At 31.5% G+C, this 104,094-nt stretch overlaps 10 protein-coding genes, 1 non-coding gene and 4 pseudogenes across 16 annotated transcripts in view; 5 read left to right on the top strand and 10 right to left on the bottom strand.

Annotated features, from left to right (window-relative positions):
- Positions 1-9,109: 9,109 nt before the first annotated feature.
- On the bottom strand, positions 9,110-10,486 carry LOC114405757. Its single transcript, XM_028368242.1, has 3 exons — positions 10,357-10,486; positions 10,166-10,227; positions 9,110-9,465 (listed from the first exon to the last, which is right to left on the bottom strand). Exons 1-3 carry the CDS (start codon positions 10,412-10,414, stop codon positions 9,340-9,342), a joined length of 246 nt encoding a protein of 81 aa, XP_028224043.1. The 5' UTR covers positions 10,415-10,486; the 3' UTR covers positions 9,110-9,339.
- A 6,934-nt stretch (positions 10,487-17,420) lies between these two features.
- Positions 17,421-24,652, top strand: LOC114405756 (serine/threonine-protein kinase BSK3-like). Of its 3 annotated transcripts, none has more exons than XM_028368241.1 (11): positions 17,421-17,539; positions 18,570-18,841; positions 18,930-19,150; positions 19,627-19,762; positions 20,711-20,844; positions 20,921-21,026; positions 21,189-21,274; positions 21,851-22,039; positions 23,008-23,160; positions 23,357-23,470; positions 23,909-24,652. In XM_028368241.1, the coding sequence occupies exons 2-11, from the start codon at positions 18,760-18,762 to the stop codon at positions 24,161-24,163; spliced, it is 1,476 nt and encodes a 491-aa protein (XP_028224042.1). In that variant the 5' UTR covers positions 17,421-17,539; positions 18,570-18,759; the 3' UTR covers positions 24,164-24,652. The 3 variants fall into 3 exon arrangements, with proteins under 3 accessions (XP_028224042.1, XP_028224041.1, XP_028224040.1); XM_028368240.1 differs by having other exon boundaries at positions 17,434-17,825; XM_028368239.1 differs by having other exon boundaries at positions 17,434-17,878.
- A 1,836-nt stretch (positions 24,653-26,488) lies between these two features.
- LOC114405755 lies at positions 26,489-29,875 on the bottom strand. Its single transcript, XM_028368238.1, has 2 exons — positions 29,602-29,875; positions 26,489-26,932 (listed from the first exon to the last, which is right to left on the bottom strand). The coding sequence occupies exons 1-2, from the start codon at positions 29,722-29,724 to the stop codon at positions 26,816-26,818; spliced, it is 240 nt and encodes a 79-aa protein (XP_028224039.1). The 5' UTR covers positions 29,725-29,875; the 3' UTR covers positions 26,489-26,815.
- Positions 29,876-31,498: 1,623 nt separating this feature from the next.
- On the top strand, positions 31,499-34,827 carry LOC114405754 (UPF0187 protein At3g61320, chloroplastic-like). Of its 2 annotated transcripts, XM_028368237.1 has the most exons (5): positions 31,499-32,302; positions 33,296-33,463; positions 33,695-33,901; positions 34,244-34,428; positions 34,562-34,827. In XM_028368237.1, the coding sequence occupies exons 1-4, from the start codon at positions 31,517-31,519 to the stop codon at positions 34,418-34,420; spliced, it is 1,338 nt and encodes a 445-aa protein (XP_028224038.1). In that variant the 5' UTR covers positions 31,499-31,516; the 3' UTR covers positions 34,421-34,428; positions 34,562-34,827. The 2 variants fall into 2 exon arrangements, with proteins under 2 accessions (XP_028224038.1, XP_028224036.1); XM_028368235.1 differs by having other exon boundaries at positions 34,244-34,827.
- Positions 34,828-37,682: 2,855 nt separating this feature from the next.
- On the bottom strand, positions 37,683-40,220 carry LOC114405753 (riboflavin biosynthesis protein PYRD, chloroplastic-like). Its single transcript, XM_028368234.1, has 3 exons — positions 39,625-40,220; positions 38,635-38,933; positions 37,683-38,471 (listed from the first exon to the last, which is right to left on the bottom strand). Exons 1-3 carry the CDS (start codon positions 39,982-39,984, stop codon positions 37,856-37,858), a joined length of 1,275 nt encoding a protein of 424 aa, XP_028224035.1. The 5' UTR covers positions 39,985-40,220; the 3' UTR covers positions 37,683-37,855.
- A 2,051-nt stretch (positions 40,221-42,271) lies between these two features.
- TRNAV-CAC lies at positions 42,272-42,345 on the bottom strand. Its single transcript has one exon. It is a non-coding gene; the product is annotated as a tRNA-Val (tRNA).
- A 2,032-nt stretch (positions 42,346-44,377) lies between these two features.
- On the bottom strand, positions 44,378-45,806 carry LOC114405612 (annotated as a pseudogene).
- Positions 45,807-46,659: 853 nt separating this feature from the next.
- On the bottom strand, positions 46,660-48,425 carry LOC114405611 (annotated as a pseudogene).
- Positions 48,426-53,596: 5,171 nt separating this feature from the next.
- Positions 53,597-54,358, bottom strand: LOC114405749 (putative ripening-related protein 1). The gene has a single exon (XM_028368231.1). The coding sequence runs from the start codon at positions 54,319-54,321 to the stop codon at positions 53,755-53,757; it is 567 nt and encodes a 188-aa protein (XP_028224032.1). The 5' UTR covers positions 54,322-54,358; the 3' UTR covers positions 53,597-53,754.
- A 12,648-nt stretch (positions 54,359-67,006) lies between these two features.
- LOC114405752 (putative ripening-related protein 1) lies at positions 67,007-74,126 on the top strand. Its single transcript, XM_028368233.1, has 2 exons — positions 67,007-67,594; positions 73,442-74,126. The coding sequence occupies exons 1-2, from the start codon at positions 67,038-67,040 to the stop codon at positions 73,926-73,928; spliced, it is 1,044 nt and encodes a 347-aa protein (XP_028224034.1). The 5' UTR covers positions 67,007-67,037; the 3' UTR covers positions 73,929-74,126.
- An 866-nt stretch (positions 74,127-74,992) lies between these two features.
- Positions 74,993-76,887, bottom strand: LOC114405610 (annotated as a pseudogene). The gene is made up of 3 exons (XR_003665279.1): positions 76,700-76,887; positions 76,134-76,203; positions 74,993-76,054 (listed from the first exon to the last, which is right to left on the bottom strand). The product of XR_003665279.1 is annotated as an FT-interacting protein 7-like (transcript).
- A 630-nt stretch (positions 76,888-77,517) lies between these two features.
- On the bottom strand, positions 77,518-78,275 carry LOC114405750 (putative ripening-related protein 1). The gene has a single exon (XM_028368232.1). It carries the CDS (start codon positions 78,242-78,244, stop codon positions 77,678-77,680), a length of 567 nt encoding a protein of 188 aa, XP_028224033.1. The 5' UTR covers positions 78,245-78,275; the 3' UTR covers positions 77,518-77,677.
- Positions 78,276-82,283: 4,008 nt separating this feature from the next.
- LOC114405609 lies at positions 82,284-85,016 on the top strand (annotated as a pseudogene).
- Positions 85,017-85,560: 544 nt separating this feature from the next.
- LOC114405748 (acyl-CoA thioesterase 2-like) lies at positions 85,561-94,648 on the bottom strand. 2 transcript variants are annotated; one of them, XM_028368230.1, is made up of 17 exons: positions 94,509-94,644; positions 94,258-94,350; positions 93,490-93,557; positions 93,024-93,105; positions 92,853-92,899; positions 92,603-92,728; positions 92,081-92,158; positions 91,896-91,983; positions 90,468-90,580; positions 89,997-90,059; positions 89,858-89,913; positions 88,724-88,828; positions 88,475-88,531; positions 86,642-86,743; positions 86,449-86,497; positions 85,890-85,958; positions 85,561-85,803 (listed from the first exon to the last, which is right to left on the bottom strand). In XM_028368230.1, exons 1-17 carry the CDS (start codon positions 94,522-94,524, stop codon positions 85,726-85,728), a joined length of 1,290 nt encoding a protein of 429 aa, XP_028224031.1. In that variant the 5' UTR covers positions 94,525-94,644; the 3' UTR covers positions 85,561-85,725. The 2 variants fall into 2 exon arrangements, 1 of the variants encoding a protein (XP_028224031.1); XR_003665294.1 differs by lacking the exons at positions 85,561-85,803; positions 85,890-85,958; positions 86,449-86,497 and adding an exon at positions 86,840-87,373 and having other exon boundaries at positions 94,509-94,648.
- An 8,408-nt stretch (positions 94,649-103,056) lies between these two features.
- The window catches only part of LOC114405747, a 4,762-nt gene continuing 3,724 nt past the window's right edge, over positions 103,057-104,094 (top strand). Inside the window, exon 1 of the mRNA XM_028368229.1 lies at positions 103,057-104,094. This exon is cut by the window's right edge and continues 407 nt beyond it. Coding sequence (XP_028224030.1) covers positions 103,800-104,094 — 295 coding nt within the window. The 5' untranslated portion in view covers positions 103,057-103,799.

The following is a 104,094-nucleotide window of genomic DNA, read 5'->3' as shown; positions in this document are numbered from 1 at the left end:
GATATGAAGAATTCATCCTCATGATTTTATCCTTGATAAAATAAACAATACATTTGATAAAATGATCCTCATGATCCTCATGATGTCCAAAGATTTTAAAAGCTTTTTATTAATGACAAAGTTGTAATGATTTATCAAATATCTAAATGAATAGTATCTGGGATACCAAGACACTTTCTATTGATGATGAGGATTTGTAATCAGAACACTTCTTATTTTATATATTTACTTATTTTAGAAAAATGCAAATTAAATCTAAAAATTATTGTGTGAAATAGTGCGAGAGCATGCACACATGACACATATATAGAAGCGCGTGTGAAAGAGAAGAGAAGAAGGTGGTGACAAACAAGTTGTGACAGAGCTGACTCAAAACTGGTTTGGTACTCTCTCTCACTGACTGAGTCTCAGAAAGATGGCTGACTTTGTTTGCATGTGACTTCTCTCTCTCTCTCTCCCTCTCTCTCTCTCTCTCTCTCTCTCTCTCTCTCCCTCTCTCTCTCTGTGCATAGCATTCACTACCCACTGCCATTGCCAATGGCCCATCTAACTCCACTCAACAAAAATATCTATCCAAAGTTACATAATGCATTTCTTCCACCATTTCACCTCTTCACACAATCCTTTCAACTAACAATCTCTTCTTAGTTCATTTATGGTAGTATAGAACGTTTCACTGTTTCAGACAAAATTATTTCAATTTAGTCAATTATTTTTTAATTCAAGTCTTAAATTATGTTTATATACATATACATATGGAAAAAAATAAGTTTTATCCTCAATAAGATTGTCTTTTGTAAAAAAAGTAATTGTATTTTTTTAATAAATCACATATTTTTTTAACTGCAAGTATTATGTTGGAATCAAATAGAATAATTATATACAATAGAGTTATCTTTCTCAATATTTAATCCAATTGCATATCTAAAATTTAAAATTAAGATCTTTAATAAGTTAAAATAGTTTTATATCAGTTGATTTATGTGCTTAATGGAAGATGTAGTCTAAATAAATATTTAAACTTTATATCATCATATAAATACAAGTTTAATTATTGAAATATCATTAACATTTATTTATTTTGTGTGCATATATCATCTAAAAAAATACAGGTATAAATCAGATGAAATATTACTCTATTGGGCCTTTCAAAAAAAAGAAATATTATTCTATGGTCTCGCTTGGCTATTATTCACGAAAATCTTACTTTGTGTTATGTCATCACATCATCGTCTAATTGTCTTGCAATCATTATACATGAGAATGTATGCAATTTACTTTAAAGAAAATTTAGGTTAAGATTAAGAAAGTACACGCACGAGGAAGGTGCAATCACTAGATAGAATGTTTGTTAGGCAAATGCTTATGTCATTACGATAGTTAACAAAGGAATTTTTTTTTTTTTTTTTGCTGAATGTATAAAGGAAATAGAATATGATAACGTGTCTGATGATCTGATGTGAATAAAAATTATTATATGAAGGAGAAATTTCTTAAAATCGATATTCTGGACTTCTTGTGTTATACAATTAAAAAAAAAGTTTAAAACGAAAAAAATGACATTACTCAAAACAAAAACAATCATAGTGAGAGAGGGAGAGGGGGAGATTTATTAACTGTGCTCTTCTTCCGTGTAGTTTTCAGATAACATTTTTAAAAAATAAAAAGAAAAAGAAATTAACATATTTTTTTTTATTTTTGACCCCACTAAAGTACTAAACGTGCTATCAAAATGACATTTTTTTTATTTAAATTGTTGACTTGCTACCTTTGTTCAGAGGTCAACAATTGCGACGGTGCTTGAGTCATGGGTCATTGGCAATATTTATATACTTTATATAAAACATGAGACTGAGATGGAAATGTATTTTTGACAACCAGAATAATAATCTCGACTTAAATCATATACAATAATAAATTAGAGTTAATATGTATTTATTTAACTGATTTTAAGAATATTACTTATTATAAATAAGTAATAATTAACTCTTGTAATAAAAGTCTAAAATAACAAATAATCATTTTTTCAACTGTAAACATTGTCAAATTAAACGGGTGTTTATTATCAGCATGTCTACTAGTGCATGTTTTTCTTTCCCCAAACCCATTAAAATAAATAATGGTATGTTCTAAAGTGTCTAAGATGAAGATATAATTAAAAAAAATTCCTTGATTTGGCCCACATGGGATCATGAATTAGATTCCTCTATTCCAGATATGGAAGTACTTGATCTCTCAGTTTATAGTATAGTATCCTAACCTTGGTAAACAACTTTAACGTTTTTTATATTGCGTTTGACGACCTGATCTGTCCACATGCTAATCCAATGTTGTCCTTTGTATACCAAGGATTTTTTACAAATTAATTTATAATACCAAATATATAGTTATTGTCCATATTTATGGTTGTTCCTCAAAACTCTCATATAATAATATTGGTCTTTGGGGGAATGGTTCTTATTTTCTTTTTGACAAGGACAAGGCTTTTGGGGGCAGGGTTTCCTTTCTTTCATTATATATGATACAAATCCACATCTCTTGGATGTATTCCTTTCTTTATTTCTTTTTCAATCTCTCTGTTGTTTATTTGACATTATTTAATGCTGCAAGAATACAAATGTTATGTTCATTATTTGTGATTGGTAATCAATGCAGCATTAATCTTAAGTTGTTCTTCCTCTCTTTTTCTTATGATTTGGGTGGATTAATTTTTTTGTCAAATCCATCTTTTATTTTCCATCCTCCAACTTTATTTACTACACCAAAGGAGGGAAACAATTTTGAAAATCATGGTTTTTTTCTCTCTCATGGTTCCTTCCTATGCAAATCCACAACAAAACATAAGTGGAGATATGATTAAAGAAATTAAAAAGGATGGAAGATATTTTTTGAAAGAAAAAAAAAAAAGAATGGAAAGTACTAACTTTCTTTGTTTGTTTATCATTGAAAATAGAAAGGGAAGTAAATAACTTTTCTGGGTCCCGCATGAAAATTGCTTCCATTGCTCTTAGGCATGAAGTCATTTTTTTATTTTTTAAAATCAAATATTTTAATAACATAGTTTTATATTAAGAAAAATAACAAAAAAAAGTAATTCATATAACAATTTTTTTTAAAAAAATCTACTTCTTTCTACTCTCTTTTCCTCTCATGTAAACAATTGAAAAAAAAAACTCATTTTCTTTTCATTTCTACCTATCCAAACAATATATTTTTTCGTATTATTTATCCTTTATTCTTAGTTTTTTTACTTCTTTATTTCTTATTTATTTTCTCTCTATTTTTTAGCATAATATTTTTGGTTGATTTTCATTTTCTAAGGAAAATAAGAAGTCAAAATGGTGTTCTACTAAATATCTTTCTTTCACCTACTGTAAATTATATCTACAGAGATAAGGATACATATAAAAAACTCTAATACTTAAGTTAATAGATACAATTTGCTAAGAGGACATAGAGAGATACTAACTTGGATTAAGTTTAAGACTCTAATCTTTGAAAAAAAACAATATTTATGAATCCCCTTCTAATAATTGTATCAATGAGGAATAATGTTATATTATCTTCTTCCATGAATTGTTGGAATGTTGGCACATATATCCATTATATTATGTTAATATGGTTCTAGGATTAACGTAGTAATTTACAACAAAGATATTTGTCAACTAACATTCGGAGATTAATTTTGTTGAGACATAAATACTATCAAAGTGAATATTACATGTTTATGAAATTCAATTATTTATCAATTGGGTTAAATTTTGTTGGATAGTCATACTTTATTTTTAAATAAAACTTATTTTGGAGAGTAGTGAGATTTTATTTAATAGATATTAAAATTATATGTAGGAACAATCACAGTTTTACTCGATTTTATCTAGGTTGAGTAGACTATTTTTAGAAGATCACATAAGTGGCATTTTTGTTTTAATTTATTTTTACAAAGAGTTTTGTAGGAAATATTGCTACAGTTTAGCAAATTCTGAAAAAAAAATGATGAATACCTGATTTAATAATACCAACAATAAAATCTTAGCCCCATGATATTTTTTCCCAACATTTTCCCTTTTTCGTCCATCTTGAATATATAGTGGTAAAGAATATATAGAGAAAGAAAAAGGTAGGAAATGGAAGAGCAAAGATTATGTTGGCTGATGAGACAGCCCTCAACCTCTATCTGTTGAGGGGAATAAGTGGTGTCTTTTGGTATGGAAAAAGTTTTCTCAAGAAATATGAGTATTTCTTTGACTATGAAATCCTACTTGTTATTTATTAGGAACTCCATCCACATCTTTTTTTATGTTCTTCTAAGAACAAAAAACTAGTTAACTTTAAAAGGACAAGCTACCACTCCATTTATGACAATACAACTATAATCCTAGCTAGCTTTATATAAGCCATCATTACATTAATAATTAGAACAGAGTTATGGAGCAACTAAATGAAGAAACCTAATGATTTCTGTTTTATTTTATTTTTTGGGATAATTGTTTTTATTAAATTCACTATATATATATATATATATATATATATATATATATATATATATATATATATATATATAGGGAGAGAGAGACGATCAGACGATATAATTACAATTGCACTTTACATAATTAAAACAGCAAAAGGGAAAAGATAAATAGACAGAAAACGTCTCCTAACAATTCACTTAGGTTTGGAGGAAGAAAAAAAACAGGAAGAGACAGTTTCCTAACTTTTTCCGTTTGTTCTACAAAAGAAACCTCTTTCATGGACCTTGTGTATGGGAAGTACTTAATAAACTACTATTTCAACTATTCCAATATTGAAACATTATAAAGTAACATTATTAAACCACAAAACATGTCATCTCTAAACTCTTATAATTACCACCATGACTTATTTCACTAGACACATCTTTCATGTAAGATAATTGTTATTTTATGGAATACTAACCAGAGTCTTCCTAAATGACGACCCTCATCTCTGGTGACATTGGCAAAGTAGTAATACTAGTTCATCCCATCCTTGAAGTATTCTGGATCGATTAGAGCAAAACAATTTCAAATCATAATCAATAAAATCTCATTTTATATCACACGATTGAATCTGTCTCTCGGATGCTCAACTTATGTTTGTAGAAGAAACTCTTATAAGTATTGGATTGAACATACATTTAAGAAGAAAAAAAAGTCTCCAAACATAAACATACTGATTTGTTTGATTTGTTAAAAAATATATATGATATTAAACATGATTTGTTTCATGTTTTGATTTTAAAAAAATCATGGACAATCACAAATAAGGAGATGATGGACAAGATAAAAATTTAAATCTTTATTATTCAATAAATCACGGGACAATTTTTTGTCTTAAGTAAAAAATACTTAATAAAAATACTCATTTTATTTCTTGTTGAATAATTATATTTTATTTCTTGTCTTTTCCATCATCATTATCATTGTTGCTATTATTATTCACTATTATTGTTCTTGTCACAATTATCATTATTGTCGATAACATCACCACCACTATTACAATCATCACTATTGTCATCATTGTTACTTCTACCACTCTTAATTTCGTCACTACTACCTACTATCATTGTCGTTATTCTCATTGTCATCATTTTATATTGTCATTATCACCATCACTAATACCCCCACATCTTTATTATGGTTGTTACTACAACCATCACACTATTGTAAATACCATTAGAATTGACGTCATTATCACTATAATCATTATTATCATCACAATTGTTATCATCACTATCATAATTCATATCATCCCAATTATCATGATAAACATCATCTCACTACTATCGTGCCGTTAAGATAATTAACATTAAAAATATTATAATAAATTTCACATTATTTTATTTATATTATACATTTTCCATCATAAAATATAAGTATGATATAAAAACTTATATCTTGGATATTTCTCCGTGTAGTTCTCCTTGTAACTTAATTAATGGATATCAAATCCACTCAATCTTTGCACAAACACACCCCATCTTTGCATAAAGTATGATTAGAAATAAACAAGAGGAGTTTACATAAAATCTACAAGTGGCCCCATATATACAGGCATTAGGGAGTCATAATAGTGTGTACTTTATTTTCATAATCATAATGTGAGGCAGCGCGTGTGATGAATGCTGAATACAATGAAGGGGGAATAATTCGTCAACAATGGGTCATGTCCATGTTGTTTTGACATATGAGGTTGTCTGGTACGTGTGGTCAGCATCTCTTTAATGCAAGTTGTTCCTCTTTCGGCATTTGAATTTCGAATCACATTCAATACAAACACTGGAATACAATGCAAATCTGTAACACAAAACAACGCGTGTTTCGTTTGACCCTTTAGAAATTAATTTTGAATTTAAAATAATATATTTATAAATATTTAATGTTAGGAGAAAAATTTAGAATTGATTATGAGTAACTTTTAGATTTGGAAATTTTATATCGAATTTTATTTCTAACTTAATTTTATAATAAAATAATCAAATATAAATTAAATCACTTCAAAATTCATTTTAATTAAAACTAATTTCATTTAAAAAATAATTTTATCAACACACAAAGTTATATGTAAAGACGGCCAAATTTCACTAAGAAAAACGTTTATGGTGCTACCACGTAATTAACGGTTCATGTTTTATATATTTACTGCTATTTTAAATAATTTTACTCAATTCAGTCCAGTTTAAAATTTTATTAGTCTAATACGAGTTAGTTCGATATAAGCTGGGCTAATAATCTCCAGGCTCATAAATTGAACATTAAAAAAATCTTCTTGTTCCATTAGTTTAGTCTATTATTATTTAATATATAGTTTAAGATATAATATTATTATTCCTATTTTTAGAGAGAGAAAGAAGAAGTTCATACTTTTTTTTTAAAAGGATAAAGAAGTTCATACTTACCACAAAGGTTAATAATCTTTTTCTCATTACTCTAGCAGCGGGTTGGCCACTTCATTTTAGAATGTAAAATTAGATTTCAGAATGCATTCCCTTTTTAGCTTCAAGAATAACTATTTTGGAAAGTTAAAAGACATTCTGAAAAAGTACAGAAAGCAATATGGGAGTACAGGAAGCAATTCTGTTATGTTCTGTTGCATTCTCATAAATTTGACTTTCTTTTTAGTGAAACCAAAACGTATCTTCTTAATCATATGGTCTATTTTTAATGCACCACATACGTATGTGTTCTGTTCTGTTCTAACGCATATAGCAAATTCTATCATTAACAATGTTTAGATTGATGGAAAAAAAATGAAAGGGGATAGAATGTGATTATATTTCATTATTTGGATTGTAAAAACGAAAGAGGATTGAAATGAAACCAATAAAACTTGTTCCATCCAATCTCAATAGTCAATACACATCTGTCTTTGTTCCTCTCTAATTTGAGAAAAATGAGACGGAACAAATAATTTATTTATTTGTTTATATTAGGGCCTAATACATTTTTTTACCTCAAAGTGTTTTTCATTTTAATTCCGATAATAATTTGCGAGTGTTTTTAAGTTCTTATATTTTTCTCCATTAAGAATTGTCTTAAACTCTAGATCTAAAAAAATTGAGCACCTTTCGTCTCTATAAAATAGTTATTTTTCGTTTTAGACCATGAAAATATAAGGAACAACAAAATTTCCAGGAACTAAAATGAAAAAAAAAAACGATTTTATAGGAACAAAAAATGTCAACAAAATTTTTCACATCAAGTTAATGACAGGGCTATATTGCTAATGGGGGAAAATATTTTAGACGGACCAGAAAATAATAAACCTTTTATATATAAATGTACCTTTTTATTCGTAAGTTATTTTCTTCTTTCCCAGCTTTCATTTTCTTGTCACTCCCTCTTCTTTTTTTTCTAATAAAGGAACACTAAGAAATCAATCCTTCATTGTTGTATTGTATTCTGATCAATCGTATTAGATATTGTTTTTAGAGCCCAAATTATCAAATTAAAAATTATTGGACTTAATATTATGATACCAAGTAAATGCTCACACTCTACTTGTTAGAGGAGCATTTGAATTCGTTTACTTTCCAAACAATGAAACAGGATTTTTTATTCAATTCCATTATTCCATTCTGTTATGTTCCACTCCATTATGCTTTTTTCCATTTCATCTCCTTCTATTAATCCAAAAATAACCTGCGTTTATGGGAAGAAAGAGACTAGACACGAGATTTGAACAAGATCTAGTTATGTTAAAAAATTTAACATGAGAGAATTCATTGCCTTTTTTACTGGTATCTGCTTCCACAAAAAATGTACTAAGCTATAGGAACATTCATACAGGTTGTTCTGTCTTATCATTCTAACAAACTTATTACCCAACAACACAAGTTGACTTGCGTGAAAAGAAGAGTTCAAAGCCCCTTAAGTTCAGATTTGTAGAATAAGAATATCATTTTACCTACAAAAATCATAATAGAAGTGCTGACCTAACTGTGGTCATTAAAGCTTTCTGATGATATCTACATCCATAACACACCTATTCTATCAAACATCAATGTCTAAACCCTATTAGCTTGGCAAACATAGAATACATTGACAAATCAGACATTCCTAGGAAGTATTGGTTTCATTGTCCTCAAAATTTGTTTCTTTGAAGAGGATAGATAACCCTATCTTCCACTTCAAGTAATACAGATTTTTCTTGGAAACAATTTTTAACCCTTGAGAATTTGTAACTTAAACTGCAAGCATTGTTGGGCTCACAATGCTCAGATTCATCCGTGCATAACAATTACCTAAAAAAAGGGCCCCAACTATCCCTTACTAGCTAAGAACTCAAGCAGTTTTATGCTGACCATATACTCACAAGAACAATCACATCATCATTGTTAAGGATTCGAAACCATCACAAACAAATGTTCCTGCTCTCTATGCTCAGATTCAGACTTACTGTAACCTTAAAAACAGACATCAATTACACCTTACTAGTTCTTCTAACAATGGACCGCATCCAGTGCCCACAGAAAGCATATACCTCATCATGAAAACAAAATGCTAAACTCTCTTCATCTCTGAAAATAACTTGCAAGACAGACATGCAGTATGTATAGGCAGCGAGCACAGCATAAAGAAGACACAACACAGGTACAAAATTTTATCAAATATATTAGAAGATGTAAAATTGAAAGTAGGCAGTTGATTAGACAAAAAATTGTAAAAGAGAGACAACTCTAATAAAAATAGTCACCTAATATACAACTTACAACCTCATAGTCATATAGCAGAACAGAACAGAACATGGATATTGAGCCTCAAAACAACACTGTCATCTACCAATTTTCAATACATTGTCTAAAATTACATAAGTGGAACCTCATTTGTCAAGCTCCATTGCCTGGGCAGCCTTAGCTTTAGCAAGGGCAGTCAACTTGGTCTTCACTTTTCTCTTCCCCACCTGAAATCCACTCCCACCTTTCTTTTTCTTGCAACTACCATCAACCTAAATACCAAACAAAAAACAAAACCATACAAAAGACAATTAATCCTTAAAAACACAAACACACACATAAAGAAAAGCACAATTTAATCTTTTGTACTTTTGGTTTTCCTTCCATTCCAAAGTTTGAATCTAATATTCAGATCATATAGCATAGGCTCTTGTTTATCCTACATCAGCTTTCAACTTTTTTTTTTCTTTCTCTGCAGGTATTAACCTTTGGAGGTAATCATGCTCAAGTCATTGTAGAACACTAAAATGTACAATCCTCTACTAACAAAAATTTGAAACTCAGTTCTTCACATTCTTGGGGACTAGCCCCTTCCACTAGACCCAACTGCATTGGTTACTTCAGTGGAGATATAAAGTTGATAGGGTGGTTAAGAAAGAAGGAAATGAATGAAAGGTCGCGGGTTTGATCCCCTAACGAAACTAACAATTAACATTTGCAATAAAAAAATAAAAAAAAAACATTGGTTACTTCAGCTTTCAACTAATCAAGAATAACAAAGAGTTTAAATTTGACCACTATCTCAGAATTCAGTGACTAAAATACTCACATAAAAAAGTTAACACCTTTTTACATAACAAAATTAATTAAATCCGAAACAAACATAAGAAACCCTTAAAAAAAATTACATATTCCCATAGTTCTCAACCACAAATAAAAGAAAATTGGGGAAATTAAGAAGCAAACACTGACTTTCATCTTGTTTTTCTTCGCATGGAGCTTCTGCTCTTTCTTTATCTTCTCTTGTTTCTCTCCTGAAAGAAAAATCACCACAAACAAACACGAAATAATAACATGAATATTGAAAACGTGTGTTTGAATTGGGTAGAAATCAAAGGGGTGTGTGTGTGTGTGAGAGAGAGAGAGAGAGAGAGAGAGAGTACTTTGGAGATCGAATTCGTACTGCTTCTTTCTCTTGGCGAGGTTGTTCTTCTTCGACATTGTTCCTTTGTTTGCTCAATCTACTATCAGACACAGACCTAGGGAATAAACTTAGGGATAAATGATAATTTAAGCCCTAACCCTAGAAATTGTTCAGTTATTTAAATATGCATGGTGTTTTTTTTTTTTTTTTTTTGCAAATATGCTTTTAAAATAATAATAAAAATATTATTTAAGAATATTATTTTACCAAAAAATAATGGATTTTAAAATTTTTTTTAGAATATTATTTTTTCAGTTTATAAAAAATATTTTTTAATTTCCATTTCCTAATATTCATATTGTTATTATACTATTATTTTATTAAAAAAATGCCTTACAAAATAATTTTGAAAAGCAAAAAGTAAAAGCATGACCAGATATACTACCTTCCTTTTGTTTACTAGTTTTATATTTGTATTGATTTTAGGGAAAATTTAAAGTAAAATTTAAAAATTATAATAAAGTATAGAATTTTTTAATAAATGTTTATCTTGAATTATTTTCTAAATTGATAAATGAATAAAGCATTAAGTGCAAACAAATTTTAGACAGCCAAAAAAAAAAAAAGAAGCACGCATGAAATTATGGACCTGTTAAAAGAACTTTACTAGCTCAACAAAATGTATGACAAGAACTTTAGAATTTGTCTATCACTTATTTATTTATTTAATCATTCATCTCAAAGGAAACTATTTTATAATGATTTAAACGTCCAAGTGTCTTGCCTTTGCTAAAACAAATTATAAAGGGAAATAAGTTAATTAATAAAAATCAATGAAATGAATATAAATATTCTTCAAAAACAATTTGACTTAAGAAAAACATACATCATATTAACTATCATAACTCTTATTCCGAGTAAAACTTTTAGGTAGAGTCGGAAAAATGGATTTATCCACGGATTACCCTTTAAACTCACAACTCAAACAATATGAGTCTTATTTCTTAAGACCTTTTGAATTTTGGCATTTTTTTAGCCTAATCCATTTAACACGAGGATTAAACAAGCTAGTCCATAAGCTTTGTTAGCTCTTTATAATCTACTTAAAAAAATTGTGTGCATTTAAAATTTACACTTTACTTGTTTGGATTTATACACACTTAACACTTAAGTAATTTCTATATGATTTAATGATTAGTAAATGATGATTCCATATTTTGATTTAATATAGAATTATAAATAAAATAAACATAATGTAGGAAAATATTTTTTTAGGTGACATAAAATGTAAATTATATTATCATTTTGGACAAATAATTTTTTGTATTAGATAATTCGCAATTAGTTTTTTAAATGATTTGAAATGGATCAAATTTCACATTTTTTAAATTTAATTTTCTATTTTTTGTAATTTTTCTTTATTAAACTTGGATTGACCCATAAACCCACATACTATGTGGGGTGAGACGAGCTCACTAAAAAAAATTTGTTTGAAATGCAAGCTTTGTGAGATAAACTTAATAGGTTATTGATTTTTGTAGATGGCAGGCTTCGCATGCATCCTTAAAATATGCTTAAAAAAATTTTGAGGTGTTCTTTTTTCCAATCTATGCTACCTCTCTCCTAATAATTCCTAATTTACACTATTTCTCAATTTAATTTTCGAACTACACTATCCTTTGAAAAGTCTTGTTTTTCATGACCTGACTTTCCACCTTAGTTTCTTTATTTTTAGTTAAGAAATTGAGTTGGCCCAACCCGACTTTCCACTTGAGTTTTTTTTGGTAAATGCTATTTTATTAAATTTAATTTTTTTAAATATTTTTTTTATATTATTTAATTTCACTAAAACAAACTCAATCAGATTTGAAATTCTGGATGCAACACTAAAACACTCAAAGATGTCATCAAGCAATTTGCACCTCTAGGAGTTTCCTCTTATGGAATTCACAAATCACAAGTGATCACACAATTATTCTTTTGACAATCAGGCCATACAAAAATATTCAGAAAAATTAATTGAATATGAAATAACAGAGTTCGAAAATAATGAAGATGTGTTAAAGGTATTAGGAAAATCCAACTATAAATTTTAGTTATTTTTAACAAACCAGTAACCCAACCAACCTTAGTAATTGATCAACATGTTGCAATAACTGATACAAATGTTGCACGTGATGAACAACTCGTTAGAATGATTAAAATGGAAAAAGACATATTTGTTGTACATTTTTCAAACTATGATTAGTTTCGTCATTTTTGTGTTTCAATTGTTATTGTAAGTGTATTTCATTTTTTTTGTTTTATTATGTTCTGTTTATTATATTTGTCTCTCTAATTATTAGTATTTTTGGTTACTTGAGTGTTTTAATTTCTTTATATAATATAACTGAAATTTGATAATGATATATTTAATGTCTTTTTAATCACTTTACTTTTTCTAAGACTATTAATTAATTATTTTAAGACTATTAACAAATTATTAAACCAAAAATATTATCAATTTTAAAAAATTAAATAATATAAATAAAAAATATTTTATAAAATTAAATTTAATAAAATGACATTTACAAAAAGAAATATCCAGAAAAGTCGGATTGGCCCAACCCGATTTCCTAACTAAAAAGAACACAAGTGAAAAGTGGGATTCTAAAAATAAGACTTCTAAAAAAAATAGCATATTTCAGAAATTAAATTAAAAAATAATATAGATTATAAATTATTAGGAGAGAGGTGACGTAGACTTAAAAAAAAACATAAAATTTTGAGTTGTTACACCAACATTCCGTACATAAAATACCAGAGTGATAATAACATATTTAATAAACACCAATATATCATGGTTTATTTTTTTATTTCATAAATACCATAATGGAATTTTTCTTCTACTTCTTCACACCTACCTACACATGATCTTCCTTTACCTCACTCTTTGTTTCCTCCTCTTTTTTTCCTTACCTCACTTACATCTCCTTAATTTCACATCATCGTACCTTGATCATAGGGGAATAAGCCACCTTAATTAAACTTTGTGTAAATAGGTATCTTCTATTTTATAAAATGGTGTAAATTAGTTTTTTAATTTATTATTTAGATCTAATTTATTCTTTTAATTTTTTTTAGATTCAATTTGATCATTTAATTTTTAAAATCGATTTAATTTAGTCCTCTAATTTTATAATCGATTCATTTTAAAAAAATATATGTATTTCGTGATGATTTAAAATTATTTAATGATGATTTTAAACCGTCATAAAGTATAATTTTTTATAATTTAATCTAAAGAATTAAATTGAATTAATTTAAAAAATTAAAGGACTAAATTAAACCTAAAAAAAATTTAAAGAACAAATTAAATCTAAAAAAATATGAGACTAAAAAACTTATTTAATCTTAAAAAATTAAGATCTAAATCTACCCTATTATTTACTGAAAGCTTTTTTAAGCTTTGTTTTGACTTTTTTAGAAGATTAATCTGACTTACTAACCTATTTAAATGTTTATTTTATATTAAGACATGTAAGTAGGCCAATAGGCCAACAAGTTCAAAAGATCAACGAACCTAATTTTAAATATGTGAAACAGAAGTGATAGAGTATTAATTAAAGAACATGGTATACAAATTTAAATTTCATATACTTTCCAAAGTACAACTCAGTAAATAAAAAAACATATTAATTTTTCAACAATTGACTCTATTAAGTATTAACGTCTCCACAAAACAAAGAAAACTAGAAAATGACTGTCATTAGAATACTTACTTATAATCAACACAATTACGTCTTTCAATTCGATATAATAATCTATGCATAAATGCTATATTCTTTGTCAGTCGTTTGATTCTTTGTCAATCGTTTGATTCTTTGTCTATTAATTAACTTCATTTCAAGATTAAAAAAAATAATACATTTATTCCAAAAACTTAACTTGCAGTTGTAAAAATTTAACATGGAAATTCCCTGCATATTTAATTGGTTTTTATTTAATTTTCCTAGGAGGCATTATCACGCTCACGTTTCAGACTTGAGTCACGAACTTAAAAAGTTATGACTTACAATGTTAAAAATTATTTTAATAGTAATTTACTTTTTTTTTTTATATCAAATTTAGTTCATTTATTATGTGAGATTATTAACTTATTAAATATTGAATATATAAGTGTAATAAACAATATGTATATTTATTTTAATTATATTTAAATAAATAAACAAATCGACCTATAGTACATATATATTGAAAATTAAAAATTTAATTATAACTTAATTTAGAATTAAAATAATTTAAGTTATGATAAATATAAAAGTTAAAACTCTATATAAAAGTAATTTATTAATATATTTTTTCTTCAAATTATTAGATAGCTTGTATTAGATAATTTAGTGTTCCTATGAATGTAACTTTAATGAAAATGAGTTTTTCAAATTTAACAACTAATTTTACATCACAAGATGCATGCAAGAAAATAATTTTGTAATTGTATTTTTAAAAGGGTATATATTTATATGTATATATTTATATTATTAAAAGACTCTAATGTACTGATAAAGGTTGGATCTATTAAAAGGAATTAATCTCTTATAAAGTAATTAACTATAGTTTGAATTTCTAGTATTAAATGTTTTACATTTAGTTTTTGATGGTATATCAAATAGTTTATATTTTTCAACAGAAGAAATTGTAAAAAAATAAAAACTAAAGGAAACTTTAATATTATAATTTTTACCATAAGGGTTAAGTGTGTGTTTTGATGGATATTGATAAAATTGATTTTGAAATGATGATATTTATGTTTAGATATTTTATTAAAAAATCAAGTTAAAAGTAAAATTCAGTATAAAATTTTAGATCCAATGCAAAATTTATTCAAAGTTATTTCAACCAAAAATCAATTTTAAATTATTGTCCAACATGAAACTAAACATATAAAAATATATTCAAAATTAATTATAAACTTTAAATTAATTATTTAATATCAAATCAAACACACACTAAAATATTCTCTTATTCCTTCGTCTCTTTGGATTAACTTCAATAGTGCACCTAATGTTTCTTGGTTCTAGTTTTTGTTGGTAGCTTTAGAGCTAGTATTATTTTGCTTATATATATATATATATATATATATATATATATATATATATATATATATTAAGCCATTAATTTGTTTCTGCTTTCCACTTTGTGTGTGTCGATGATACCATACTTTCTCAACTATAAAGATAAGGTGTGACAAGGTTCATAAATTTAATCAACGTACATTACTCTTTAAAATATCACGTGTTCTATACAGTCTTATACCATGAAAAATGGAAGAGAAAAGACATGACAAGCGTAATAGCATAGTTGGAATTGTTAAGAGTTGAATAAGCATAGCTCACAATTAGAATCAATTAAGCTTGAGAAATCCTGTTGGAATTGTTAAACACAATCATTTTGTGTTTTCCCTAAAGCAAGACAGATACAAGCAAATTTTCTACACTGAATTAAAACATCATTGTGTGCAATAGAATATATACCTTTAACTGCATATCTCAATGCATGTATGTGACAAAATTTTCAATCAGTTTCGGTTGCTATTTCTCAGTCAACATGGAAAGAAGACAAGATGACATGATAAAAGAGCATTAATTTTTTATTATAAAATTTACAATATTCACAAACAACCAATAATTATTTTTGACTTATTTGGAGAATTTTTTCTTTTAAGTTTATAAGTAAGATATAAGAATTTTTAGAAACTCACAATAACTAATGGTTTATATATTTTTAAATTACAATGAGTCAAAGATAACCATAGTGAGTTACAATAAGGCCATTCACCATGTTTACTGTACAACAGTAGTATTTTTAATTTTTTTTTTTTGGATTTGCTACAAATAAAATTGTCCCCATTAAACTCGATTTACTTCAACAATTTGGTACATTATTGACTGCTTCTAGCGTTTTCCTTGCCCTTTTCCTACGCATATAAATGCTCTTTAATTTTTGTAAAATGCACCTGTAAGATGCACACATCGATTGGTTGCCATGCCAGCAAGAAGTATTTGACTTGATAAGCCTTAGCCATGTACCAGATAATCCTCCAAAACAATTGGCGGTGGAAATATATATATATATATATATATAAAAGGTGTTAATAAACCGATTTAATCGAATGTGAATCGAAAAATTGATTAAAAAGTGAAAATGGAATGGATAAAAAGTTGAAAAACTGGAACTTTTTATTGGATCTGATAAGATTTTGGATTTGATTTCAGAAATCGATTTAAACTGAAGTTATTCATATGTACATATTTTTATTTATAAATTTATAATATAATTTGTTTCTATTTTTTTAATTTCTTTTATATTTATAAAATTATCATATAAATTATATCTGTTTATGAAAAATATATTTAATTAAAGATATTTTATTAATTATTTGAGTTAACAAATATTTTATTATTAGTTATATAACTATATATAAATAAAATATATGATATTTTGGAATTATTTGTTATTATGTTTATTATATATTTTATCTTTTATTTAGTATTTTCTAAAAAAATAATAAAAAATAGAATTAAAACTGGAAACTAATTCAATCCGCTTTAAATTGTTTAAGATTTGAATTTTCTAGAGAAACTAACTAGTTCTAATTCAATGGCTCCTTGCAACTCAATTTGATACATTTAATTTGTATTTACTTTTGTCAGTTCTTAGATTATACTATACTATGGCTATATCTCCATAATAAAATCTCATTAAAGTATTATAATTCCGGTTATTAATCAATATTGCACGTAAAATTTATTTAGAATCACTGTTAGGTTTGACTGCAACTAACCATCATCATAAAAAGAAATTCTAACAAATAAAAAATAAAACTGAAACATTGAACTGAATATGATAAAATAAAATAAAACCCACAAGCAAATGTGTTGTGCCAACAAATTCTTGTATTAAAAAACTTGTTTAAACAACATGCAGATTCCTGATCTTTGAATATATACTCATGACATACACTCATGACATGTCGGTAATAATTGATTTTTTTTATGTTTTATTTATTTATTTAATTCTATTAAAACCGAAAAAGACTAAAAAAGAAATGTCAGAAAACCAAAGCCTTTTAGCTTCTATCATTCATCATCAGCATCTTCTTATTATTCTTCTGCTTCTCACACAGATCTTCACTTCACCTTTGAGTTTATCACCCAACACCTGTATTTTTCTCTTCCTCCATTGATTTTGTTCATAAAAATCTGATTTTTTTTTATCTGGGGTTTGAATATTTTTTACTTGATCTGTTGGAACATAGAGGGGGTGATTTTGTAAAATCCGGATTCTCTGAGGAGAAAATATTAGTGGGTTTTGGTTGGATCGAGGGAAAGACTCGAACTTTGCAGATTGCAAAACGAGGGTCTTTGGGGGGGAGAAAATGTGGATCTTGTAAAAGGTGTTGTTGATTTGATCGAGAAAGAAAAAGAGAAACATTTTTTTCAGCTTCAGGTGATTCAACTTTTTCCTCTGGCATTGGAGAAGGTTTAGAAGAAGCTTAAAAGGTGAAGTAGTAGTAGCCTTTTGAGTAGGTTGGAAAAAAAGTTGGTGCTTTTTTACTCAGCATTTTGGTTTTGAAGACTTGAGTGCAACTAAGTTGACTCTGTAACAAAAACAAAAAAAAAAAAAATGAAAGAAAAGATAGATGTTAAGATATTAGTTGGTAGACTATCATATGAAGTTGAATCTTCAGCATATGAGTGTTTGTGTTTTACTTTTATTACTTACACATTTGGAGGAATCCAGTGAATCTTCATGTCTGATGTTCTTTAGCTTTTAATGCTAAGATGGTAGTTGTTAGACTGTCATATATAAAGAGCATCTTTATTGGGGCTGTTGCTGTCATTAGTTGTGGTTGTGAGAACATGAACTTGGCAACAAAAAAAGTACTTATATTCCACCTTGTGCTTAAATGAGGAAGTACTTTTTAGGTTTGTTTTGTTTTTATTGATTGTTAGTTTTTCTCAGCTACTTATTCCTTCCAAAGGGTTCCTGATGCTGGTAAAATCTGAAAATCAAGTACAGAATCTACACATTTATTCTGTTTCGATTGGTTGTTTGTTTGTAAATATTGAAGACCATGTTGACACATAAATTGTGCCAAGATCAAAATGATTTTTTGTTGCTTTACTCTTTTACCTTTGCTTAAACAAAGCTTTTGAAGTGATTCATAGACAATTCTGGCTCCAATTACAGATACATAATACGCATTGGTAACCAGTCATCAAAGCGGAATATGAAGGTTTCTTGTGACGGTGCATAGGTTGATAAAGTTCTGGTGGATCTGAGTGGATTGGTTGTCATTTTCAAATATTTTCAGTAAAGGAACATCGTTGAAAGTGGAAGGGGTTTTTCATTACTTGAAGTTTGATTTCAGCCTACCAAAATGGGTATTCAGTGCTCCAGACTCATCCCATGCTGTGTGGATTCACAAGTTAAGGCATCTGTTATTGAAACTCCAGATGCTGGTGGGTAAAGTCATACTCTTTTGTCTTGTATAGTTCCAGTTAATTATAAGGAAATGTGGATATATGTTTATTTTAACATTTGTTCCAGAAATTGAGGATAGTAGTGAGGCCAGTAACTGGCCTACATTCCGTGAATTTACACTTGAGCAACTCAAGAATGCAACATCTGGTTTTGCTGTTGAGAACATTGTATCTGAACATGGAGAGAAGGCTCCAAATGTTGTTTATAAAGGAAAGCTGGAGAATCAAATGAGGATTGCTGTTAAGCGGTTTAATAGGAATGCTTGGCCTGATGCTCGGCAGTTTTTGGTAAATTCACCCGCCCCAATTGGTTTCTTCTTCAACCTTGCTCTTAACTATCAATTCTCCTGTAGACCTGTTCATGACCTTGCATTGCACAGATGCATTATTTATGTACTTTGCATTACTCAAACACTTGGTATAGGTGTAGACTAGTGCCAGTGAACCATCTGTTGTAAATAAATCATAGTAAGTTTTCTCTGAGTCATTTTCTGCTGTAACCAATTTTTCAAATGGTAATAGGCTATCCTATATATCTTCCTCTGTTGTCTGGTCAATTGGCTGTGTTGGTAACATGCAAGTTTGCCTAATGCTTAAAATAGTATCTGTATATACTTTCTTTCAATGGGCTGATAATAATCTAAGATGTTTAGGTTCATTGTTTCTGTGAAGCTAATGGTGTGCATTAGATTGTGCTGTGCTACACCTTTCATCTTTTCTTTTCACTTTCAATTATTCAAAAGAATTTTCTTTCATAACTGCAGGAGGAATCAAGATCAGTTGGTCAGCTTCGTAACCAAAGGTTGGCAAATTTGCTTGGTTGTTGCTGTGAAGGGGAGGAGAGGTTGCTTGTGGCAGAATATATGCCCAATGAAACACTTGCAAAGCACCTTTTTCATTGTAAGAGCTCCTTTTATGCATTTTTTAATCCTTTAAGTGTTGAACATCTGATTGGTATGTCTTAAATTTAATAATATGTAGTTTACGGTTTTGTTGCCTTTTGCTTTGCTGTGGGGTCAATATTGTGCTTTGTTGGTTCAACATACTTGATTAGTACATAAGCTGCCAAATTTCTAATGTTTTCCTTCTGGAATTTTCATGATGTTGTCCATTTTTATTTTATATATGTTGATTATTATCTGGGCTTGGACAATCTTAAGACATTAGAGAGGATGCTAGTACAGTATATTATGATTATTATCACATGACTAGCTTTTATTTAATAATTTAAATTTTTCAATTTTTCTTTAGAAATTGCTTTTGTAGATTAATATGTTTTTAATTAGATTGCAAGTATTATTTTCTCTCTAAGAGAAGTAATAAAGTGTAAACAGATTTCAGTCTTAGGTTGTTTGGATTTTGATTTAGATTCTAGAGGACAATTGCTTCTATAAGATTTTGTTGACTATAACTTGTTGGAATATTGTTACATAAAACTTTTTTTTGAGGGTAAAACTACCAAGAAGTGCACCTGTATAATGATCATCAATCTCTATAAGGACTTCTATGTAAATATGCTGTATTGGGAAGTGTCCACTGTCCAAATTGATTTTGGATGTTGGAAGTAATGGGTTTTTTAATAGTGCTAATTTTGAAACCTAGAATTAGTCTTTGCATTGTTACCCAAACATATATTCTGGTCCTTCAAATTCTGAACAAAGCATTATGAGATAGATCTTTTACTGAGTTTATGTGCATATCTAGATTCCACGATGTTTGCTCCTTGTCTCTTCTGATCTCCTGCTTTCTTTGCTATATTGTTATGATTGTGCTGTTGGAGTGATACTTTATATGCCAGACCCTTGAGTTATTATGGTGTGAAATAATTTAGTCATGTGTCTAAATCAGGGGAAACACAACCTATGAAATGGGCAATGCGACTAAGAGTTGTTCTACATCTTGCACAAGCTCTAGAGTACTGCACAAGCAAAGGGCGTGCTCTCTATCATGACCTTAATGCATATAGAGTTCTTTTTGATGAGGTAAGTTTTTGTGTATCCCCTTTTTATACATGTCCCTATAATTAGATTAATAAAAAAATGTGTTAGAATTTTGCAGGATGGTAATCCTAGGCTTTCGAGTTTTGGTCTTATGAAAAATAGCAGGGATGGGAAAAGTTATAGCACAAATTTGGCATTTACCCCTCCAGAGTATCTCAGAACTGGTATGCCTTATAACAGTTTTTGTTAGTTTTTTCCTTCTGGCTTATGTTCAACACTATAATATTCAATTGAAAATCTGTATCGCATTTAAAAATTTACAATCATTTATGTTTTAGTAGAGTGGAGTGATACATGATTTCTTATATCTCTTCTTTGTTTTGTAGGGAGAGTAACACCAGAAAGTGTAATATATAGTTTTGGCACTCTTCTGCTTGACCTTCTCAGTGGGAAGCATATCCCCCCAAGTCATGTAAGTCATTCTTATCATCCGGTAAAGAATATGGGTGCAGGTTAACTTGGTCAACCTGACAGGTTGATTTGGATGGTTTATGAGTTCAGTTTGGGTCCTAAAAGTTCCAAGCGAATCTAATTGGTTTGATTGGTAAACTCAATTTTTGAATCTGTTCATAAATCGACCTTTTCTTTTTTCCTAACAAAACAAATGGCTCCATGCCTAATTCCAAAAGTTTAAGTTGTTTGGTTGAGGGAAGGAAGGAAAGAAACCAAAAGCAAATGAAAGGGAAATAAACAGTATGGTAGTTTCTTTTTCTGTTTTGATGCTAAAATCTTTGAAATTTGTACAAATTGGGAAACTTCAAAATGTTTATAAAAATAAATTAAGGATGATTCTGGTGTGGTGGTTACAAGATCATCCCCGATTTTCTCTCTCATTTGAAATTTCCATAATAAGAAAGAAGTCTACTCAAAACCTTACCCTTCCCTCATTTCTTCTCCCATGTCCGCCATCTACAACAAATCTTTAATAGCTAGTTATATATTACCATATGTAAACTTGCATGTGTAATTATTAGAAAATTTGGTGCAGGCCCTCGATGTGATTCGTGGAAGAAATCTTCAGATGCTAACAGATTCTTGCTTGGAAGGACAATTTTCCGATGATGATGGAACTGAGTTGGTACGCTTGGCATCTCGGTGTTTACAGTATGAACCTAGAGAACGGCCTAATCCAAAATCATTGGTAGCTGCTCTGGCTCCTCTTCAGAAGGAAACAGAGGTAGGTTTAGAATTATTATGTGATAGTAAGGCATCACATACTATTAGTTACCATTGAGTATCTCGTTTGAAATCTCTGCTTAGTGCAAGTCTGTTTGTATGGATGTTCATTAATTGGTCAAATTCAATGCAAACTGCCAAAATTTAACTGAACAAACTGAAAATCAAATAAACCATAAACAGAAAAAAAAAATTAAAAATTTAATTGGACTGGACTGAATTTTAGATCTAGTTTTGAAAACCGATCCAATCCAAATCAAACTTATACGCTTATATAATTTTATTTATAAAATAACCATGCAACTCATACATGTATAAGTAGAAATATATTAATTTCATTATCTCTGTTGCTTCTTATAAAGATGCATATTAATTTTAGTTGTTTTTTTTTTAAATTAAGACTATTTTGAGTAATATTTATGATTTAGATTTAGATGTGATAGTTGATATTTTAAATTAATATTTAATATGCTTTTTTTATTTAATATTAGCTGCGTGTTTAGACACAAAGATATAATTCACTCCAATACCAATTTTTAAGTGGTATGGATTTGATATCATATTCAAACCAATCTAAATCGAAACACAATTTATTTTTATGATCAGATTAGATGATTTTTTGCTTAAAAACGGATCAAGACTGAAGTGTACACTTCCCAATTTGTTTATTCATTTCAAGTGACCTCAACAGTTGTGTGGGCAAAAACTAAATTTTATTCTCGCATTTGTTCTCGTAATGTGTGCACAACATATCAAAAGATTAAACAAACATTTTTTTAGGCTCTACTTTAGGATTAAGGCATGTCTTCTATTAGGCATATTAATGTATTATCTATATTCAGACTATCATATCTTCACACGCCAATGCATGTTGTACTTGATGACAACAATGTCGTTAAGCAATTTTGGAAGTTCAAGTTGTGATTGTTTTTTCTTACCAAAATTTGTTGATTCTCATTTTTTTTTTAGGTTCTTTCACATATCTTGATGGGCATCCAGCATAGTACTACTTTTGCTTCATTATCTCCACTTGGTGAAGCATGCTCAAGAAAGGACTTGACTGCCATACATGAAGTTCTGGAAAGTCTTGGCTATAAAGATGATGAAGGAGTGGCGAATGAGGTTCTCTATCTAAATTATATTTTACTGAAATGCCTCATACCTTTTCATTTTTCCTGTAAAACCTTGATTATTTATTAATTTATTTATTTCTTCTCGGGGTTATCTTTTTCCAGCGATGAAACAATAACAAATATAATATATTTATTCTTTAAAGGAGGCTAACTTGTGTATTCTCTCTACTATTCTGGTATTGCAGTTATCATTTCAGATGTGGACTGATCAAATGCAGGACACATTAAATTGCAAGAAAAAGGGAGATGTTGCATTTCGGCAGAAAGATTTTAGACTGGCAATTGAGTGCTACTCGCAGGTAGATTAGTAATGTTGAAAAGTTGGACTAGTCTAAATTTGGCTTTCCCTTTTTATTTTATTTTATTGAAAACCTGCTGAATGCTGATTAAAACTTATGTGCTGTTTGCCCCTTGCATATTTGCATATTTGAACCTGTGACCAACCGGTCATAAAGGGTAACTTTACCATATTGAAAACCTGCTGATTAGTTAAATGAATTTGCATGTCACAAAATAGATTTCTAGTTAATATTTAAAATAAAACTGAATCTTATAGGTACTAGATGTGAGACTTTCATAATAATGAATAATGCTTTAGTTTTCTTACTAGAGATGCACATCAATACACTATGATTTGAATCTTATTCAAGTCTGGATGAATCTCTTTTACCATATTGATGTTTTACTTGGCTTCTAATGCTAGTTTAGTCATTAAGAGTTCATTGGTTTATATGCAGTTCATAGATACTGGAACAATGGTTTCTCCAACAGTCTATGCACGGCGCAGTTTGTGTTATCTAATAAGTGACATGCCTCAGGAAGCGCTGAACGATGCAATGCAGGCAGAAGTCATTTCCCCGGTATGGCACATAGCATCTTATCTTCAATCTGTTGCCCTCACAGGACTTGGGATGGAGAATGAAGCTCAAGCAGCACTTAAAGAGGGCACAACACTGGAATCCAAGCGGAATGCAACACCCAAGCTAAAATGAAAACTTTGTACAGAGACAAATTCTTTCTGATTCTGTTCTGCCTGATGACTACCCCCAAAACATTGATTATAAAAATTCATCTTTTGGATACCAATAGATCCACCCTCTCAAAAAGTTGCATGTGTTTGAAGATTTCTTCAAGAAACAAGATTGGATGAGTGTTGTAACACCCCTTCCCCCTTTTTGTTGGGTCGGCTAGGATGTTCATTTAGTCCTCTATGATTTGATTGATTGAGCATGAATCCAAACTTAAGCATTTTTTTTTGTCTTAATTTATAAAAGGTTTAAATTGTGAAGAGTTAAAAGCTGTTGTTCACGGCTGTGTACTTAGTTTTGGAGTGCCAGGCAAGATTTCCTTTTTCGTCGGGTGCAAATCATTGGGTTTAGGACACCAAAATAGTGTTCATTTCCTACTGTCTATGCTCATGACCCTAAAATGCTGTGGAGTATGATAATAGTATCAATATGAAGTTTTTCATGGCTCAATTTTACTATGCACTTTATACCCTTCTCTGTTTCTCTCTTTGTTTATCGCTTTGCTTTCCCTTTCTTCCTTAGCTATCTCTTATTAAGGTATATACTTGCCAAAATGTGGGGAGAGAAAAATCATTTTTTGCAATTATAAGAATTCATACCTCTGCTTCAATTAAAAAGCAGAGTTATGTGGTAGAACTTGTTCAATTTAGTCCCCCATAGTTTAACTAATACAAGTAATGATACCTTTTCACAATTGTCACCTTAAAAATGGATGAAATTATTGATGTTTTAATGTCTATTTGTGGATCAGAATCCTCTAGAGTTCAAAAACGTCTGTTTGTACTATATAGAGAGGCTAATAGATTAGAACTATGGTAAATTTAGATAGCTTATGATTCTAGAAAATCGAAATCTGTCTACATAGAGCTCTCATTTTGCTTTTCAATTTTATCCCTAGGAATTAGGATACTTTTTAAACAATTCATAATTATTTTTGGCAGAGCTTGCCTCGGTTTTTGCTGTTGATAAGTAATAAGATCTTGCTGAGATTTGTAGTGTGTAATGAATTTGGAATGGGAGGACGACTTTTTTTAATTAGCAGAAGCACTTGCGTTGTATTTTTATGCTACAGTTGCATAGCCTATGTTAGCTTCAGTTATTTCCATGCTCAAAGCTTTAAGGGTGTTGATAGCATGAGTCAATCCGATCCAATTCTATTGGGTTGAGTTTTTTAGTGTTTGGATTCAATCCTATTCAACCCAATTGGGACCCATCATATACAAATTAAATAGTGGATTATATTTTTAATCCGATTCAACTTATATCATATAATTGAATTTAGATTTAGATACATTTTTCCTTATAATTTAATGTTTTTGTCATTTTTGCACTTACAATTTTTTTTCATCTCAGTTCTTGTAAAATGAGATTTTTTTTTCTTAAAGTGTTTTAGATAATATTTTTTTCACTGTTTAAAATATTTTTTTATTGTTCCAAGTGTTATTTAAAACACTTAAAGATAAAAAATAAAACACACATTTTTGCAAGGACTAAAAAGAAAAAAAATTATTGGAACGAAAATGAAAAAAATATTATATTATAAGGATAAAAAATATATTTAAGTGTAAAATTTATTATTATATATAAATTAATTATTAAATACAAAACATTAATTTTTAGGTCACTTGATTTATTAAATTAAATCATCCATAATTTTTTTCTTTTTTAAGTTGTTATTTTTATCTTTATCCTGATTTTGTTTGTATTTTTTCATGCTAATACAATACTATTAACATTAAGATCATTAATTCTATTAGTCAAATATTATTACAATTTCATCTCTTTTAAGTGCATTAATCATTGTATACTTTCAAAATTTTAGACAAAAATAAATTATTATTCTAAAAAACTTCAATTTTTATATAAAAATAATTTTTAAATAGAGACCGATTAATCAAATTCTACCAAATCTATTTATGATTAGATTAGATTGAATCATATATGTAAAAAAAATTGCACAACCCTAATTTGATCGTGAAATATCGTTTACTTGTTGAACTATGTGAATTGCGTGAAAATAGGATATTCCAAATTTGAGAGTCCCAAGAGTTTTATAAAACTCTCTTGATGAAAAAAATATGAATGAAAAATCCTGCAATTCAACCCAAAAAGATTGATTAGATTGGATGATAGGTTTAGCCTAACAAACCTGCAACACCCCTCCTATACAAAATTTGCATACCCGGTAGTTGTACACTCAATCAATGAATCACTCATAAAAGAAAAAAATCGATGAATCATCATTAGACAAAAGTCAATAAATATTAACACATCTTTTAGAATCTCGGATTTGACTAAAGCAACTTCTTAATTGATGTGCAAAACACCCTTCTCAATCACATTTGTATCTCAAATCCATATAACAGAAAAACAAAGGAAAGATAAACAATACAGATGCAAATATATAACAAGATAATGAGTTGTGGGGGAAGAGATCAGCAGCCGAAACATGATTATGATGTAATGGTCTTATTAATGGCAATGATAATGCTGACAAGTGAATCTACTGTTTATTCGTTCTCAGCCTCTATTCATTGAACCATTCCATTACACTACAGTTCAAGCTGCTAAAAGAAAACCTTGACTCAGATGTTCCTATACAAGACTATCATAAATTTATGGATTATCTTTATTGCTGTCCAATCTCCCCACATGGCTTTCTTGAGATTCTTTCTTTGATCCCACAATATACTCTTTAACAGTGCTCTGTGCAGAAAGTATTTGCTTCTTAATCTGCAATTGAGAAAATATACCATCAGAAGCAAGAAAAAAAAAAAAACTTCCCATAGAATTCAATTACAACATCTTCCATTTAAAAAACTTAAAATTGAAGTTAAATTATCTGAACCATAAGGAAAACAAGAAACTAATGTCAACTATAAATGAAATTTTAAATGGTTAAGTAATAGTAAGAAAACAGCAAAAGGCAACTCATTTGCAATACTAACGATTTAAGTAAAGATTTTGCTTTCTTCTTATCTGGTTTAGAAGTCAGAACCCATCACCAAATTTTATGAAATAACAATTTCAAAAATGGCAACCAAAACAGAAAATGTTTGACAGAAAGAACCAAAAGAGTTGTGACAACTTTCAAGTGGCCAATATAAATTTGCATTATCTGTTTACAATGAGAATAGAACACCCATCAGAGGGTCCATAGAAATTAAATTCGAGTAGAAGCCCCACAAAAGGACAAAATAACTAATTGTGGCATTCAAGGGAAGCTTTAGATAGCAGTGGTGCCTAAAACAAAGCTAAACTGGTCTTCGGTTGGATCTACCAGGCCAATCATTCAGACAGTCCTGCAAGTGAAGCATGAGCTGCAAAGTTTGCAACCTCTAAGTTGTCCATCAAGGTATAGTTTATAAAATGTTACTTTAGAAGGTATTAACATCCTGACCACTAATGGCAAAGAGAATGAAGAACCTTTCTAATTGTGAAGGGCACCTATTCATCTGCAATTGTAAGACTACAGGTTCTAATCCACCAAGGAATCTCCTACTTGGGGCATATCTCATGGCTCACAATTCTGCCATACAGGAATGCAAGTCCACAAAACCTGCTTTGTGCCATTTCTCTAGATTTAATTTTCAAATTTACAAGAGACGAACTAATGTAAATGCAGTCATATTGTAAATGAGAAAAATCTTATAAATCTTTTGTTTTATCAACATTTTACATGAAAAACAGTAGAGTTGATGCTAAGCCAAGAAAGTGAATAAACCCTCACGAACAGAACACTATAAAGGGAAATAAACATAAATTAGGATATTGTTCTCTGACCATTGCCATATATCTACCTATCAACTTGATCTGAGACAGACGAAATGAATATTCCAATTAATACCTCTAGCTGCAATCATCTAACTAAACACAATTTGCATACTTCTAATAGCATCCTATCAGCACTTGAAGTCATTGTGTTTTCTAAAATATTTTTAAGGGTTGTTTGGTCTGAGAAAATGTTTTTTCTTTTCATTCACTGTTTTTACTTTTAATTATAAAAACGTCTTTCCACTGTATTTCCTATTTTCAATGGGTAATGGTAAAAACTTTTTTCTCAAAAAAAACAAAAATATTTAAAAATAGAAAACAAAATGAAAACAATGTGGTATTTTTATAATTAAAAGTCAAAATTAGAAAACATTTTCTCAAACCAAATGGCAATTTAGCTTTTCCAAAGCTTTCAACTTTGTATCTATGGTGCTATTACAGTAAAGTTAATGCAATTCCAGATGAAGTCCTATGCCATATTCTTATTTCTTAATGCAATTTCTAGAGGACAGCATAATGCCTGGCATCAGGTTTGAGTTTTCCTTTTACTTTTCTCGTCAAATTAGGTAGCATGAAATTGAACAGAATAGAATAATGATGTTCTCTACTCCTTGGTTCCACCCTTTTTAGTGAAACCAAAATGTACCTACTTTTAACTCCTCGAGCAGTTCTATTCCATTTTTGAAATGCATGATTGAAGCAGACTCATACGCTATGTTCTATCTTGTTTTAACACGTCTACCAAATGCTACCTATGGCTCCAAAATTGCCTAAGCCAAGAGCTATACTAAAGTGGCTACCAAGTCTCTCAGAGGGCTGTTTGTTCCCACCTCCCAATGTCAATCTAACCGAAGCTGCTATGCCTGCAATTTAGACCTTCATATCAACAACAAAATTCTTATCCCACCGAGTGAGGTTGACTACATGAATCACCTGATGTCATTTGGCTTTGTAAGACCAAATCTTTAGAGATGCATTATTTACCATGAAATCCCTTTTCTCTTTCTATTGATTCCATTCTTTTTCCATTCGAACCATTTAATTAAAGCATGGTCCCTACAGACACGTATGTAGTTGCAGAGACGGAACTATTGATGGTGTGAATAGTTTTGAAGGTAGGAACCACCCTCAATAACCAAGTTACACAGTGACTGTTTGACATACTCACAAACCCTTTCATAAATGTTACCTACACCACTCACCATTAGAATACGAGTTTAGTTCCATTTAACAATCATCAAAGGGGCTCCAACACCACAGAATTCCCCTTAATCAAACTTTGCAAATATAATAGGAGATATAAGATGAGTTGTATGGTTAAGGGGGAAAGGTCGTGGGTTGGATCTCCTCTACTAACAAAATTAACATTCTAAGTTAGTTGCCGATAAAAATTAAAAAAAAAAACTTTGCAAATAGAATGAAATCCAATAGGCAAAGACTACTTCAAACCAATGAAAGACGATAATTCAAAATTGCAACAAATAATAATAACAAACAAAATCAACTTAAAAAATGGTGTAGGTAACGAGAAACAGAAAACCCACTTGGGAATTTAAAAAACTAATAGTGAAGCTGTGTTGGGTAGCGATGAAATCATATAAAAAATGTTGCTTTGAGAGGGGACTTACAGGATCGAGAGCATTGGGTTTGGGGCCGTAATCAGCGGTTAAGAGAAAATAGGAAGCAGCAACAGTGGTGACAAAGGTTAGCCTTCTCACCAGCTTCTCTGTTCTCGGACTCATTAAACTCATGATTATTTGATGATCTGCTTCACTTCAACCACTGCTCTCAATTTTGATACACTTGGATTATTAGGTTATGCAGTTTTTCTCAGAACGGAAGGGAATCTTTTTACGGGTTGATACACTCTATTCTCAATAGACTCGTGTGACTTTTTTTCTTTCTAAAATCAAATTCGTCCTTGAAAATGTTGAGACATAAATAAATTATTGGTTTTTAAGAGATAAAAAATTTAAATTTAATTTTTAAATACTTAAAATATGCGATAAATTTGTCTTGTACATAGATTATTTTTACACTTTATAATTTAATATCAAATTGATTCTTAAAATATAATTATTATCAAATTGATCATTCAAGATTAAAATTTAATAATAAAGTGATCTCACAAATCTAATGACCAGACTAATTTATGTAAGAAAAAAAAATAAGATTTTTAATTATTTTGATTAGATGCAAATGATAAAACTTATGTCTTATTAGATCATGATCTTTATTTTTGCGTTTGTATTTTCAACGATGTATTTATAAGATAATCTAGCATAACATCTATATAATGCAATTAAGATCTTTATTTAATATTACGCCCCTGCCTTGGTAGAACCAGAAGAAGAACATGAAGAAGACGACGAAGAACAAGAAGAAGAGGAAGAGGAAGTGTCTCCAAAGTTTGTCTGTAGATTTATCTCAACATAGAAAGGGGAAGTAAATTGGGAAAAGAAAGAAAAAAAGAAAAAAAGATTTTTTTTGACATGCAAAACGTCGTTGTTTTATACTTAATTTTTTTTTCCACATGTAATCTCAGTCAAAGAAAAATCAGACGTGGCACCACATGTGACATGCCTGTGTGACCGATTAACGATCACGTAAGCAGTTAATAATTACGGACAGACTAACGACATGGACTTAAGGCAACGTTTTGAAAATATTAGGGACTCAATATATTTTTTATTTTCTTTTATTGAAATGGCTCATTGATACTTGTTACTATAACAATATTAGTTTGCTTAATCATCCTTATATTGTGTTTAGATTAATTTTATGGTAAAACATACGCCACGAATAATGTATAAAATGACATCATTCTATATTTTCAAACTTAAGAGATATATGTGATTTCACAAAACCCCAAGGATAATTAGTATAATTTTTTTTTTTTTATTAAAACAACTTAAAACCTAAAATTTACAAAGAGCCTAGATACATAAGCACTTGTTGTGGTAGACAATGAAGACCTCCTTCATAAGATGGAGTCATCAATAAGATATATCACACTAGTTAGAATTTTAACCCTGTGTCCGAAATTTACTAATAAAGATATAGTTTTCACGGGGCGTAGATATCCCAATTTTTTTTCCCTATTTATTGTTAATATTGATTTTTAGTTGGCGAGTTAGGACTTAGGAGTGTCTAAAAAGGGTAAAAACGTGAATTTACTATCATCCTTGTCCTATTCAACAACAAAAAATAACCTACCATGGCATTAAAGAGTAGATTGAAACTTTAAAAGCCACCCATCCCACCAACCAACCAATCAACCAGCCCATTTTCTTTTAATAGTAATTTTTTCAAAATAACTTGTTAGTTTAAGGTTTAAATATATATATATATATATATATAGTTTACTTTAGATTTTTTAAATTTCGTCAAAAATTAAAAATACCAGATAATAAAATAAATAAGAAATATTTATAGATAAAAAAACAAAAAAATATATTTAACTCTATATTTAAATAATAATTGTGTATTTTAGAAATTGTGAGCAGGCATAAAACGTGTAAAAACAGGCTTCACTACTGGAGCATGGCATTAACAGTAAGAAAGAGTGGTTTGGTTCGAAAAACAGAGCCACCCATTTACATTGTGTATGCTTTGTTGTTGTTGTTGTTGTTCTGCTCCAATTCAATGTACAACCAACCAAGAACTCAACTCAAACCCACAACTCTCTCTTCCCACTTCACCCCAAAATGCCCTCTCCATCAGAATATCCTTCTCCTTCCATCCTGGAAGCCCGCCAAGCCCACCATCTCGGCCTCCCTCCCTCCGGGGCCCACCTCCGGCCCGGCCCAAACCCTAATCTCGCTCCTCCGTTCCATCCCGGACTGGGCCGACGCCGTGCAGGAGCGCGGCATGCAGAAGAAGCGCGCCCTCTACACCCACCAGAACTGGCGCGACCACCGCAGCTCCCTCCGCCACCTCCGCCACGTCTTCTCCAGCCTCTCCTCCCGCGTCATCCTCTCCCTCGTCCCTCCCGTACTCTTCTTCACCGCTTTCTCCGCCGCCATCGCCGCCTACAACGAGGCCCTCCTCCTCCACCTCCTCCCGGAGTTCTTACCGCTCCTCCGCACCTCCTCCCTCCCTTACCAGCTCACCGCCCCCGCCCTCGCCCTCCTCCTCGTCTTCCGCACCGAGGCCTCCTACTCCCGCTTCGTCGAGGGGAAGAAGGCCTGGACCAACGTCATCGCCGGAACCCACGATTTCGCGAGACAAGTCGCCGCCATCGTTGACGACGGTGGCGGCGGCGGCAACAACTTCGCCATCAAGCACGCGCTCTTGCACTACATCATTGCCTTCCCCATTGCGCTTAAGGTCTCTAGTCAAAGTTTTTATTTTTATTTTTTATTTCTTTTATTTTTTTATGGGCAAATGCTGATGGTTAGTTTTTGTCTGGGGGATTTGAATCCACGACCTCTCCCCCTTTCCTTCTTCCTTCACCACTAGACCAACCTTATATATCTCCCTCTAACCAAAGTTTTAAATTGCAGTAGTTAGGGTTTAGGAGCTGATTAGATAAACTTATAAACTAATCCATAAGCATTTGTAGAGGAAAATAAGAAGGAAACAATGAAATAAGTTTCTTCGTGAGTTAAAATTAGCTTATGCATAAGTTTGTATCAGCTCTCTCATAATAGCTTTTGCAACAAAAAAAAAAAAACCAATTTTTAGATTATGGAGAAATTTATTTTGTTTTCTATTTGGATAAACTTGTCCATAAGCACTTTTAAGAGAAGAAAATAATGAAATAAGCTTTTCCATTAACTAATTTAGCCTATGCATTTGCTCCCATATTAGCTTCTTCAAAATCTGAATTTTATGCACTTATGAATAAACTAATTTTAGTTTACGGAGATGTTTGTGAGATTTCTTCTTCTTCTCTAAGTGTTTATGGAGAAGTTTATCCGAATAGACCCTTAGTAAAGGACAAAACTTGCAAACAGTTCCATAAGTATTTTTGGTGTTTTTTAATCAGAGTTGGGGTTTCATTTTGGTAACCCGCATAACAAATGTTTGCATGAAGATTATTCAGATGCAACTCTATTTCTGATTGGAAAACAATACCAAAAATGCCTATGAATATGCATCTAAGATTTTTCCTTTAGTAAATTGTAGAAAAATGCAGCCAGCTAATTTGGTTGATTGCAGTCACAATGACTGTTTTCTAAAACCTAGATCTAACTTGGTGGGTTTCTATCAATTTGGGCCTTTTTTTTTGTAATGTGAATGGTGTTTGTGATTGGATTTTTAGGTTGGTAGTTAGTTGCAGACTTGCAGTTGATAGTGAAACTTGCTTTTTGATTGCAGTGCCACGTGTTGTATGGTTCAGATGTTAGGAGAGATCTTCAGCATTTGCTGGAAGTGGATGATCTGGTGGTGGTCATGAATTCAGAGCACCGGCCTCGCTGCATTATTGAGTTTATATCGCAGAGCATCCGGTTGCTGAAATTGGAGGAGTCTAGAAGAAATGTCCTGGTATGTGCTAATTGGAATTGTTTGCAAGGTTTGTGTTGAAATCTTTGATTGTTAGCATTTTAGTACATGCTAAATTAGGCAACATTGTTGCATGTGAAGTTGTCAAGAATGTAAATTTGTGACTCCTCAGTAATTTGGTGATGTTGTATTGTAGATATGGATTTGTTAACATATCAGCTCACTCTGGTAATTCCTTGTTTGTATAATAACACTTCCCTCATTGTTGTACAGGAATCAAAGATCACTTGTTTCCATGAAGGTATTGGCATATGTGACCAACTTATGGGTATTCCCATTCCACTGGCATATACTCGCTTGACCTCAAGGTTTCTCGTCTTGTGGCATTTGACACTCCCTATCATACTTTGGGATGATTGCCATTGGATTGTAGTTCCTGCTACCTTTATTAGTGCTGCCTCTTTGTTTTGCATTGAAGAAGTATGATCCTCTCCTTTACCTTGACTCCTGGACTATTTAATGTATCAAAATAAGTTGTTCTGTAATTTATTGATGGATGGATTCTTGGAAGGAAAAATATAAACATTCACCCCATTTTGGGGTGGAAGGAAGAGAAAAAGAAAAGGTAGAGAGAGAAATTGATAGATGTGATAAATGATGTGACAAGAAAAGAAGAGTGAGATAATAGGAAGGGAAAAAAAGTGGAAATGAGATGGAAGAGAAAGTAGATGTATGTTTATAAGTACTCTTCTTTGAAATGTAACTCCAGAGATTTCTGGTTAGAAGAAAGCTAATCCAAAAATGTGAAAATGATTGTTGTAGGTTGGAGTTCTCATAGAGGAGCCGTTTGCAACACTTGCACTTGATGATCTCTGCCAAAAGGCACAGACAGACATCCAAGAAGCAATTGCGTCTGGAAATTTAATTCACGCACGCCTTGTTGCAAAGCAAAAGAGCCACGCCGAAGAGCATTCACCGAATGGCTGGCCTAACTCATAGATGAAAGGGTACTTTACTATGAATGTCTTCAATTTTTGCTTTTGAGGTGGCTCTGTACTTGGTACTTGTTCAGCCAAGTTAATTGTAGTTAGGAATTATATCATGTAGTCACTAATGATAATTGTGCTACACTTGCACCAGCTTGACAAAGTCTATACCTCAAAATGGCCAGAATGGTGAATGTATGTTAGTCACGAACTGGGTCTGTATATATCAGAAATCCATAATTCATGTACATATAAGGTCATCAATTCAGGCCTTTAATTTTATAGACTATCTTTTTACTTTCAGAACGAACCAGAGGTTCTAATAGACATTTGCTTTCTCTACAGCATGTACATAAGAAATTGTATAATGAATCACGAGAGGATCTTTTCTCCTAAAGTCGGGTTCTATTTTGATTTGTAGACTTTGAAGTTCTGTGTTATTTTGTTACACGTTTTCTTCCTATTGTTTGGTAAGCAATGACATTATTTTGAGATGCCAAAGCTACATTTCTCAAACCATAGATTCATAATTTATAGTTACGCAACTGTAGCATAAAATAGAACACAAGTGTTTCTGGTAACTAAAATTTCAAGACATCTTCCCATTCCAAATTCATGTCATACTACAAATCTCAGCAAGATTTTATTACTGATCAACAGCAAAAAACGAGGCAAGCTCTACCGAAAATAATTATAAATTGTTTAAAAAGTATCCTAAGGATAGAATTGAAAAGCAAAATTAGAGCTCAATATTGACAGTTCTCGATCTTCTAGAGTCATGAACTTACTAAATCTCCCAAAGTTCTAATCTATTAGCCTCTCTACAAAGAACAAACAGACGTTCAATTTCTATTGTTACAAGCCTGTGGATCATAATGCCATGCACATAACAATTTTTTGAACTCTTGAGGATTCTAATCCACAAATAATATCATTAATTTCATCCATTTCAAAGGTGCCAACTTTGAAAAGGTATCCGTTGTATTAGTTAAACTACGAGGACTTAATTGGACAAGTTCTACCACATAATTCTGCTTTTCAATTGAAACAAAGGTATCTATTCTTGTAATTGCAAAAAAGTTTTTTTTTTTTTTCTCATTTTAGGATGTATATACCTTAATAAGAAAGAGAAAGCAGTAAACAAAGAGAGAATCAGAGAAGGGTATAAAGTGGATAGAAAAATTGAGACATGAAAGACTCATTCCCTCTCTCATATTTATCTTATATTTTGGACTTAAATTTAAACAAATTTAACTAACTTTATTCCTATTTAACGATACCATTCCTAAAAATCCTTTATTTAATTGTAACTCTATTTTCAATGACTATTTTTTGTTCATGATAACAAATTCTAATGAAAGATATTTTAGAAATAATTTTATTTTTTATTTGAGATTAGTAAAATTAAATGATGTCAATTAGTTTTCTTAATTAATGTAAAATTAATTATTATTGTTTATATATGAGTTGAGAGGAAGTATTATCATAGTCCACAACATTTTAGGGTGATGACTCATGAGCATGGGAAGTAGGAAATGAACACTATTTTGGGGTCCTAAACCCAATGATTTGCACCCGACACAAAGGAAATATTGTTTGGCACTAGTCAACACTAAGTACACAGCCGTGAACATTAGCTTTTAACTCTTCACAATTTTAACCTTCAATAAATTAAAACAAAAAAAAATGCTTAAGTTTGGATTCATGCTCAACCAATCAAATCATAGAACTATATGAACATCCTAGCCGACCCAACAAAAAAGGGGGAAGGGGTGTTATAAACACTCATCCAATCTTGTTTCTTGAAGAAATCTTCGAACACATGCAACTTTTTGGGAGGCTGGATCTATTGGTATCCAAGATGATTTTTTTTAAAATCAATGTCTTGGGGGTAGTCATCAGGCAGAACAGAATCAGCAAGAATTTGTCTCTGTACAATGTTTTCATTTTTGCTTGGGAGTTGCATTCCGTTTGGATCCAGTGTTGTGCCCTCTTTAAGTGCTGCTTGGGCTTCATTCTCTATCCCAAGTCCTGTGAGGGTAACAGACTGAAAATAAGATGCTGTGTGCCATACCGGGGAAATGACTTGTGCCTGCATTGCATCGTTCAGTGCTTCCTGAGGCATGCCACTAATGAGATAACACAAACTGCGCCGTGCGTAGACGGTTGGAGAAACCATTGTTCCAGCATCTATGAACTGCATATAAAACAATGAACTCTTAATAACTAAACTAGCATTAGAAGCCAAATAAAACATCAAACAGAACAGCTTAATATGTGAGATCCAGAGGTGTTGCTACAAAAGTGATTCATCCATAGACTTGAATAAGATTTAAATCATAGTGTAAAATACCTTATTCTTGACCAATACCAGATTGGTATTAATAATCTAAAGAATCAGTCATAATTACGAAAATCTCACGTGAACTAGATCTGAAGGATCTAATCACCTACCAGATTCAGATTTATTTTAAATATCAACTGGAGATCTATTTTGTGACATGAAATTTCATTTAACTAAACAGCAGGTTTTGAATAAAAAATGGCAAGACAAATTTAGATTAGTCAAACTTATCAACATAAGTAATCTACCTTGCATCTCTAGTACATAAATAATACATTTGAGCAATGCAAGGTCATGAACAGGAGAATTGAGAGTAAAGAACAAGGTTAATGAAGTAACCAATTGGGGCAGGTGAAATTTACCAAAGACTGATGAGCATAAGGCCAAGCATGCCTATTAAACCACAATCATCATTTGATTCTCCAGCTTTCTTTATAAACAACATTTGGAGCCTTCTCTCCATGTTCAGATACACTGTTCTCAACAGCAAAACCAATAAAATGGAACAATAAATTTATAAAGGAAGAATAAGCAATCCTTATCTTTGCACTAAGATCCTCAAATAAAAGGGAAAAAATCCTTGCAGAATTTATCATTTTTTAGTGCTGTAACATACAAATATTTGAATTTCATATTGTACTCTATATCCTCATTATAATAATTCATCAAAGTTTATTTGAATTACATAATGTGCTGCTTTACTCTCAAAGAGAGAAACAGTGCACAAGGAAGCTCAAATCAAGTATTCTACTTTTTTTTGTTAAACTACCACATGAACTATCCACATCAAATCAAACTGCTAACATACACAGTTTACATTCCACATTAAACATGCAGCCCAACTTCAAGGTGACATCTGACTGGCAAATCTCTTCTAAATTTGAAGACAAAGTATTTGCATATAAGCAAAACATTAAAGCTAAGAAAAATGTTAGCCTATAAATAATGAAAATAAAGATTGTTATTGAAAATATCCTCAAGTTTCCACCAGCAAAATACAAGAATTGCTTTGTAAATTTAGCCTACAGCAAATAATCACTGGCAAAATCCATGACACTGAAACAATGGTAAAAGGGAGTTTGTGGGCAATCATGACCCCATTTACTAAAGTTTAAAATATCCCTCAATCACAACACTCTGATCTGAGGCCATGGACTTCAAATTGACCACTTTTAGTCCTTGCTCTGAGCTCTTCAATGTCTGCAGAGGATCTGGCTCAGCCAATCCGTCCCAAACTGGCAAAATTTCTGTGACAAATTTATTAATATAGTTCTTCTTGATACCTTCCTTAACAAGCTCTTCAAACTCACCAAAACTCCCTCTAATATCTAACAGAACACTGCACAATCCTTGACAATTACAATAATCCAAGATCACATCCAGATTTATTTGATCCAGAACTACAATTTCAATTCCTTGTTGAGCCACTTCAGGAGCTGTTACTGTTTTATTGTCTGTAAAGATTATTACTTTGCCAGTAACACCATTGATGCCTAGTTGAATTTGTTTTGAAGAACCAGGATCTTTATGCATTATAATCCGAATTGGTTGGTTGGCTCCAGGTTCTTGAGATGCAGGAACTGACAAATTTTCACTGAATAAGGAAGAAGAGATTACCACTGCATCATATTCTTGTAATAACCTTGAGTGGTATCCACCACAGTCTGTAACTCCATTCCCAAGTAAGTCCAAAAAGTTTCCATTGACAGAAAGAGAATATCTGCAATACAGGAACACTCTAAGCTGTGAAATGCATGTTTATCTAAGAATTAAAACGTATGCTAATCAACCAAACTCCAAAATACACCCAAAGAACAGCCATACATGAATTGTTAATGAAAAGCAAGTGGGAGTGTCAAAGTACAAAGGGAAATTTTAATTACCTCAAAGTAAGGAAAGGCTTTCCAGTCAACATGCGATGAATATAGGGCTCATTGAGGCTCTTGCATAGCTCTTCCTCTACACCCACAATAACTTCAATTCCCGCATCTCTCAATCTTTCCACCCCTTTGAAGGCAACTATGGGATTTGGATCCACCATCCCAACAACAACCTTTTTCACTTTAGCTTTAATTAGAGCTTCAGTGCAAGGTGGAGTCCTGCCAAAATGATTACAAGGTTCCAAGCTCACATAAGCCGTTGCACTTTGTGCCAAATCACCAGCATCTCTCAGAGCAAACACCTGACAATCTCATATCCTGACTCAACATTTCAGCCACAAACACAGATTCTTTATCTAAATTCTAAGACATAGTAACATCTCACAATCAAAACATGTTACTCGGCAAGGTTTTAAATTGCAGTTGCGGTCACATTTTTATCACATTCCTTGATATTGCAGGAAATTGTGACCAATGCGGCTACAATTGCAGTCACAAACACACCAAAAACCTTGACATTGCAGCCTAAATCGCAATTGCATACAGTCTTTTAAAACCTCGCCCAAAACATCTCATAATTTCTTTTCTTAGAACAATCACCATTGAAATTCAAATTAGGCTTATCACCAATTTCAAATGCTAATTCAATGAAACCAACAAGAAAGAATACCACAAAAGAATACAGTATAATTAATGAGCATATAATGAACACACAAACAAGTAACAACTACAACAAAGCCTTATCCCACTAGGTGAGGTCTGCTACATGGATCAACATACAAATAATAATTTTATCTTTTGGAGATATTAAAGTGGGTTGGATGGTTAAGAGAGAAGGAAAGGAGGGTAAGATCACGAGTTCGATCCCCTTGGCTAACAAAACTAATATTCTAACAATTAACAATTAACATTTGCTGATAAAAAAATATTTTTATTACCTTTTATTTTACATAACAATAGAATAATTTAGAGAGAGAGACAGAAGGTAGGTACCTCAGCATGAGGTTGGCCTGCTTTAGGGTGGAAGCCTTCACCAACAACTTTGCCATCCTTTACAATAACACACCCCACCAATGGATTGGGGCTGGTGAACCCAACAGCCTTCCTTGCAAGCTCAACACACCTGATGTAAAACCCATCATCATCATCATTTTCTCCATTGGAGGCTGCACACTGTACCCTTAAACCATCACACCTACTCCTCCAAACTGGTTTGTGAATCCCACAACTCAATTTGATTCCAGCCTTGGAGGGGCTCAGAAAAGATGCAAAATTTGGAGGAGTGGCACTGATTGAGAATCTGGGCACTCGAAGAGTGCTGCAATCTGGGAATGAAGGACACAGTGCTTGCATAGTGTTGTGAATGTAACGAGGTTGTTCTTGTTGGATTTAGTCTCTCACAACGTTTCTATTTTTCTTGTCCCCCGAACCACAAATTGACACCTCAATTAAAAACTTCACGAAGTTGTTGGTTTTCCATACAGAGAGATTCGACGATTCCTAAATATCCCAGGTAAGGTTCGGTCACGGCACAGTTCACGCACCGTGTCTGCGTTTTGTTGCACGTGAAATCGCCTTCGTCCGTGAACCATTTTTTAAGTGAATGTAACCGTGGACGTTTCGTTTTCCCAAGCAACATTTTTTAATGAATAAATTACACTCCCATTTTTTTTATATATATTTTTTAAATTACACTTCATACTTTTTTTTTCTTTTTTTAAAAAAACTAGTTGTTGTTTAATTTATATTACACTTAAATTTTCACCTTTTCAAATACTGCTTAATAATTTAATAGAGATATTGATTATATAATTTTTAATGAAAATTTATGTTTAAAATACTTCAATTTTTTTTTTCTTAACTTCATAAAAGATATGATACTATTTTTAACATGAAAATATTTTAAAATTCTTCTTTTTCTTTTTTTTTAATTAGACTTTTTGAACCTAATTTTTTTGTTGGACATGAATCTATCTTCTTGTTGATACATACGTTTTAATATCCTTCTTTCTTCTTTTTCTTCTTTCTAGTTCAATTTTTTTGGTGCATATTGGGTCATTTGATTGCTGCATTTTTGTTGGATGTGTTTTCAGTAATGTTTATTGATTGAATATGATCCTTTGCTCAAATTTTAGTGTTTTGCTCTTGCATATGTGTTTTTAATTCCTTTCTTTAAGATATTTATTTTTGATAGCTTAGTGTTTGATATAATATCATGATCAAGAGTTACATCTTCTTCAATTGTTAACAACATGAAATAGGAGTTAAATAGTAAAAGAAAAACTGTTATTGTCTTAAGAAAGGTCCATTTATAGGATCAATTATTAATTTGTGATTTATTAGGATAATTTCTTTTGCTCACATATTTCAATTGAAGTTAGTTAACGACGTTAATAAGAGGTGGTAAAAGTAACGTAAAAAAGGAAGAAATATCGGATACAATTTTAAAAAAAATAAAGGAAATACGAGTGTAATTTACTCTTTTTTAAAACATTTACTTCTAATTTTTATTCTGTAAAGAAAAAACTTTTAGTTTTTATTATTTTATTTTTTTCACTTATTCCTTCTACATATTTTTTTTATACATTATTTATTTTAATCATTGTAATACTTATAATATTTAATTTAGTATTTTAAGATTATACTTCATGAAATTGATGAGGTTAATTTTTTTTGAATAATTTTATATTTCACAATTTATTTTAACTATTACTTTAATTAAGATAATAAACATATAATATCTATTTGAGTTTATTTTATTATTTTCTTATACTTTATTTAAAATTTGATTAAAAATATATTAAAATATAATATAAGATTAACACTAGAATATTATATAAAAAAATTATTAACAGTAGAATACATAATATGAAAAAGAATAAAAGTGAATCTAAAAATATAGTGGAAATAATTTATCTATAAGTAAATAATTACAAGATTTTTAAATTAATTAAGAAAACTAAAATTATAATTTATAATACTAATGGGAGGTTCAAATTTTCATTCAATTAGAGACTCTATTTGAAAAGTAAGGGAGTATGTCAAGAAAATCACTAATGAATGAGATGTCCAACCTTTTTCCATTCATGATTTCCCTTGGCACTCCTTGTGCAGTACTAGTCACCCATCTACTTTTGTTTCAATGCCACTATTTTATTTTCAGCTTGTTTCCATCTATATAGGTCCACTTCTCATGTAAATTGAACAGCGCTTAAAGAATTCAGAATAGGTTTGAGTTTGTGAGAATTTCATCCACATTTTATTAGAAAACACTAACCAAAAATTTTATTAGAAGATGCACTAGAATCAGAAGATAATTTTGGACAATGGCTAGCTTCATTAATTATCGTACATGGGAAGGGATACTAATTAGATATATAGTCCATGAAATGAAAGTCCCTTGGTGATTTATTCCATATGAGAATAACCATCACTGACTTCAACCCAATTCAATTAGTATAGACAAGATTAGCTGAATTCCATAGTAAAACAACGAATTCAACTCAGTTCTGTGAAGCTGCTGATATAATCCACTCATTTTGCTGATGACAGATATATACACGATTTTTCATAAAAATAAACCTAATAATAGCAAATGCCTGTCAACATAAACAAAAAATAGAAAACATTACATACAACATGTCTGAGCCCGGGTTCGAACCGGGGACCTCTAGTGTGTGAGACTAGCGTGATAACCAACTACACCACCCAGACTATATTATACAAATCTAATTTTAAATAAATTTATTTTTATGAAAAATGAATAAGTTATTCCTACAATATGACCAACTAATTACAGTTAATAACTCACCTACCATAAAAGTAAGTTTTTCTTCCCCTTTTTGAATTAAAAAAATAAATAACAATAGTAAATTATACCAACATTTCTTCAATTTTTTTTAGATTGCACCTATTTTTTTTTTTTTAAATTTTATATCAACATTTCTTATAGGAGTATATAATGTAATGTTTTCAAATAATTAAAGGAGTTAATAGAATGTATAAAAGATGTCGTGTAAACCAAATGATTGGACACACCTTGTTAACATGCAGAAATTAATATTAATGTACGTGTACTATTTTTTTCAATTGGAGGATTAAGAAAAAAAATATTATTATAATATTTTTTTAAAACAATTCATCTTTATTTATACTAGTTGAAAAGTGGCACTTAATATGTGTTGATAGTAGTTCTCGTGGTTTATGTGTTCTATATGAATCAAAGATAGAATTAGTACTCCTCAATCAATTGGGCTATATATCTCCTTGGTAGATTGATGTTTATCTGAAACAAATAAATTATATCTCTTAATTCAAAATAAAATTTGAAATGACATGAAATAAGGAATCGTAATTATATCTTTTAGGGTATATATCATTCGTTGGCTAAAAAGTGAAATTGATTTAAAGTATACTGCTAACAAATTTTGATGAGTGTTCAGCCAATCTAGAGGGATACATACAAGATTCAAATTGAAACTTGTCATTCTTCATCCAGGTTTGAGCAATTGACTGCACAAAAACCCTACACTTGATCATGGGAGCGACAATGACAATTGAGAGAAAAACAAAAGAGGATAGAATTATCGAATTATCGAATGATATTCTGTGTCACATCCTTTGGTTCCTTACGATCAAGGAAGCCATAGTTACATCTTTGTTGTCTAAAAGGTGGAGATTTCTATGGAACATTTCAACTCCAGCTTATCTCCTCCAATATTGTTAGGAAGCTTATCTCTGCATCTCCAACTCTTGAACTGTTTCAACTCGAGTGTTATCAGGGTTGTGTGGAGGAGAATTTTACGTGCAATACTGTTCTTAAGCATAACTCTCAAGGTATCATGATATTCCGCGTCTACTAAATGTATGGCCTTGTTGTACAACATGATAGTGATATTATCTTAAACTCTTTCAATACTGGGTGGAACAACAAGATTTATATCACAGTGTATGACTGGCATAATAATAAGAATTTTCATATGATTGTGAACACAGTTGTTTCCAGGATTCTCCAAGAACTACGACATGACGTTGAATTTCTGTCACTGAGTGATTTTAGGGAAGATTTATACCATGAATGATTGGAATGGTATTAATCAGAGATGTCTATATCATATTAGTGGCGGAGTAAGGAAGCATGACCTATCGATTGTTCCTTTTACACCTAGAACCAACCTATAGTAGGAAAATGCCTTAATATTCAGTTGGGATGTTGCTGAATAAATTGGTCAAGAGATCAAGTCTTCGAGAGATATTATCAAGTTATTCTATGTTATGTTTTTCTGTTTAAGAGCAGTAATTCTAGCAGGATCGTTTTATTTTTAGTTATGTTTCAGCAATTGGTGATCTATTTTTTTAAAACATATGTTTCATTAATGTTTCTTTGCCTTCCAACATATATATATATATATATATATATATATTTTTTTTTTTTTTCATATAGTTTTCTTTTTTGTCTTATTCCTTCTGTATAACAGCATCCATATATTCTCACTGACTTGTGTGTTCTTACTGCTTTTGTTTCCACTTAGTTTTCTGATTTTCCTAGTTCTATTGTTAGGCTCAAATGTACGTAGTGGCTTTGAACTTTTACTCCATAAATTCTATTTGATATTTATTTTTTATTTGGATTGGATTTTACATGTAATTAGAATGTATCTAATGGAAGCATAATATTAACTCTTTAATCAGAAGCAAGAGGTTTTAAATATTGAAATTCAGAAATTATTTAATAATACACAACGCTTCAGATTGACAAGCATTTACAACTAATTACATTGAAATAAGATAATAATCCAGGTATAGAAGAACCCATCATCACCTGACCTTCATTCCCCAAATCACCATGCATCGAAAACTTGGTCTAGTAAGCCATGGTGAAAGCTTTCCAACTTGGTCTTTATGCCACATCATTAAACTAGTTCCCAAACTCTTATCCAAGACATAAAGGGTACCATCGACAACAACTGCAGGACCTGTCCATCCTGAAACCATGTCAGCATCTGCATACTGCCACGTGCCACTTGATGGTTCATGTACAACAACAAAAACACGACGAGTTACATCCGGATGTCTGGCACATCGGACATATATCTTCCCATCAAGAACCACTGAATCTTTAATATCAGAACCAATATTAGGATCTATATGGAATGTCCAGCAATTTGTCAAAGGGTCAAAAGTATTCCAAGAATGATTACTTGAATTTGAAACTAATCCCCCAATAGCATATAGTTTTTCATCCAAAACTTCACAAGTCAAGTAGCACCTGAAAGTTTTGTAGAAGTAGAAGAGAACAGTGCTCTCTACATTACCCTAGGGGATACAATTAAGACAGATAAAGAAAACATGCAATCTCATTTTTTAATAGTGAAATATAGACAGCTAAAATTCACAAACAAAATAGTACATCATTCTTTGACCATATTACAAGATCGAGCATGATGCCATTGTCAAACAAGTCAGGCATAAATCCCTAAGACTCAATTTGGATGACAGACTGGGAATTACAGTTCAGAATTTTAATTTAAACTCCAATTCTTTGGGTAGTACAAAGAATTAGGACATATAATAAAGAAGTCTAAATTCATTTCCAGCTCTAATTAAAATTCTAAAGTGATTTTCAATTTCTTATAATATTGTCAAGCTTAATAAACAGGTCTTATGAGAAGGAAGAGAGGGAGGCCAAGAAGGAAATGTGAGGAAATTATCAAGAGAGATCTCATGGTAAATAACATTGCTGAAACTTTGACCTTTAACTGAGTTGAATGGTGTTATGTGATCCATGATTCTGACCTCAATTAGTGGGATAAGACTTTGTTGTTGTAAGATACATAGAAGTCACTAATCACGGCAAGAAATTATTTGGATGTCATATTCATATAAAACTTTCTTCCCAAATATAGTAATAAGTTTGTGGCTTTGTTTCTAGTTTTCTGCTATCCACAATCCTCAATAAATTCACGTAAAAGCAAGATTGCAAGAACTCTACCTAAAATCTATGATGAAAATCCTAGCAGATTGACATTACCAATTCTATTTCACTAATATAATCTCCTCCTACACTTACTGACTTGGCTTTCCAAAAGAATAATAGACAAGGATATATACCTAGCATTTGACAAGGAAGCAGCTACAGCCCAACAGTTTGAGGAAGCATCATGAATAAGCCCCATCAGTAAAACCTAGAAACCCACTACAACCACCCAATAAGAATAGCTTATTTCCCAAAGCTTCAAAACCCATGCCTTTTCTATCTGAGATTTGAGATGGAAGACCATAAAGGTGCTTCCAATATCTTCTTGAAGCGGTTGGATCCAAAACACAACAGAAATTCTCATAATAAAAGTCATGAATAGTGCAATTTTGTGTATCTCAATAAAAATCAAACCAGAAAATCGATTACAGAATCACTTTGGAGAAAATTGGTCAAAGAACGGAAAAACTAATAAAACTAGTTGAAAAAAGAAATTTACAGCATGTCAATAAAAAATTGCTTAATAAAACATCATTTTAATTCTTTTCTTAAAAAAATGAAAATAAAGTACCTATCATTTACTTTTTTTTTCTAAAAATAAACTTGTTATTGTTATTTAGAATTTCATAAAGATTCCTTCAAGAGCAGGACAAGAAGATAGTGCATTAAACTATTGTTAACACAAATTATGAGAAAATGTTATTAAGATTCATATTTAGGACAATGGAAAGTCATTGACACAAGTGATATGATACCTATGTTTCTTAATCAAGAATTGAGGTTCAATTCTCAACTTAAGAATGAAATCATGAGAGGAGATATTACTTTACTCCCAAAGTGGGCCAACCTGACAAGAGAGAGTAATTGAATATCAATTAGAAATCTTAAATATCTCTTGGTTATAATAAAAAAAATATATTGGATAACTATATAACAAGAAATACAAAGGAGGCAAACAGAGCAACCCACACAAATAATCAAATTATGCAACATAACACTAGGATTGGCAATGCAAACTGTGTCGGATTTGAGTAATTTACATATAAGCCACAAGTTCAAACTTCAGTACTATCATTGTATCCAACAAAAGAAAAAAGGTATCATGCAACATTGATACATTGTATCTTAACATAATACAACACACACAAACTAGTTAATGCTTCAGATTGACAAGCATTTAACACCTATTACATTTACATCAAATAATAATCCGGGTATAGCAGAACCCACAATCATTTGATCCTCATTCCCCAAATCACCAACATCAACAACCTCATTTGATCCAAGACATAAAGGGTACCATCAACAGCAACTGCAGGACCAGTCCATCCTGAAACAATGTCTTCATCTGCATACTCCCATGTGCCACTTGATGGTTCATATACAACAGCAAATACATGAGGAGTTACAGGATATCTGCTACATCGGACGTATATCTTCCCGTCAAGAATGACTGAATCTTTAATTTCATTAACAATTTAAGGATCTGTCTGAGATGTCCAACAATTTGTCAAAGGGTCAAAAGTCTCCCAAGAATGATAGCTTGAATTTGAACCTCCTCCCCCTATAGCATATAGTTTTTCATCCAAAACTTCACAAGCAAAATTGTACCTGAATTTTTTTGTAGAAGAAAATAGTGATCTCTACATTGCCGTAGTGGCTAAAATTAAGACTGATGAGAACAACATGCAATTTCATTTTTTAATCGCAAAACATAGGCAACTAAAATTGACAAACCAAATATATAGTAGAGTAGATTCTTTCTTTGACCATATTATGAAAGCATGATTCCAAATTAGTTCTTGATACAGCCATCAGTTTCCTTCCTCCTTATTCCCACTTCCCATTTTTATTCATTAAAAAGAAGAGTGAAATATGTTTTTAGTCCTTGTACTTTTGGTAAAATTGGTATTAGTCCTTGTACTTTAACTTTGTTGAATTTGGCCCCTGAACTTTAGAAAAACAGTGATTTTTGTCCCTTTTCACAGACATTTTTCACCATAAAGATCGAAAAAAACTATTACATTTGTAAAGTTTAGGGAATTAATTGATGAAAGTGAAGTTCGGGGGCTAAAATCATGTTTCATATTATATACAGAAACTGAAAACATATTTTATCCTAAAAAAAAACACACACACTACATATAGAAGTGAATAGACACGCCAAGGAATTATATGGATATCGTATACATATAAAACATTTTCTTTCCAAGTATAGTTATGTTTGTGGCTTTATTTGCCAATTCTCAAAAGTTCAAGTAACTGCAACAACTCTACCTTGCTAAAATCAATGATGAAACCAATTCTATTTCTCTAATATACTCCCACACTTACTGAATTAGCTTCCAAAAAGAACAGAAATAAAGATACTAACCTAGCAGTTGACAAGGAAGTAGCTTGAGCGCAACAGTTTGAGGAAGCATCATATGAATAAACCTCATCAGTAGAATCTAGAAACTCACTACAACCACCCAATAAGAATAGCTTATTTCCCAAAGCTTCAAAACCCATGCCTTCTCTTTTCAAGATGTGAGGTGGAAGATCATCAACAAGCTTCCAATATCTCATTGAGGAGGTTGGATCCAAAACATAATAGAAAATCTCATTTGATTTGTTCCTGCACAAACCACTCTTCACAGAAAATGAAGTTCCTCCATCTCTTAGAGACACGCTTCAGGACAGAATGATATTTTCTAGGAATTCTTGCCAGGCACATAAGAAAAATATCATCTGGAAGGCCACAAATAATTGGAGAATTTGTGGCTTCTACTTCATTTTCACTATTTGATGATTCTTTTCCTTTATCTATATGCTCCATTGTATATATAGTACAGAGAGGATCTGAAAAAGAAAAGGAAAATGTTAGTAAAACTCTTATCAGATCAAAATTTTACTTCTATTTCAACTCATTTGCGTATACATTGTACAACATATTAACATCTAGCTATTATGATCCCAAGCTGAAAGTAATGTCATGGTAGTCCCAAATCTCAAAGCATTTAGTTAACATGTTGAAGAATGAAATATCAGACTCCAAAAATGTTTAAAAGTTTCTAGCTATTGAAAAACAATTTCCTTCTCCTTCAACCTACATATGTCCTTAATTTTCACTATACCCCGCTACAGAACATGATTAAGTGCGACTTGAGCATGATGTGAAATGTGGTCACTTTCTTTACAAAACACAATTTACAAAAATATGTCCATTTTATTTTATAGGCATTAATTTTCAAAACACACAATACAACCAGACAGTGCAAACATGCACAAATATATGATATGTATCCGATACGACAATACAATTATTCTAAAAATATATAGGATTCAATATGTAACAAAAAGAATTAAGAACTTTCTTGGACATCACTATAAATAAAATAAAAATATGAATCATTATCACCATAAGTTACTTTCTATTATTTACAAATACAAATAAAAATAATATTATCAATCTTATTCCTTTCTTGAAATCATCCATATATAGGGTTATTTTTTTTATCAATGGACAATGTTCCATGTTTCTATATTATACATGTTTATATGTCTCATATAGTTCTATTGGATTTTCATAAATTTTATTATAGGTTTGGATATTTTTGATAAATTATCCAAGAGTATCTATCGGATACAGATCCATGAAACAAATTGAAGTATCGATGCTGCATGAGGAGAAACAAACTTCTTTAATCAAGGTACATAAAACACAATACTCTTTTAACTTCAAACATAATTATCTTCATCCTATTAAAGGGGTGAGGAGATCAAAGCACAAGTTGCACTTGTATCAAATCACATAAGTATAACATAAGCAAGGTTCTTAACTTCTTTACACACCTCCCACAATTTCACATAAATAGAAAACACACTGTAACCGAAAGCAATCACCGCAATTCCAGATTTAAAAGCAAAGGAGAACACAATTTTCTCATCGATTGCAAAAGTTTTGATCTTGCAAGTGAATGCTGAATAATCTAGGAGACCTAAATAGAAGATCCAATGAATGAAATGGAAAATTCAATTTATGTATCTTTGTGTTAGGGGTAATGGAAAAGAGAAAGATACCTTGTAAGGAAACTAGGGATTCATCTGAGAAGTGCACAAAACAAGAAAAACAACTCCAACTCAGTTCCAGAGAAAGTTTTAGTATCTTTCCCAATTTCCTAATGTTTTTTCTTCCTTTTAATAATAAAAATTTAGGAGGAGAGGATAGTGTCACAGTTAAAGGAAAAAAAATAATAGGACTCTAACAACATTTATATAAATATTTATAAAACAAGTTGAACCTTTGACACGAAACATATTAAACCATAGGACTTTAAGAATATTTATAAATATATTTACAAAACAAGTTGAACCCTTGACATGTAACATACAAAACCGACAAAGACTATAAAGAACATTTATAAAGATATTTTTAAAATAAGTTGAACCTTTGACATGTAACATATGAACTTGTCTAATAATAGCGTGTTTGGTTCGGTGAGAAATCCTCTCACCGGCCACACGTCTTATAGTGCGTTTGTTTCAGTGGAGAATGCTCTTGGTGAGTGTCTCAAAGCATGTTTGGCTTAGTGGAGAATTCTCTCACTACTTGTCTCATGGCAAGTTTCATTTGGTGGAGAACCTTCTCTTTGCATGTCTTATAACTTGTTTTGTTCGATAGTAAAGCCTCTCATTACATGTTTTGCAGTGTTTGTTTCAGTGAGAAACCCTTTCACTGGGCTTATTTTATGTGAAAATGCTAAAACAACCCAAGTTGCAAAAGAAAAACAAAAAACAAATTTAAAGAATCAATTATCTATAAGAAAATAAGGTCATCCTAGACATCTATCAACACCTAGTTAATTTTGTCTTTTGCTCAATTCAGGTTCTATTTGTCAATTTATTCACAGTTAATGTGAGTATGATTAAATATAAATAGTTAAAATTAAATGATTCCTGACTATTTTTTCAAAAAATGTGAGTGTTTTTTTTTAAATTTACTTAATTTATGCATTTTAATTTTAACGGTTCATAATAAGATCTAAAGGAAGGTTAGCAACATTCTCTTTCCTATTGACTAAGTTTATTCAAAATCACAAATTTTTGTAAGTCTCACTAATAATTAAAAGTGATAGTCATTAAATGAAAGTAAAACTTACCAACATTTGTTATCTTTAGTAATCAATAATTAAGTGATTGTTAGAGAGAGAAAGTTGTTATCTTCCTCTAAGATCCAATTATCAATTTTATTCTTGTCACTCATGTAAAAATTTCTCTCACTGCATACATATGTAACACTACCCCATGTATTTTTGTTATAACTTCTTTTTTCTGAATTTCTTATTAAATAATTTTTGGAAAATATACAAATATGATAGAAGTGATGATTATAGATATATTACCAGTTTTTTTTTCTAGAAGAACCTGAGTACTTTATTTTATTGGTTCAATCAAGCTAACCATAAATTATTCATCATTTCAAGTAATCATTTGGATACCCTTCTAATAAAAAAAATAGAATTATACTTTATTACATTTCATGCTCCAAATATTTTATGATTCAATTCTTCTTCTTTTGGGGTGAAAGAGAAGATATCTCGATTGGAGAGAAAATAAATAAATCTCATATAACTTATTATATTTAGTCAATTGAGTTAGACAAGAATTAAACTTAAGTTCTTATGAGATATGAGTTTTCCTTGACAAATATTAATTTAAAATATTAAAAATAAATAATATTTTTCAAAAGTGTTAAAGAAAATTATTTGAGTAATAATTATAATTTTAAAAAATTTATATAATTTATTCATAACTTTAAGAAAAGTAACTGCATAAATAAAACATAATTTTGTAAAATTTAATTAATATTATAATTTTTATAATTAAAAAAGTTAATTAAAAGTATTTTATTTATTTTTTTATGTAATTTTGATGAAACAATCTATATTATATCCTATTGTTACGTAGTTTGTTATCCTCTCCACATCAAATATTAAATAAGATTAAACTTATTTGTTCTTATCATACTCTAATATCGTATCCCTTCCTTTCCTCTCCTCATGGCTCCATCTATTGGCACTGAGTGCTCCAAACCAATCATGAATTTTCACAAGAAAGTCAAAACATTCTTGGGTTTACTTAGAACAGAAAAAAAGATCACAAGGTTTCGTCTCAAATGTAATAATAATAGCCATGATTATTGCTCACGTTACACGGAAGAATGGGTATCTGCAGTTGTAGCCAGAAAAGTTGAACGTGTGAATATCTCCTTGTGCATGAACATGTGCCATACAAGTGTGCTCTCCTTCTCCACCTTGTTCACTTGCACCACAATTGTCACCTTGAACCTCAAGGGTCCCTTTGATTTCTCTATTCCGTGTTCATCAGTTCATCAGTTATATTTATTTCCCTGACAATATATTTTTCATATAGTTTTTTTTTTTGTCTTATTCCTTCCCTATAACAACGATATTCATATATTCTCTGGACTTGAGTTCTTACTGCTTTTGTTTCCACTCAGTTTTCCTCTGATTTTCCTAGTTCTATTGTTAGGCTCAAGTGTAGGCAGGGGCTTTGAGCTTTTACTCCATAAATTCTAGTTAGTTATTTGTTTTTTATTTGGATTGGATTTTACATGTACTTAGAAAGTATCTAATATACAAATAAAATCTGCTCATGGAAGCATAATAACTCTTTAATCAGAAGGTATTCAAATACACAGGTCCATGTAGCACCAGTCAGTACCTGAAGTTATCCTAATATCAATTTTTTTTTTATCCAGTTCTAACACTGCAGAAAATTGATGGGATTCTTATGAAGACTTTTCAATTAAAAAGATTATTTTCTTACTTTGGGAGAATGGCTTAGATTAAGGATTTCATTCATATGGAAGTTAAAATTAACATTGTTTCTAGAATTAAGACTATGTTCTGGTTGCTTTAAGCTTCTTTTTTTTTTCTTTTTTCTTTTTTTGTCTCTAGAGCACTTCAGAGTTTACCCAAAAAATATCTGGTTTGTATGTATCTGGTATCTACTAATCTACATACATCTATGTGACTGCACTGGCCATGTTGCTTAATTGCAATTTAATCTAGTATTCTGCTGAAAAAAAGAGAGAGAAGAAAACATTGATAGTAACTCCATGTTCTAGGGTGTAAATATGTTGAAATTAAGGAGAGAGACCAGTCCCTTATAAAATTAATCAAGGGAGCATGGTTGTGAAGATCATTGAATCCTGAAGAAATGAATTGGATAGCTTGCATAGAGTCAGATTCACAAATCAAATAACGAATACCATGACTCCAAGCCAATTCTAAATCATATTTAATGGAAAAGATCTAGAGCTCGGCGGCGTTAAAACTAGTGGTTATTATTAGCGCAAGAACTATAGAGATCTGTTGGAGGTATCGAAACACAGTTCTATGTGTAGTCACCTTTGATTTGGATCAGAAATATCCTCAGGAGTGATGTTCAGCAAAGCTTCTACCTTACTCTTGAGAAGCCATATAGGCCAAACTTCATCATTGAATATTTCAGCATTTCTGGAGTTCCATATATATGAACCAGCAAATGGTTGCAAATCTTAGAGAATGCACATCAGTAAGATTACAAATAAGCCACTGTATTAAATCTTGACAGAGAAAAATCCTGACGAGTATCTTCAAGCAACAGAAAACCTTCTAGCTTTGATGCAGTCCCTGATAGCATGAAGATGAGTTTCTTCAGCATATCCACATCTATGACAAGAAAAATCCAGAGAAAAATGACCGTATTAAATTTAACTTTCTTTGAAGTAATTGATATATCATTTTGTAATTAAGGAAATAAATTGATCCCAACTTTTTTAGAATACTAAAAAATTGGTTCACTCATATTTAAGGACTAAAATGTTTGTTTAATTTTTTCTCCCCTAATCCACTTAAATAATTATCCTACTAGTTCCTAATTTTTTTTATTAATTGGCAGCCCAACACTTCCAAATTTGATATCTAATATAGTTCAAAAATGTAGAACAATACCATGTAAAGAAATATATTAGCTAGTATATTACATTATACCATAACAATTTTTACATGACACACTAGACAAATTAATTAACCAACATAACACATAGAGAATAGCTAGATAGAAGGCAGGCATGTACTAGTATAGTAGCATTAATTAGATTAAGCATCAGACCATGTAATTTCTAATCCACCCCACTGATTGTGAGGCACACCTAAGGCTTTCCAGACAGCCTTGGAGGCATCAACAATGTTGTTGGAACAAGGTGGTTGATAATCATGGTCTTCATCACATCCCATGGTTGAGTCACACTCGTCGACCACCATAGCCACCACGCTTTTGCCATTTCCACTGATGGTGATGTTGTGGAGGCACCTACTCCTGTCGTTGAACCATCCGGTGGAGAGTGCGACTACCGGTGTGTCATCGGAATGGTACTGGTTGTCACATTCTGAAGGGCCACCTCCATCTCCACCCTTTTCAAAACTATTCAGAGTGAGTTCGGCCTTTGTGTGCCTTGAAACTGCTGGCGAACATTTGTATGTTGTGTACGCCTTGCCTTGCACACAACAATCTGAATCATTCTCTTTGTTGCATTCTCCAGGAGGAGGCTTCTTTCCCATGATTCTCCCACTTGGACGACACTGTTGTGCTTCAGAACACAAACAATTTGTTGAAATGAGAATGAGCAGCAGAACAAAGGATGCTATTGAGTTAGACATCTTCATTTTGTATGTGTTCTCTTTTTTTCTATGATGTGTTGCTCGGTGCTTGGTGAAAAGGGTGACATTTAGATGGTAATTTATAGTTGTAAATGTGTAATATTTTTTTTTCTCTCAATCTTTGTCTTTTGTTTATTTTAGAACTAGGAGTTCCGTTACCGATGGATTCTGCTAGAAAATGATCACTATAGTACTAGCATCCAATTCAACCTTCATGCCTCAAAACTATATTGAATTGTTGTAACGAAAATTACATATTAAATGTATATTATTTTGCATTGGCGATGTGTCCTAACGTTTTTTTATTGATAAATGTTAATTATTAATGTGCTAATAGGAGAGATTGAACCTGTAACTTTTTTTTTAATATTTTTTTTAATCACCTAATGAATCTTATATCTTTCTCGCTTGATCCATGTTTAACATGAAAGCTCACTTATGTATCGAGTTCAAGACTTATAGTTATGACAAGTAATATCCCTTGTCCTTAATATTTAAAAGGATTGGTTAGCAACTTGTAACACTTGAAGGCCTCTATTTTGTCACTTGTCTTTCCATAGTCGTCGAAACATATGGTATGGCATCTATTCAAAACTACTGGCGTGACATCAGAACATTTGTCGCTTAACATTTCATCCTCCACGTGTTCTTAATTTATTTAAGATTTAAGGTGGATCATTTACCAGTCAATCTGAAGTTGGAGTTTGGGGGTTGTGGGTTTCATTTAGAATTTAATTAAGGTGAAACATTAGTACCAAAACTGCCAATTTTAACATTGTACACATTAGGTCATTTATTTATTTTTGTCAATAAATGACTAGTATAATTTTATTTTACAATAACAATTTTAAGGTATCCTGATAAGCAATAAAAATAACATTGTTCTTTTTAGGTAGTTATTATAAAAATCAACAAATTTATCGTATATAATAATTTGTGATTAGATTAAAGTGTAAATCTATTTTATATTGTAAATGCATGCATAGGTTATTTTCTAGTTTCTATTATCATTTTACCTTTACTGAATATTTTTTAGACTCTATATTACACAAAATAAATATTTATTTTATATGACTAAATTTATAAAAAATAAATACTTTAAATATATAAATTATATTATAATTCAAATTTTTAATAAATAAATATTTTAAACCTATAACTTATGTTTTAGTTTCATGGTAAATAATTTATATTTGATGTAATATTATTTTTAATTATTGATAATTTATTTTAAAATAGTGAAATTCAAGTTAGAACTAAACATAGTGAAAATGATAGATTGGAAAAGACAAAAGGTTAAGAAAAATCCCTAACAAAGTAACAATGCCCATGCTGAAGATTGAGAGCTGAAAACACTCTAGTTCAAAATAATTTATTGTGACACATTACTAATGATCAGAATCATGAATGATGTGATGGTTTGTAGTACCTAATAATTTATCGTTGTACAGAACAAATATCAACATAAATAGAGGTGTAACCCATGAAATCATAGTTGATTCAGAAACTAAGCTTCAAATCAATGAAGCTTGTTTTGGATCTCTTCTCTCCCATTCATTGACATCTTATTCCTCTTGATGCCAACAAGTTTCCTTTCTTTTCCTTCTTCTCACCCTCTCCATATATAGACTATGTTCAACAAAATATTTGAGTTAACTTTTAACTTTTTTTCCTAGCTGAAAAAACTCATTTATATGTTCGATAAATAAGTTTTTTTTAGTAATTGTTTAAGTAGTTTGTAGTATTTTTTTAAACACTACTTGAAGTAGCCCGCAGTTCTTAAAATGCTAGCTTCTAGTTGTTTATATTTTCTTTCACTTTTATCCTCGATATATCTATTCATTTTCCTTATTACATTTTTTAAATAAATCATGATTTTATAATTTTTCTATCATTTTATACTTTTCAATTACTTTATTAGTTAGCTTTAGTGAACACTTCTAATCCAATAAGTTAGTTTTGTAGCTTTCAACTACCGTCTAGCTTTTCAGCTTTCAGCTTCTAATTATTTTTTCGGCTAGTTTTACCGAACATAATCATAATATATAATATTTAGTAAATATACTTGTGTGAATTAATTTAAATTTTACTTGTGCAAATTAAAAAGAACATAGAAAACTCTTGATTAGTTGTGTTCACTATAAGATTTACTTTTAATGACAATTAGTATATTTTAAAATATACATGTAATTGGATATTTTTCATATTTTTTAATTTGATCAACAAAAAATAAACCATATTAATTTATACGGATTCTTATATCTACTATATAAAATTCAAAAAATAGAATAAATCAGAATATTCCAATTTATATTTTATGCGGTTCTTATTAATTGATTTAATATTCTATAATTGATTTAAGATTTTATTAGATATAGAATAGAATAAAATAAATATACAATTTGCACAAATTGAATCATTTGGAGGAAATAAATGAAGTGACATTATCTCATAGAATAAATTATATATATATATATATATATATATATATATATATTAAATAGTAGATAGATTGATATATAATATAATTAATTCATTTGATTGATTTATCTAACAGAAACTTTTATCTCAAAATCAAATTTGATGAACTTACATAAAATACGAAGGAATCATAATTTTAAATTGAACTCATCACTTTTGCTGATTTTTCTTGGACAATGATTTTTCATCATCGACAAGGAGGGATTGCAGAAAAACGAGGCTATAGATGATAATGGGAAGGAGAGAAAAGCAGCAGGAGAGGATAGAATTACATCCTTTGGTTCCTTACGATCAAGAAAGCCGTTACTACATCCTTGTTGTCTAGCAGGTGGAGATTTCTGAGTCTCGACATGGAGTGCTCCAAACCAATCATGGAATACCACGGGAGCATGGATGAATTCTTGGGTCGACAAAGAACACGAAAGATCATGAGGTTGCGTCTCAAATGTGATAGCGATGATTGTTGCTCATTCGACGTGGAGGAATGGGTCGATGAAGTGGTAACCAGAAAAGTTAAGCATGTGAATATCTCCTTGTACATGTGCCATTCAAGTGTTTTCAACTTGGCTGCCTTGTTCGTCTGCACCACACTTGTCACCTTTGATTTCTCTATTCCTTGTAATGTTCATCTCCCTAATCTCAAGAGTTTTCACCTTCATGTGTACACAATCTTGCAGTTCCCCAGTATTAGCAAGCTTATCTCTGGATCTCCAGCTCTTGAACTGTTTCACCTCAAGCAGAAACAGTATAAGCATTATTTCGACGAGTTGAAGATTGAAGTTTTCCACCACAACTGGTCGATCTCATTGTTGGTTAAATAAATTAAATCAAGCTGGAAATTATCACCGCCTAACTCGAAGAGTTTTGAAGCTTTGAATTCAAAGATTGCAGCTGAAAAAAAAAAATCACTGCACCACCTGTTGTAATTTGCATGGAGACATAATAATCATTTGCTGAGACTTTAAGTAGTGCAGTTAGTGCCATCGTCATTAGCTAGTCTTAGGCACTAAGTTTATACTATTTTATTGTTATGATATGCCTATAAAAGGCACCTCCCTGTTGGACATTTTAGTGTAATTGATCTCTTTATTATGTTAAAATAAGAGTGCACGCTTGTTTTAATGTAATAACGAGATGTTCGGTTTAGGCAAAGGTTGGAAGTTACATGGAAGTTACTAAAACTTCCATCAACGGTTGAAAGTTACTAAAACTTCCATCAACGGAAATTTTTAAAAATAAATAACTTCCATCAACCGCCAAAAACCACCTGTTCTTTGATTATAAATAATCATCCTGGTTCAGAAAGCACAACATGTGAAAAACTCACAAGACCAAAACAAAACTCTTGAATTATAATCTTCTGATTTTATCCGATTGAACAATTTTGGTTGAACCCCGAAATTTGATTCAATCTGAAAGTGTTTATACACGACTTCAGATTTATCCAGGATTATCTCGATTTTCAAAATTAACCAACAAAAGATTGAATCAAATCTTTCGAGATGACGAACGATAGTTCGAAGATGACAAGCAAGTTTGCGAAGTTGGACAAGTTTGAAGGGCAGGATTTCAGAAGATGGCAGAAGAAGATGCACTTTCTCTTGACAACATTGAATGTGGTGTATGTGCTGAGTACACCGATGCCGGTGTATATGGAAGGCGAAACTCTGGATCAAACAAGGAAGCGTTCGAAATGGGAGAACGACGATTACATTTGTCGTGGACACATTCTGAACGGTATGTCTGACTCTCTCTTTGATATTTATCAAAATGTTGAGTCTGCTAAGGAATTATGGGACTCTCTTGAATCCAAGTATATGGCAGAAGATGCCTCAAGTAACAAATTCTTAGTTAGTAATTTCTTTAATTACAAAATGATTGATTCGAGGCCTGTTATGGAGCAATATAATGAACTGCTGCGGATTTTGGGTCAGTTTACTCAACATGATTTGAAAATGGATGAATCCATTGCAGTTTCATCTATAATTGATAAACTGCCTTCTTCTTGGAAAGACTTCAAGCATACCTTGAAACATATGAAGGAAGAGTTGACTCTGGTTCAACTCGGCAGTCATTTCATGATTGAGGAGTCGCTGAGGGCTCAGGAAATTGACAAAGTCAATAATAAAACCGTAGCAGGTTCCTCTTCCGTTAATATGGTAGAGGAAAGTGGAACAGTTAAGCAAAATTACAATGCTAAAGGTAACAAACGAAAATTTCAAGGAAATAAGAACAAAGGTCCAAACAAACAGACAAAATTGTCATGTTGGAAGTGTGGGAAACCTGGTCATTTAAAGAGGGATTGCCGGGTGTTCAAAGGAAAGAACAAGGCTGGTCCAAGTGGGTCTAATGATCCTGAAAAGCAACAAGGTCAGATTGTAGTGAATAATTTTAATTCGAATACGAATTCAAATTATGTATCACTAATATCTGATGCATTCTATGTGCAGGATGATGACGTTGCTTGGTGGTTTGATTCGGGAGCAACAAGCCATGTGTGCAAAGATCGTCGTTGGTTCAAGGAATTTAGACCAATCGATGATGGCTCTATTGTGAAGATGGGCAATGTTGCAACTGAACCAATCATAGGATTAGGTTGTGTGAATTTAGTTTTTACTTCCGGAAAAAGTTTGTATTTGGATAATGTCTTATTTGTACCTGGTATTCGTAAGAACTTATTGTCTGGTATGGTTTTAAATAATTGTGGTTTCAAGCAAGTACTTGAAAGTGACAAGTACATCTTGTCAAGACATGGTTCGTTTGTTGAATTTGGTTATCGTTGTAATGGAATGTTTAAATTAAACATTGATGTTCCTTTTGTTCATGAATCTGTTTGTATGGCCTCGTGTAGTTCTATAACTAATATGACAAAATCAGAAATTTGGCATGCTAGATTAGGACATGTTCATTACAAAAGATTAAAAGATATGTCAAAAACAAGTATGATTCCTCCTTTTGATATGAACATTGAAAAATGCAAAACTTGCATGTTGACCAAGATCACTAGGAAACCTTTTAAGGATGTTAAAAGTGAGACTAAAGTCTTAGACCTTATTCATAGTAATTTGTGTGATTTGCATGCTACTCCATCATTAGGTCATAAAAAATATCTTGTTACTTTTATTGATGATGCATCAAGGTATTATTATGTATATTTATTAAATACAAAAGATGAAGCTCTTGATAAATTTAAAATTTATAAGAAAGAGGTAGAACTTCATCAAAATGGGCTAATCAAAACTCTTCGTACGGATAGGGGAGGTGAGTATTATGATCCGGTTTATTTTCAATCTACTGGAATAATACATCAAACTACAGCTCCCTATACACCACAACAGAATGGTGTAGCCGAAAGGAAGAATAGAACCTTGAAAGAAATGGTGAATTCCATGTTATCCTATTCGGGTTTAAGTGAAGGATTTTGGGGTGAGGCTATGTTGACAGCCTGTTACTTGTTGAACCGAATTCCTAACAAAAGGAATAAGGTTACCCCATATGAACTTTGGCACAAAAAGACACCAAATTTGAGTTATCTCAAAATTTGGGGATGTAGGGCTGTAGTCAGGCTTACAGAACCTAAAAGGAAAATCATAGGTGAAAGAGGTATAGATTGCATATTTATTGGATATGCTGAACATTCTAAAGTATATAGATTCTATGTGCTAGAATCTAATGATTCTGTTGCTGTGAACTCGGTTATAGAGTCACGGGATGCTATCTTTGATGAACAAAGGTTTACATCTATACCTAGGCCAAAGGACATGAATTCCATGTCGAAAGTCTCAGTTAATATTGAGGATATACCTTTAACTAGTACTGAAATTAGAAAGAGTACGAGAGTAAGAAAAGCTAAGTCATTTGGTGATGACTTTCAACTCTATTTGGTTGAAGGGTCAAGGAATGATATTGAATTTCAATATCAATATTGCCTTAATGTTGAGGAAGACCCAAAGACTTTTAGTGAAGCAATGGCTTCAAGGGATGCTGTATTCTGGAAAGAAGCAATCCAAAGTGAGATGGATTCCATCATGCAAAATAATACATGGAAATTGGTTGACTTACCTCCTGGATGTAAGCCATTAGGATGTAAGATGATCTTTAGGAGAAAGATGAAAGTGGATGGTACTGTTGACAAGTACAAAGCCAGATTGGTTATCCAAGGCTTTAGGCAAAAGGAGGGTATTGATTTTTTCGATACATATGCTCCTGTTGCTAGGATATCCACTATTAGACTGTTGTTAGCACTTGCTGCTATCCACAATCTGATGATTCACCAAATGGATGTGAAAACTGCATTCTTAAATGGTGAATTGGATGAAGAGATATACATGAAACAACCTGAAGGGTTTGTTATGCCAGGAAATGAAAATAAGGTGTGTAAACTGATGAAATCTCTTTATGGCTTGAAACAAGCGCCTAAGCAATGGCATCAAAAATTTGATGAGGTTGTGTTGTCTAGTGGTTTTGTTATAAACCAAGCAGATAAATGTCTATACAGCAAGTTTGATACTCATGGCAAAGGAGTTATCATTTGTCTGTATGTAGGCGACATGTTGATCTTTGGTACCGACCAAGATCAAGTTGATGAAACTAAGGCATTTTTGTCTTCTAAGTTTGATATGAAAGATATGGGGGAGGCGGATGTGATCTGAGGAATAAAGATCAAACGTGGAAACAATGGTATTTTCATCTCTCAATCACATTATATTGAGAAGATATTGGAGAAATTTAATTTTAAAGATTGTTCTCCGGTAAGTACTCCCATTGATCCTAACCTGAAGCTATTACCTAATAAAGGTGTAGCAGTGTCTCAACTTGAATACTCAAGGGCGATAGGATCACTCATGTATGCAATGATTAGTACTAGGCCTGATATAGCTTATGCTGTTGCTAAACTCAGTAGGTTTACAAGTAATCCTAGTTCTCATCATTGGCAAGCTATGAATAGAGTATTCAAGTACTTAAAGGGAACCATTGACTATGGTTTGACATATACTGGATTTCCTTCGGTTATTGAAGGTTACTCTGATGCAAGTTGGATAACCAATATGGAGGATTATTCATCCACAAGTGGTTGGGTATTCCTCCTTGGAGGAGGTGCTATCTCTTGGGCATCCAAGAAACAGACCTGCATTACAAATTCAATAATGGAATCTGAATTTGTAGCTTTAGCAGCAGCTGGTAAAGAAGCTGAGTGGCTAAGAAATCTAATCTATGAGATTCCATTGTGGCCCAAACCTATACCTCCCATGTCTATCAGGTGTGATAGTCAGGCAACTTTGGCTAAGGCATATAGTCAAGTGTATAATGGGAAGTCTAGACACTTGGGTGTTAGACACAACATGGTTCGGGAGTTAATCATGCATGGTGTGATATCAGTGGAGTTTGTGAGAACTCAGCATAATTTGGCCGATCATTTAACCAAAGGGTTAAGTAGAGATCTCGTAAAAAGGTCGGCTGTGGGATTAGGATTAAAGTCCATCTGAAATCTCTTATGTTAAGATACCCAATTCCCATCTAATATGACATTAGGTGCTGAATTCAATGTGGAAAGCTTAACATGTAGAGATTGGAACACATCATCGAAAGTATCCCAAAAGGAATGTGTTCGGTTCTGTAAGTTAAGGAGGTTGAAGTATAACTTCTCAATGGTTCTTTTGAAAAATTGCATTTACAGGTGCAAGAAAGAAAAGGACTACCTATATAAGCATGAAGTTTAGCCGCTTCAAGAAGCTGGGACTTGGCTTTGATATGCTTATGAAGGATAGGGACACAGGCTAGTAAAACTAGTGTCGAGCAAGAGTAATGTTATAAACTATTGTGCAGATTATCTTCATGTATTCATTATGAATAGAAAGGGTTCAATCCTTAGTGACACCCTGATATTCGAATATTTGAAACGTGTAATTTGCTAAGATGAAATTCAATCGTCACGATATTTCATCTATGCAGTAGTTTGTTGTATGTTATGACTTTGGTGATTTGATCGGTAATTACACTAAAATGGGGGAGGTTTGTTGGACATTTTAGTGTAATTGATCTCTTTATTATGTTAAAATAAGAGTGCACGCTTGTTTTAATGTAATAACGAGATGTTCGGTTTAGGCAAAGGTTGGAAGTTACATGGAAGTTACTAAAACTTCCATCAACGGTTGGAAGTTACTAAAACTTCCATCAACGGAAATTTTTAAAAATAAATAACTTCCATCAACCGCCAAAAACCACCTGTTCTTTGATTATAAATAATCATCCTGGTTCAGAAAGCACAACATGTGAAAAACTCACAAGACCAAAACAAAACTCTTGAATTATAATCTTCTGATTTTATCCGATTGAACAATTTTGGTTGAACCCCGAAATTTGATTCAATCTGAAAGTGTTTATACACGACTTCAGATTTATCCAGGATTATCTCGATTTTCAAAATTAACCAACACTCCCTGTATCACGATATGAATGTGAGATTAGAGTGAATGAATATGTGTGAATGATCTTGTGAGAAACTCTTCTCCAGTGTACGTGAGTGCGAGTGTGTGATTTATTTCTCTCTCTCTCTATTTTTCTTCCGCTGCGAGTGTGTTTTTATCTCAGTGTTAACATTCATGATCTAGTTATAAAAGGTGATCATGATTATGATTTTATCTCAGACCATATGGAGAATCGTTGTTGGCCTAACATTGTTAAAGCCAAAGTTTATATAACAGTGTATCATCGCACCAAGAAGAATCGTTGTTGGCCAAACATTGTTTGTACCATATTCTCCAGAGGGACTGCATAACGTTGAATTTCTGTCATTGGGTGATTTTTGGGAAGAAGAGATGTACCCTTCTATTAATATTGATCTTCCAAATTTTGAGAATTTAGTTGAGCTATGACTTTTTCCTAAAAATTCAGACTCCTTATTTAAGGAACTTCCTGCAAAGTGTCCTAAGCTTCAAGTTCTTCAAGTTAACATCATGAATGACCACCGGAACTGCATTAATCAGAGATGTCGATATCATATTGCTGGAGGAGTAAGGAAGCACAACCTATCAGTTGTTCCTTTTTTACCTAAAACAATCATTCTTGGAAAATGCCTTAGTAAGAAGACCAATTCTTTAAGAGATATTATTAAGTTGTTCTTTGTTATGTTTTCTGTTTAAGAGCAACAATTTTAGGAAGTTTTTGTTTTATTTTCAGTTATGTTTTAGCTCTAACCAACTTGTAATTGGTGATCTAGTTTTTAAAACATATGTTTCCCTTACGTATAACAACACTGATATATTCTCAGAACGAGTTCTTATTACTTTTGTTTCCACTCTGCTTCTGATTTTCCTAGTTCTAGTGTTTGAGCTTTAACTCCATTAGTTCTATTGTGTCATTTTTTTTTATTTGGATTGAATTTTACATGTAATTAGACTTTATCTAAAATATATACAAAATCTGCTAAAAAAGGAATGTGGTACCTATATAATCCACAGTTGCTTTTGTAACTGTGATCATGTTCGTAGCAGAGTTATAACTCTTAAATAAGAAGGTATTCAAATACACAGGTCCATGCGGCATGAGTGAGTACCAAGAGAGATGTATCTTAGTGTTAATATCTCTTTATGTATCCCCTTCTTTTTTTTATTTGTAAGAATTGAACATGGTACCAAAGAGTTTACAACACTCACACATCTTATTCAACCAACTAAGCTAGACCCCTTAGTTTATGTATCCCCTTCTCATACTCTAAAACATAGATGAGAGAGCCTTACTGGGAGTTGCCAATTAATCGTATTTTGGAAAGTCACTGTAGGGTATCACATATATCTTAAATTTGTTAATTGCTGAAAATGTTAAAGAAAGCACTCATAATTTCACTAGGAGAAAGGGGAGAATTTGCTGTGTCACGCATGGAGAAATTATATATCATGGACAACTAGGTGAGTACTTGCTAACAGCTTACCACTTCCCAGGATAATGGGTTAACGGCGTTGACGGAACCATCTGAATTTTAAAATCAAGCTTCATCAGTTCAGTTTAACTGCATATTTCGTGATTGTATTATTTCAAATTATATTGACTGCAACACAAAGCAAAATCTGCAACACTGGAAACAACGATCGAGAGCCACCGCTTCATTTCCATTCAAAATTTGATATATTTAAGGCTTTTTTTGTACCAAAAGTGTGGTTTTTGAATTTGATAGTCATATTCTTGTGTTTGGAATGAAAGTAATCGGCTAATTGGTTACTGTATGTGTTTTTGTGCTGTGGTTATGCAGAACCATCTTGTAAATTGGCATATAGGTGATAAGTCGATGTATCTTAGCAGCAACCATTTAGTTTGTCGTTCTAGATGAATTTATCAGCATCACAACACTACAATTTATACAAAGGGAAGAAACAGGAAGTGTAATAGCTGATATTCACACGAGCTTGGCGATGAAAGGAATAGTCCAGATTGATGCTTGGCTGTCCATACATTTGATGATGAAGCAGTTACTTTGGAAGTTTTAAATTTGACATCAATCCGTAAAACTATTTGCAGATTTGGTGTTTGTATATCTAATATCAATTCCGTTTAAAACGTTCCGTTACGCTGCTTTTAACCTAGATGTCCATCATGTGTCGTGCTTAAATTGGCCAGGACCATGATATAATTTCTCCAAGTATAGGTAGTGGCTTTGAAATTTTACTCCATAAATTCCATAGTGTTATTTATATTTGATTTGGATCAGATTTTACCTGTGATTATAATTTATCTAAAAAATATATAAAATCTGCAAGAGAAGAATGTGGTTTATTCTATGTAATCAACTTCTTGGTGTTGCTTGTGTAACTGCAATTCGTGTTCATGGTTGCATAATATAATAACTCTTTAATCAGAAGATGTTCAAATACTAGTTCCATGCAGCACACGTGAAGACCTGAAGTGATTTATCTTGTTAAGATTCTGTTCTCACACTGCAGAACATTGATGGAAGTCTTATGAGGATTTGTCAATTAATTGGAGTTTGGAAAGTCACTTTGGATTTCTACACTACAAAGATTCATTTGTTAATTTGGGATAGCTTAAGAATTATATTCATAGGGAAGTTAAAATTAATGTTGTTTCTGGAAATTAAGATTCTGTTCTGGTTGCTATAAGCTTTTTTTTTTTTTTTTTTGTCTCCAGAGTTAATGGGAGCATGTACATAGCTCTTTAAGCTTATCCATAAATGCAACTTATGACTGTGCTATCCATGTTACTTAAATACAATTTAATCTAGTATTCTGCTAAAAAGAAAACAAGAAAAAACCACACAGAAACTAACTGCAGTACTTGGCTATTCTAGTTTCAGATTTTCAGTTAGAAGTATCTACATCTATTATTGCCTGCCTTCCTTGTTCGTATTTCCTAGGAACCTTCAAAATTTTTCTTTTTTTGAATTAACTGATATCGAATTTTGTAATTAAGGAACAAAATTGATGCTAGTTTTCATACAGAACTAAAAATTTGATTTCACCTGTATTTTGGGACTAAAGTGTTTGTTTAATTTTTTTTTTCTCCGATTTCATATCTGATTAATTGGCAACCCAATATAATTCCAATTTTCATATCTAATAATATAGTTAAAAAATGTAAAACAATACCGGGTAAAGGTATATATATTGATTTTTAAATCAACCTTGGCTTCCACAATATTTGGCCAACTATAAAAAATTATTAGATAATCAAATAGATGCCATATTCCACAATATTTGGCCAACTATAAAAAATTATTAAATAATCAAATAGATGCCATATCAGATGGTTCAACGACTGTGGAAAGCCAAGTGACAAAATAGAGGCCTTTAGCTTCAATTTTCAAATATCACCACTTGCTAGCTAATCCTTTAAATATTAAGAACCAGAGAAATATTTCCTGTCATAGCTAGAAGCCAAGAACTCGATAAGTGAAACTTTCATGTCAAACCTGGATCAAATAAACTGACGCAAGAAAGCAAGGAAACTTACTTTAAAGGACGTACAGGGAACGCCAATATTGCAAATAAATATATATAGTTATATAGTATTAAGGCATGGAAGCATGCATTGGATGCTAGTACAATATACAGTGGTCCTTTTCTAGCACAATCCAGCAGTAACGAAACTCATCTTTCCAAAATAAATTTAAAACAATTAAAAAAGAAGATTATGAAAGAGTACTACACCTATAAATTACCATCTAAATGTCACCCTTTTCAGCAAGCACACAGCAAAAAACAACATAGAAAAGAGAGAACATATACAAAATGAAGATGTCTAACTCAATAGCATCCTTTGTTCTGCTGCTCATTCTCATTTCAACAAATTGTTTGTGTTCAGCACAACAGTGTCGTCCAAGTGGGAGAATCATGGGAAAGAAGCCTCCTCCTGGAGAATGCAACAAAGAGAATGATTCAGATTGTTGTGTGCAAGGCAAGGCGTACACAACATACAAGTGTTCGCCAGCAGTTTCAAGGCACACAAAGGCTGAACTCACTCTGAATAGTTTTGAAAAGGGTGGAGATGGAGGTGGCCCTTCAGAATGTGACAACCAGTACCATTCCGATGACACACCGGTAGTCGCACTCTCCACCGGATGGTTCAACGACAGGAGTAGGTGCCTCCACAACATCACCATCAGTGGAAATGGCAAAAGCGTGGTGGCTATGGTGGTCGACGAGTGTGACTCAACCATGGGATGTGATGAAGACCATGATTATCAACCACCTTGTTCCAACAACATTGTTGATGCCTCCAAGGCTGTCTGGAAAGCCTTAGGTGTGCCTCACAATCAGTGGGGTGGATTAGAAATTACATGGTCTGATGCTTAATCTAATTAATGCTACTATACTAGTACATGCCTGCCTTCTATCTAGCTATTCTCCATGTGTTGTGTTGGTTAATTAATTTGTCTAGTGTGTCATGTAAAAATTGTTGTATGTATATATATACCTTTATATGGTATTGTTATACATTTTCAACTATATTATCTTTAGATATCAAATTTGGAAGTGTTTGGTTGCCTATTAATCAAAAAGGAAATAATAGGATAATTATTCAAGTGAACTTAGGGGACAAAAAAAATTAAACAAACATTATAGTCCCAAAATATAGGTTAAACTAAATTTTTAGTATTGTACGAAAATCGGCATCAATTTAGTTGGATAAAAACAAAATGTGATATCAATTCAGAGAAAATAAAAGATAATTTTGAATGTTCCAATATCAACTAGGAACAAGAAAGGCAGGCAAATAATAGATATTTGTTAGTAAAAATCTGAAACAGGAATAGCTAAGAATTGCAGTTAGTATTAGTGTGCTTTTTTCCAACGGAATACTAGATTAAATTGCATTTAAGCAACATCGCCAACCAGTCACAAATGTGTATAGGTACACTTTCTTTTCTTTGAAGCTTTTTTCCATCATTCTCTAAGAGTTCCCAAAATTGGTCATTTCCGACATATTTTAGTTAATTACAGAGAAAGTGTTAGTAAAATAGTTTCGTTAGCATTTCCCTTAATATTTTCTCTGTCAAACTTAAGGTTTCCATAGTCTGCGCCTCTGACATTTTAAAGAGCTACTTACATGCTATGTTCTGGTGACAAAAAGCAAGCTTAAACCAACCAAAACAGAGTCTTAATTTTGAGAAACATTGTTCACTTCAACTTCCGTGTGAATATTATTATAATTCTAAAGCTAAGCCTTTCGTCCAAAAAAACTAAGGAATCTTTTTGCTGAATCAATCATAGTAATCCAATTAATTGACAACTCCTCATAAGACTTAAGCTTCGATCAATGTTCTGTAGTGTGAGAAGATGATTAATTTGTGAAACAACAGATATTAACACTAAGATGATTCGTGCTGCATGGACCTGTGTATTTGAAAACCTTCCAATTATGCTGCCATGAACATGGTACTGCAGTTTCTCAAAAGCAACAGCAACCAGTTTATTACATACTTACATAGAATGGACCACATGCTTTTTTTTAACAGATTTTATATATTTTATAGATAAATTCTTATTACATGTAAAATCCAATCCAATTCAAACATAAATAACACAATGGAATTTATGGAGTGAAAGCTCAAAGCCGCTACCTACACTTGAGTCTAACAATATTAGAACGAGGGAAATAAGAAGAAAGCTTATACTTATGGTCTGGGTAAACTTCTTCAGAAACATTTTTAAGAGAAAAAAAAAATAATGAGATGAACTTCTCTATAAGATAAAATGAGTTTTCCATTAATTAATTTGTAAAGCTCTTTTATATAATTTTTCTAAAAAATAAGAAGACATCTACAAATTAACTAATAATTAACTAATGGAGAACTTATTTTAATTTATGAAGAAACTCAATTCATTTTTTTCTTCTTACTAGGCATTTTCCAAAGAGGAAGAATTGATAGGTTATGCATGATATTAACTTGAAGAACCTCAAACTTGGGACACTTTGAAGGAAGTTCAAAAAGTAAGGAATCATCCCTTTTAAGAAAAATCCTTAGCTGAACTAAATTCTTAAACAGTGGAAGATCAGGAGTGGAAGCAGCGTCCATCTCATCCCTAATATAATTCAAAGACAGAAATTCGACGTTACGTAGCCCTTGAAGAATGGCGGAAAGAATCTGTTTCACTTCAAAATACAGTGTCATATAAGCCTTGACTCTCACAATGTTTGGCCAACGATGAGTTTCCAAGTAATCCGAGATAAAATCATATCCACGATGATCATCACTTTGTATAGTGAGCCAGTTGCAGTGGAAGACTTTGATGTCTCGAGAGTTAATGCTACGCACAACTCGTTGAAATGATACATGTACCGTTCCTGCACAAGCTTGCTGATATTGGTGGTGGAGAGGCATGTGATTACGCATAGGCGCAAAGTCGTGGCGTAAAAGTACTAGTTTGTGATTAACTATCAATTAAAAACTTCAAATCAATAATCTCATAATTGTATAAGTACTAGTTTGTGTTCAAAATCAAACATAGACTTGCCATTTTGGAATTGTAATCTGTTACCATTTAAGGACATTGACCTATTGATCGTTTCTATCGTTTCAATAGTACGTACCCTGTACAAAATGAATGATAATTAAGAAAAATATTTATATATAAACTAAGAGAGAGAGAGAGAGAACTAATATTCATATGTAGTTATCAATTTCTAGATGCTGTATTTGTCATTTTGGCTTTACATGCACGGTCGTGTGTTAAACTTTTTCTTTGACCAACTAATTGTCCTATAGTATTGTGGTGGATATGTTTGTTATCTCATAGCCATTGATTTACTTGATGCGGAAATTTCTATATATACCCTTTAAGGACAAACAAATTAAGCACTCACAAGTACAAGAACAACAAGAGGCACAAACAAATTAAGGAGCATAAACAGAATGAAGAGCACTAGTCTTTCCCCAAAAGCATGTTCTTGTGTACTAGTTTTTCTCCTACTATCAAATTGCATGTATTCCAAAGCACAACAATGCCATCCAAGTGGAAGAATCAAAGGGAAAGAGGCCCCTCCAGGACAATGCAACAAAGAAATTAAATGATTCTGATTGCTGTGAACAAGGCAGGATGTACAAAACAGAGACTAGTCACACAAAGGCTTACCTAACCCTAAACAGCTTCGAGAAGAATGGAGATGGAGGTGGCCCTTCAGACTGCGACAACCAGTACCATTCCGACAACATGCCGGTAGTTGCACTCTCCACTGGATGGTTCAACCACTAGAGCAGGAGCCACAAGAAGATCACCATGGTGGTTGATCAGTGTGACTCAACCAAGGGTTGTGATGCAGATCATGACTATCAACCTCCTTGTGCTAACAACATTGTTGATGCATCAAAGGCTGTGTGGGAAGCCTTGGTCTGATGCTTAATTCAATTCATTAATACTATTAGTGTGTATGTATATATGTCTTCTTCCTGTTCTATAAATGTTTCTTAATTATGTGTGTGGAAGAGTACGTATAGTTTTATATTTGTATTGATATTATTCATCTTGAAATATATACTTTAATTTTAGTTGTTTAAAATTCATTCATTCTACTATTTAACTATGCAATGATTTTTTTTTACAGAGATTTAACTATGCAAAGCTAAAAGATATATTATAACAACAAATCGAGTTAACTCGATCTTGTCCTATGTATTGTTGAGTCTTAATAAAAAATTCAAGTAAATGATTCTATCAAAATTTCAGATCATATAAGGATACAAATCAACATTGCTTAAAGTGACATATCATAGTCATGCTCAAGTGTTGTGGGTGAATATTTATTATAGTTTTTTATTATGAGATTTTTTTTGTCATATTGAAGAATTTAATTTTCTTTTATTTTAAAAATTATGTTGTTTTGTGTTTTTTATATATTATTTATAAATTTTATTCATGATTATATTAAATTATATTTTTATATATGCATTTATTTTTTAAAAATTTTAATAGAGTAATTGTACCTTAGATTTTATAAAAATCTAGCATTTTGTGCCCATAGTAGATAGTACTCCTACCTAGTACTGGTACCTTACATGTATCCTACTTACATGTTAGATTAGTGAAATTTTGATTTCAATTGAGTGTATGAATTAATTGATGCGAGATTATTTTAATTTAATTTATTGTCTATATAGTCTTATCTAATTCAAAACTTCTACAATAAAACATATTTGTGATTTAGACAAAGAAAAAACAAACCAACCTGTTATTGTTAAATTTTATTATATGGTTTGGAATAATAAGGATGACCTAAGTACGGCTTTGCCTTGTATTGTTCGCATAGCTAGTGCCAAATCCTGTTTCATTAACTTCCATATGGAAGATGCCATTAACACTAATTTTCACACACCATACGAATAATATATAGGAATATTGCTGTGATCTTGCTATTATTTTTTGGAATAGAAAACCGATTATTGAATGCTCGTAGACACATAATTCACTATTAATTAAGGTCATCTACGCTGCGCATGACATTGTCTCCATGGTTTATAATCCATGTGAAAAGAAAAACAATGAGCATATAAAAGACAATGACAAACGTAAGTGTGGTGATTGTTTCCTTAATTTGGAAAAATAGCGAAGCCAGTTTCTTGCTAGGGAAACAACCATTGGCCTGCATTTGCATGTATCATATATAAGCTAGATTCTCTTGTAGACAAATTCTGCCCACAGAATCATCGAATCTCATTCGAGGCTTGAGATGGTTCGAGTAAATTATCCAATTTGTAAATTTGCATTGCCCCAACATGCGTACAGGAATATTGCTTAAATTATTAGTTTCATTAAATATTGGAAGGCTAGTAAAACAGAATTTGAATCCTTGTGTATATTTTAGGTTTTAGTCTGATGACTTAATTAATTTTTAAAAGTTTTACTTTAATTTTTTATAGTATCTCTCTTAGACTAAATTGATCATTCCCCCAATATTTAATATTAATGATATCAATTTTGATCGATGGTGCTGTCTGGTAAACCATTTGGTCAAGCAGTTACTTCTACCCATAGGTGTTTAGCCAAACAACACTTTGTAGTTAATCTTTTGGGGCCTTTCCATCCAACAAAAAAGTGGTGAATTTGATGTTGCCGTCTTCTATTACAAAATGCCAATTACTGCATTTCAAGTTTCAACCGTATGGATCCGAATCCTAAGTTCCTAATATCTGTATTCAATTTGGAGAAGTAACATAAAATATTTACTATATAGGAACATGGGTGGCTGTGTTATTAACGTTGGGAACAAAAAAAATCGACTTCTGATCTACTAATTCTAATCTGAACACAATATTTGTGAAGAATATGAGGATCAATAAATAGATCATAAGTCAGGATGGTTCTATTATATTATGCTGATGACTATGCATCATATTATCATTTTGCCAAATAATTTGTCGGATCGGAACATGTGTTCAAGGTCAAGCGAACACTTAATTGATTTATTAATTACTTCCATTAAATATTACAGAAAAAATCTTTGAATCTTAATGTGCCAAATGGGGCCCTCCATAGAGAAATACTACAAATTAAAATTAAGATTAGCACCAGGAGATAGAATTAAGAATGTAATCTTCTCTTTTCGCCCTTAATTATAAGATTTTTTTTAATCTGATTCGCGTCTCTTAAAAATGATTAATTTAATAAATTACATTAAATGTGTTAATTATTTATACTATTATTTTTTTTATAAAAAAAAAATCTATTCACTTAATTGATTCTCATTAATGTTTTGAGAGAATAATTAAGAGTGCTTAGGAGAAAAAATAATTAATATATATTAAAAAATAATCTTATAAAAGGAAAAAAATTAAATTTTTGAAAAGGGTGTCATAATTAGGAACCGAGAGAATATATGGGGGAAAAACTAAATTTCATTTGATATAAGACATAATCATGAGCGTTGAATACGTGGTGACATTTTAACAATGTTCATTGGATTGTAAATGAAAAATGAACTTGTTATAGAATGTCTTATTTGACAAGGAGATTATGTCATTTGAGCTTGGTATCTCTATAAATACCCATGCTGATTATACTCTCTAATTACACAACATCATTGAGAGATAAAATTAGAAGAGAACGATGAAGTTCAAAATTTGTACAACTTCTTTTCAAACCATTCTCTTTCTTCTAATTCTTGTAGCCAGTTTCTGGCTAATAAGCATTGCAGGTGCTAACTGCAGGCCAAGTGGAAGGCTAAGGGGAAAAAAGCCTCCTTCAGGAAAATGCAACAGAGAGAATGAGTCTGAGTGTTGCAAAAAGGGAAAAGTTTACCACACATTCAAGTGTTCCCCACCTATCTCTCATCACACAAAAGCAATTCTAACACTAAATAGCTTTGAGAAAGGTGGAGATGGAGGTGGCCCTTCAGAGTGTGACAACAAGTTTTACTCAGACAACACTCCAGTAGTGGCATTATCAACTGGATGGTTCAATGACAAAAAGAGGTGTCATAACAATATCACAATCTTTGGAAAGGGAAGAAGGGTCCATGCCATGGTGGTTGATGAGTGTGATTCCAAAAGAGGGTGTGATGCTGAGCATGATTTTCTGCCTCCATGCCCCAACAATGTTGTTGATGCCTCTAAGGCTGTTTGGAAGGCTTTGGGTGTGCCAAAACGTGACTGGGGTGAATCAGACATACACTGGTCCGATGCATGATACACAATTAGATGTAAAGTAAAGCTTAATAACTTAATAAGGATGTGATCATACATCTCTGTCACGCAAGAGAAGACTACTTGTACAATAATAAGGGGGGACCTCAAACCCAGACATAAAAAAAAAGTGTTGAATCTTGTGTTGATTCAATCTTATGTGTTTCGAGTTTACATTAATAAATTTGTCCTTGTTGTTTTACTCTTCCCTAAATGATTTTAAAAAACTTGGTTGATAAGAAAAATTGATTTTATCGAAATGTTTTATGTTGAGTTCTTAAGTAAAACATGCAAATGTAGTTGTAATTTTTGTAAATAAAAAAATGAAAAGAAAAATATTGATAATAAGAGAAAAATTGTGTTGATACGAAAATAAAAAAATGAAATTTTAAAACGTCAAATAATAGATTAAGGGTTGTTCAAATTGATAGTGGCCGGATTCACATTAATGTGTTAAGTCCGAAAAAGGGAAAAGATTAATGTTGAATTTAAGTGAGAGGGTCATTGAGTAAAAATAAAAAGGTTGAATAACATATAAGTTATATGATTAATTGGATAATAAAAGGAGAAAAAAGAACAGAAAGGTTAGGGGTTTGATTCCCCCGCTTGTAACGCCTCTGATTATCCATTTTTTGATAACTTTGACTCTACAACACTTCAAATCCCCCCATTTTACCCATAGGATTTCCCAACGGTTACAATTTTAATAATTTCATATTTTATTGTACACATGCATGTGTACACTTCCTTTACACTTTGTGAACACACATGTACATGTTAAGTTTGTTAAAGAATTGATCAAAAGATTCAAAACCCACCTGCTAGTTTGTAAATTAATTGAAATCAGGGAGATATGAAATCGCAATGTAATTCTATAGCATCCTCATGTTAACAAGAAAATACTCACACACTTTGGTATTTCTTTTAAGATTGATTAGTAAAAATATTTAGAAAGAAATTTTCATATAATTACAATACTCATCTCTAAATATTATACCCTCATTTTTTAAGGAGTGACAAATTGAGCCCAAAGATCATTTCAATACTCCTCTTAGAAATACAATTTTCTTAGTCACTTAAGAGCTTAGACAGATCATTTAACATAGTCACGAGCCATTCAAGCATAGAACATAAGTTCACAAACGCTGATTAACATGAAAACTACATTGGAGTTTTACCACACTAAGTATACAGTTGCATCAACAGTCAACACTCAATAAACCAACACAAAGTGAGATAGCTCCAATGATTCTACAACCACTGCCAAAAACTAATGCCAGATTCAAACACTGGCAGCAGCAGATAAGTTTTCAAGATTCAAGAACACACCAAGAGTGTCCATTTACAGCATGCTGTCTGTGAGAGAAGGCAACCTGCGGAAGAAATTAACCGGAGCAGGCGGCACCTTGCTTCGAAGCATGGGGTGCCTCATCAAGTAGAATCCAGTCAGAAGAATAGGCAGCTGGAAGGGTGTGACATACAACGCAATAGCAGCCACGAAGCAAAATACCATGAACATGGCAGTGGCACGAGGATCACGCCAGTTCACAAGAGCTTGGATCCTCTCTCCTTGAGTAGCTAAATCTCCAACAACACTCTGGATCCTCCCAGCCACACTTCTTAACCGATCGTACCTCCAACGTAGAATGTCGGGGCTCTTTGAGGTGGGGAATGTGTCAAATTCCTCATCAAGCTCATCCGGGGTCACCCTTTCTGCATAGGAGAGTCTGATGTTCATGTGAGGAGGCCACCTTGGCCGGAACCTCCAATTCCACATGCCGATGACAAACATGTATAGAAACACGGTTGGCAGTATAAGTTCAGGGAAACACACAAGCATCAGAAAAAGAATGTGCACCAGCACTGTTGTTATAGGATGCTTCCATGTGGAAACTTCCCCTAACCATCTTACAACTGAGAGAATTCCAGAAAACACTGTCATCGGACTGTAGAAGTTCGCCTCATACTCCAGAGATGAGAATCTGTGTCACACATGTATTCAACTACCTCCTTTCTAAGCGAGGGTTCCACCCTACTAAGTCGAGCAGCAACAACATTGACCGCTTCGTGTGACAGATAAACACTCGTTGTAAACTCAACACTCAAGTTTTTGTAAAATTTCACTTCATCCTAGGCAGAGAAACTCAAATCAAATAACTGCTGGTAAGAAAACCAAAGCCGAAAGCTCGTCCACAATATAAAATAAAACTTCCATGATCAACACAAAGCCATCATTTGTAAATATCCAGGATCCAGGGTTAAAAATGTATAAGCCATTCCTTTCCAATCAACAGCATTAAAACAAGTATCAGGTTCAGTAAAAAAAGGAAGCAAGTGTCAGGTGACAGTCACGCAACCAGAACTTCGTTAATGAGAAAAAAAAGGTTCAGTTATAAGTGAACCACACTTTATAAAAACAGTTTGATTTGAACTGAACCAGTTTTTAAAAACAGTTCAGTTCTTTTTTTAGAACCAGTTTGGTCCTAAACTGGTTCGGTTTGGTTCAGTCCTAAAATAGTTTGGTTCGAACCGGTTATTTTGCACACCTCTTAAACAATTAAACTTGTTTGATTACTTATACCCACATTTCTTATTACCTCACACATGCACTTAGTCAAATGGCAATACTTTATGAAGTTATCAATACCATGATTGATTAATTACAAAGACACATGAAAGAAACAGGGACTGACGGAGATGGAGGATATGGTAAAGGTACTGTCCTGAAGATGGATCATTAATAAAGGAGATTTTTCTTACACTTTTCGTCATGACGGGGAGCGTTGGCGGGAGATCAGGGTATCCAGTTTCAGGCTAATGAGATCTAATTTGAAGAGCATGGAAGCGTGGAGCGTGTCTAAATGAAGGTGAGATGCATGGAGATCAGAATCCACTGCAGTGAGGTTGGCCATGGCTGCCTCGAGCCGGTCCAGGCTGGCGTCAAAAGGTTCGGCATCTGCCATTGAAGAGCGGCAGAGAAGGGCAGGTCGGACCAATTGATACGAACTGAAATTAAGCTACTCTATGCTAAGCTACACTAAGCTGGTATTTCATAATTCTTCTCTTCTTCTTTACTTCTGGTGGAGTACATTATTTATAATATGAGACTAGGTCCAAGTGCTGTTGCACGGTAGGTAAAATAGAATAACCAAATGGGTGGGGTAGTGGGATAGAATTCTGTTATAACAGATTCTGGTAGGTTCATATGGCACTTGTTCTCTTGAGCCTACTATATGCTTGTGTAGTATTGCTATCACATTGCAGCAAGCATATGATGATGTTAATTTCCTGAGTGGTTCACGGCTTTTCGTTGTAGTGCTGGGAATAATTTGCATGAATGTTTAGTGTCAGATTTTTAATCTAGTATTCTGCTGAAAAAAAGAGAAGAAAACACTGATAGTAACTCCATGTTCTTGGCTATCCTAGTTTCAGATTTTTAATCAGATTTTCTTAGAATACTAAAAATTTGGTTTTACCTATATTTTGGGACTAAAATGTTTGTTTAATTTTTTGTACCCTAATCCACTTGAACAATTATCCTCCGATCGAGTTCCTTTTTGATTAATTGGCAGCCCTAATTTATAACAATATAGTTGAAAATGTATAACAATATCATATATATATATATATATATATGACAATACATACAACAATTTTTACATGACACACTAGACAAATTAATTAACCAACACAACACATGGAGAATAGCTAGATAGAAGGCAGGCATGTACTAGTAGAGTAGCATTAATTAGATTAAGCATCAGACCATGTAATTTCTAATCCACCCCACTGATTGTGAGGCACACCTAAGGCTTTCCAGACAGCCTTGGAGGCATCAACAATGTTGTTGGAACAAGGTGGTTGATAATCATGGTCTTCATCACATCCCATGGTCGAGTCACACTCGTCGACCACCATAGCCACCACGCTTTTGCCATTTCCACTGATGGTGATGTTGTGGAGGCACCTACTCCTGTCGTTGAACCATCCGGTGGAGAGTGCGACTACCGGTGTGTCATCGGAATGGTACTGGTTGTCACATTCTGAAGGGCCACCTCCATCTCCACCCTTTTCAAAACTATTCAGAGTGAGTTCAGCCTTTGTGTGCCTTGAAACTGCTGGCGAACATTTGTATGTTGTGTACGCCTTGCCTTGCACACAACAATCTGAATCATTCTCTTTGTTGCATTCTCCAGGAGGAGGCTTCTTTCCCATGATTCTCCCACTTGGACGACACTGCTGTGCTTCAGAACACAAACAATTTTTTGAAATGAGAATCAGCAACAGAACAAAGGATGCTATTGAGTTAGAAACCTTCATTTTGTATATGTTCTCTCTTTTCTACGTTGTTTTTTGCTGTGTGCTTGCTGAAAAGGGTGACATTTAGATGGTAATTTATAGTTGTAAATGTGTAATTTTTTTTTTCTCAATCTTTGTCTTTTGTTTATTTTAGAACTAGGAGTTTCGTCACTGATGGATTTTGCTAGAAAAGGACCACAATAGTACTATAGCATCCAATTCAAGCTTCCACGCCTCAATACTATATTGAATTGTTGTAACGAAAATTACATATATATTAAAATTAGTAAATTTATTTGTATTAATGGGAGTCCCTGTACGTGCCGTCGAAAGTAAATTTCATTGCTTTCATGCAACAATTTATTTGGTCCAAGTTTGACATCAAAATCTAATTTATCGAGTTCTAAGCTTCTAGCTATGACATGGATCATATCACTCGTCCTTAAAGGATTAGCTAGCAAGTTTTGATATTTCAAAGTTTAAGCTAAAGGCCTCTATTTTGTCACTTGGCTTTCCATAGGTTTTACCTTAGGTTCAACCTATGTGGGCTGCGGGTTTAATTAAGAATTTAAGGTGAATCATTAGTATTAAATTATTTCTGCAGTTTTAATAATACCGTACATATTAGACTATGCTTTTTCTTGATTTTCTAAGTTCATAATTGACTACTAAATTGTTAATTTATACTACCAACTATTATTAATTTAACCTTTTATTGAATTATAAATTTTAGCATGCTATTCTTTGTAATCAATAACAGAAATATGGATATAATTTTCAATTTTTTTTATCTCACTCTTTAAATGCCTATTTAGTTTTTTTAAAAATAAATTAAAACAAACAATTCCTGCATATATATGCTTATCAATGATCACGTTCAGAAAATACTATAAAGATGTAAAATTTTGTTTTCTGGGGAAAGGTATATAAAGGTTGATTAAGAATGTTATTGATAAAGACTTAAACACTATTGATAAAGTTATATAAAGTATTTTCATAACTAAAACTTTTAATTTTTTTTTTCAAAATTGTAATGGGTTAATAGAAATACGTAACTGAAAATTTAAGGGAAGGCTTGATTGGAAAAAATATGGTTTAAAAATTGCCAGAATTAATTCAAGCAAAAACAAAAAAAAATCAAATCTTGACTTCTTTCCATCATCAAATATCAACAGAATATCCACTCAATTTTTTTTCACGGCAATTAAGAACACAAGAGCCACCCAGATTGTTATTGAGCTAAATTTCTAAACTTTCGGAAACTCCTTTTAACAAATCAATACAAAAATGACCAGAAACACATTCTTCATTTTCCTAACTTTGGGACACATGCCCGTATTGACAAAAAATCAACAGATCCATGATTCGTAATACCCAATTTTAAACAGCCAGAAATTGTAGTTTAATTATCTAAATGAATACCGACTGTTTTTAAACAATAAAAAATTAATTTTGAAATTTTTAACTGACACGTTATCATTTAACAATTGATCACAGAGATTCAAAATATATTTTTTTTAAGGTTAAGGTGCAACATTAATGTAACTTCTTGTGTCAACTGATGTGATCTGTTTCTCAACTTTTTCAAAATCTTCAATGGTTTGGTCTTCAAGAAATATCACATCTTTTCTTTTGCTAATTTTCTTACCAATTGGATCCAATCAAACTCTTCATGAACTTAACCTAGGAAGACACATTATTTGGATCTCTCATCAAGCTAGGACTAGGACCTCTCATATCTTGGAATGTGAACTAAAGTACTGCAGCCAAATACTCTCAAATGACTATAATTAAGAAACAGTGGCACAAAAGGAGAAAAAAAAAAATCAAACTCGCTGTAGTTGTCATTGCTTAAAGGATTTGGATAGTTTTGCATGAAAGATCATACACCTGATTTTTATCATTGATGGTACATTGTTACGATTCATTCTCTCTACAATTCCATTATAACTCGATGTCAATGGAATTGTCTTCTCAAGCTTGTTTTCCTATGTTCTTTGTAATACTCTTCAAACAACCCCTGTATTCGGTCAATTTTTAATTATGTCCTTTCTTATATTATGAAGCATTAATTACCTCTAGAGAGGCTTGTGAAACAGTACTTGCCTTGAGTGATGAGAATATTGGCTAGGAAGAGGGAGTACAATGACCTTAGAATACTCAATACTTAATTGTATCATTGATTCAAAATCATTTTTTTATAATTTAAATTGAAATCATTTAATTACCTCTAGAGAGGCTTGTGAAACAGTACTTGCCTTGAGTGATGAGAATATTGGCTAGGAAAAGAGAGTACAATGACCTTAGAATACTCAATACTTAATTGTATCATTGATTCAAAATCATTTTTTTATAATTTAAATTGAAATCATTTTTTCTTTGAAATAAAATTTAAACTTAAATAAAATAACGAAATTTTAAATATATTTTTAGTCATTATAATTTTTTATTTTATTTTTAATCCTTCCAAATTATGTTTATTTTTTTTAGTCTTTAAAACATTTTAATTAGTGTTTGAATAGTAAAAAAATTATTTAAAGCACTATATAATTTATAAGAACTAAAAATAAAAAAAATGTACAAGCATGAAAAAAAAAATACTAAATTTTATGGACTAAATAAAAGATTTAAGCCAATAAAAAAATGATAATTTTAAATTTTTTGGTATACCAATTATTGCTTAAAAAAAGGGTATATCAATGAATAGAGTTGTAAATTTATGATCATTACATATCACTTACAAATTTTTAGACCTAATCCACGTAGGGTTACAAGATTGAAATTCAAAGTCATCACTTTCTGCTGGTTTATCCACAATTGTCACCTTGAAGCTCGAGTGCCTCCTTATTCCTTGTGATTGCGATGTTTGTCTCCCTAATCTCAAGAGTTTTCAACTGCAACTGTGCACTTCGTCTATCGATCTCCTGCCCTTGAACTGCTTCAACTGAACCAGATATGGAGTGAGCGTGAGTTGAAGATTCTGCGTAACTCTCCACTTATATCCGAGTCTTCCAACGCGAATGGCCCTACAACCTTGTTATACAGAGTTATATCCGAGACTACATTTTGAAAGCCAAGGTTTATATGACAGTGTATAATGCTAACCACGATTTTAGAATTTAGGGAAGAGATGGACCTTTCTATTCTTAATCTTCCATTATTTCAGAATTTTAGTTGAGCTATAGCTTTTTCTTCAACACGCTGACTCCTTATTTATGGAACTTTCAATTACTTGAACTTTGGAAAGTCACTGTGGGGTATATCTTTAATTTACCAATCTTTAATTTGTTAAGCCTCTATTTTGGTTGCTTTAAGCTTGTTTTATGCATTCCTATGTATGTATTTGCTATCCACATACATTTATGACTGAACTTAAGTGCAATTTAATTTAGTTCTTCCGAAAAGAAAATAGCAAAAGTGAGTAAAAAAAAAAACAAGAAAAAAGGGATGGATTCAAAGTGCTCGATCCTTGTAGACATGAGGAGTTCGGATGCAAACAAACAAACAAAAATAGAAAAAAAAAAAAAAAGATAGACTGTGACATGAGACACACAGTGAGAGGATTCTCCATTGAATCATGCAAACATGCTATGAGACACATGGTGAGAGAATTTCTCACCAAACCAAACACGTTATATATTATTAGACAGTTTTGTATGTTGCATGTCAAAAAATCAACTTATTTTATAAATATCTTTATAAATATTGTTAAAGTTCTGTGATTTTTGTGTGTTACATGTCAAAGGTTCAATTTATTTTATAAATATTCTTAAAGTCCTGGCCTTTTTTCTGCCCTATACTGCGGCCCTAACCTTTCCTCCTGCATTTTTATTAATAAAATAAATAGGAAATTCGTAAGATACTAAAAATATCTCCAGGACTGAGATGAAGTTGTTTTTCTTGGTTTGTGCACTTCTCAGATGAATCCCTAGTTTCGTTACAAGGTGACTTTCTCTTTTTCCATTACCCCTAACACAAAAATAAATAAATAATTAGAATTTTCCCTTTCTCTCACTCGATCTTCCATTTAGGTCTCATAGATTATTCAGCATTTACTTGCATGATCAAAACTTTGGCAATCAATGAGAAAATTGTGTTCCTCTTTGCTTTTAGATCTGGAGTTGCAGTGATTGCTTTCGGTTAGTGAGTTTTCTATTTATGTGAAATTGTGAGAGCATGGAAGGTGTGTGTAAAGAAGTTGGGAACCTTGTTTCTGTTATACTTATGTGATTTGATGCAACTTGTGCATATATCTCCTTTGCCCCTTAAATAGGATGAAAATGTTATGCTTGAAGTTAAAAGAGTATTGTGTTTGGTATAACTTGATAAAAGAAGTTTGTTTCTCCTCATGAAGCACTTCAATTTGCTTCATAGATTTGTATCCGATACCGACACTCTTGGATACTTTACCAGTAATATCCAAATCTATGATAAAATTTATGAAAATCCAAATATAGAAACATGGAAACATTGTCCATTGACAAATCAAAAATAGAAATTACCCTATTTATGGATGATTTCAAGAAAGGAATAAGATTGATAATACTATTTTTATTTGTATTTGTAAATAATATAAAGTAATTTATGATGATAATGATTCATATTTTTATTTTATTTTAAGTAATGTCCAAGAAAGTTCTTAATTATTTTTGTTACATATTGAATCCTATATATTTTTAGAATAATTGTATTGTCATATCGGATACCTATCATATATTTGTGCATGTTTGCACTGTCTGGTTGTATTGTATGTTTTGAAAATTAATGCCTGAAAAATGGAATGGACGTATTTTTGTAAATTGTGTTTTGTCAAGAAAGTGACCACACTTCACATCATGCTTAAGTCGCACTTAATCATGTTCTGTAGAGGGGTATAGTGAAAAAATTAAGGACAATGTAGGTTGAAGGAGAAGGAAATTGTTTTTCAATAGCTAGAAACTTCTAAACATTTTTGGAGTCTGATATTTCATTCTTCAACATGTTAACTAAATGCTTGTGAGCTTGCACATGATTTCAGTCTGCAGGCTTTTTAGTGAGACTTGTAAGTTGATTGAAGTGAATAAAAAAAAAGGTCAAATCACATGATTTGTGCACTCACTGTCTTAATGTTAAGCCTTAAAAATTCTACAGAGCTGGTCACACAAAACTTGATCTTGTTTGTGCCTTAACACAAACCCTTTAAGGTTTGGGTCTGCCATGACATTACTTTCAGATTGGGATCACAACATCTAGATGTTTGTTGTACAATGTACACACAAATGAGTTGAAAGAGCAAGTGAAATTTTGATGGTTTTAGCAACATTTTTCTTTTCCTTTTCAGGTCCTCTGTACTATCAAATGGAGCATGCAGATAAGGAAAAGAATCATCAAATAGTGACAATGAAGTAGAAGCCACAAATTATCAAATTATTTGTGGCCTTCAAGATGATATTTCTCTTATGTGCCTGGCAAGAATTCCTAGAAAATATCATTCTGTCCTCAAGTGTGTCTCTAAGAGATGGAGGGACTTAATTTGCAGTGAAGAGTGGTTATGTTATCGCCGAAAGCACAAACTCGATGAAACCTGGATTTATGCTTTGTGGAACGACAAATCAAAGGAGATTTTGTGTTATGTTTTGGATCCAACCGACTCCAGAAGATATAGGAAACTACTAGCTAGTTGGTGGTCTTCTGCCTCAACTATCGAAAAGAAAAGGCATGGGTTTTGAAGCTTTGGGAAATAAGCTATTCTTATTGGGTGGTTGTAGTGAGTTTCTAGATTCTACTGACGAGGTTTATTCATATGATGCCTCCTCAAAATGTTGGGCTCAAGCTACTTCCTTGTCAACTGCTAGGTAAGTATCCTTATTTCTATTCATAGATTTTAGGTAGTTATTGCAGTTACATGAACCTTTGAGATCGAATCGACGATACCAGCAAACTAGAAACTAAGCCACAAACATAGTATTATTTTCAGAATTAAAAAGTTTTATATCTATCTGTCTTGTGTTCTTTTATGAATAAAAATGGGAAGTGGGATTAAGGAGGAAGGAAACTGATGGATGTATCAAGAACTAATATGGCATCATGCTTTCATAATATGGTCAAAGAAAATCTCTGTCAATTTTAGCTGTCTATATTTTGCTATCAAAAACAAAACTGCATGTTGTCCTACTCAGTCTTAATTTTAGCCCCTACTGCACTGTAGAGATCACTATTTTCTTCTACATAAGATTTCAGGTACAACTTTGCTTGTGAAGTTTCAGATGAAAAACTGTATGTTATCGGGGGAGGAGGTTCAAATTCAAGTGATCATTCTTGGGAGACTTTTGACCCTTTGACAAATTGTTGGACATCTCAGACAGATCCTAAAATTGTTTCTGAAATTAAACATTCAGTGGTTCTTGATGGGAATATATACGTCCGATGTACCAGCAAATATCCTGTAACTCCTCATGTATCTGCTGTTGTATATAAGCCATCTAGTGGGACATGGCAGTATGCAGATGATGACATGGTTTCAGGATGGAGAGGTCCTGTAGTTGTTGATGGTACCCTTTATGTCTTGGATCAGAGTTTGGGAAGAACTAGGTTAATGATGTCGCTTAAAGAGAGACGCGAGTGGATACCCGTTGGAAGGCTATTACCTTTGAATGCTAGACCACCCTTTCAACTTGTTGCAGTTGGTAAAAGCATTTTTATTGTTGGGAGAGTGCTTAGCACTGTGGTTGTTGATGTTGGTGATTTGGGGAATGAGGATCAAATGATTGTGGGTTCTGCTCTACCCGGATTATTATTTGATGTCAATGTGTGATAAGTGTTAAATGTTTGTCAATCTGAAGCATTATATTAAGATACATGTATCAATGTTGCATGATACTTTTTTTCTTTTCTTATTACAATGATAGTACTGAAATTTGAACTTGTGACTTATATGTAAATTACTCAAATCTGGCTTTTACATTGCTTCATCTTAGTGTCTTTGCTTCTATGGTACAAGAACATATCACTCTTTTACTAGATATAGTTTCTTACAGTATCAAGATATTTACCACACTTAAAATATTCAAACAAAAGAATACCAAGGTTATTTTCCATCTATTCCATTTAAAGATTAAGCTTTTACTTCCATTTTATTCTGTATCATGCTTTGACGGTAATTAGACAAAGTTGTTGAATTTAATTAAATTACGTGGGTTAATATTAATTGATGATTTGAAATATTGTTTAAATCATTATTTACCAATGAAATTATTGAGTATATTATTAATTATACTATCAATTTTATGAATATTATAATTTGGACTTTGTTTCAGAGTAACCTTTTGATGAGTTAGGTTATTCATTTTTATAATCTGTTTGGAGCATTATCAAATTTATTGTATAGTATATACGAAAGAAGCATTTTTAGAACAATACAAAAATTAACATATAAATTTAGATTTTAAGATGTTATGGATACGTGGAATTTTCTAAAATAACTATAAAATGGATACATGCTAATCTGTGCATTTTTCAGCAGTTCATAACTTAGATTTAATGGCTGAATTTCCGGGATTAATTTTCCTGGCTAGTCCTTCTTGAACCAATGATACAAGAAGCTGCAAGATTAACAGAGTGGCACACTGTAAGACAAAGCTATACATAGAAAGAGCGAAAATGATTGGATAATCTGATCATGCTTTACCTCTCCCTTCTGATTGAACATTTGGCCGGTGACAAAGACACGTGCACTATAGGCACTTGGAGTAAAGATCTACATAGAAAAATGAATTTGCAATCAAAATAACAACAAATTAATGGAATAAATTATCATGTATGTTAAATTTTTTGAATTTTTGAATAATTACTTTAAAAGTTATATAATAATGATTACTGATTGATTGATAGGGTAAAACTTTTTACAAGATTAGTGCATAATCATTAAATTCAAATACAAAAGAGTTAACAGAATGACAGTAAACCATAGGATTCCTCTTTCATTTAGATTTAGTAGAATTGATTTTAAAATGATAAACATGGTTAATATGTGTGCCTAAATCTCAACCATAAGTTTTATCTTGAAACATGTGTAAAATTGATTTTGGTAGTAAACCAAATAGGACCTAAGTGATGAATGAGTAACAATTGAATATTGATTTGGCTCATTGATCATTAACTGGAAATATTATTATGAAAAAATCTTTTGCTGTTATTTCCCCAAAATGAAACATGAGAAACAAGAATGAAACTAGTATGAAACTCACCGCGAATAGCACCCAGTCATCAGCTTTTACGGATCGATGAAACCACATACTGAAATGAAAAATCAAAAAAGTATTTAACAAAAAGCAAGAAAGCAAATTCATACCTTGAAAAACTTGTTGCACATGCCCCCACATTTTCTAATGTTAACAAATAAACAACTTATCAAGAAACCTGTAGGATTCAGATACTTACGAGTGATCCAGACTAACAGAACGTGTCCTGAAACCCTTCTCACGGTGGGGATTCAAACTTACTTGAAGAAATATTAGATCGGAAGCGTATGCCACCACGCACCTGCAATACATTGTATGAAAAAGTTACAAAATGCAAGAAATCAACGTATTGTTTAAGAATACTAAAGAGAGTATCGCATTGCTACTCCAAGACAACCAGATTCAGGCAGTCTCACAGTCACAGGGCTCTAATGGATGCAAGCATTGGTTTCGCACATCAGTTAAAGTTGTAAGTAAGGTTTAAATGGAATTTTAGTTCCTCTATTCTTCAAAATAAAAACATTTAATTTTGTATTGTCAGTTTGTAGTTTTTAGTTTTGAAATGAAATTTTGGAAATAAAAGTTGTTTGGCAAAATTGGTGTTAAAATGGTTTTTAACCAAATTTTAAAACACTTAAATAGGCTAATTTTGAAAACCAAAAAAAGGGGTTTCCTATCCAAAGTTGTAAGTTTTTTATAACTATTGTAATAGCTCCCCTCATTCGTGAATGCTTCGCCCCTCCCTCATTCGAAAAAGCCACTGACATTTCCGACGTTGAGCAGAACAACATCATCGTTGTTGACCCCCACCTTCCTCTCTACCTTCAATATTGACGGCGCCGAACTGCTCAATGAGATTTGGCTCTTGTTGCAGCAGTGCCTTAATCTAAACCCGATGCTCCTTTTCCCGAACCATCCTTCTTCCCCTTTCCTGCAATTTTAATCACATTCACCAGCTTCAAATCTAAACACAAATTCCCCACACCTCCTTTTGCACATTTCATCAAAATTCCAATTGGATATCTGATTCCCACCTCAAAATGTTTTATTTTTATTATTTTTTTTCACACCAAGCTGATGAATCAAATTTCCAGAAGAAACAAATAAACAATAACATTAAAAGGAACTTTTTCCTTTTCCCTTTCTTTGTCCCTTTCTCGGAAAAGGGAAAAGAAACAAAACATTTCTAGGTTTGATTTATTTACGTGTCTGTCTTTAATATGAAATTTGTGAAGTTTTGAAGGGAGGCGTGGTAAGCAGAAATGACGAGGGTGAAGAATGAAGATGAAGGGAAGCAGGTTACGAACGTCGCAGTCTCTACAGATTGTGGGGTGGCTTGAGGTTGTTGTGGATGACAGACAGAGCATGATGAATGTTCTGGCGCTAAGGTTGCGCGTGGTGGTAAAGGCAAATTCAGTACTAGTGTTGTCTTGTGAGTTGTGACACGGACAAGAGGGAGGTTATAGAAGTGCCATTTCTAACAAATTAAAAGAAAAATGATAAAATTGGTAACAATTTTTTAAAACTGGAAACAAAGAAAACTGAAAAGTATGAATTGAAAACATAAATCAGTTTTAGTTTGTAAATTTTTCAAAACTTTAAAATAGAGACATTTAGTCCCCACTATTGTAAAATTTATAATTTTGATCATTTTTTCAAACTAAAAATATTAATTATTAAGATATTAACATTGATTATAACATAGATTTAACAAATTATCTTGTGTAAGATCACTAAATTTGAGTCACATCAAGTTAATTTATTATTATTAATGTTTTTTGAATTTGATGAAATGACCAAAATTACGGATTTTACAAAAATAGAGGTCTAAATATATTTATTTTAAAATAGGTGGATTAAATTGTGGAATTTAAAATACCGGAGGACTAAATGTTTTTATTTTAGAATAGAGGAATCAAAACTACACAGGGGCTAAAATTACATTTAAGCCAAGTTTTAATTGAGTTACCAATTCTGCTAAAACACTTGGAGATCCAGACACAGAGAAAGTAAATAGAAGATATGTATGTACCTATGCAAGGCTTCATCATCTGAAAGTTTTCCCTTTGCTCTAAACCAGTATCTCAAACTGCAAACAGTATTTACACAAGTTCAAATTAATATCTAGCATTTAAAAAATCAGGCATTAAGGTTACATTTGGAAAAATGATTTGGTGAGAAAGGAGGGCGATGCTCCCTTCCAAATCTTTCTGATCAGTACATTGCATAAATGCTGATAATAAAAGTAAGTGAAAAATTGCAGACACAACATCTGACTAACCTGGGAGGAGATTTTGTCATATTTGTTGCAGTTTCATATTCACATAACCGTATCTCTATGGGCCATGGGATGAATTGAGATGTAGCTACTTTGTTCCGATAGGTTCTGAGGCAAAGAATTTTGTCATTACAGTGCAGAAAATCAGCATGCAGACTTATCAACATAGTTCATGATCATACCATCCTTTGGCCAAATAAGAAGTCTTTACATTTTACTTTTATGTAATATTAAAGAGCCCCAAATAAAAACAAAGTAAAAAAAATTATTGTTGATGGTGCACAAGTATTCAAAAGCTTATAGTAATATACTGTGAAAATTCTTACGTCTATGACAATATCCTCAGAGCATTCCATGGATGACTATGTAACAGTGGGTCACTCAACCAGAATTCTTTAGTTTTTTAATACTGACACTGAAACCTGAAAGTCATGTGCCAGTTTTCTTGCATTTTTTTAATCAAATAATGCAAAAACAAACTTCACAGGAAAATGTTTAAACGATTGTTTGGTTTGGAAAAACATTTTATGTATTTACGTAAGGGTTTTCACAAATAATTAGAAAAATGTGACTTTGTTTCTTGTGTTCAAAGATTTGTATAAGAAATGATTAAAACATTTCATTTTTTTAGTGTTTCCTATACAAGATGAAATTTTTGTAATTATGATTGAAAACAAGAAATAAAAAATAGTTTTTCTCAAACCAAACAAATCCAAAGTTTCCATCAATTTTATTTTTCATCATATTAAAATTCATAAAGAAACGTCATTTTGATAATATCCCAAAGGCAAATTTGTTCTTGAGGAGTTTTTCAACCAATCAGACATTTCGATGATTAAGGACCAGGCACCCCAACTTGGAGATTCCAGATTCAAATTTGAAACAAGGATGGATTGATGGGAAGGATATGGGTTTCCCTGTTGTATGACCCAAATCCCAATAGATCAAAAAACATAATTTAGTTTCATGTGTAGCCTTTATATAGTCCTGACAGATACATTATGATAAATAGAGGAGATCCCATGAACGTCCCACAAAAGCAAACACAACATACAAAGAAAGATAAATGAAAACAAATATAGTCATATAGAACAATAATATTGCCTCAACCAAGTTTTTCTTCGAAATAAATCTTACATTGGTAAACGAGGGTCAGTAAGACGTCTCTCCCGTAGCTCTTCCATTGGCAGAAGCTATAAGCAACAAATTGAAAAATATTAATAATCAGAAAACCACCATACCAAAAAATCTTAACAGACATAAGCTTGTATCTTGCCTTATCTGGAGCAGGGACAGATGGTATAGCTACTTCTTGGTGGACCATCCCTGATTCTTCTTTCTGTAGATTAAGAAAATAACTGAAATTTATTTCAAATTCAGAACGAAATTCCTTGACTGGAGCAAGAGCATATATGTTAAAAGAACATGTCACAGTCATGCTGACAGCAGCCTAAATGAAGATATATTAGCCATATTGTGTTTTGCAGTTATGAAAAAAAATTAAAAAGACAAAAAGAAACTTATGTGCATTGCACAGGTTAAAATAGAAGTGTAGTACTAAAACTTGGTGTTATAGACTACATTCCATTAAATAGATAGATAGATATAGAGAGAGAGAGAGAGAGAGAGAGAGAGAGAGAGAGAGAGAGAGGGAGGGAGGGCACAACAAGGCTAGGTTCACAACTACAGAAAACAAAATAATTACTAAAAATTTAAATTTTTCTAAGTTAAGAAGAATATAGATTACTTGAAATGAAGCCATCAGAGTGAATATGACATTTCCCTTTTGAATTCCATCCACTTTCCTTGAAGCAAAGCTCTTTCCATCTCGGAGACGGTGAACTTGGTATGTAATTGGCACTGGAAAAGAAATGTCCATACTATGTATAATTTTTTTATTAATTATAAGCTAAAGCACACAAATAAATTTGTAGTGAAAAAAACATGGTATAAGTATGATAATACTGGAATTCACACATCAGATTTTATAAAATCAATCATACAGAATATATGACATGATTTATTCAAAAGTTTTGTTTTTGCACAACAATTTTTACTCAAAAGTTAATTATCATAAAAGACCAACTATAGGATCTACTCTCTGGCAGAAACTTACAGAAAGACAACATGAAAACTAGCTTATTCTCCAACAGAGCCCCAGCATATGTAATTCATGATAACAAGATCTAGCTTATATTAAAGCATGGAGTTTAGGTAATGACCCATAAAGAGCTTGAAAATACCGAGTTTTTTTTTTTTAAATAAAAAAGGGGAAATTTCACTGGATGTTAGATGCACAGTGATCCTTTGAGGCATTGCAGCAAAGATAGATCATGGGACCTGTTTTAGTGACACCTAATTTCTCAAAACCATTCATCGTTGAAGCTGATGCTTTGGGGTCAGGCATAGGAGCTATTGTAATGCAGGAGTCCAGACCCATAGCTTATTATAGCAAGGCTCTTTTAGATATGTCCATACAATATTGTAATGCAGGAACTCCTGGCTTTAGTTATGCCCATACAATATTGGTGTCCTATCTTTTGGGCAGAAAATTCAGTCTTTACGACCAAAAAGTCTTCACCATCTGTTGGAACAATGAATCACAACTCAAAACCAGCAGGACTGGTTTGTTAAGATATTGAGATATGATTTTGACAAGTGCATAAGATGGGAAAGGATAATAATGGGGATGATGATTTATTACAAAAGGAGGAAGGGGAATTGTGATTCTTATTAGACCAATTTGGATGGATGCAGAAAAAATTCAACAAGAGATTGCAGATTCCTTTCTCCAAAAAATCATTTCTTCCTAGTTATGCTCCGGAACAGGGTAAGAAATTTTACAAGTCCATATGTGATATCATCCACTTCTACCTGGATTCCAGTTTTATGTCAGAAATTCCATGCCACACCTTTTAGTGGCCATTCAGGGGTTTACTGCACATGTAGAAGACTGGAAGCAAATCTGTACTGGCCAGGTATGATGACAACAGTCACCAAATATGGTAGCAGAATGTTCCACACCCAGAAAAGGAAAATAAACCTTTCAAGCGTCATAGTTTATAAAGGTATTATAGGACACACATCTCATCTCAGGAAAATGAGTAAAAAGAAGTAGAAAGGGAAGTCACATTCAGAGCATTGTCAGCAAAGTCAAGTGATTAAGCATGCTTACTGTTTAAATCCCCTGCAAGAATAAAATAGGCATGCAAACTATGAACAACCTTAAGAGAGCCAACAGATTTTGAAGCTGCAGCCAGAGCCTGCACATTAAATTTTCAGTAATCAATATATCTATAAAAGATGCCACTGACATGGGTAGTGTGCTTTAATATGGAAGATAAAGCAGTATGATCATACCTGTCCAATCATCTGCCCCCCAAACACCTTTCCAAATCTTGGAGCATCTGGAAGGGTAATTCCTTGGAAGATATCTACCTTCCAAAGAGAATAAGAAAATGCTTTAATTTAAGGCAGAATTCCAGGGTATTACTACATACCATCAAAGATGCACCATATGTTTCAACAGAAATACCAAAATTTTACTATCAAAGAGAACCAGGACAACCACATCAGTCTAGTTCTACTTACCCTTTTCTAATAGCAGTCATACATCTATGATCTATCTTAAAAAATATTTAAATTGCTGTATCATCTTTCCTTTTTCCAATTTTCTTTTAATTTCTTATCTTCACCATATGCATGTTAGCATGTCTTTTCTGAGAGTCATGCACAAACAAGTTGTGAAAAGATTTATGAAGGACAGAATTAGTATAGTGATGTACACAGGCAGTAAAACATACAATTATTTTTCTCTCCCAGTTAATCACTCCATAAATGCCTTAAATCAATAATCAAATTAATGATATATATTGAGAGAACCTCGAGCGGCTCCAAATGCAATATATTCTCCACAGGTGAGCATGTCTCGAGAGAATTTTCTGCTCTCCAGATAGACTTTGGCTGCAGCAGTGTTGAGTGCTCATGAGGAAGCACTAAGCATGTCAGCTGCCACATGTCAGCACAGGAGTAAATAATTCATTTTGTTTAAGTGCATCTCAGGTGATTGCTTGTACACTCAACCTGAGGTTTTGACATTGGAAAGCAGCAGGACAAGAAACTAAAAGGGCACCTTAGACAAAGCAACAACATCTGCCTGGTGAACTGTGTTTGACAAACCTGCAATTTGCAAGTTCACAACATTCTCATGTCTCCGATAACAGAAAATAACTCAAGATGGCATAAACTACCAGACAAGTATGTAACCTATGGGATGAAAGGAAATAAGAATGAAGTTTACTACCATAACCAAAGTAGTCATATTGTTTCAATTGGAACTCTGGTCGATTTTCATCATTGGCACTAACAGATCCAAGAACCTCAGCCTACAAGCAACGAAACTGGATTTTCAGCGTAAATTTGTCAATTGAAATGCTACAGGTAAATATAAAACCATTCATATGGTTTCACCCATAAGTTTAAGCTATTGGGATAGTTAGTTCATGACATAGTATCTAAGCCTCTATGACCCAAGTGATCAAGAATTTGATCTTTGTTTCCCATTATTTTAATAAAAAGTTAAGGGCATTATTTATTTGACAAAACTTTTAAGTTTACAATTTACTGTTTTTACTAGTAATTACAAAATTGCCACCTTGTTTTCATTTTGTCATCTGTTTTTGAAGATTTGCATAGGAAATAGTGAAAATTGAAACCTGGCTGTCTGTTTTTGTTTCTCTAAGGTCTACGACATGAATATTTAAGCATACCTCTCCATCCAATATGAAGTACACACCATCTCCGGGTTCACCCTCGCGAACAACATACTCTCCGGGCTCTACACAAGAATCCATCAAAAACAAAAACTGAAAAAGATTAATTCATATGAATCTTCCAATTAAATTATTTCAATCCTAAATATTAAGTAAAGATTCCACTAACTAGCTGCACTAGGATACAATGAATGGAATAACATCTTAATGAAAAATTCAAGAAACGATTCTCTGAGGTCCAAACATACTTTCAGACAATTCATGGCAAAAATTCCAATTTCACAACTTTTAAATCACTGTCCACATTTGCAATTATATTGCATTGCAGTTTCGTGGATTTCCACAACCACTAACACTACCAATTACCTAGCCACGTTACTGCATTTTCAATTTCAAGTAACAGCGCACAATGCGTATTAATTATTACAATGTGATCACAACTGCAACAGCAATTTACATTTCAATCCGAAAAAAAGAATAATCAGAGTTTCTTTATTCCTCAAACCTTCATAACTCTTCATATAGAGAAAGAAATTATATATGATGGTTCGGTATCTTGGGAAACCTAATAGGTTTAGTTCTCATTATCTCTTAATAGATCGGAGACATCTATTCATTTAAGCATATATCATCTTATTTAATAATAGTCTAACCAGTTAACTTAATTTCATCACATAAAATAAAGTATGATAAATAAATATTATAGTTGTCTTCAAATATTATTCCACATTAATTATTGAATTACAAAATTCCAACAATATTTACCACAATGTTTGACATCCACAAGTTGAGCTATCTTCCTCAGAGACGAGCTCGGAAGCCTCTGCAGGAGAGGAACGCATCCGAGAAACTCAAACGCTGCAAATACCAAAATCCAAAAACATCAAACCAAAAACGAACCAAAAAAAAAAATCTCAGCTTCAAAAATCTCCACTATCATGTTTTGATTGCTTTAAAAAAAACGAAACTCTTTGTCATTTCATGATTTCTAGTTTCGCGCTCATTGGAACTCTCACCTTTCTCGCTTTCCATTTTTTTCACGGAGCAATGCAATTCGATTTCTTCGGATTTTCAACGCAGCAAAAGCAATGCAATGCAATTCAATTTTTTGTTTCTTCTTCGGTTTTAGCGCTCGGCACGCTCAATAGATATAGCTATGTACGGTATGTATAGTGTGGAGGACGGTGTGGAATCCAGTGTGCGGCGGTGTGCGGCTAAACGTGGACGCGTGCGATTTCGACCAATAGCGATGCACCGATGGCAACGAGTGTTGAAGATTCGGCGTCCACGTGGATTAAAGGTGGTCGGTAGCTGCATGACTTTACGAGGTGGTGGTCCACACCAGATCTGCCCTCAACCAAGCGTAGATTAGTTTCTTTTTTCTTGATTTACCAAAATGTGAAATCAAACTTATGTTTACAAGAACATTGGTTAAAAAATTTGAAATATAAATATTTTTATTTGGAGATAAAAATTTCTCAAATAGAGCTATCTATGATTTTTTAAAAATTTTTTATGATTTATATAATAAATATTTTTTATTTAAAAAAAATACTGTTTTACAATATCCTACCAAAATTTAGGAATGAGTTTAATGTCCTAATCCAAAATAAAGAAAGACTCAAAACTAAAAAGCTCTTATAAGTTACTCCCTTTAAAATTATATATTAACAAAAATAACTACTTTTTGTACGGATTAAGAAAAGTTAAATAAAATTATTTAATTTTATTGATAAAATAAGATTATTTTTAAAATATCCTTCATTAAAAGTTAATATCATAAATAAAATATAGTCACCGAAATAAAGTTACAATTAAATGAAAAATAATATTATTAAATAAGAGTAAAATGTTATATTTACTTATATTTAATTTCAAAATATAAAATATTTTTTTATATACCAATCCAGATGAAATACAACCTCCCGATCACCTCTAGTGGAAGGTTATATTGTATACTAAATTTTGTCTTACTAATTCCTGGGATTATTATGAATTGTTGTTTCAATTGAACATTTCAAGTGATAATTCATGGTTATTGTGAGAAATAATACTATCATAAATTGAATTGAATAAACCATCAATTATATTTCTAAAATATTATAAGTATTTTTTTAAGTATTAGAAATCATGTTAAATAGTCGTTCAAGTATTAAAACATTCTTAACAAAAATTTAGTCATTTTTTTCAAATTAGTCCTTAGATGTAAGTGAAATATATTACCATTAGGATAAATTAATGTATATTAAATGTTTTTTTTTCTGAATGTTGCTTTGATAACTACCACTTGTACAAATTTATTACTTTAAACACTATTTGTGCTACTACTACTACTTGTACAAATATAACTACTACGCTCAATTCATTTCACATAAATTAATAAATATTTAATGTAATTATAAAATTGTTATATTTGAATTAAAATATTTTTATTTAATATCTCAATTTTTTATATTTATACCACTAATAGTGAGTGTTAAATAAGAAAATATTTAAAAAAACATACACATTAATTAGATTTTAAAATCCTAAAACATTAATTATTTAAAAAAAATAGAAAGTTAAAACATAAAAAATACCAAAAAGAATTAATAAATGATCCTCCCTATCATTCTCATATTCCAAAGTGTATTTTCTCTTTTGATCATGAATGAGAAGATATGATCTATGCATTGTCAAAAAATAAATGAAAATAATACTTGAAGAACGAAATCGATTTACTTTATTTTTGAATCGTACGACTACACATAAACGTCATTAATTATCACTTGAAAATCTATTTATTTGTTTATTTTTTTAATTATTTAAATAAAGTATTATGTACTAATATTTATCACATTTTAAATAAATGTCATAAGTGCATAAACTCGGCGGCAGAATATGTTTTTTGTGCGTGAGATCTTATCTTTTCCAATCTCTCATGTCTAGGATTTTATTTTATTTTTTTCAATCATTCACACCATCTCCAATTCTCCATATTTACTAATATGGACCATTTGATTAACATGGGCTATATATAGTTGGTCAAAAAGGTAATAATGAAAAAATATTATAATTTGATATTAGTATTTAGTCAGCATCGGAAAAAAAAAATTATATTAGTTATTTTCTTTGAGTAGGCTCGCCTTGGCTCTTTGGTCCCTACTTCCGGTTTTCTTTTCCCGAGCGGATGGAAGTTTCTTTTTAGTTTTTACCTATAAGGAACATTTAGAATAAGAGTAAATTATATTAACTTAAACTGTGATTTGTTGAGATTAGACATGACTTACATTTTTAATACTATTTACATAACCTCATTTGAGTACATAATGTAATATTTTTAAAATAATTAAAAAATTAGTATAATACTTCGTCACCTCTGTTTCTTTTTTATAAAAAAAATTATAGTATATTTTATACTATAACTTATCTTTTTATAAATAAGAACAAATATAATATATAAGAAAAATATGTGTATAATATTTTTTATATTGGAAGATAATACAATTTTTTAGTATCTTTTTGTATTTCTTTTAACTTTGTCAAGTTGTTAGTCGTAATTTATAGACAATTACAACTAATTATGAATACTAACCAGAATAATTAGGCTTGTAAATCAATGTCTCAACACCTAATGTAACTACTCATTTTACAATCAATAAGAGAAATATTTTCTATGATTCTTATTGATCTAATATATACGCTATCAAAGTTTATCCTAAATATATTAAAGGGTCATTCACATATTATTTACACATCAAGTCCATAGTACTAAGCTTGAAGAGGTTTATGAGGAAAAGTTCAAATATCACATTGGTTAAAGATAGTGTTGAGATATAATATATTAGTAGATGTCAACCTTCACCTTATAACATTATTCTTGTTTTAAACAAGCAGTTACACGCCTTCCATTACCTTTAATCTTCTTAGTTCTTAGTGTTAGCCAATTTGCAAGAGGTAATCATATGTTTTTTGAGTTTCATCCTAACCACTATTTTGTGAAATCTCAAGGTTCCTATGAAGTCTTGCTTCATGGACAAGTTGGACTAAGCAAGCCCTCTTTTAGCTCATGTGGAACCAAAAAGTACTAAGCAAGCCCTCCAAGATCCCAAATGTTTTCTACAATGAATGAAGAAGTTTATGCTCAACATAGGAATCATATTTGGTGCTTTGTCCCTCTTCCACCTAACAAAGTTCCCATTTGGATGTAAGTGGATGTTTAGGATAAAATAAAATGTTAATGACTCCATTAACAAATATAAGGCGTGGGTAGTTGCAAAAGGCTTTAACCAACAACATGGTTTTTTTTTTTTTAATGGGATGTTTCTCTAGTGATAAAATATATCATTGTTCATGTCATTTTGACATTAACTTTCACCTACGAATGGTCATTTCTTTAGTTTGATGTTAATAATGTGTTTTTTAATAGTTTACTTGAGTAAGAGGTTTATATGACTCAATCACCAGGATTTGAATCATCTAATACTTCCTTAGTTTGCTAATTGCACAAGGTAATCTATCAACTTAAACAAGCCCTTTGTGCTTGGTTTAAGTGTCTTAAATATACGCTGCTTCAATTCAATTTAGCTTTAAAGACAATAAATTAGAATACATTTCTTGAGTATCTCCTTGTATTTCTTTTAGTTGTCTAGTTGTAAGTTAGTTGTTGTAACTGTCGTTACCAGATAGTTGCAACTAACTCTGAGTTTTGACTAGTATAATTAGGTTTGTAATTTAGAGCTTCAATAATGCATAACTAAAACTAAGGTTGCTCTAATTTACCTAATCTAGACAATAAAGAAGATAAAAAGGAAAATAATATAAAATTCATTAATGTCTTCATTGATTGATTTCCTCATAAAATAATACATTTATATACCCTAATTGATGCTAATTAGTGGACACTATCTATCCATGTGTCAACATCACATTATTTATAATAAAAACAATAATACAACTATCAACTATATCCTATATAGTCTTTTAGCCATTTTAATTTTGAAAGCATATTTGGGCCTCTTAAAGTCCATCCTAACACTCAACAACTAATGTAACTACTCATATTACCATTAATAACAAAAACACTTTCTTTGATTCTTCTTATCTATAAAGTGAGTAAAATTGTGTGGGACCAAGAGAAGAAATTGAAAGACCTTGCCCATTTCCAAGGAAAATCTGGTTTAATCCCTCAAATGGAGTAGTGTGCTAAATCTTTTGCATAGAATTAATCACATGATGCAAGATTAGGAATCCACCTTTAAGAAGTGATCCGATCAGTGCTTGCCACCGTGGCCTAAGGTAGGTGTGGTCAAGTGAAATGTTGAGAAGTAACCTACCCAAAAGGACATAAATTCATGGAGTTAGTAAACACAAAACAAAGAAAAGAAGAAGATGGACAAGTAGTCGTGAATATTTAAGGGTGTGTTTGATAAACACAGAGTGTAGAAAGAGAAAAATAACATAGGTGATAGGACAAATACTTAAGTAACAACGTAACTTTTTATTTTATATACTGTTTGACAAACAATGAAAAATACAAGTTAATTTATTACAATACTCTTTTTAATATTATCTTAATTCATATTAATTATCTTAAATACAAGGATAGTGGTGATGGTGTTAATAATGACAATGCTAACATGGCAACAAAAATGGTGATGTGGTGGTAGTGGAAGTGGCATAGGCGATGGTGATGTAATGATAATAGTGGTAGTAATAGTGACGATCATGGTGATGAATGACGATAGTGATAGCAACAACAATAATGAGAATGAGTGTTAAAAATTTGATGGGTGGTGATAGCAACAAAAATAATGCTAAGTGTGATAAATACTACAACAGTGATAACAACATGGTGGGAGGAGAGACAAGAAAGAGAAAATATAGTTATTAACTAATAATGACGATGGTAGTGAGAGTAGCATAGGCAATGGTGATGTACAACATTGGTAAGGAAATAGTGGGAGAAGAGACCCTCCCTCCTCCCCCGATTTATGAAAATTCTATTTTATCTTGTTTATTATTTTGGCGATGTACAACACTGATAACTACATGGTGGGAGGAGAGACAACAAAAATCAAGAAATCTCATTCTCCCGATTTATGAAAATTTTATTTTTTAATATATGCAATATAATATTTAATAATGAACCAATCATTTCTATTTAAAAAATTTGACTATAGAAATAATAGTATTTAAGTATTAGTTATTTATTTTATTCTATTTCTTGAAAAAATATTTTATTCCCTTTTAATAGTATTTAATACAAAAATAATGATATTTTTTCTCTTTTTACACAAATATATCATTTTTTTTATAAATATTATTTTTATGGTCTTCATCATTTAAATAATTAAATTTTTTTATTTTTTAAAACACAATATTTGATGTTACTTATTTCCTTTGTTAATATCTTTTTTCTTTTATAAAATGTATTATTGTTATTTTTAATGTGGTAAATATTTATATTTGTAACCAAATGACTTCATTATTCTTTCTTTTGGTTATAATTGATTTGAAGAATTAAATGTTGTTTATAATTAATCTTTGTCTATGAGATAAAGTTACATTATATAAAAAATTGATAACTTAATTTTGAGACATATTAATAACTATTCTCCTTTTTTATCACTATTATTCATATTTTTTTATTTCTCTTATCTCATATTTGTTCTTCTTGTCATTGTTAGCTCCAATCTAATTTTGGTTTTTTACTACAATGTATGATTTTTTGGGTCTGAATCAAATATATCTTTCATTGATTCACATTACAATGTATGCATCTAGTTTTGAATTTACCAAGTTAAACATCATTATATAAATTTGAAAAAACATTAAATATTAAGTTGTACCAAACATTTATCAAAATTACTTTAATAGATTTTAGGGTTTCTTATAAAATAAATAATTAATGTTTTTTTATTATTACAAAATCATCTAAATTATATTTAGCTCCCCCTAATTTATAGGGTTGGATTCGACCCTTGCAATGTAATGACAATAATTATGGTAATGGTAACAATGGTGGTGATAAATAACGATGGTGATAATGACAATAATAATGATAATGAATGTTGATTTTAATTTTTTTATGGATGATAATAACAGCAACAATGGTCGGTATGATAAATACAACAATGGTAATCACAAAGATGGTAAGAGGAGAGACAAGAAAAAGTATAATTATTAAGTGAGAGTAATAAATACTCTTTCTCTTTTAAGTTTTTGTACCAGAAAGTTGTTTCATAATTGTTTTATTAAAAAAAATTAAGTTTTGTCTTGTCCATCTTCATTTTATTTGCATTGTCCAATGATATTTTTTCAAATCATACATGAAATAATTATAATTTTATTATCTAGTACCATGTTTTTTAACAAATCCAACAAACCCGGTGAATCAAACCTTTACTCCTCAAAATCTAATAGTCCATGATGATTCTTCAAAAATCAAGCAGGTTTGATCTCTTTTCTTGTTTCTTAGTCCAACAATGACTATGTGTGAGTAGTAATTTCTATTGTAAGACTGGGGCTTAGTCCTAGACAATTGTTGATTTTAACTAATTTATTTTGATGTTCAATGGTATCAACTCCTCTTGATTTCTTCTCTGTCGATTATCTGCTCATTTTTTGTATAACTCGAATGTTGTCTCATTCTCATGCTCATTTTCTCTACACATAAAATTCCAAACAATTAAGTAAAAATCATGTAACTTTTCGATACAAGCCTCGAGACATGAATTACATGAAAATTCATATTATTAAGTCATTTTTCTCATAAATTTCTTATGAGCAAAAATGTAAATATCATGTAAAAATGACTCTTTTTTTTTTGCTGATGATGTAAAAATGACTATATAAATCTACATGTGAAGTAGATTTATCAAAAACAAATGTAAGGACAATGTCTATTGTGTGATATGAAAATATCAATATATGCATGTGTCATGAAAATTACTATAATTCATTATCATGGTAAAGGGGAACTTGAATAAATCTTAACTAGCCGCCTAACATGATAATACTGCAACAGGTTTTGAGTAAAGTATCAAGTTGGTCCTAAAATTTCACGTGTTATCATTTTTCCAACATTTTTAATTTAAATTAAAATTTCAAAGATACAGCAATAACAAATCTGTTGTTTTTATGTCATCTATTAAGTTCTTTGGTGACATTATCACACGGGTGCTGCATGGAGCATTATAATATTACTTTTTTAGTAGACTTTAATTTATATGTATTTTAAATAAATATTTAATAGAAAATTATATTAATGTAACATCATATCAATTAATAAAATGATATGACCATATGATTATTTTTAATCGGATATTTGAACCGCATATACATTAAATTATGTTTACTATTCGTACTCCCTCGATTCCTATATACTACATCCATTTCTATTTATAAGGCTCATCATATTCCTTACATATATTGGTGGTATTGGTTATTTTTTTTATAAAATCTAATTTATAGTGTTCTTTATATATTAATTATTTTTAGGGTAAAAATATCCCTAAGAAGAGAGAGAATATGTTGAGATGTAATTAGAGAGAAAAAAATATTAATGATAAGGATAGTTTTAGAAAATATTATAAATTTAAGACAAATATATTCATATTAATTACATTAACCCCTGTTTTTAATCGCTCTTCTAATTTTGTTTTCAATACAGATACATCTATAGTTTAAAAATAATTAATGTAAAAAGCAGGAAGGAAGAGAGTATTTATAGGGAAATAAGAAAAAACCATTTCAAATATTACTCTCTCTTTAAGTAGTCTTTAAATTTCTTTTGTACGGTATAAAAAACAGTTTTAAGGTAATAAAATTATATAAGTAATTTTTAAAATATAAAGCATTTTTTTAATTTAGTTTTTATATTAATTTATTTTACTAATTTCAAGAATAAATAATCCATGTATTGTTCGTATATTTTTTTTAAGTTTTACGTTGTGATTGAGTTGCAATCCATAATGTTTATACCAATAGTTACTTTTGATTGGTTGAAAATTTTGTACACTAATAATATATAATTATTAAACTCATTATTTAATATAATCTCTAAATATTTTAATATTAAGTTGTTAACTTTTTTACTTTGTAATCTATTTTATGTTTTAAATATAATTTATTTATTAAAATAATAAAAATATCACTCCCTAATTGTAATTTATTCTGTACATGGCACAGAAAACTAGTTTCTAATTATGCATTATAAATCCTACTTGAAAAGATTTGATTAATTCCTAAATCTGTAATTCTAAATGAAAGTGTTTGCTTTCACAGATAACAAGAGTAAATAACTCATTTTTCTCTTTTGACATAATTTTTATTAAGAGATGATTTATATAATTTATTGAAAAAATAGATTGTGTATAAAATATAAAACAGTTATACACGATTATTCAATTCAATCATAGTTATAAATTTTGATTACTTAACTGTATGATTATTTTTAAAAATATATAGCCATTAAAATCTAATATTTTTAGGAGATAATTAATTAATCAAACTGATCTAAGTCAGTTATTTAAGTAAATTATTAATTCACGGAATAAAAATGATTCCAGTGAGTAGATTCTCAAAGCCAACCCCCCATCAACGTTTTGACTGACTGGCAAGTATGTTTGTCTCACCTAAATACATTCTCTCTTTTTTCTTTCTTCCCTTTCTCTATTCTCCTCCACTCACTCCTTCAATTCCCACCTCAACCAATTCCATCCAATGCTTTATTTCACTTTTAGAAACAAAGTTTCAGTTTACCCTGAATCAGTTGGATTTTCCAAACTTTCACCAACTGGGTACACTTGAAAACAGTTCAGGGCTCCTGATTCAGCATAAAGTTTTAATTTTTCGTTCATTTATTATATGTGTCTTCAATTCAACTTGGATTTGTATACAAGTTCCCTCTTTGTTCATTTATTTGGGTACAGTAAGAAATAGTCTCTTTTAAGCTTTCAGTATATATAAATTTTAAGAATGATACATACAGTTGATTCTGTTGATTATTACTTGATCAATCCCTAGTGGCATAAGTTCTAGTTTTTTTTTTTATCCGTGGGAATCGAAGACATTGTCAGAGGATATGGGTTCTAGTTTTTGGTTTGTTTTAAATGTTATTTATTTACATGAAATTATGAACTGTTATTTTGCTATGTAAGATTTGTGAATATGCTTAAAACATAGGCATTGATGTCATTTATATGAACTATTATTTTTCTCTGTAAGATTTGTGAATATGGTTAAAACATAGGTATTGATGTCCTTTATATGAACTATTATTTTGCTATGTAAGATTTGTGAACATGCACAAAACATAGGCATTGATGTCAGCTATCTGTGGGCTTCCTATCCTTGAGTGTGTTTATTGTCTGGCCTGTGCTCGTTGGGTTTGGAAGAAGTGTTTGTACACTGCAGGCTATGAGAGTGAAAATTGGGGCCTGGCTACTGCACAAGAATTTGAGCCTGTGCCTCGGATCTGTCGGCTAATCTTAGCCGTCTACGAAGATGATATTCGTAACCCTCAATGGGCTCCCCAAGGAGGTTATGGCATTAATCCAGATTGGGTTATCTTGCGTAAAGACTACAACGATAACCAAGGTCGCGTTACTCCATACATGA

The sequence above is a fragment of the Glycine soja genome, chromosome 3 (assembly GCF_004193775.1).
Source record: "Glycine soja cultivar W05 chromosome 3, ASM419377v2, whole genome shotgun sequence".
Lineage (NCBI taxonomy): Eukaryota > Viridiplantae > Streptophyta > Magnoliopsida > Fabales > Fabaceae > Glycine > Glycine soja.
This window is presented reverse-complemented; position numbering and strand designations above follow the sequence as displayed.

Coding starts and splice junctions, on each gene's coding strand:
- LOC114405755 (XM_028368238.1), bottom strand. CDS start 29,724: ATGAGTTTAATGAGTCCGAGAACAGAGAAGCTGGTGAGAAGGCTAACC. Junction 26,933..29,601: donor AACCCAATGCTCTCGATCCT/GTAAGTCCCCTC, acceptor TCTCAATTGCAG/ATTAAGAAGCAAATACTTTC.
- LOC114405754 (XM_028368237.1), top strand. CDS start 31,517: ATGGCATTAACAGTAAGAAAGAGTGGTTTGGTTCGAAAAACAGAGCCA. Junction 32,303..33,295: donor CCTTCCCCATTGCGCTTAAG/GTCTCTAGTCAA, acceptor TTTTGATTGCAG/TGCCACGTGTTGTATGGTTC. Junction 33,464..33,694: donor AGTCTAGAAGAAATGTCCTG/GTATGTGCTAAT, acceptor ATTGTTGTACAG/GAATCAAAGATCACTTGTTT.
- LOC114405748 (XM_028368230.1), bottom strand. Junction 90,060..90,467: donor CTCTGATGGCTTCATTTCAA/GTAATCTATATT, acceptor CTTAATCTACAG/AAAGAAGAATCAGGGATGGT. Junction 85,959..86,448: donor ATGACTGGGTGCTATTCGCG/GTGAGTTTCATA, acceptor TTTTCTATGTAG/ATCTTTACTCCAAGTGCCTA.
- LOC114405757 (XM_028368242.1), bottom strand. CDS start 10,414: ATGTCGAAGAAGAACAACCTCGCCAAGAGAAAGAAGCAGTACGAATTC. Junction 10,228..10,356: donor GTACGAATTCGATCTCCAAA/GTACTCTCTCTC, acceptor TTTTTCTTTCAG/GAGAGAAACAAGAGAAGATA. Junction 9,466..10,165: donor CGAAGAAAAACAAGATGAAA/GTCAGTGTTTGC, acceptor TTTGGTATTTAG/GTTGATGGTAGTTGCAAGAA.
- LOC114405750 (XM_028368232.1), bottom strand. CDS start 78,244: ATGAAGGTTTCTAACTCAATAGCATCCTTTGTTCTGTTGCTGATTCTC.
- LOC114405756 (XM_028368241.1), top strand. CDS start 18,760: ATGGGTATTCAGTGCTCCAGACTCATCCCATGCTGTGTGGATTCACAA. Junction 21,275..21,850: donor AGCATATCCCCCCAAGTCAT/GTAAGTCATTCT, acceptor AATTTGGTGCAG/GCCCTCGATGTGATTCGTGG. Junction 23,161..23,356: donor ATGAAGGAGTGGCGAATGAG/GTTCTCTATCTA, acceptor CTGGTATTGCAG/TTATCATTTCAGATGTGGAC.
- LOC114405749 (XM_028368231.1), bottom strand. CDS start 54,321: ATGAAGATGTCTAACTCAATAGCATCCTTTGTTCTGCTGCTCATTCTC.
- LOC114405753 (XM_028368234.1), bottom strand. CDS start 39,984: ATGCAAGCACTGTGTCCTTCATTCCCAGATTGCAGCACTCTTCGAGTG. Junction 38,934..39,624: donor CAGGCCAACCTCATGCTGAG/GTACCTACCTTC, acceptor TGAGATTGTCAG/GTGTTTGCTCTGAGAGATGC. Junction 38,472..38,634: donor AAGCCTTTCCTTACTTTGAG/GTAATTAAAATT, acceptor CCTGTATTGCAG/ATATTCTCTTTCTGTCAATG.
- LOC114405752 (XM_028368233.1), top strand. CDS start 67,038: ATGAAGATGTCTAACTCAATAGCATCCTTTGTTCTGCTGCTCATTCTC. Junction 67,595..73,441: donor TTAGAAATTACATGGTCTGA/TGCTTAATCTAA, acceptor CATTGCAGGTGC/TAACTGCAGGCCAAGTGGAA.